Below are 122421 nucleotides of genomic sequence, written 5' to 3' on the forward strand. Positions count from 1 at the left end.
GCTGAATAACTGACTTTAAATATTTAACGATGGTGCACAGGCTACACATTGCCAAAGAAAAGCTCTATGGGCACTTTTCTGGGTAAAATGCTTATTTTTGAGTGTGAAATGAGCTCAGTGTTGCCCCTTATGGCTGCTGCGAAGGAAAACATAAAAAAAAAAAAAAATTCAAGCAAGCTCCTTAAAAAGTATCCACAGTTAAATCACATAAAGGACTTTAAAAAGAAAGACTACGTGGTTGTTTTTTTTAAAATGTATATTTAGCATTTCAGTGTGTTAATGAGAGCACAGCATAATCCCTTAGCTAAGTCTTAGCTTTTTTTACTGAACCTTGTCTAAGTCAGGACTTCATTGTTTTCTCTGCTCAGTATTTAAATCTGCAGTGATTTGCTTTATTGTTGTGTTTTCAATATTTGCAGTGTGCTTTGTGAGTCATATGTTTTCTTAATTGCTTTCTGTTATGTCTCCATGTATTATTATATTTACCAGCAGCACAGCGACCTTTGGTTACCTGTATAAAGATATGCAGGGAGGCTGCTAACTTACACATTAAAGACACTCCTGAGAGACTTTGTGCCGGTCTGCTGAGCTATCATCACCATTCACTCTTCCCACTGTGCACACGGAGCTGTCTCCACCCGGGCGTGCCATGAACTTAACGTGCTTTTTGTGTGTGTTTGAAGTGTACATATGCACAGTGTATCGAGTGTTGTTCCTTGTGCCAAGCTCAAGGTTATGGCTGTTGACCTTGCTGGCGTCCATCCATCGACTTCCCCGAGTCGCCTCGGTCCGTGGTCTGACTGGACGCTGACACAGGACTCTAAGAGTCTGCTGTCACTTTGTCTTTTTTTCCTTTTGCACACACTCTCTCTTGCTCTGTGACAGAAAGCTGACACAAGAGTGTAGGGCTGTCCCTTCCTGTCTTTGCTCTTTCTCAGCAGCTTTTCTTTCTGCTGTTGAGCTGCATCCAAATATCTACATTTTTTCTTTCCCCGTGATTTCTAATATTGTATTGTTACATTTCTGTTTCCACACTACGATTTGCCAGCGCTGGAATCAATTTAGTAAAAATCAGATGCATTTGGTTGTTTAATGCCTGACAAAAAAAAATCCCTCGGGGTTAAAATACTGCATGTGCAGATTGGCACAGAAACACTAGAAGGATGGTCTGCAGTGTGTGTGTGCCGCTCTTTAGAAATACAGCTTTCTAGTTTATTGAAGGATGTATGAAAGCTGGTGTTGTGTTTTGTTTGTTTGTTTGTTTGTTTGTTTGTTTGTTTGTTTGTTTGTTTGTTTGTTTTCATGTAACTCTAATTACCCAGTTGTAAACCTCACACAAGCATTGAATTTTATTAAAGCCCATCCCCTTTTTCTTTTCCTCCAAGTTTGTACATAATTGATATGCAACACTGGAGCTACAACATATTTTTCCTCTTTGCAGAGACAACATTTAGCCATAACACAGCAGGCTTTATTTGCTGTTTTGTGTGTGTGTGTGTGTGTGTGTGTGTGTGTATTTGTGTATTTGTCCACCTAATATCTCCAGAGTTCTGCCTATGAGGCAGTATATACTTCCTCCTTCCTGCTTTGTCAGCCAATGATAACTTGATACACCCCTGAGAGCTTTTGCGGGGGCAGCGATGGGAGAGCAGACGAGCCAAAGGATGAGAAGTTAAATAAGATGGGGCAGTAGGGGTGTTTTGAGGTTTTAAGTAAAGTGTCCACCTATAAAGATGAAAACATTCAATACATTCTTTCTTCCTTTTCCCGCACAAACACACCAGGCTCCTTGTGACTTGATCTACCAGCATGTGAAAAGAAACAGACTAATTTCCAGGTCCTTTGCTCCTCTATCAAAAGCAAATTACACAGACATTGCCGCTTACACGTCGTGTCATGCGGGTCTAACCGAGCCACTATCTCCGTGTCCAACCTCTGAGGACACGACGCTGTTCGTTATTCAATTCTTTTAATTGGTTTCAAGTCTGCCTCGTTTGCATATGCATGCCAAGAGGGCATCTTATTGGAGGAGAAGTGGGAATGGAAACGGGCTGAAAAGCACCCGGAGAGAGAGAGAAAAAGGGCAAGAGAGCGCGGCATAAAGGAGACTAAAAAGAGGAATGAATGAACAAACAAGTGAATAACAGACGGGATGTGAGTAAGTGCTTCTAGAAAACTCAGTCTCTCTGGTTACCACGGCAACGAGAGGTGCAAGTTGGCACTGCTCCCTACGTAACCAATTATGTCTGTGTGAGTGTGTACGTGTGTGAGTGTGTGTCTACTATCTAGCACTATTGATATGCAAAAGAGAAGGCATATCCACACAAGGGTCTGTGAAAATGTTTGCAGGCCATTTGATTTTAATGTAACGTGTTTGCATCTGTGATCTGTGTCAAGCTGTCTTCTGTCAGTCTATCAACAGCCACAAACTCACACACACAGACACACAAAAGCGAACAAAACCCGCCGTGTTTGTACTGTTATGTTGGTTGACTGCTAACAAAAAGCTGCACACTGGGCTCAATTCAAGAACACCATCGCGAGCGGTTCCCCCCAGTGAGAGACACAATCCGTCCAGTCTTCTTGAGGTATACATTTTATATTTTGGTGTCCTTTCACCCAATGCGGGGTAAAGTACGCAATCTGTTTGGGGTCGTTTCGAGTCCATCTGTTTCCCTGCTTTTTCAAGAACAATCACTTATAAAACACCAACATCAGAAATCTCAATAGGCATAGATTAGAACCCCACAAGGTGCTTACAAAAGCAAAAGAATGAAGCAGATGAAAATCCTATGTAATTAATCATGCTTTACTTAGCTACAGGAGGTTTTGTGTTTCTTTAGGAGACTTTAGAAACATGACCTCATCTTAAAGAAATAAAACATCCCTGAGCCTTGCTGAGTTAGCGACCACAGCCCAGTTTCTATCAATGATAGGGTTGAGCAAGTAATGTACAAATTAGTATGTAAGCATTCAGTTCAAACTTGTCAGTGGTGTTATCGAGTATGGAGTACATCTGTTCATGAACCAGTCTGTTAATCTGTTAAACTTTTTTTTTTTTTTTAAATACTGTACAGATGGGTTGGTGTCAGGCTAAAAACACTGAACGCGTGCCTGAATGTGATACCTTCGTTGCTGAGTGGGACCATTTTTAACCATTCAAGCATCTTCAAAAGCACTTCTTCCTATCGTGCCTGTAACAGCTTATACAGTTTAACTCTTTGCTGCGAACTTCTAAAACTGAATCACAACGAGATCAAACGCACACACAAACACATGCACGCAGAGTTATCCTCCTGTGACATGCAGCCTATACACACACGTCTTTGTCAGGACGTCCTTTGTGGACTTGTACCTTTTCAGGGGAGCCATTCTGTCCCTCAGTGGGACCACCAGTGAGTTAGAGATGCTGCCAAGTCGGACTCTGGCACTAATTGGCTCCACTATTAGAGGCTCACAGAGCCACACTTAGACTACAGAAATAAGCTCGTCAGTGTGAGGATGGAGGTTGGGCACGGTGCCTGCATGAATGCATGAGACGAAGAGAGAGACAGAGGGGGAGAGAGATTACTAATTAGGGGTCTCTGATGTACATGAGAAGCCTACAGAAACAGTTCAAAACCCTCCACCCTGTAAGGCTCACGCACACACACCTTTGCGTCCGTTGGTCAGGGCAGTTAATTAATTGGTTGGATGGTGCTGATGCTTTCTGGTGTTGGATGGAGGGAATAGGGGGGTCTTTTGTCTGATGCACTTCAGTTGCTCTGATTGACAGCAGGGACAGGAAGTGAGGGCGTGGGGCTTAGAGAGGAAAAGAGCTTTTCTCTCCATGCTGCCTTCCTCAGATTAACATTCCCCTCCAACTCTCCAAATTCCTCTCATCCTCCTTTCTGCTTTTCACTCTCTCCCTCCCTTTGCTCTGACTTTGCTCCCTCCTGCATCTTTCTGTCCAGTTATACCAATTTACATTCAGTATCATACACTACTGATTTTCAGAACACATGCACTGGCTTTTGTTGCACCCCCCCCCTCCCCCCCATTCTCCCTGTGTTCATCTCCTCAGAAGCAAGAGATTTAAAAAAATCTCACAAGAAGTGATTGATTATCTACTTATGCTCTATTAGCACAAAAATAAATCACACCGAACCAAACCCAGACGGAGATTTGCTGACTTGACCTGATGGTGATTTTGTGACCTGACATCTGTCATCTATGTTTCACAGGTTCATTTGCAAAACTTTTTTATTTTTATTGAAGCTTTGATGGAAACTATACAAACACATACCACTGTAAGGGTCTGCCAATCATTTTCTAGTCCTCAGCAGTGACTTGAGGGCTGCCGTGCTTCAGGAGGCTGAGTGAGCAGAAAGGATTACATCATCAGATTTTCAAAACCTCCTCTTTCCAAACTGTGACTGGCGAATTTGTGTGGGAACAGAAACATTATCTTTTTTTATTATCCTCATAAGTACATCTGCCTAAAGAGGAAAAAGGTCCTCCGCTTCTTTCCTTCAACAGATATAAATATGATATTATTATTATATTTAGGGAAAAACATGACACGTGTACAGGGTTCGTTTTCCACCACCAAGCATTTTGTGCTGTATATCTTCCAGCATGCCTGTAGGGGATGTTTAAAGAATTAGCAAGTCGCTGACCTTTTTCTGATCTGTTTGGAATTGTGGATGTGAAAACTTCTCAGCGCGTTACAGAGAGGTGAGCAATGCACAGATGACGGCGCTAAGAATAAAGAAAAATAGTCTTCTGACAAATAAATGTCTGCATAAAGGATGAACTTATAGCACATATAATTACTTGCTTTTTTGAGGATAACAGGAGTACTAAAAGTGCAGATCCTTGTCATTGTTCTTCCTGTCCTCGTTTGTGAATAAAGCTCTTTTTAAAGAAATTACTGTGGGACAAAAGGATTGTAGCCTTCAGCACAAGCTCATTTCCATGAGTTAGAAAAACTAAAGTGGATATCTTCCAAAGTTTATCTTTTTTGTACTCAATATTCAGCCTGTATTTCTGTGCCTAGCAGTGAAGAGGCAGCAACACAAGCAGGGAATTTCATTCCTAAGACGACCCAGTTAATTTGTCCAAGTCAGACTACAAAGGCCTCATATTAACATTGGCTGAACTTTAAAATTATTTTCTGCACAGAGAGAAGACAGGACCCCACATAGCAAAGTCGTGAGCATGCAGGGAACAGGGTAAATGCAGGCTGGGGTGTTGGTGTGTCTGCCTGTACCCAGCAGTCAGGCAGCAGCTTCTGCTGGGGTACTACTGTAATGCGGTGGTAAAGTACTTTAAATATTTTAACCATCTTTTTTTATGGTGTAGCTATAACTAAACTTGGTTTTATACTTTGCATGTCTGTATTTGGCTTATATGCTTTTATTTAGAAAATTGTTGCTAGTGATACTTCCTACCCACATCTCCCAATTAAGGCAACGAGGCACATCTGCCCTGAAACCCCTTAAAAAAGGCCAGGATTGGGCGTCAGCACAGCAGGCGAGACATAGCAGAGCGGCCGCAGCAGGCATCACAGAGACCCAGCAGAGCAGGGACGGGAGCAAAACAGACATCACTGGGAACCCCATAGAGCTGTTTCTTCAGAGCCAGCATTGGACATGTAACAGGCAATTTACACTGAGATCCTACTGATGAATGATTAAGTGTATGCTTGCCATACTGCTACAATGGTATCTAGAGCCTTTGTTTTAAGATGCATGTCGCCATGGACGCAACACACTGCTGGACTATTTGCTCTGTGTGATTTTAGTTTTGGCTTGTTTTACTCTCTTATATTAGAGAAGAATCTCTCTGTACTCATTGGATGATTTAAAAAAGGTCCTAACTCTCTCTTTTCTTTTACATTTCAAATGAAAAGGAATGAAAAGCGGAGTCAACGCTAAAGTGCCGAGGACTGCACTTCCTCTAGCAGCCACTTAAGGCTATCTCCAAAGTCAGCCCACAATGACTCCCAACGGGACCAGAGTACAATCACAGCCAGTATAAAGGATTAAGCCAATGCGTCCCAGCTCAGCTCCTGACTTATTAAGTTTCACAGTAAGATCCATCCCTCGATCATCACATCTGGCTTTAAAACTCAACCTGAGGCTTCAAAACAGGTGTTCACAAACCAGTGGCTGACACCACAGTAGCATCATCTCTTCTGTGTCGGAGTTGAATCAGCAGTTGAAACATATTACCAGAACTTCCCATGAAATGCTACAATTTTGTTCACTTTTTTCCAAGTTCTTTTTTTTTTGTACCTCTAAACACAAAGTTGAACCACGCAGTTATAGCTTCAGTGACAGTCACCGTGTACTCCATTTCTGACCGCCGGTGACGTCAGGAGAGTCCAAGTTGATGGGTTTTTGCAGCGCATCATCGTGAAATTTTCACCAAATTTGAAAAAAATGCAACAAATGTGCCTCGATTTGTCCAGACCAAATGAAGTTACTCAGACAAGCGTTTTTAAAACTTTGCCCTGTATTTGATAGAGAATAATACCCGTAGTTTTAGATATCAAGGGTGATGTTTACTCTACAATTGTGGCCCCAACATATTAGGAAGTATTATTAATGTCAACAGGTTAAACTAAAGCAACCATACAGGATTCTGGTTTTACAATAGATTTGAAGCAACATGAATCCCTCCAGTAATCCATTATTAACAAGCTAACTCTCTCTCTCCCCCCCAAACCGGCTGACTAAAATGATTTGTGTGCATGGCGCCAAAGCTGGACGGGCTGTTTATATACAATCACTCTAATGCTGAGATTTAGAGGAGTGTCTGTCAAAGACATCAAGCGAAAAACCGCTGTATATAAAAGCTTAACTAGGATCTTAACCACAGTTTAATGGACTGACATTCTGAAGTCTTGGCCTCTTTTGAAGCCTGAAATAAACATATTTACATGAGGCTGGGTGCTGATCTATAACTATGCCTAGTAATCTCAGTTAGCAGCGCTGATCTATAGCATCTGTGGATGCCCTGCACAGTAAATTAAAAAAAAAAGTAAATAATGCAACTTCAACTTCTTGGAATATCTGCTGGGACAGTTAACCACACTGCAAGCCACATCATTTGTCAGATACAGGACCGTGCAAATGACTTGACACCCCTCATTTCTTTATATTTTGCTAGCAAAACAGGAAACGGGTGCAGTGATTTATTGAAACCAAAACCAGAGTTTACAAGCTTGAAAGTCAACACAGCCTGAAAACATTTTTTCCTTTTTTTTTTAAAAAAGAAAGAAAGAAAAGAAGCTCTTTTAATGTGTTTTGCTTCTCATATCTTTAGGATCAATTACAGTTGTTTTATTAAATTCAAAGAGAAATGTTTCCATGAGGACAGATTTTATGTGAATTTCATGCTCACTCAAGTTTCACAAAACACACGTCAGTATCACAGTGAAAAGTGTACAGTTCAGGAACAAAATACTAAATATGAAATAAATAAAATACAGCAGTTTATACCATATTCACATTTTATTTCCCATGTATTCAGTCTTAGCTTTTATTTTCTGCAGTACAATCAACTTAAAATGAATAACTATCCCAACAAACGCAGCCCAGCATTGCACATAAGCTGCAAGAGACATAAATATGACAGACACGTATCGCATATTATACTGAAATTACACGTGAATATCCCTCACACACACACACACACACACACATGCACACGCACGACAATAATGCTGTGTTTCTAAGATGTCCCAAACAAAACTTAAAAGGACAGAAAACAGAGGAGTGAAATGGGTTTAGAAGGAAAGAGAGGAGCGAAAAAATTATTGGGGGAGTGAAGCCGAGTTAGAGTGGATAATCAAATTGAAAGCAGAAACACACTTTAAGAGCATTAGCTGAGCAGAATAATGGAATAACTTAAACTCCTGCAAATGTGCACACACAGTCTGCACCCACACAGAAAAATGAGAAAAATGTACGTACAGGAAGCATCACACAAAAAATACTTAATAATTTAAAAACAGCAAGCAAAAAACAAACAAACAAATCAACCTGTACAACAGAAACACATCTCTATGAGCAGGGAAAAAAAACAATTTGATACTCAGCACCATCTGTTTTTACGCATGGGTCTGTCCTACACAACTCCACAAAATATACACACAAGAGGAAAGAACAACGACAGGAAAAACATTCCAGTATAGACATAAGAGAAGTGTTACCGTCGAGCTTTGGGCTGGGCTCAAACAAACGAGGTGACTAAAGATGAGGTTTCCACACTACTCGCATTCACTTTGTCTTTGTTCTGTGTGATTTGTGTTTGTCCAAAGTGCACAAGGGTTTTCTGCTCTCTGTGCAGCTCATGCTTTCTTGTTCATCACTACTTTGTTATACTAACACGGTTCATAAAAAACAATGAAAACACCGACATGTGGATGCTATACATTCCACCTAAATGTGTCACTGATGTTAGTTTGCAGTGTTTACATCCACGTTTTAAATACTGTACAAGGTTTGTCTTTATAAAGACATGAACATTCTGCTTGTGTGTGATATGAATAGCTTCGGTTTTGGATAAAGCAAGGCAGAGAGCACATGGGTGATCGGCCCACGTGTCGCGTTGCCGAAGAGGGAAGGAAGTAAGGTCACGGCTCAAGTCTGGTTACATCTGAGCTGGTTCTTGTTCAAATGATGTTAAGATATGACAGCTGTTTGATCATCTGTGCATCCCATTTCAACAGTGATACCTTGGCTTCTCAAAGAAAAGAAAGAGACAAGCAAAGAAGGCCTGAACAAACTAAATGAATACAAAGTTAAAGTGCAGGGCAACAATGAAGAAAGCTAGAAAGAGGAAATAAGAAGGCAGGCAGATTGGATCTCGGTGCTGGCCAGTGGAGGAGATCCAGTTTCCCTAAATCACCTGCAGAAGTGTTTCTATCAAACACAGCGTCACAGATGAGAGGGCTTTCAAAGCCTACAGAAGCCACTGGCTCTATTATACATCTACAACCTTGGCAGAAAGCTTCAGCGTGAGTTTGGAGGTGATAAAAAAGGAGCAGCGAGTGGACCGGGGTTCAAGTTAAATGTCCAAAGTGCCTGCTGGTTGCAGCCCTGTGCAGCTATATGTGAATCTCAGAGGCTATATAGTGTCTGAGGTCAAGGCTTACAGTTCATGATGATTAAATTCTGGTAGTGAAAGGTGAAAACATTCATTAGAAGCTTTATTTTTTGTATTACTGTGGCTTATATCAGTCTATCTGAAGTGAAAGGCAGGTGGAGTACCGTTAGGAGCAGCACGTCAGCCGCATAGACAAGAGTAAATCTATCAGGTCGACGCACACCTGTGTGGTGCTTATGTACCATTTGGATTTGGATTTACAGCAGGGCCAGGTTTAAATCTATGCTATTTATCCAGCAGTCAAAGTGAGAAGTGTTGCTATGTCACCTGTGAAATCTTTAAATTTAGATCATCTAAAAGCCCAGGCACCGGCTGTTTGTAAGCTCAAACTGCAATGTACAGATGAGATTAACCCCGCAGCGCTGATCCCTGCCATTAGTACGAGTCGGACAGTTGATCGAGGTGGTCGGGATTCTCGTGGACGTTGTTGCCGTGCTCGTTTTCGGGCTCCCCGTCCTCATTGTCGCTTTCTGCGCTGTAGTCTATAGCCTCCAGAAAGGACGGCTCGTCCTCCTCCATCACATAGGTAGTTGGGCTGATGGGTAACAAAATAAAGAGTCACTGCCACGCGTGTCATGGATGATGGTTAAACTGAAGAATGGCAATGTTCAAATTGTGAAAGCACAATCAAAACATAACAGGAGCTTTCATTTAAAAATTAATTTTTATTGCTAATGGAGTTAGTGATTATCTTGGACTCACTATTAAATTCTTAGTCAAAGACAAATAGATTTTTTTCCTCAAAGTTTGATTAAAAAATATATTTTCTAAATGAAAAGGCAGCAAAAAAAGATCTGAGAATCTAGATTTAACATTTTTGCTTGATATATGACTTAAATGACCGATATATTCATAAAACTGCTGCAGTTTGTGACCTTAAATATGAGGAAATGCTCTCTTTCCTCACATTTCTACTGCTAAATGTCACATAAATAATCAGATCCTGCCGGTAAGAGTAATTGCTTAAACACAGAACAAGAAGCAAACGCAAACTCTGCAAAACAATTATACATATTAATATAACATTTACAAATCATAAAAACGTAAAGACCGCTAACACACATTAAATGTCTGCTTTGACCAATGAGGCAGTTGGGTTTTTTCTGTCGGTCTTAATGGTTAAATGCTTGCTGGTTCTTTGAGGTTTTAGTGGCTTTAGTGGGTTTTTAATGGTGTTAATGGTCTGAAATGTGATCCCAGGGAGACAGTCAATCAGGGGGGCTCAGACAATGATCTCCCACCAAGCTCGCCAGAGTATGAGTGGATGAGAGAGACAGAGACAGAGAAATTACGCATCAGTATATGTACAGCAAATGTGTATGTGCATGAGGTAATGTGTGCGTGTGTAATGCATGTTGTCCAAGCAGATAATGAAAGCAATGTGTCAACCATTTCAGGCCATTACAGAAATATCAAACCAATTCTCACACACACACACACACACACACACACCCATTTTGTGTATCTACCAAATTGCAGTCATCTCCATATACCGTCTGTCTGAATATACAAATCCATATATGTTCATTAAAACCCAAATTACCCTCAGTCACACAAGGATAAACCTCCACATCTGCAGAACCTTCTAAATCGTTCTGGTCCTTTCTTATGCGCACAAAAAAAACAGACCCCATTGCTCGTATCCACCCATTTAAGCACTCCAGTTATTTGAAGACACATCCCAGTGGCCACAATATCATCGTTGTGATGAACTCTTAAATGGTAAGTGGTACTATACCAAGCCCCACGAATAAAGCCATAAATCCAGGACGAGAGCGACCAATCCCAGAGGGTACTAATGCCCACACACACACACAGCCACACAAACACTTTTGGAGTCCCTTAATGATCAGACACATAAATGATGAATGAATATATCAATATGAGAGTAGAGTAGGTTAGTAACAGAGAGACAAGGAGATGCAGGGAGAAAGAGATGTAAGCATTAAGTGGTTTGGAATATAGAGCCATCACTTGGATTCGACTTCTTTAACAAAGCAGAAGCTAATGTATTAAAATAAGAAATGAAGATAACCTTGGTGGTCACGGCTTGGGTTTGGCCAAGCTTAATAATTTATTGGCTGTGTCGAACTAAGTACAATCTAATCTGTGGCGACCTCATATTTCTGAACTGGTCGTTTCAATCGAGGTGATTAGATAATGCATGAAGCTACTGGGTGATTTCTTTTTTCTTCTTTTAGGGTGAAGAGCAGTGCTGACTCACTGTCACTTGCTAAAATATGGATGAAGATGCCCAAAACTTGAGTGCAACTATGGTTTTTGAATGAGTCTGTATTTAGATGTGGACACTAAATTTAGAGTTAAAACTGCATTTTTCTTTTAACCCATAAAACTCTGATGTAGATTAGATTTTTTCTAAACTTTAGTTAATGTTGGTTTGTCAGACGGATACGTCATTATTTCCTAATTATAGCAGGTCCGCTGGGTTCGGTGAGAAAAGTCCGACAGCCCAACATGAGGTCCGATTAAAAGGTTAAAAATAATTTTTCTTTAAAAAAGGATTTAAATGTGGTAACTTGTCACGCATCTCTGAGAGGCTTTCATTTTTAATACTGCTGCTTGGGAGTCTAGTTCTATTTCCATACTTCTAACCACTTCCGTATCTGGAATTTCACCACGGAGCTCAAACTTGTGCAGAGACGACAAAGATTGCGGCGTGTGATGACAGCTGGGTCTCCGGTTATGCCCGAGCAGTTTCCAAACCTAAAGATGGTACGTCAGTTTAAGGTCACCCCACAGGGTGAGACTGAAGGCTGAGTTTTCCTGCAAGTTCCTGAGACGCCTGAGCAGGTGCACTCGGTGATCCGAACAGTAATACGTGGAACTGTGTGACGGCGTACGCCGCACTGAAGAGGCACAAGTTTTTTGCCACCACAACTTAATCATCGCTCACCACCATTCCCACTCACCAGACTTGGCTCCCTGTGACTCTGTCAGTTCGCCCGAGATAAAAATCAAATTGAACAGCTCCCATTTTGACACACTGGAGAGGATCCAGCGCGCATCGCCGACGCACAAGCGCGAGGAACAGAACGAGACTTTCAAGGAGCAGTCTTAAAATAGCAGCCGTGCTGAAAACTGGTCCGGAGGTGCACGAGAAGACAAGGACTGCACCTCATATAGTCTACGACAGAGTAAAATAGAGTCCAGCAGCAAATCTATACATGAACCATCTATCTATCTCTATATTAAAACATCAAAACAGATACCAAACGTGGTAAGTTTTCCAAAAAATGCTGAATAGAATTCAGCCCTTCTTTTAATCCTATGCCTGATACTGTAGTTGTATCCTTTCCTTTACTGCACTGGGGAATGAGAGCATAAGAAATGAAATTACTGTACACTACTGCAACAAACTGAACACTTTGACACAAGAACTATAAAGAATATAACTATAGAATAAAAAGGCCGATAAGATTAGAGTTTATCTTAACAGCTGAACTATAAAGACATTCAGTTTTACCATCCTTTGACACTTAGGCTGTATGAGGACACGCTGTGATACTGACTTTAATAAACTGCTTTCCCACTTTGTTGCAAATGTATTCCAGCTATGGAGGGAGGCTAATCTCCACGTTCCACGCACATGTACTACCCTGCACCATCAACTACTTCACGCGCCCCTTAACAACTCTACTGTGTAGGTGTAAATGGTTTTATCAAAAGAGATCTTCTGGCTGTTTTAAGAAATAATGATGCTACTGACAATTATTCATGACCACTTCCCTCTCAGACCAAAGTTTTCATTATATTCCTCGCACATGATCATTGGTAGAATTTCAATGATGCTCACAGCAGCCCTGCATAAATTCAGGCCTTCATTTGTTTCTTGAGTAGTGCTTCAGAGCCAGAGTGACAGTCACACCATTGAGAATCAGCGCCGAGGGGGAACGTGTCTAGCAGTAATGAGGATATTTGTGCAAATAAAAAAAGAAGGCAGTCTGTAATCATTTCCAGGTAGATTTATGGTCACGGAAAACATTATCAATATCTCAGATACCTGGAGAAGGTTGCAAGAGGACAAGAACTCCACAGCTAAGAAACAAAAAGCTGAAAAACTTAAAACAAAAAGGAGAAAAAGGTTTATGAGGGGAGTAGTTTTTGTTTGCTGTATTGTTTCAATAAGACCAAATTCCACAGCTGTGTGTGGCTTGTTCAGATGACTGCACAGAGTCATGGCTTTGCTTTTTCCACAATACTAACCTGACCACTTTGGACTGTGTCCCAATAATATCGCTCTCCAAATCCAGTAGGTGTTGGTGGTTCCGGAGCCCGGTGAGCCTCTTCAGCCTCAGCAGTGCCACGCAGAACTGAGCTCCCATCTCCTCCAGCTCTCTGGTGCCGATCTGAAGACCCTGGAGAAAACGCTAAATGGTAAATGGTCTGCACTTACACAGCGCAGTTCTTAGTGGTTCTACAAAGTGCTTTAAAATGTGTTTCTCAATTATCCATTCTCAAACACACTCCAATGACGGCAGTGCTACAGTGCAAGGTGCTCGGCTGTGATAGCGGGCGACTTGGGGTTTGGCGTCTAACACCAGGGAACTTTTGCAAGTGGAGAGGGTTGGGATTGAAACACCAACCGTGAGAAGACTGGACAGCCCACTGTACCTCCTGAGCCCAAGATTATAAACTCGATACGTTCACCAGAAAACAAACTAAAAACTCACACACATACTCGCAAGTACTTTCAATATACTGACATATTCAAAAATAACTGCAAAGGTCAGAGTGAAATCTAGTTTAAAATGACTGCTGTGGGTTTTCTAAAGCTGCTCTGGAGCCTGGGGATAGAGTCATTGTCCAGCTTCAAACGCCCCAATTCTCGCTGCGGCCAAGCACTTGGTAAGGAAACTTTTCATGTGGACACATGATAATTTATTTCATTTTCAGGGACACACATTCAAACGCATATGCACCCCTTCCTACACCCACACAAAGTCTGCACAGTTCATTCATACAACCAAATGCAAACTCACACAGGGACACACTAACCTTCAGCTCACCCCGAATCCCGACCCCTCCAACAAACCCTTCATGTTCTTTCCCTCCCCCCAGAGCAGAACAGAAGGAGGAACATCTAAACTTGGCCACAGACATATGCAGCCACAAATCAGGAGACATTAGTTCCTGCACATCTGGACAAAAACTTCCATGAAAACCAGTAGGGGTCTTAATCAGAGCCAAAATGGCATTGTGGGACTCAGTGTTAGATGTTGACATTGGCAGGAATCAATAGGAAGGAAGTCAGCTGGGATGGAACACCATGGAGTTAGAAAGAAGAAAGGGAGGCAGCACAGTCAAAAAGGGAAGAAAGAGAAAGGACTGAGAAGAAGCAAAGACAAACAGCACCGCAGCTCCACCTGGTGGGCATGCAGAAGAGCAGAGGGGCCCCTCCCTCTGAGAAAACGACAAGCTTGTTCAAAAGAACATTTTAATTTCAGGGTCATTACTCTAAGCTACAATAAAATGCCCAAGTCTTTTATTTGTCCATACAATGGATGGGTACTGTTAAGATCTTACCTGCACTCTTATTGCTGGATTGCACATGTGTTAATGTAAAATATAATCCTAAGTTTTACACATTGCCAACCTCACCAGAGTAAGCAGGTGGGGCTGTTTGGTAATGTGCCTCAGGTGCCAACAGCTGCAGTTAATCTCCCTACAGGCAAATGTATGAATAACTATGAGCGATTATTTAATTATCACAAAATTAACTGTTGGCTGGAGCTTTTCATTAAATAGGAACATTAAAAGTAGGGATTTAATTTGAAGTGGAAACAACTGTATTTTTCTGCATGGGTGCAACTCACTGCTCTGCTTATTATAAGAACACTGTGTTTGAAATTCGTTCCAGAGGTGGGCGGCACCTGCTCAAATGAAACCATTGCTTCACAATCAGTGAATTTTCATTAAATGTAGCAAAAGTTAGTTTTGAACAGCCTGTCCCATCTACATGACAGGACAGCACAGAAGAGTTGTCATGAGAGCAGAGCTCTTACAGCTCTGTTAAAATGAAGTCTAAATTGTTATTATGCTAGATAAAGACTGACTGTACAGTAGCACTCTTTGTCTAGTATCGGTACCAATTTAATACTAGTGTTCGGTAGCAATCCATACTGAATAAACAAATATACCCATACCTTATATTTGCCCTGATCACAGCCGCAGAGCGTGCTCTCCATTGTATAGCTGCGTTGCACTCCGATCTCTCGCCAGACAACCACGCGGGCGGTTGCCTCTTTGGAGCGCTCCACAACAAAACTGCAGCTAGCCATGCTGAAGGCTGGAGCGATTTGGGACAGGATCTTGGGAAGGGTCTGAAGAACATATAAAAAAGTGTTTGAGAAGTCTGAACGTGTGTTAGGGGTGCAGATGATTAAATGAAGAAAAACAGGAATCGATAAAAGCTATCGTTATGCAAACCCCCAAATTTGGGGTGTCATTCCCAAATGCAGACAAAAACATTTTGATGTTACCAGTTTGAACACAGAATGTGGAAAAACAAAAAAAAACGTATTTTGTCTTTGCAAAATGAGTTTAAACCCATTTGAATATGTTTATTAAGACATGGTGACAGTGTTAAAGAAAGTCAACAAACAGAACAGGTAACATTACAAAGATGTACTTACTAAAATCAATATCTTAAATGTGTTGTCTGTGTGTTGGTGTAATTAGTCGACTGATGGCATGTCTTTTCTGGAGTAATACGAGCACAACTTAATAATGGTGATTCAAATTCAACCCAATTAATATCCACTGATATGTTAACTGTACTTTCAGAAACTTGGCTGAGAGAAGTTTGTGTGTACTGCTGACATTCACCCTGTATCCAAGGTCCTCATGCAAGTCGCTCGATGTAGCACTAATATTGGACTGCCAAACTGTCTCCTTTACGCTGCAGCCGTACATGAATACATTCTTCTTCCTGGAATGACCGTGGTAGTCGCAAAACACCTGTGCATTCACACACACATGCACACACATACACGGAAAAGAAGTACATTGAATAGTTTTTTTACCATGACACTGAGACTCGAGTTATAAAATAACGACTTTCTCTGGTCAGTTTGCAAAGAATAACAGCCTCACCCCTCTTTGTGCCTTTACGTTGCCACCCATTGCAATATACCGGTAAATAAAATTATATGTATCAGAGAGGCCAGCACAGGGTTTAGTTTATGATAACTATATGTGTAATAAAACTAATGCAGTTATTTACAGATGTGAAGTTCAGTGAAATCTAGTGAAAAAGCAGCCAAACAGAATGTGCAGCTGGATGGAGAAAAAAAAAATTGTGTCGCAAAGTGGAAAACGCCCCTAGAGTAATTCCAGTTAATTAGAGGTCATACCAGTGGTGCCCTCTGTATGTGTGCAAGGTACTGCAGCAGGCTCTTAGTGTGGTAGATGGTGGGGTGGAGCTCAGGATTGGGATTCTGCCACTGGCGATTCAAATCCTCCCCACTCAGAGAACAACGATGACTACAGCAGAAAGGAGATGGCAGAAGAGGGGAAGGATACAGAGTGGAGCACAACAGAGCAAGTGCTAGAGAATCCTTCAAGACAAGATTTGATGTGTGTTAACATAAAGCTGTGGCCACCGTGCAGGCCCAGGCTCAGCAGAGTGTGTGTCGTTGGTGTGTATACTTGAGAGTTATGAGCGTGCGTTAATTTAGTTCCATTTCTTTTTACTCACTTCCCATTTATAACTCCATCAGGGTTGAGCATGGGCACTATCTTGAAGATGTAGGCCTCCCTCAGGCTGGCTGCCAGTGGGCTCATGCCCATTAAGAATTCCAGCGTGCCCTTCATTACCCAGCTGGCATTGGTCTCTCCGGGGTGCACTCTGGCAGACAGGAAGATCAATGGACGGTTCCCTGAAGAGCGAGAAAGAAAAAAAAGTGCAACACAAACATGAGCACAGGGAGATGGAATGAGAAGGAAAAATCTTCAATTTAAAGTTTTTTCACAGCAGAAAAACAACATCAGTGCAGTGCAAAGCTATTTGGAAAATAAGAGTATGCCCTGATACCTCAAGGCTGTTTTCCTGTAGTACTAGTCATTTCTATCAGTTACTGGGGAGGTTTTTCAATTAAAGAACCCAAAGAAATTATCACCAACTAATGACAGATTACTTGTGATAAAATAACCTCACGTGGATCAAAAACCTACCTATTAACAGACCCTGAAATAGTTTTATCTGCTTAAATAGGCTACAAGATACTCAAGGAGATTCTTAAAAGCAAGTAAGTTGGACCTTCAGGCTCAGTTTACTTTGTTAGACAGACTGCTCCCAGCAGTCAGGACTAATCTTCATTCTAAGGATGACAAATTAGGTGTATCTGAAAGGCTGTTTTAGGTGATAGTGAGTCGAACTAGAATTCTTTCTTATGACCATTTTAATCAGAGTATCTGGCAATGAAACACTTTGAACTTCTTTTACATACACATGATTCCCATTATTGTGATTTTGTTGCGCATTTGACAATTTTAATTGGATAACTCAATGATTTCAACTTTCTAGAGCCCAAATAAGTTCGAACTAACTTTGTTTCACCAGAATAAACCTTCAATATCAATACTTTCCACAAGTTCCTGAGTGCAAACAAAATGATGAATCCAGCAGTTTGCAAAATCTATCGACTCCAAATTTTTCTGACATTTAAAACCACACAGCACTGCTTCCTTGACATTTATTGCCAACTCTAGAGAGAGCTATATAGCTTTAACCAAATAACTTTAACTTAATCTCCATATAGATCTACATTTATTTACTCACTAAATTGACAGATGTGATCATTTGAGTTGGACTCGGGCATGGCAGTGATGGTAAGAAGAGGGCAGGTGTTCCCCCCGAGGGTTTCGCACAGCACGTCCTGTCTCAGGTAGATATGAGGGGTCCTCAGTGCCTCCAGTTTGGCCAGGTGCATCTGCGCAAAATGACAAATTGCAGCTTTTAAACCCACTCCCATCCACAGCTTCCATTTGAACCCTCAGAGCTTTTGGATGTTTCTATTTTTACATGTTATGGTTGTATTCTTCTTTTGGCTATTTAATGAGCTGATCACAATTAAGTGATTTAGATTGGGTTTAACTGCTGAAGTAATTCCGTGAGGCAGCTCTAGACATATGCAAAAAAAATGTAATGTACCTATTCTCTTGATAAGTGACTGAGAGTAGACTGAGAGCTAATAGTGGTCTGCATCAGGGTTCAGATTACAGGTTTGTGATGTAGCAACAAGGGAAGAGTGATAATTACTGTACGAGCGCATGCTAAGACCCATTTCAGTATTCTTGAGGTTACACATGTCTTCTAGTGCTACAATAATACCTTGAGCGTAGAGTATGTATAAGGGTAATGATAGGCAAAGTAGCAGACGTCATCTTTATGGCTGAAGGTTGTGCTGAAGGTCAGAGTGAAATACGATTTTCCTTTCTGACCACCGGCTGCGATGGAACTCCTTGCAAAGTGATTCCTACGAGAAGGAAGAACACTTCGTGAGTATCTGTTGAACGGCAACAGCACACACACTCTAGTTCTTCATTAGAGATCTCTGCATAATCTTTGCAGGACAATACATTACATTTTTCATACGTTATGCTGATTTATGTGCTAATATAGGAAACTAGTAAAAGTGGAATCACAGTCAAAAAACACTTGAGCAAGTATGGAAGTTGGAAGTTGTAGTGTGGAATGACTACCTGAATCCACTGGATGGCACTGCAGTTATTTTTATAATAATGCCTGGCCTAATGTGAGCTGTGGAAAACTAACCAAAAGAGAAAGTTATAGCTTTATTATTGTGAAGTGAAGACACCTGCTGTGAAATATTATTTATGCTTCACTTGATTTAAAGAATGGATTAATATATATATTGGAATATTCAGCATATATTTCAATTCAATGGTATGGATATAAGACATTGCAGGGGCCTGTGAACACTGTTAGAGATAGAAAAGCCTTTGGATGTCACCTGGTGCTTGGATATATGTCCACATTTAGTTGCTGCTAAATTCATTTTGATTAGCCCAACACCTCTTGAATGACACTAGTCTCTCATTTACCTGAGTTTCTTTTAAGTTTCTTTCACCCTTTTCCTAAAATTTACAGTTAAGATGAGACAAAAGGTCATAAACAGGTTTGCTCCTGCTGTTAATTTATTAGAACTCTCAAAGCAAGGTCTCTCCTCTGGGGTGAGGTGATGACTACACTGTAAATCCTAGTTTTCTCTGAAAATATACCTTATAACTTTTGTCGCTGTAGCTATAAAATATATGATCAAATGCACTCAGTGGCTACCATATTAGGTACATCTTGTTAGAATCAGGTTGGACCACCCTTACTTCTTCATGATGGAGATTTTGGTTTATATTGACATGATGGTGTCACACGGGTGCTGTACATCCATGACGTCAATCAGTTATTCCACCACATCTCAAAGGTGCTCTATTGGACTGAAATCCTCAGTGAACAGTGAACTCATTGTCATGTTCACTTGTTATAGACTATTAAAGCTTTATGTGCGTTCTCCTTTCAAAGGTAGCCATCAGAAGATGATCATAAAGCCATGGACAAACAACAATACTTTAATTATTCTCCAAAGGGCCCAAAGTGTGCCTAAGAAATCCTCAACTCCTACACCTTTACACCACAAACCACAAGCCTGAGCAGTTGATATAAGCCCAGACAGATCCATGCTTTTATGTTGGTTATGCCAAATTCTGAGCCTACCCTCCGAATGTCGCAGCAGAAACTGAAACAGATCACGCAAAGTTTTTCCAATCTAACATTGTCTAATTTTGGCGAGACCATACAAATTTGAGCCTCAGTTTCCTGTTCTTAGCAAGAAGCTCCACATGTGGTCTTATCTTGCTGTGGCCCATCTGCGTCAAGGTTCAACATGTTGTGCTTTCACAGATACTATTCTGCACACCGTGGTTGTAACGAATGGCTATTTGAGTTAATTTTACCTTCCCATCACACTGAAGCAGTGTGGCCACTGCCCTTTGACCTGTGGTATCACGGCATTTACACCCAGAAAAATGCTACTCACTGGATATATATATATATATCTTTTTCGGGTTAGAGACCGCCATGTGTGGAAATCCTAGTAGATCAGCAGTTTCTTAACTACTCAGACCAGCCTGTACCAACAACTATGCCATGTTCAGAGTCACTCTTCATCCTGATTCTGATGCTCAGTTTGGTCGTCTACATGCCTAACTCCACCAATCTACAGTGTGCTATGTGACTGCAATAACAAGAAAAAGTGCATCTAATAAAAGCAGCAAGTCTACTCCTGCTTTAGAGCATTTGATTTTCTGCTCAATTTTGCCCATTTCACTACAATATGATTGCACCTACTTGTAGTAACAGATGTCTGTTCCCATTCTAACCCAGCGAGGTCTGCCACTGATTGCCTCCTGCACAGAATACATCAGCACCTGCATGCCTACACAAATAAAAGACGCACAAACAGGGAGAAAGCCCAAACACAAAATAAGTCAAACTGTGCTGTGCAAATTCTCAAGCAAATTACAGTCAAATTTTGTTTGCTGTGCCTTTAATACAGTCTAATTTCATTTCTGCTGTATAAAAATCTTTAAAACAAATGAATAAATAAAAGTTCTGTAGGTTGGACTGTTATTCTTCTCACCATAGTTGAACTGGCTGTTTGACTTCTCACAGTTAATGATGTTGAAACGGTAGGTGGTCCCAACACGCATCCCACTCACTTCTAAGTAAAACCACTGGTGGTAGTGATTACTGTTGATGTCTGAATTCAGCACAAGGTCATACTCATACCTGAAGAGATACCACAGAATAAACTCTAAATATGAGCCCAAACATCATCAACCATAAAGAAAACTCATCTAGACCATTTTAGGCATTTAATATTAGTGAAGTCACACACAGCTTACCACAGAGTGGTGTCTGTAACACTGTATACTCCATTGAGTATTAAGTACTTACTTTCTAACTTGAACTGCCTTTCTGAGGTTACCAGACTCAAACTGAGAGTTAAACTTCAGTGATTCACCATTGTCTTCAATAACAGGGCAACTGAAACATAACAAATGAATATACAGTAAATGGCACAACTCTAATTATAAGGAGAAAAGTAGCTTTTGTTAGTACCACTTAACTGCAAATGCTCAATAATAGAAACAAAATTCATAATTTTACATCAGTTTAACCCTAATTGATAAAAAGCTTTAAGGCTCACCTGGGAATGTCCAAGTCATAAACCACTTTATCCAGGATATCATTCGGGTGAATCAACCTCTCAATGTCCTGGAATATCTTAGATCTGCAGCGTAACACCCAAAAACAAACTGTTAACAGACTAAAAGGATAAATATTCTTCAATTGCTTATTAATAAGGATGACCTCTCACCTCTGTACACCATAAACTCTTTCCAGAAGGGGCTCCTTAAAAGTTGGGGCTACATGGCCAAAGTAGTCTGGGTAAGCCACTTCAGCGTACTGTGGGACAGAACGTGTCCCCTTCACCATCTCCACGTATAGGTCAGGGTCATGCAGCGGGAGGAGGAGGGCTGTGTCAGGCACCTCCAGAACCGCTCCTTCCCCTCCCTCATCCTCAGCACCCTCTGATCCACAATCTGAACCTCCTCCTCCTCCCATGCGACGTGTAGCGATATCCCCCAGCAGCAGAGGTGACTGTATGTGTCTTGTAGCACTGACTGGGGATCCCTCTTGTTTCACTCCCTTTAAACCGTCCTCTACATTCAGAGCCCCCTTGTCTTCTAGCGAGACACAATCCAGTGCATGCGGTAGTCCCTGTTCTATCATCTGGCCTTGAGGAGAATGCATGGAGGAGGATAAGGTTGTATGCCCATCTGGGGTAGGAATGTGAGTCTCCTCTCTTTTGTCATGGTCCTTGGTGAGGTGGATCGTGTCCAGTTCTAGAGATGCTAGAGAAGCAGCGGGGGTTCGAGAGGTGGCAGAGGGAGGAGGCTGTGTGTGTTGTCCTTTGATAGAGTTCCAGATCTCCTGAGAGGATGGTGTCGCCATGTGCTTTGGGGACAGGGCTTGAGCTGTGGGCACTATGATTGGACGAGTGCATCGAGCTGAGGATGATGATGAAGAAAGGGATCCTGATGAAGGAGTAGAAGAGGCACCTTTTGAGCCTTCAAAGTTATACCCCTGCAGGAACAATATATTGTAGTTAACAGTTCATGCATTGAAGAATGTCTAGACCAGACTGCTGCCTGTCAGCCAGTAGGATTTTTAGTACATATTACATGTTCAGTCAACACCACAAATATAATAAATAACACAATTTTGTTGAACTCTTGAAATGTGATAAACAGACTGACACACAGACACATATGCAAACTTTTAGGCACCTACCCATCATGCAATATCAACACCATGCAAGCACAGAGTCAAGGTCTTAAAGAACTATGAGGACCATGGAGCCGTGTAGAAAATACTGACCTGAAAGTCTTCAGATAGTTCCAGAAAGAATCTCTCATATACCCTCAATTCCTCGAATGGACGACCAGGGCTCTTTGTGGGATGCAGCTTGTTCAGGTCAGTCTCTATGTCATCGTTCTGATTGACAGGAAACCAAGGAAGAAAAACTTCAAATTGCCTGTTATACATTTGTATTTGCTCTGTCAAGACAGCTCCAATCTAGTTCTTATGAGGTTCACCAGATATGGGTGACAAAGTGATTTCAGCATTCAAAAATGGCTGGTAAATTATGACTGCCCTCTACTGGAAATTTAGGAAAGTTCAGATATCAATGACGAGGTATAACTCATGAAAATGTATGATTTACACAAAACTAACGATGATATTATAATTTCCAGTGCTATCAAAGTTGAATTGTGAATCTAATATCACATAGAGGCAATATGCTTGCCATAGTAAACAAGTGTACCACATGTTAGTGTACTGTTATCGTGTGAAATGTCCCATATGCATGCAAGTATTTGGTATTACCAAAGTGCGATGAGCTTTCTCGTCCTCTTCATTGTCAGTATCAGTTTCTGCCTCCGTCTCCTCATTATCGTCGCTGTCATCCACCACATCATCCACTGGGTACAACACACATACGCAGAAATTATTCCCCTGACATTTCTGTTTGTCTTTTGCCCACGTTGGGGGAGAGAGAGGAGGGGGGCTTATTATTTCTGAAAATGTGAAAGAGGCCAGCACATGACCAGAACAGCAGTCCCCCCCAGAGGATTCTGGTCAATGAGTTGTAATGCTATGCCCAGAACAGAGGAAATGTTAACAAAAAGATGTGAGCAGCCATGGTCAAGAGATGGGTGATCAAGAGAAAGAAGAGATTCTGAGCACGTTTCTTCAAATACAAATTCAAGAGCTCACCGACATGTTTTAGGGAATATAAACGAGTCAGCACCAATCGATGGTGTAATAACTAATGTATATCACTGTTTTACAGCGTTCCTGTTTGATTCTACACTCTGCAATACACCAAAAACAGAGGTAGTATTTGGTAACCTTCTTTTTAAAAGATACAAATACGAACAGTGCTACTTGGAAAAAAAAAAAGAAGAATGTAATAGAGCTTTTTTTATTTAAAATTTTAGTTGAGACTAAAGGCCCTTAGACACCGAACGTGTTGTGTAAAAACAAAAGAAAATTCAAAATTTTATGAATCTGAATTTGATGTGTAAAATATATAAACGCAGAAGGTGTTGCGTTCTTACAAAAAAAATTCATCCTCAAAAAAAGGACTGTCAAGAAAAGAAAAAAAAAGAAAAGTTGAGCTGATGATGAGCTGGCCCTGATCTTCCAAATGAAGAGAAGGAAGAAACGAGGATTCTGGTTCATCCAATTCTCACGAGAACACAGCAGCAGGGAGAGTATTATGGTTTGGTCCAGGAGTGGAAGCGGTATCACAACCGCGTTTGTACATTTCAGGATGTCAGTGGGGCAGTTTGAAGTCTTGTTAGCAGAGTTGGAATCACATATGAGGAAGTACAGAAATCATTTCAGAGAGCCACGTTAATCGGAGTAGTGTTCGGCTGTCTGTCTGAGGTAAAATCATATTTTTTTTAATTATTTCAATGTCGTTGCATATTCAGAATCAGAATCAGCATCAGAATACAGTACAGCTTTGGATTTGAGCTATGAATGCACTTGTTGCCAATGACCAGAGATCTGATTATTTGGATCTGAAACATCAGAAAAATTGAGATTTGTTCAAAGAAATAAGTGTTTCAACTCCGTCGAGTAAAATTATTTGGTCCGTTTGAATGGCTGCTTTAAGAAAAGGTCCAAAAAATATATTTCTAACGCATAAAACATTTACACAATTTTACGTGTCGGTGAGAAAGGGCCTTATGAGAAAAGAAAAGAAGCTCAAAAGTTTCATCGCGCAGCCTGTGGACATGATGTAGGAAGCAAATTAGCTGAGTTAAATGCAAGAACATACAGTATGTCTACTAGTGGGAAAGCAAGACTATGCAATGTGCTCTTTATTACCAACACATGTCATGTGTTAGTTTAGTCAAGTATGACGTGAGGCGAATGAGAAAGAAATAGTGAATCTGTATAATCTGAGGGTTACGTACGTCTTACCCTTCTTTAAGGGCTTGTTGCTGAGCTGGTGACTTGTTGTTCCTGTAAGGCACATTGTGTGCAGCAGTGTCATGAATGTTGTCATTAGCCATTTAGTATTATTTATCCGTCTGTATGGTATAACGTGTTGAATCTAGCAGTTAGGACAGCAATTTAAAAAAAGTGCCCGTACTGTATAATCATAGATGGAAGGCGTGCACATACACAGTGATAAGCTGGGCCACACGCTTGTGAACTCTGTGTGTGTGTGTGTGTGTGTGTGTGTGTGTGTGTGTGTGTGTGTGTGTCCTGAGCTCTCACCCCCAGGAGGCTGGCTGTACAGCTGTGCCACAGGTCCAACTGGAAGTACATGAGGCAGCTGGTAGTGGAAAGCTGATTTAATGGTAGGCACAGGCAGACGGTTTTTAGGAAAACACTTCCTCATGATGAGACTCGAAGTGTTGATCAGTGGATCCAGAGTTCGCACCGGCAAACACTCCTAGAAACAAAGCCACAGAAAAATCAGAGAGCAGCTCAGACCGAAACCTGTGTATGCTTTAACTTCTTGTCATTCACATGCAATTTTCTTACTCACGGTAGATGTGTTGTAGAGGATCCTCATGCCATCGGCCTCTATGAATGCCTTTCTCCCAAGTTTGATGTTGGTAATATTCCTGAGACAGACCAGCAGCCCTTTGCGAATCAGCATGTGACGATGACGTGCGTCATTGCGATGCCAATCCAGGTACAGGGCCAGCAAGGCGGGCACATGACTGCCGTCCACTGCACGACGAGCGTTAGTTTCTGAAAAGGGAAGTGAAACAAGAAGCGAAACCACTGCTACATATCACTTTGCAATTGTGTGGCGGGACAGAAGAAGAAAATGAAAATAAAAGCAGTAATAAGCATACAGTATATAGGAGAAAGTCACGTGACACTAAACTTTAAGTCTATGTGGAATGATCTATTACACTTTGTGCTCCAGAGCAGAAAAGACAATAAGTGAAGTACAGGCAAAGGATTAAACAACACTAATTAAGGACCACTGAACTGTTTAATGCTACAAACTTAAATTACTCACTGGATTTGAGAAGTGCTCCAAGTGCATCCAGAGCTACCCTGTTGATTTAAAAACAAAAAAGATGGGGTAAGCAGAGTGTCCAACAGCAAATATGACACAACTATGGCCAGAGGCGTATGAATGTGGCTGTTTCAGGTCTGCAAAGGAGCCAGCATTGACAGTTAGACACTCACTTGAGCAGGCTGGTGTTCTTCTTGCTGTATGGTGCTATAATCTTGAACATCAGTTCCACTACTCCATTCTTGCCCAAAGAAATTGCATTCACCGCTATTACAGTAGAAATCAAAATCAAGCACAACTTAGAAGTAAACACAGCCAGTTCAGTTTAATTATTTTTATCAGCTGCTGTCTGGGATTCTGTAGTATTTTTTGGGACTACTTTGCTTGAACTTCACTAGAGATTATAATACATATACTGTGAGAGTTTACGGGGACTTACAGTTGGCCGAATAAACCCTGAGAACCTGCAGGCAGGGCAGAAGGAGTTTGGCATTCTGTAGATTCTGTTTGATCAGGCTGATGGTGACGTTCAGAGCTCCACTCAATCGGGCCTTCACACCAAACTTTCTGTCTGGACACACACAGGGTCCAATGTCCCAGCTCAGTAAATAAACAATACAAACGTTTGATTTTTCAGTACCTTCCCTCTATTTTTGTTTCTGAACAGAGGACGTGTTATCAGTTTTGCTTGTTGTTGTTTTTCTCCAAATGGCTTAAAGTTTTTTTCATTTATCCACTTAACACTGATAGCAAAGGCAGTGAAAACAGAACACTCACAAGGACATCATCGGTGTACAACTTCAACATACTTTTTAAATAAACATTACACATGTGGTGTCAGCAAAAACTTTTCATAATGTAAACATAACACTCTTTATTTACAAGCATGATGCCCAAAGCAAAACAAAAATAAGACAAAAATACAATCATCCAGTCTGTGTGTGTGTTGGACTGTGACATTACCTTTTGGGCCAACCTTGGCTAAGAGTGAGTGAAGCTGTAGCATGAGTTCCTCACTGGGAGGCAACTCTTTGCTGGCAGAGGTCAGGATCTGGAATAATATTCCTGTTCCTCCTTTGGACACAAACACTCCCATCCTGCGACCCCTGCCTGAGACAGAAAAGGATTGAGAGCATGAGAACCACATGAACTAGATACTGTAATTATTAATCCAATCAAAAAGTGTAATTTAACACCACATAACAATTTATTGGTAACAAAAATCAAAAAGTTCACATGTTTAGCAATTGATTGTGTTGTTAGAGCATGAACAAACTTGGTGAACAAAAAAATGAAGAAAAAAAATCTCCACTCACCCACAGTCAGCAGCTCACTAAGAATATACAAGATGTTCAGGGTGGTCTGAACGTCTCTGCTGTTCTGTAACAGTCACAAATAATACATTAGTTAAAAATTATTTGCACGGTAAATCTGAGAAATTTGTGTAATTACCTTGATGTTACTCTACATAAGTGTGAAATCGAATTCCAAATTGAATTCAGGGAACAAGGTGCTAGAAAATTGAGTCATAATGCAAGTCAGGTTGTGAAAAACTACACACACCCTTACTGCATCTATAGGAATTAAGAGGATAAGTAGCAGCCAGGTGCTTGGTCACAGAATCTCTATAAAAACAGACATTTTTGGCAATTTGCCGGTCTGGAGTATCCAGCTGTGTGTTAAAAAAGATGTCAGCAATCATCTTGGAAACGACATTATTGCTGTCCATCACTCTGGGAAGGGTTACATGGCCATTTCCAGATAATTAAAACTCATTTAAAGTCCTTCATTCGTCAGTGAGAAAGATTTTTCACAAATGAAAAGCATTCAAAGCAGCTGCCATTTTTCCCCAGGAGTGGACGTCCAAGGAGATTCACCTCAAGGTCAGACCATCTAATGCTCAAATGAACTGAGTTGATCTGAATGTGATCTGAACTGTCTCTCAGGTAGCATGTTAAATGTTAAAGTTCATGACAGTTCAGCTAGAAAACAGACTGAACAAGTGCAACGTGTTTGGAAGGGTTGCCAGGAGAAAAAACGTTTCTCTTAAAAAAAGGACACAGTAACACTCTTAGGTTAGCAAAGTCGCATCTGAACAAACCACAAGACTTTTGGAACAACGTCCTTTGGACAGATGAGACGTAAGCAGAGATGTTTGGCAGTAATGTGCAGCACCATGTTTGGTGAAAACTAAACACAGCATATGAGCACAAACAGGTCATACCAGCTGCTAAACATGGTGATGGAGGGGGTGATGATTTGGACTTGTTTTGCAATCATTCAGTGGAACATGAAGTCCTCTGTACCAGTACGAAGGATTCTAGAGTCAAATGTAAGGCCATCTCTCTGACAGCTAAAGCTGGCCCAAACTGGATCACGCAACAGGACATTAATCCCAAGCATAACAGCAAATCTACAACAGAATAGCTGAAAAAGAAAAGAGTCAAAGTGCTGTAATGGTCCAAAGTTGAGACCTCAATTTGACTGAACTGCTGTGGCAGGACCTAAAGAGAGCTATGGATAAATGAATGAAAACAAACCTCAATGACCCAAACCAATGTTGTGAAGAAGAGTGAACCAAAATTCCTCCACAACAACGTGAGAGACAGATAAAGTCATACAGAAAACAATTACTTAGTTATTGCTGCTAAAGGTGGTTCTATAAGCTCCTGAATCATGGGGTTTACTTAGTTTTTCACACAGTGCTTCTGCATTATGGTTTTTTGTTTTTGCAAAATAACAAAGCAACTTTTTTAATGATGTGTTCTGATATGTAAATCCTTAGAACTATATTATATACATGACTGTATGACAGTAATATCTTTTTAAATGATTTTATAATAAATTTCTTAAACATTATTGATCACTTAGATTGACAAAAAGCTCTCTTCAACAAGTCAGTAACAATTGAAATGCATAAGAACTCAAGTGTTGTTTGTGAACTGACCTCCAGTGAAGCCAGGATGACTTCCATGCCGCTGGAGCCTTTGGACATGACCTCTTTTCCACTCTTCTCTGTAATGCACAGCAAAGTCAACATGAACACAAAAGTTAAGGCTAACAGATTTGCACTGCAATTTTTGATTTCTTTGGAAATCACAATGTAATTTATACTGGAGTATGTAAAAACATCTAGTTTACTCACAGTTAGAAAACTCCTGCAACTCTCAGTGAGTAAAAACTGCATCTTTAAGGCACATTTTACAACTATGTCCTCAACCAGTCTTTGCAGTCTTTGTTTATATACTGACCTGCTCAAGAACAGCTGAAAAGGGTGACAAGGTCTTACAACAACCCCTACTCTTCATCTTCCCACCTCTTTAAATCCATACCCTATGTTTGTCCTGTTATTTAGGAGCTGACAGATTCCTGACCTCTAAAAAGGACAGTATTGTTCCTGTCCTGAATACAAAGGGATAATCAAGCACAAGTATTCGCCTTTGCAAAATGCTCTCAGCAGAAATTGTAGATGATTACAAATATAGAAATAAATGTCTTGAAATTGTATCTCAAAATGTGATACATACATGCCACATACTTTGCATATCTGAGGACCCATTCACATATACAAGTGCTCTGGAAAGTAAAGCAGTAACCTCTTGTTTCTGTTATGCCGACCTTTTAAAGCACTTCAACACCAACCCCACTAAAGAGTAATGAAGGGTCACACAAGGGCAACTGTATTGTTTGAATAATGATGATTAGTTTGTTTATATAAGAATCCTATAAAATAAACGGAACTTCGAGACTGAACAATCACCATTCATTTCAACTGTAATTTTTAGTCTGTAACAGCTGACAGTGAAAAATTATCACACATGAACTGAAATGCAATATACCGCAACTCTCACTCTACCCACTCAAAGTAATGTAGTAATGTATATATATATATATATATATATATATATATATATATATATATACATACATATATATATATATATATATATATATATATTTATTTATTTATTTATTTTTTTTAATTTACTCAAGGTGTTCTGAACTGTACCTGGTGTGTCCAAGGAAATCACAGATTGATGGTGTCTCCTGGTGTAGCGGTACTCCATTTGAGGATAAAAAGTTAAGAAGCTTTACATGAAACAGTGTCTATTTTCCAAAAGATCCCATTGAGGCTTCCACAGGAGTACTAAAACTGATTCAAAAAGCTTAACTCTTTGACACCTCAAATCATGTGTTGCCAAAGATTGAAAATCAAGGCTTTTCACTAACTCCTCAATTAGTCAGTCCAAGCCTCCTACTTTTCAACCGTACCTCTAACTCTGCCCTCCGAGTCAGGGCTCTCTGAAGCTGGTAATCAGCCCCTCTTCTGCCTTGATACCTTAAACTAATCCACAGACAGCTCCTATAGACATCAGCATAAGACAACTCTTGTTATGCAGAGGGGGTGGATGATACATTACCACCAAATGAAAACAGACACTACAATTCCCACAGGATCCATGCAATATGGAGAAAATTCAAAATTTTCATTCATTTTGCAGTAAACCAAATGTCCAAAGGTACAGTATGTGGAGTAATTATCTTCCTTTTCCCTTTTAAAATTATTTCAAGAGATGACATTTTGTCTGCCCTTACAGCACCTGACATTCCCTTGTTCTTTCTCGTGGTATTTCTTGACTGCCTCTTAAGCTCCTGAGACCCTGAACTTGAGACAAGAGTACAGCAAAGTCCATCCTGGGGTGTATAGTTACTGCATGCACGGTTACAGTCCTCGGCGCTCCCCTCAAACCGACGTCACACTCATACACATTTCAAGTTGAGACTGCAGGCATGGTGTCACGGACAGCCAGGCAACAGGTGAGAGAGGAACAGCTGATATTGCATGATTGATAGAGTCACAGACAAGCCTTTCCACTGTGCCCATCATTCATGATGGATTAACTAGGACGTTGCTTTGAAGGAGGAAGCAACAAGTTATGGAAAGACGAAAGGTGAAATTTAAGAAAAGTAAGAAAGAAGAAGTAGTTGGAAATCACATCATATCATGATTCAGCAGAATTTCTCAAAGGAGGAGGGGACTGACAAGCACTGAAAACCAGTAACTTAAAACTGTGCTACAGGACAACATTAGTTTATTATAATTATTATTATTAGTAGTAGTATTATATAATTATACTACTACTAATATTGTAATTATTATGTTATTATAAGTAAAAACAAAAATCTTGCAAAAATTTATTTTTTGCAAGATAGCATTTATTTGAAGATTGTGGGGTTTTTTTTAAGGTTTATAACTTTACCTTTGTAAAGGTTTGAGGTACGAGTTTCAAATGCTAAATGTTGTAAACACAGGATCAAAAGCCTCTGTGAGTTTGTTAATATAGCAAGTCCTTTAATTTTTAATTGTTACAGCAGCAGAACAATGCTGTTTGTTTTTTGTTTTTTAATTAGCTCCTTGCTAACCGATACTCATGTATCAGTGTGTTCGACACCTGGTGTGCCACCTTCTTCCGTTATGAGATCTTCGTCTCCGTTTTCCTTTCAAGGAGTAATCAGAGAATGGGGGTCACATCTTGACTGTCAACGAACTACTACATCTCAATTTACACACCAACCACACTTTAAGTTTTCTGCGAATTTGAGAATTTTCCCCACAACCTGAAGCTAGGCATCAAGGCATTTGTGAAATGTACAGATGGGTTTGAGAGGAAGAAATGTACTTAATAAATGGACAATAACTCTGATTCTGCTGCATTTGACTGAAATACAAATAAGACTTCTTTAAAGCTTTCACACATATCTATGCCTTTAAGCCTTAAAACAAGGTAGTCAATAACAACCAACTCTTCCACTTGGTCATTATAGTTCCATTGAAAGACTTCGAATGGTTCAAACTTTAAAATAATGTACATTTAATAGAAATTAAATGCTCAGAAACTGATTGATTTACAGCAAGAACCAACAGAAACCAATTAAGTCTTAAGATTAAATCCAAAGAACTCCAACAGGTGCCCAGCTTCTGCTGATAACTTAATCATTTTGCTGCAAACCCTCCATCTGTACAAAGACCAGATGTGTTTGAACACACTCTAAAACTATGCCCTCTGACACATTAGGCATATCTACTCATTATCATTCCCATCCATGGTTATTGTAATAAAGATTTCTCAGCTAACTGTAGTCATATTGTGCTCTGGCATTGGGCTCATTTTGTGGGATCAGCCAGAGACACTTATTGCGTTAGCACCTTCAATTAAGCCATTAATCTTATAAATGTGGGTGCATGCACATTATAAATAAATTTAAATACATCTTAAATGTTGTTTAAACTTCATATTTCAGGCCAAACCTTTTCTAGAATTGAAAGAAATGATTGTATCAGTTATGACTGGTGCGTCTATACATACATGACCATTAAAATAAAGGTTAGGGTTGTATCCTCATTAATTTTAAACACGAGCTTTAAAACAGTTGCACAAACAACTGCCCATTAGCAAGACTTGCATCCTGGAACTAAATATACCATTTTGTGGTTGCGTGACTATTCCAACAACTAAAGATGCAGTTTACAGACATGTACTTGTCTGTACACGTTCATACATGTCCAACAGATATACTGAAGATCTTCCAGATAATTACTGGGAGTTTTAAAAAAAGTGATTTCACAGCATCTTATCTCAAGTCCAAGGGAACATTTGTAGCAAAAATATGGAGGTGATCAAAAACCTCTGATCAATAATGTCGAATACTTGCTTACACAATCCAAACGAATCGCTTTGCAAATTGCAAGGAACTGCAGTTTTATAACTTATTACAGTGCCTGAATATTTTGCAGCTGTTTCCACTGCCAGCAATGCAATTCAAGGCCAGGACTGCTCACTGAGATCGCACTTGGCTCAAGATAACAAAACTATACCAGAGTTCAGGAGATTACATGTATCACTGTGCATGTTTGCACACATTCTTACCCTGTGTCTGTATGAGATGAAGGATCTTTGTAGTGACCTGTCTTGCTGTTTCGACATCCCTGACCATGGCCTCACCATTCATCCTTTCCAGTTGGCCCAGGAGCATCACTATCCTGGAGTTACTGGGAACCCTTGTAACAAATAAAATCAGTTTTTACTTTTAGAACAATGCATCCAACAGGATAATTCAGTTGCATGTTTAAAAAAAAATCAAGAAAAAACAACAACAACAAAAAACCACACAGGATGATCAACTGTGCCCTCAATTATGGGAAAAGGCTAATGTTATTAATCACAATGTGCAGTTGGCACCGGAAAACAAATGTAAAGCATGATCTAATATGTGCAGTGACCTCATATACTCACACTGAGTCAAGTGTGTCTCAGCCCACTTTTAGAAAGCATCCAATAAAAACATGTTACTTTTAGCAGTGCCGGTGATTACAAATTGGCAGTCTATGACTATATGACTCTAAAATTCATTTATTAAAGCTTTTCAACAAAGCTGTCTCTTTGTGTTTCACTTCATTTCTGGAGCACTGATCCGTCCTCCTCTTATAATCTTAGCTCAGTAGCACTCAGCTGGAAACCCGAGGTTAGAGGTCCGTTGTTGGTACAGCAACGGCAAATACTGGACCGAGAATCAAGACCCTGATTCTACCCAGGGGAGCAAAAATGTCTTATATGTCCTTATAAAGACAGATATAAAGAGAGAAGAAACGAGAGAGACAGAGAAAGTGTATGCTAAATACAGAATAGCAAAAAATGTCAGGAGTGAGGGAAGAATAGTGTATAAACAGAAAAAGGAAAAAACAGAACAAAAAATAGAAAGCCTAAATAAACATACTACATTAATCACTATGACGAGCACAGACACACACAAAAAAAAAAGATTTTGGAAAGCCAAAATACACCGAAGGTTTTTCAAAGTATATTGCCTCAGCATTAAGGACAGCTGTTATTTTCAGTCTTGACATATCGAATGGCTGTTTCAAGCAAGGTCCGCTAATTATCTACCAGTCTCTGCTCTGTTGCACAAGAAGAAAAGCAGGGTCAAACCCTTCTGCGAAGAGTCTTAACAAGGTAAAACAGAACAAAAGTGGAAGTGCATCATAACACTAAAGGCTCACTGAGACAGAGAGAGAGGGCGCGAGAGTGTGAACAGATGGCAGTGACAGAGCAGCCTTCAATCAGAAACATATGCACAAACATCACAAACCCCATGCCTGTTTGTGTTCACATCTGTAATGACATTTTTATTTGCTTTCTGAATGCAAATCAACTCACCCCTTCTCTGTGGCCATTTTGGGCTTGTTCATTTTTACGACATCAACATTTCAAGTCATCTGCAAGTGAAAGAACATGTAGATTAGATATGAAGAGGTTTTCAACACAATTTTAGAAACAAGCATGTTTGTCAACCTTTACCCCACTGGACTCCCTCTGTTGCAGCCAGGCTTGCTACTATGCCAAACCATTTCACAGAAAAGTTAAGTGTCCCTGGCTACAGTGTACGCATGCCTTGTGAGGTCACCCCACAGACAAGAAGCTGTCAACTTAGGGGACACACTGAGCAGAGAATCCATTAGTCTGCAAATATGCAGGTGCTCTGCAGCAGACTAAAAAACTGTCCTCTGTGTATCTGCCCAGCAGTGCATGCTGGGACCACCTAGGGGACACATTACCTCTCAACTGATTTCACACAAAACAAAAGGAGCTGTTCAACTCATCTCAGATATCCACACAAAACAGTCGCAGTCAAGGTAATGTGAGCACAAGGTTTGAAAGCACGTTAAACAAGTCAACTTAGTGCAGTATCATTAACCGAAACGGATGAGCAGGTGAATCCAAGAAGACTGGACGAGTTAGTGTGCTGCACTTTCAAAACAGAAGCATTTATGGGCTGAGATAAGATGGATCACAAACATGTGTTAGAGCGTGGTCATCATTGGTGCCTAATGTCATTTACTCCATTATTTTTAAACACAAGGGAGTTTTGTAATAACGTTATAATGTGCTAGAAATGTCCACACTAAAACACTTCATTACTTTAGAATTGAAGGTAAATAAGTAAAAAACACCTTTACTCCTTAACGAGACTTTTGCAAAGCGTACATGCCCATCATCCGTTTTACCAAAAGGACAGAGCCTAATCTAAGAGTGACAGCACAATCTATGGTCACGCCTTTGTTACAAACGGGCTAAAGAAGAGCAAAGATGAAACTGGAGGTCAGACCATGTACACGTTTAAAATTTGCTCAAGCAGTTATAAAATCTAACATGTTATAGAGGTCAGCTTACACAAGACTGCTGTAAACAAGTCGAAATAACCCTATAGAGCTACTTCACAATCCCCGATCCAAAATCCTTTAAGAAACCAGGGTCATTGCTCTCATTGCACCAGCTCACGGGGGTTGTCATGTTAGCGGGTTATTGGTGAAAAGGCAAACAGCTAGGCAAGCCTCTGTACGGTACATGTTTACAAGATGCTAAGTCAGGCAACCTAGCTGAAGCTGGTGGCCGCTGCACCTGCTGGGCTAGTCACTCATTAACGACTGGCTGTCTGCGCCAGCAGGCTAGCTAACTGAAGAATATGCTAACAAAAACAGCACACAGTAGATGTTAGCTGAAGCAGTGGTTCTTTAGAATGGCAACACAAAAGAGAAGATGTACAAACCTGTATGAAAAAGGAGCTGTTGTCCCGTTTAGGGTGGAGGACTAGTTGCGAGATAAGAGGCGACAGCTACTGTGCTCCTGAGCGTTGAAACGCCCTGATGATGATGATGAGATGAGAACAGACACAACTAGAGGGGGCAGTTAGTGAGCACCGCGAGAGTGGTTACGTCTTTGCGCGTGGTGTAAGCGGCATTTAATGCTACGATATGAACATCGTAAATTAGCTCACTGAATCCTTAAAACTCAAAAATCGTTTTATATCGTCACTGGTCTGATTTTAAGCCATAAGCGTTCCGTTAAGTTTGGCGTTCACAGGACTACATTTCCCATCGCTGCTGCTGATGACGTCATTCATGTGCGCCAATCTTTACAGTCTTCGGGGGGATCTTTGATTAGCTACATGGTTAATACAATATAGTAAGGTACGTGCTGATTTACAGCGAAAGTATAATTTCTAAGTAACAGTCTTTGTGTTTTATATACCTGAGTGGAATGGATTAACCTGTTAAAACATCCATAAGCAGCTTTTGTTCACAGAGAATACCCAGTGTCAGCAACATTAGCTTGTTTGCACACGGTAAAGCTAGCTAATGTGACGATTGGTGATAGCTAACTCATACCATCTCGTTTCTTTTAAAATTATGTATCTTGCCTAAGAGTTTTAGTACGCTTTTGAGGACTGTGTAAACTTAGGTGACCTTTTGACATCCATGTTATTAGTTTCAAAAAGGTATATGTTAGGAGACAAACAGTTACTACTTATCTCATTGATCATTTTACTGGCATTTAATCGGGTAATATCGATTTCTGATAGGCTTTTTATTCAGGCATCTATACAAGTGATTACCAGTGTTGCCTCTTATATGACCTTTAAACGTTATATATGTTACAGGTGAATGAACCAGTCATTTAAAAATGGTTTCAACTCTCCCTGACCACATCAGTTCATTAGTGTTGACGGCTGAGACTTTCCAGGGCACTCTGGAGTGCAGTTTACACCATTTTAGGCCATAACAAGCTTCTCAAGTCAGCTCGCATGTTAATCCTCTGTTGTTAGCTTAGATCAGCCTCGTCAAACTTCAATGAGTCAAGATCTAATGTAAACAAAAATGTGTAAAAGCTTTTAAGAACACACATAAATTGACACATTTCCAGTTGAAAAATAATAATGCATTGCGGTTTTAATGCTGAGAAGCAAAAAACAAGCTTTATGACTGATCAATGAATTATATTATAACGTTGGATCACATTCATTTTCTTACTGTACGTTAACTTTGAGCTGTGTTACAACTGTTACACTGCATGATGACGTTTTAAATGTTTATGTTTTTTATTATTAGGCCAAGGTACTTTACTCATACTAACCTTTCATAGCTCAGTAATAAAATTATATTTAATATACAGTATAATATACACTACCTTCAGAAGTCTTTTGAAACTGTAGATTATTCTACTCTACAAGCAATATAGAGCCAATATAGTTTTGGTCAGAAGTTTACATACATTCGTTATGGGCATGAATGTCATGGTAATTTTGGGCTTTTGATGACTTCTTTTAACTCTTCTTTTTCCACTGTGGAATGATTGTACAGTGTACATATATAATGACTTTAAAACAATTTTTAATTTACTTTGGATTTTCTCTAATCCACACAGGAAATCTATGTAAATATCTGAGGTGGTTCAAGACTTTTATTGGAAAGAAAATATTATGTAGAATTAAATAATGATTCTTAAAGGTCACCCCATGGAAATGTTATTTATGGTATAACAGGATCTATTTTAGGTTCATTACTTTTTTCCATCTATATTAATGACATGCCTCAGGCTGTGTCTCATGAACCTAAATCCTTTACGTGGATGATTCTGCTCATGTAGTTAGTGGAAATACGTCCTGAAGATCCATCCATCCATTTGCTTCCCCAGGAAGCAAAGAGTACACCCAGAGGCAGAGTACACCCTGGATAGCTCACCAGTCTGTTGCAGGGTTATCACAGAGAGACGGACAGCCATTCACACTCACAATCACACCAAACACCAGCTAACCTAACCCCACTAATCCTAGGGATATTGAACCTACATTCTCAAGAACTATGACCTGAGGAAAATATGATTTCACTTCAGCAAGGAAAACCTGATAAGATAAGAAACCTCTTAATCAAGTGTAACTCTTATGCCATTAGCTGAGCTAATTATGACAAGGACCTAGTACTAACTTTGAGCTAGAATTCATCAGGTACAAGCATGGCTATATCTGTTATTAAAATAAATACAAAAATGAGAAAAATGTTTTTATATAGGAAAATAAATCTTCCTTTTCAGTAAAGGAAAGAAAAAGTGTGGAGACATTGCAGATTTGGAGCTTTATGTGTGTGTGTTTATTTGTTTTTTTTCATATCCTCCATGTGTCTTTGTGGGGTTCCTGTGGGTGCTCTGGTGTCCTCCCACAAACCGTATGGTAATTGCTGATTCTAAATTGGCATTAAGTGTAGTTGTGCAAGTAGAGTTTATGGTTGTTTGCATCTCTGTGTTAGCATCACAGTGCTAACACAGAGACACAGAAACACAGAGGCTGCTGGCCCCCTCACTGCCTCCCTAAACTTTTAAGTTGGCTAGGCAGTTGGATGACTTAGCAAAATGCTTTACATTGGCATGCAATGGTTAATTTAATGTAATGTTTATCTATGTGTCTTAAGCTGTCACCATGGTGATGAAATCAGCAGTTGATGATGATGACACCGGCTGGGGGCTGGGTATCCCAGAAAAGATGAAAAACAACGCCAACTGGGTTGATATTACACATGAATTCAAAAGCGCCTGCAAAGGTAAGGTGCGTGTGTGCACGTGTGTGTGCACGTGTGTGTGTGTGTGTGTGCAGTTAAAAAAAGGGACTGACGTGTTTCTCCTTCCTTTTTGTCATCCTTTATTCATGCAGATTTGAACCTTGGAGAGTTGCTTCATGACAAGCTGTGAGTACACTAAAGTGCTTTTTTGAGTCCCTCAAATTAGAAACGAGCTTTTCATCTTACTGCTGCACAGATCTTCAATTAAAAAAGTTTTCATGTCCCAAAGTCATAGTTCAAAACATTGACTGCGCGGAGTAATTATAATGAAAGCTTCTAATGTTTTTGCCTCAAGTGACTTTGAATTTAATTGGGTTGATATTTGCATTCATTTTTGGATCGGTCCATAAATATTGTCAGTGTTTTTATGTTTTTATGTAGTGAACACAGAAAAAATGTTACAAAGGTCAAAAATGTTTTACTTCTGCTGCAGGTTTGGCTTGTTTGAAGCCATGTCAGCTATAGAGATGATGGATCCTAAGATGGATGCGGGAATGATCGGAAACCAGGTCAACAGGAAAGTGCTCAACTTTGAGCAAGCTATTAAGGTACTGATCTCTTTTTCATGGAATGAAAACAGTATACAGACCGAGAGGTAATGTAATCCTAGATTTAATTTTTCAGAGCTTAGTTTCATTTGTTTGTGTATATAAAACACATTTAACCACCTTATTTTGCTCTTTCTTTGTTCCAGGAGGGTGCCATCAAGGTCAAAGACCTCAGTCTTCCTGAACTCATCGGGATCATCGACACCTGTTTCTGCTGTTTGGTTAGTTAGCTTTTGCTTATTATAAGTCAACATTTTGAAAGTTATGTTCAAGTAATGTGCTGCCCCCTGTAATTCCTTTGTACTGTAGATTTTCTGTAATGTGACTGGATTGGAAAATGTTTGCTGCAGTAGTATTAGCTTAATCTATATTCTGTATTTGTAGCTGTTTAACGTTTTTATGCCATTTTTGTCTTTATTCGCTTGTAAAATTTGAGAAACACAATAAGCTTTGGCGAGATTACTGATACAGGTCGAGCCAGCGATGACTCAAACTGCGGACTCACTGATCAAGACATATTTATGTATGCATGTTTGTGTTTTCTAATATGTGTGTATATGTAGATAACATGGTTGGAGGGCCACTCACTGGCCCAGACTGTGTTTACCTGCCTCTATGTTCACAACCCTGACCTGATTGAGGAGCCAGCCCTCAAAGCTTTTGCCCTGGGCTTGCTGAAGGTGTGTGACATTTCCCGGGAAAAGGTCAACAAGGCTGCTGTGTTTGAAGAGGTGAGCAGTTTTCTGCTGTCAGTCAGTAAATGTTTGGTTACCGTGGTACTGCACGTTTCAATGTGGACATGAAGTCAGAACAGATAGCAGGTTAAAATTATGGGCCAACACAAAAAAAACCCAGGTGGGAAAGAAAAAGCTGTGAGTAAGTTATCTGAAAGATGGAGCTCAGTGTAGCATTTCAGGACCCAAAGAGCTTTAGTTTGATTGCAAATGTGTGTTGTTTAAATCTATTTGTTTGAAAAGTTGTTCTCGTAGTAGCCCATTTATAAAACTGCCATATGTCTGAATGGTGATTTTTTATCTTATATTTCTTTATGCAGGAGGATTTCCAGGCCATGACCTATGGCTTTAAGATGGCTAATAATGTCACAGATCTGCGGGTGACAGGTATGAAGACTTCCAGTCATAACTGAGTAAGGCTCAATATCAATCTCCAACCTAAAGCATAAAAATGAAACTCTTAACAACCTAAATGATACCATTCGAGTGCACAGGAGCACACATTGAGTAAGTCAGTTTGAGGCCTAGGATTGTGTGTTTGGGACTTTTTGTGGGTAATGCCCTCAGGCAGCATCTGCAGAATTAGACGTGCAACAAGGTTTAAAAATCTCTGCCAAAGAACACTTGATACTTTGACAGTAGGCCCTCGTGGTTTTAGCATAAACACACATCCAAGTTTATGAACCTGTGTGTACACATTGGGATTGGGCTTTAGTCTGCAGCATCAACTACAGTGTAGAGAGCTAAAGCAATTACAGGCAGACACTGTAATCATTCATCTCTCATGACGTATTAATCCCTTCAGGTATGCTGAAAGATGTAGAAGATGAATTACAGAGGAAAGTTAAGGTAATTATTCTTGTTGCTTTAAGTAAAGGCCATTGCCATTTCAATGACGCACTGATAATGCAAAAGCTTTTCTGACATGAGATGTTTCTGGGTTATTTTGTGCTCCGTCAGAGTACGCGCAGTCGACAAGGTGAGCAGCGAAACCCGGAGGTTGAGCTGGAGGTAAGTGAGATCATTCACACATTTGTGTTGAGTTTTTGCAACAGTTTTTTTTTCTAGAGGCATTTTCTTTAACTCCAGGAACAAATTATCTCACGTTTTTTTGTAATTTATACCTTTTGAGTCATATCTCACTACCAGCTTTATCTCTGTGTCAATAAAGAGTGTGGGACTCACATGACCTCTTAAAGACTCAGCTCTGGAATTTCCAGCTCTTTCAGTTATATAGTTATATAAAGAAAGGAAGGGGAAAAAAACAAGGAGACCCAAAAATGGACTTTTCTGAACAGTCTTTTAAAAAAACAGGTGTATTAATAGCTCTGCAATGTTCTCCCATGCTTTGTTTTTTTCAGCATCAACAGTGTCTGGCACTATTCAATAGAATAAAGTTCACACGCCTTCTACTGACTGCACTGATCGCCTTTACCAAGAAAGAGGTAATGCACATATCGACAAAAGCCCAGCAGCAGATAGAGACTGATTCTGTTTACTGCATGCATTAAACAGAGTTTTTCTTGTGACTACACATGTAAAGACAAGTAGTCCACATGTAGCTGAGGTATTGAGTTACCTTATCTAACATTTTTCCTTTATTTCTGAACAAAAATATGAGTAAATGAAGCAAAATATCTTAAAAACAAAACAAAGAATAATGGAGGAAGTTTGTTTTTTAACATTCCTGATGATTTTCTTCTGAGGATGAAATTTTGATGTGTTAGAAAAACCCTGATGTTTATATATAACTGTGATATTTACAAACTATATATACTTTTGTCAATAAGGGGGCTTGTTAGTAAGTGTTTTGTTTTGTGTCTTTATCAGACCAGCTCAGTGAGCGAGGCCCAGAAGCTCGTGGCACAGGCAGCTGACCTGTTATCCCCCATTCATTCCAGCATTCAGCATGGCATCCAGTCACAAAATGACACCACTAAAGGAGGTAGCACGCACATTCACATTTAATCTGTTAAGTGGAGTACAAGTTAAGCCTTTTTTTTGCAATTTGCAAGCCAACAGCTCAGCTACAGCTGCAAAAGATATGTTTAAAAATGGGTAATTAAAGAATTTGAGCATAAAATAATCATTCTGAGGCTCCAGTTGTTCAGTTAAGTCATCCTAATGGCAACCTAAAGTCCACACTGGATGTAACTTGTCTACACTAACAGTTTTCCTCACACAGAACTGAAAAAATCAACTTCTTTTCATTTACTTTGGTTTGGCAAGTCCTTAAAGATGATTCAGTTACATTTTTTTCCAAATGTGACCTGTGTTCATGTCTCTAATTTATGTTGTGATTTGTTTTGTTCCCTGTGATTGCTGCAGACCACCCCATCATGATGGGCTTTGAGCCTTTAGTCAACCAGAGATTGCTGCCACCCACCTTTCCTCGCTACGCCAAAATCATTAAGAGGGAGGACATGGTGGCGTATTTCAGCAAGCTTATAGAGCGCATTAAGACTGTTTGTGACGTGATCAACACTACCAACCTACATGGCATACTGGTAAATACATTTCCTGAGGTTTGTCTTGATGCATTCGTTTTTTATTAAGTTTTATTATAAACAAGCTTTTCAGGACATTAGAAAGTTTCTTCTAAAAACTAGACTGTTTCAGTTATGCACCAGATGCCCTCCCTGAGACAACCCCAAAGGGGATTTGTGTGTCCAGTTGGAAATATAAATTGAAATTAAAGCTGCAAGCAGGACTGAGAGAGCCCGCGCACTCTGGCACCATCGAGCCATGCCCAACACCTCCTGTGCCCACTAGGTGGCGACAAAGTATCCCAGTTAACAGTATGTCACACTGGAACCACCTATTAAAAGTTAATCTAGATTTGATAATGATTATAAGCTACTGCGCATTTCCTGTTCCAACTAGGCGGCGCTCAAACTATCGCTGACAAATGGTATATCAATCTGTTCAGAGCCACACTCTCATCATGCTTGTCAAGTCTGGTAGAGTTTGTTCAATCCGTTTTTGAGTTACAGCAGTTTCATGGCGAATGATCGAAATGTGGCGTGCCGCCACGACATCACCCCTTCCTGTTGGGTTTGGGGTGATGGGCCCCTGGACATTTTTGTCCGTCTTTGTATGTTACGCGTGTGTACCAAGTTTCATGTATACAGCTGTTCCAAACCAATAAAATATCTTATTTTTCATCGTGTGCCAAATTTCATGAATCTATGACTATGTTAAGACTTTCAAAAAGGCAATTCATTGGACAAAATAATAATAACAAGCAGCCTTCGCACGTTTCGTGCTCGGGCTCTAATTATAAAGTTTCTTCTATGATAACTTAAAGATTGTGTTTTGTTGTTGCTGATGTTTTTACCAGGACTTCTTCTGTGAATTCAGTGAGCAGTCTCCCTGTGTGCTCTCCAGATCTCTTCTTCAGGTAGATGAATACTTGCTTTCCTAAATCTTTCAAATGTACCTGTGGTTTTATTTTGGTGATCCGTGTAGATACGACCTATGCAAATATGAAAAATACTTGCATAGATATAAATAGTCCATAGATACTATGGAGTATTTAATAAAAAAGTAAATGAAACTACATTTCATTTTTTTCCCATCAATCCAGACGACATTCCTGATAGATAATAAAAAAGTGTTTGGCACCCACCTGATGCAAGACATGATTAAAGATGCTCTGAGGTACTTTGTCAGCCCACCAGTCCTCTCATACAAGTAAGTTGTGTTTATTTTAAATACTAAATGAGATTAGTTGGTCTGTTGTTTTGTCTCTAGCTTAGCTGTGATTTGAGGTTTGCAATATGCTTTTACCTGTATTGATTACTTTAACCTTTCTACCGTCAGAGGATAGTTGGTGCAACAGAAAAATATCAGGATATATATGACACAATAATGACATTACTGTAGGCTGAAATGAAACACAGTGAGAAATGAGATATGATGTGATCGGATTTAAAACACTTAATAACAATATCCTTTATAAACTAGTCAAATATCGTAACCACTTATTTAACATCTGATCATCAGTGGAAACATTGAACACACTGATATTGTATAATAAATGATAACAAGTGATTAGATATCATATAGCAGTGATCATTTGGCCTGCAGTTAAGCTACTGGATACACTTACTCTGAACGCACTGCAGTGTGTGAGTTCTGGTTGTAAACCTCAAATAGACAAGAAGCTAAGCTCCAGAACAAATGTCCCTTTGTTTGGCTCAGATTGACCTTGTCACATGTGTTGTTGTACCTTTGTCTCTCCAGGTGTTGTCTCTTCAACAATCACCAAGCGAAGGACTACATTGACTCTTTTGTTACACACTGCTCCAGGGTATGTTATTGCTGTGGCTCAAAGTCTCTATATCTAAGTCATTGTTTATTATATTTGACTCTCAGTAGCTGACTTAGAGGTAAATCGTATGAAAGTAGACATAGACATGTGTTTCCACCGTGGAGACTTATGTGTAATAAAATATAAACATCACAAACGTTTATCCCTATAATGGATTATGTTTATGATTGTTGTATGTATTCATTTTCTCTTGCCATTCACCCCCAACCTGCTGCAGGAGATGGCTGCCCTCTCCCTGAGCATGGTTCTGCTGGAGGTTTCTTCCTGTTAAAAGGAAGTTTTTCCTTCCCACTGTTGCCAAGTGGTTGTTCATAACGAGTCGTCTGATTGTTAGGGTTTATTTCTAATATTATAGAGACGTTACAATATGAAGGGCTTTGAGGTGACTGTTTTTGACTGAACTGGCGTAATATGAACTGAACTGAGTGTTTTCCCCATAGCCTTTCTGCAGCCTCATCCAGATCCACGGACACAACCGTGCTCGACAGAGAGACAAGCTGGGACACATTCTTGAAGAGTTTGCCACACTGCAAGATGAAGTGAGCTGCAGCTACGTTCATCCAAATCAGCTGTCTTTGCAGTTCGTGCTACAGGCAGTTTCTCTAAATTCATCAAGCAACCTCAGAACTCTTTCTTTGTGCTCTACAGGCTGAGAAGGTGGATGCAGCTCTGCATAGCTTACTGATGAAACTGGAGCCTCAACGACAGCATCTAGCCTGTCTTGGGACCTGGATCCTCTATCATAACCTGAGGATCATGATTCAGTACCTGCTGAGTGGCTTTGAGCTGGAGCTTTACAGCATGCATGAATATTATTACATTTACTGGTAAGATTGCATGCCTCTGTGAATTACTGGCAGAAGCTGAACTCTCTCTCTCCCACATAACCTGGGTGCAGGTTTGCTGTAAATGAGCATGTGTTTGTTTTGGTTGTAGGTACCTGTCAGAGTTCCTTTATGCGTGGCTGATGTCCACTCTAAGCAGAGCTGACTCCTCTCAGATGGCAGAAGAGCGGATTCTAGAGGAGCAGCTGAAAGGGCGCAGCAGCAAAAAGACCAAGAAGAAGAAGAAAGGTACATTTTGTTGTGTTGCTTTTATCTGAAGCGGATAACCACAACATACAAACTGAAGTCTGATCAGAAATGACCAATTCATTGTAGAAGTGGCGTCATCCTGTCGATATTTCTCCAAAGAGCACTGAAGTTATTGTTTCTGATTTTCTTCAGTTCGCCCTCTCAGCAAGGAGATTACCATGAGTCAAGCATACCAGAACATGTGTGCTGGCATGTACAAGGTAGGCATAAAAATAATGGCCTTTATTAGGCCACTTTTGGCACAACAAAGTGTAACATGCCCTTTCCCGGCCTTTCTCTTCAGACGATGGTAGCTCTGGATATGGATGGGAAGGTGCGTAAGCCTCAGTTTGAACTGGACAGCGAGCAGGTTCGCTATGAGCATCGCTTCGCCCCCTTCAACAGTGTGGTCACCCCTCCACCTGTGCACTACATCCAGTTCAAGGTACTGTGTCTTTTTATGGGCCTAATTCATCTTTTTCTTTTTTTTTTTAAATATTCCACTTTCTTTTTAAAATGTTTCTCCTCTTCTTGCCTATTTCAGGAGATGTCTGATCTGAAGAAATACAATCCTCCACCAGGCTCTGCAGACCTCTATCTCGCAGCTAGCAAACACTTTCAGCAGGCGAAGCTCATTCTTGAAAATGTGCCCAGTCCCGATCCGGAGGTCAGAAAGTCAAAATACTGTGAAATAAATACAGCGGTTTATGTTCATTAGCATTTGTTTAGTTAGGAAGTAAAACTCTTGAGATTAAGACTCTCTTTTACAAGAGAGTGCTGAGTCCAGATGTGTAGCATTAATCTTACATTCGAGCCAAACCTTATTTGGATGCATGCATGAAGCCCTGCGTTTAGCTATTACTAGGTAGATAGATGCCCATATAAACAAATGAGTAAATTGGTAAAATACTGCTCTGTCAATCACCAAAACTGAAACACAAACTTCCTAGATGGATTTTATCACCCAGCAAGCCATAATTTTAGTCACATAATTCATCACAGATGCTCCAAAAGGCACCAGCAGCACACACAGAGTGCAGAAGGCCAGTTTATAGATTCAAAGTAGTGACGGTGAGGCCTTACAGATACTGATCTGCTCCAGCTGCCTGTGTCCGAACATCGACACTTTGGCATCATTAGCTCCTGTGACTGTCCCTTGGTTTGAACACACTGTTCTATAATGTGGCTGCGATGCATAAAAGCAACGGTGTATGTAATTATCTTGGGGTGGTTTTCAATTTTATACAATGATATCTTATCTGCACTTGTTCTTGTCTTGTTCTATAACCACTCATCACTCTTTGATAACAGGTGAACCGTATACTGAAGGTGGCCAAACCTAATATTGTAGTTATGAAACTACTGGCTGGAGGTCATAAGAAGGAAACCAAGGTAACACATTACTTACATTACTTGTATTATTGTTTGTGTTTGTGTCAGCATTTACAGTTAATACAACGTAGATCTTTTAAGCTACAAACCAAAAGAATCAAACAAATACATTTGATAATTTAAATAGGAGTCGTTGATATTTTAAAAAGTACTAACTGTGTACATATTGGTTACATTGTGCTTCTCTTAATGCACCTATACATTTCTTTATCCTCAGGTGCTCCCAGAGTTTGACTTCTCAGCTCATAAGTACTTCCCCATAGTGAAGATTATTTGATCCCGCCCCGAGCCACAGGGTGACAGCGTTCCTCACCTGAACGGGTGTGCAGCGGCCCTGACCCAGACCCAACAGTTTGTGTGACACATTTAACTGTAACGCCATGCACAGGAGTGTCTGCACCTGACTCTTTTCTCACCTTTCTGAGAGATGAAACCAGAGAACTCACCACTGGACCTCAATGAGTGACAATATGCACATTTGTATTTCTGTGTGTGTGTTACAGAAGAGCCGATGTGCTTTTGTGCAAAGACCTGGCAGATGGATGCTGCCTGAAGAACAAGTCTTGCGAATGCTTATAAAGAGTGCTGTAATGATAATAGGTTCATATCATTAAATCATATGAAACTTTTTTGTATGTGTCTGCATGTTTATCTGAGGAACAGCGTTGAATCTATAAATGATGTCCTGTTAAAGCTTATTGTCCCTGACTTTATGTGATTACTGGACTGAGTCAGATTGAAAACTTGACAATACAATGTGCGGTCTCTGTAAAACAGAGGTGTGAAGCATAAGGCCCAAGATCTGACAATCTGGAAGAAACAAATAATTGGGGTGTTTTAGCTGTATTTTCATAAGTTTTGCAGTTTGGGGAAGGATCTTCCCCACAGCCATGCATACTGCACCAACGTAAATATCAATTTAATAAACAATTTAATGACAGAAAGTTGCTGGGGTTTTTTTTACTCTCTACTATTTAATTTATATTTTGGGTTTTTTTTTTTAGAATAGAATAGTTTTATTTTGAGGATGTCAAGATAGCTAAATTAAGAAAAAAGAACAGACAAAAGTAGAGACATCAAGTTGTCACAGTATCTCTCTACACAATGTTTATGCTCGAAAAGGAGTCAGATGAAGTTTACACTGACTTGTTCCTACTCCCTTATTTCAGATTCCATAACTTGTAAATCAGTGTTCAGAGTTCAACATATAATCCCAAAATATGAATGTTTATCTATGAACATGTCTACACTCATACAATACACACAAAAAACAACTGAAGCTCAATTCAGTTCAATTTTATTTATCCAGCGCCAAATCACAACAACAGCCGCCTCTAGGCGCTCTATATTGTAAGGTAGACCCTACAATAATATACAGTGGGGCAAAAAAGTACTTAGTCAGCCACCGATTGTGCAAGTTCCCCCACTTAAAATGATGACAGAGGTCAGTAATTTGCACCAGAGGTACACTTCAACTGTGAGAGACAGAATGTGAAAAAAAAATCCATGAATTCACATGGTAGGATTTGTAAAGAATTTATTCGTAAATCAGGGTGGAAAATAAGTATTTGGTCACCTCAAACAAGGAAAATCCCTGGGTCTCACAGACCTGTAACGTCTTCTGTAAGAAGCTTTTCTGTCCCCCACTCGTTACCTGTATGAATGGCACCTGTTTGACCTCATCATCTGTATAAAAGACACCTGTACACAGCCTCAACCAGTCAGACTCCAAACTCCGCCATGGCCAAGACCAAAGAGCTTTCGAAGGACACCAGGAAAAGAATTGTAGACCTGCACCAGACTGGGAAGAGTGAATCTACAATAGGCAAGCAGCTTGGTGTGAAAAAATCAACTGTGGGAGCAATCATCAGAAAATGGAAGACATACAAGACCACTGATAATCTCCCTCGATCTGGGGCTCCACGCAAGATCTCATCCCGTGGGGTCAAAATGATCATGAGAACGGTGAGCAAAGATCCCAGAACCACACGGGGGGACCTGGTGAATGACCTGCAGAGAGCTGGGACCAAAGTAACAAAGGTCACCATCAGTAACACACTACAACGGCAGGGAATCAAATCCCGCAGTGCCAGACGTGTTCCGCTGCTGAAGCCAGTGCATGTCCAGGCCCGTCTGAAGTTTGCCAGAGAGCACATGGATGATACAGCAGAGGATTGGGAGAATGTCATGTGGTCAGATGAAACCAAAGTAGAACTTTTTGGTATAAACTCAACTCGTCGTGTTTGGAGGAAGAAGAATACTGAGTTGCATCCCAAGAACACCATACCTACTGTGAAGCATGGGGGTGGAAACATCATGCTATGGGGCTGTTTTTCTGCCAAGGGGACAGGACGACTGATCCGTGTTAAGGACAGAATGAATGGGGCCAAGTATCGTGAGATTTTGAGCCAAAACCTCCTTCCATCAGTGAGAACTTTGAAGATGAAACAAGGCTGGGTCTTCCAACATGACAATGATCCAAAACACACCGCCTGGGCAACAAAGGAGTGGCTCCGTAAGAAGCATTTGAAAGTCCTGGAGTGGCCTAGCCAGTCTCCAGACCTCAACCCCATAGAAAATCTGTGGCGGGAGTTGAAAGTCCGTGTTGCTCGGCGACAGCCCCAAAACATCACTGCTCTTGAGAAGATCTGCATGGAGGAATGGGCCAAAATACCAGCTACTGTGTGTGCAAACCTGGTAAAGACCTATAGTAAACGTTTGACCTCTGTTATTGCCAACAAAGGTTATGTTACAAAGTATTGAGTTGTATTTTTGTTATTGACCAAATACTTATTTTCCACCCTGATTTACGAATAAATTCTTTACAAATCCTACCATGTGAATTCATGGATTTTTTTTTTTTTTTTTTTTTTTTTTTCACATTCTGTCTCTCACAGTTGAAGTGTACCTCTGGTGCAAATTACTGACCTCTGTCATCATTTTAAGTGGGGGAACTTGCACAATCGGTGGCTGACTAAATACTTTTTTGCCCCACTGTATACAGAGAAAAAACCCAACAATCATATGACTCCCTATGAGCAAGCACTTTGGCAACAGTGGGAAGAAAAAACTCCCTTTTAACAGGAAGAAACGTCCAGCAGAACCAGGCTCGGGGAGGGGCGGGGCCATCTGCTGCGACCGGTTGGGGTGAGAGAAGGAAGACAGGATAGAAGACATGCTGTGGAAAAGACTCACAAACCAAAAGATCAAACTACATTTTTACATTGGCTAAACACCCTGCGATGAACATTCCACTAAATCTCCCCTTTAAAATTGCTTTACAGTGTTTTCACAGAAAAAAAAAGACATTCTGTCAGTTAATTTTTTTTCATTTTTCTATTTTCAGAACAATCTGGGCAATGAGATACCAGAGCTTTCCGTCATTTTAAACATATATTTCTTACAATTGAGAAAATTTAATTTTCTCCAGCTTAAATATTTTGAAGATCTATCCCTCTGTTTGAAAAGTAATGTACTCCTATTTTACAGGCCAGGAACCATCAAGGCCTACCCCTTTTATTTAACACGAGAACACTACAGCCATCATCACACATCACAAGAAGACAAAAATATATTAATACAGTGCTGCAACAAAGTATTTACCTGCTTCACGATTGATTGATTTTTGGGTTTTTTTTTGTTTTTTTTGCATATTTGTCATACTCATATGTTTTAGATCATCAAAGAAATTTCAGGACAAGACAAAGATTGCCTGAGTAAAGCAATCAAGCATTTGGTTTAACTGACTATGAGTCTTTCTCATCTCTGGGCGAGAGGGAGGAATTGTGGCCCGCTCTTCTTTGGAAAATTGCCTCAGCCACACTGGAGGGATTTTAACCATGAGCGGCCCTTTTAAAATCATGCCAAAGCATCTAAATCTGATTTAACTCCGGACTTTGATTAGGCCACTCTGAAACCTTCATTTTATTTATTTTTTAAGCCATTCAGAGGTGGACTTGCTGCGTAACCCAAGAGTGCTTGAGCTTCAAGGGACAAACTGATGGCCGGACATTCTCCTTCAGGATTTCCTGGTAGAGATCAACATTCATGGTGCCATCAATCACAGCAGGTCATCCTGAAGCAGCATAGCAGACCCAGACTATCACACTACCACCACCGCGTTTGACTGTTAATATGATCTCATTTTTATGCAGTGCCAGTTTTACACTAACTAACAGGGCTCAAACCTTCCAAAAAGTTCAGCTTTCTTCGTCAGTCCGCAGAATATTTTCCCAAAAGTCTCAGGGATCATCGTGATGTTTTTTTTAGCAGATGTGAGACAAACCTTTGTGGGGTTCACCTTGAACTGTAATTTTTTAAGCAGCATGGACTTTCAGTCTGTCTGTAATTTAATGATTTTTTGGAAAATAAACAAAAAATGATCATTGTACCGTCTCAGGTTTCATCCTCAGTAAATTGAGGAAGCTTGTTGACAGATGATTTCCTCTCAAGCTTTGTAATCAGTATCCAGAGTGAGCTGACTGCATATCCAGTCCTTGAAAAAATAAAACATGTCTCAAAGACAGATGGCCACTAAGTGGCACTGGCTTCCAGAACGTTGTAGAATTGATTTTAAGATGTTATTGCTTTTGTTTAAGTCTCTGAATGGATTAGCTCCGTCATACCTCTCTGACCTTTTATCTAAAAATACTCCAAATAAAACTCTCAGGTCAGCTGATGTTGCTTCTAGGCTAAAAAAACAGAGGAGACCGGGCCTTTGTGATTGTTGGGCCAAACTTTGGAACAGTCTGCCCCTTCATATTAGGATCTCTCCAACACTCTACATTTTTAAAACACATCTGAAAACACATTTTTACTTTTTAGCTTTTAATTGCAACTGAGTTCGTGTTTTATTCTCTGTTTGTGTTTGTTCTAGTTTTTACGTGTTTTGCTATGTACAGCACTTTGGTCAACCTGTGTTTTTAAATGTGCTTATAAATAAATTGATTGAATTTAAATTGATAAATCTCATTCAAACGGAGAATCGGGCTTTATTGTAATGTTCGGTTTTGTGCAGAAATATTTTTATTGTGTTACACTTCAGGTACTTTATATTCTAAAATTAGAAAGTGTATTTTTAATAGAAACTACAGTTAAACCCAAATTCTACAGCATAGTCTCAATCATCTTGTATGTTGGGGGTATTCTAGCACATACTATAATCTGGAGTTGTGCTGATTTAACATAAATGAAGGAGATGATTTATTCTGCCAGCACTCAATCAACCGTGGGTCAGCCTGACATGACAAAACGTCTCATATGAAGTAAAAGTGTGCATGAAATTTGAAAGTGATCACATTTTTATGGAAAACAAACATCTGATATTCAAATGCCCCAAACAGACATCAGATAAGACATGAACTTCAGGTAACCATATCATTTTTATTCATAGATGAAAACAGTGGTTTCAGAGACAAATGGTTTAACTCACTTAGTATACAGAACCAAGCTGTTTATATTTCAACCATACTTGGTTTCAGCTTCTCTGGTCTCTGATCTTTTCCAGTTTATTTTAAATTCTTAGAATAAATTTGGAAAAATAAGAAATGACATTTTTAAGGGAAACTTATTTCCTCTGTGTTTTACTCATGGATTGTTCCGCATGGTGTCAACAATCCACTGTCTGTAGTGACAAATATTCAGCATTACAACAGGATTTGCACACTTATCAGCAGGGTTACTGACAATTATTCCATGTAAAATGCCGTTGTACTCCACAGCTGTACCAGCATCACCCTGGAAGACATTCAGACAAAGTTCAGAGGTTAGATCGTTTTAAATGTCAGTGTTTAAAGTTTAATATTAAAACCAACACGGGGTTAATATATCAAACAGTTTGCTTACAAAACAGGACTCCACGCCAGGTTTATGAGCACACATGGTGGTAGACTCATCACTAAAGTATTTACTATCAGGTTTATCATTCTCTCCACACTGAGCTATCTCAGTCATAGCACACTTTAAATTCTTGGGGTTGCTGGCCTCTGAGGAAATAAGAGAAAGCATTATTAAACTTATTTCTATTTCCAAAAACTGGATCTAGTGTCTGAGGGTTTCCTTACGTTTCACATTAGCTGTCTTGAAACCCCATCCTCCAATCTGAACAGGATCATTCATATTTGGTTTTTGACACCCTTCAACAGGAGGAAGCCTGATAGTGGGAAGTTTAGGATGCACATCCTCATTCAGTTTTATCAGCATAATATCATGGAGTTGATCACCGTCTTTGAAGGTAAACTGTTGTTTAGGATCAATGTTCTGCTCAAGATTTTTGGGGGATCCTGAAAAAAGATTCTTGAAAAAACCTTTAATTTGTTTCAATAATGGTGCTTGGTTGTTTAAGCCAATCTTCACTTTGACCATCCTGCAAAAAAAAAAAAAAAAGGAAAAAAAAGAAATTGATTTGTTTATTTCAGTACATAATATAATAACAACAATATTTGTGCTCCTGATGACACACTAGCTTTAAACACCATTCCCTCTCATTGGTGAAGTGACTCAACAAAAGCTGCAGTTTCTTACTGTTCGGCACAATGAGAAGCCGTGATGACCCAGCGGGTGTTAATCAGAGCACCTCCGCAGGTCTTGCCCCCCTGAACAGAGTCTATCTGGACATGATATTGCCTGTCCTCCTTACAGGATACTCCCCCAACAATCCTCTTCTCAATGTCTCCTGATGCACAACCTGACACGAGGAGGGAGAGATGGGTGAAAAGTGCACTCGTGCTAAATAATTTCCTTCCTTTTAAAAATGTGAACGTAGACAAGAATATGAAGGAAAACAACTCACCAGCGAGCACAAAAACAAAGACAAACGAAAGCATCATCATGGTCCCTCTGGATGTGGATAACTTCAGGTGACCAAAAGTCTGATCCTGCGTCTTTTTTATAGCATGAACCAAGTGGTGTGAGATGCCTAATATGGCAGTCAAATGTACCGTTAGGGTGGGACATGCAGAGGATTGGAGAAATGGGAAGGAGTGTATTTAAAATACTGAACAGGTTTTTGCATGCCAGCTGCACCTGACCTCCTGAACTAGAAGAACCAGTTTGGAGCCCCTTTTTACCTCAAACTAAACCTGTGGGATTCATTTCATTTTTTAAAGAATTTTAAGACAGGCCTTTTTAAATTTATATCACCTTAAACTCTACACTTCAAAATAAAATAGCTTAGCAGCCCTGTGCTTTTTTCATGTAACTCAGAGTATATTTATTGCAATATATGATGAATGATGATTTGATTTGGGCTTAAATTAAAAGTTAATTCTTTATATCACATTGGGTGGAGAAACTTAGTTTCCCACTGTCTCCCTGGAAAATCCTGCTAGAGATCTGGGTCAATTAAACACTATCCACTTATATAAAAATAAAACACTTAGAATTTGGGTATATATGACAACATGCTACTGAAGTCATCCTCCAAATGTATTTACTTATTAATTAATGTTTTGATCCTGTACTGTCTGGCAGCTTTTACAGTCAAAATTCTGATCTGAATGTAGTGTTGTGCCAAACACACTCGGGTTTTCCAACATGAGCTTTATAAATGTTCTATAGACTGCTTTTGCTCATGTATGTATTTCTTTTAGCTGTTTATTTATTCATTTCTATTAGTGTTAGTTCAATTATTTTACTATATGTGTCATAGTATCCTCCACATGTATATGTCTGTGAAGGTTCTCAGTAAATCTGGGACTCCCCACCATTTGACCTTAGAACTGAAGAAGCTTCTCGGATGAGAGGTGAAAAGTCTTCAAGTAACTTAAAGAAGTCCAGACGCTTTTCTTTGCAAGCTCCTTTGACTTCACATGTATAATTACTTTAGTAGAGGTAAGCCCAAATTATAGGCTTACCTTTTATTTTATATTGGAGTTGCCTGCTATAGTTTTATATTGTGTTTTAGGTCAAAGTTAAATGGAGCTGCTTAAACAGCTTAATAGCCCAATGTATGAGAATGTATATACAATATTCCTTTAGTTGCTTTGGAACCCATATCAACATATCCATAGTATTTTGCATATTCAGAATCATGAAGAGATACTTATACAAATGCTTAACCAAATCCTTTGTAACCAAATGCGATCAAGCTGATACTGTTTTCCGTTTTATTGTATATTGCTTCTTATTGGACTTTCTGTTGAACTACGTGCAAAAGTTATTAAGTTCAAGTTAAGTTCAACTTTTATTCGCCACATGCAGTGGCAGGTTGCCCTGCAGAGGAATGAACCCGCCCCCCGACCTTACACACACATGCTGGGCTATAGGAGGACAGCATGAGAACAGGAAACAAAAAAAAACTCCTCTGCACAGAAAGCACATAAATGTCCACAGTACAACAGCACGTGACCAGCAACAGGGTTGGGTAGGGGATAAGGAGTAATCCCAGGCAACACAGCAGCCATCCTGCCACTGCGCCGTCTCACCAGCGCGGGCCCAGACCCGCCTCGTTCTCCCAGGAGGAAAAGAGCATGGAAGGCGTTGGAAGGGGAGGGGGGATGAGTGAGTGCTTATCAGTGTAAGTGTATGTGTGTGCGTGTCCATAATTCAGCTGAGACAGTGTCCTTCGCCCTGCCAGCCTAAGTAAACAATCTACCAGCCCACCCAGGTGGCCTTGCATAGTGGGAAGAACAGTCAAAACACAGTCGTTATCAGGGAGTTTTTGTTCGGCTCCAGCCTTGAGCCCACAGCTGGCGCCGAAGGGATAGCCGCAATAAAATGGTGGTTTTCTTTTGTGCGAACAACTCATGAGAATTTCAAAGCTGCTCTTTAATACGCCGACAACGACACTGGTCTCTCAATCTCCCGTTGGAGAGCCGCGAGCTTCTCCATGATGTTATCAAACTTGCGCTCCGTGGTCTTGTCATTCTTTTGCTCAGAGAGCCGATTCTGAGAACTCACGACTGCAGTGAGCTGCTCCACGATGTAATCCAACTTTCCCTCAGAGATGTTATCCTGAGTGAACTTCTCCTTGATGTAATCCAATGTACGCTCAGAGGTCTTATTCTGAGTATTCACGGCAGCCGTAAGCTTCTCCAAGATCTTAACCATACTGCACTCAGTGAGCCTGTTCTGAGAAGTCGCGCCTTGTCCCACCGTTTCAATCCCAGCGGGCAGCCTTGGGGGGGGGGGTTTGAACAGCTGGTTCCGCTTTCTTAATTCTCCGATAAGCCAGGTGTTTCATCTTCTTCTCTCTATAAACTCCACAAGATGCTCGGTTGAACTTTCCCTCCTCTGAGGTAAACTTTTATTAAACTCTTAACAAACAGTCATGAGTCTCTACTTCTCACCTTCCGGTGTTACACTCTCAAGACTCCGGGCGGAACACACGGGTAAATGCAATTCCCATTGCTACATCCCTTTTCTTTTACAAAGACAATGAACTATTCATAAGTTGAGAACTCAGTTTGCAACTGGAACAAAACTTAGACATGACATTTCTTTGTTGGACACCATTTTCTTCAAAAATTTCCACTTACTTTTTTAGCTTTCTTTCTATTTTCCTTTAGTGTTACTTTTATTCATTTTTTCCGTTTTGTTTCTCTTTTCCTTTTTTTTTTTTTTTTTTTTTCCTTACAAACAAGTAAACAGATCACAAAGCCATAACTCAAAATATTATCACAGATGTTTTGGTCTGTTCTCTAACCAGTAAACAAATCACAACATATAACTCACAGATTACCCCTTAATTGCATACATAGTCCTTCAGATATCCAGGTTGTTGTACTACCCGTCCTGACCTGGTAGTGCTGTTTTGTGTGTTCTCTTTGCTCTGTGTCGGCACAGTAATGTTCTGCCCCTCAGGCTGGAGATGTGCTGACATGTCTTTTTTGACCTCCACAGCTCGCCTCAGATGGCGACGATTCCTTCTGAGGACTCTGCCGTTGTCCAACTCCACATCATAGGATCTGTTTCCCAGAGTGTTACACACTCTAGCCTTGGTCCATAAGTTGTGCGGTTCAAAAGGTTGGACTCGCACCAAGTCCCCTGGGTTTAATGTGTCCATGTCCTTCGCCGTCTTGTTGTAGTACTTTGTTTGTCTCTCTCTGTTTTTCCATCAGTGCTAACTTGTTGTCAGTCACTTTGGGTTGCAACAATCTGTCTCCTATTGGGAGGAGTGCCCTCGTTCTCCTGCTTAACAGTCTCTGTGCAGGGCTGGTAGTCAAACCTTGTGTTGGGGTGTTTCTGTGGTCCAATAAGGCCAAATATGGATCCTGTCCAGCCAATTTAGCCTTTTTCATGAGTCGTTTGGCAGTTTTAACGGCAGACTCAGCTTTGCCATTGCTCTGCAGATAGCCAGGTGATGAGGTATGGTGTCGAAATTCCCATTTCCGGCTGAAGTTGGCAAACTCTGTCGAACTGTACTGGGGCCCGTTGTCAGAAAAAACAATATTTGGGATTCCCTGACGTGCAAAGTGAGCCTTTAGTTTCCTAATCACAGTACTCGACTTGGTATCAGGTAGATAATCTATCTCCCAAAAGTTGGAGTAATAATCAACGGTTATTAGGTAGTCCCTACCCTCAAAGTTGAATAAATCTGTCCCAACTTTGGTCCATGGTCTCGCGGTCGGCTCGTGTGGTTTTAGTGTCTCTTTCTGTTGTTTTGCATCCACAGACCGATATATGTCACATGTAGCGATGTACTTTTTGATGTGGTCGTTCATACCGTGCCAGTAGACGCAGTCTCTAGCTCTCCTGAGGCACCCTTCTGTGCCGATGTGTGTTGAGTGAATTCGCTGGGTTATATCTGCCTGGAGTGCTTCTGGAATCACCACTCTCCCTCCCTTGAAGACCAATCCCTCCTGTGTGCTCAATTCATCCTGCAAAGATTGGAACTGGGTTATTTCAACAGGTACATCTTTCTTACAGGCTGGCCACCCCTTTTGTATTGTTTTTATCAGCGTTTGTAGTGTGTGGTCGGTTCTTGTCCCTGCTCGTATTCTGTCCATGCTTTCTGTTGAAACAGGTACATAGTCCACCATGTTGACACATTCTGTCTCCAACTCCGTCTGGCTTTTGATGCTGTCCGGCAGGTAGGCCCTACTCAGCGTATCAGCGAGTAGCATGTCGCGGCCTGGAACATATGTTATGGTTATATCATATTTTTGCAGCCTTAATAACATCCTTTGCAGTCTCTTAGGTGCATGTAACAGTGGCTTTTTAATAATGTTCTCGAGTGGCTTGTGGTCTGATTGCACTCTCACAAGACGACCATATGTATATTGGTGGAATTTCTCCATCCCAAACACAATAGCTAAACATTCCTTTTCAATTTGTGCATAACCTCTTTCAGTGAGCGTCAGTGCACAACTTGCAAATGCCACTGGTTTTCCATGTTGAGTCAGAGCTGCTCCCAGTCCTGTCTCGCTGGCATCACACTGCAGCGTCAGCTCTTCTTCAGGGCTGTAATATTTCAAAACTGGGACTTGTGTTAGTTTTTCTTTCAGTCTTTTAAATGCATCTTCCTGCACGTCTGTCCACTCCCATAGGCTGTCTCTGTGCGTCAGTTGTCTGAGAGGCTCACAGTCGTCTGACAGATGCTTGTAGAACTTTGATAAATAGTTGACCATTCCAACTAGTCTCTGCACCCCTTTTATGTCAGTTGGTGCTGGAATCTGTGTGATGGCCCGTACCTTCTCTGGGTCAGCTCTCAGCCCCTCTGCCGTGAGTAGATGTCCGATGTATGGTACTTGCTGTCTTCTAAGCTTGAGTTTTTCCACATTTAATTTGATGTTTCTCTCTCTGCAGCGTTCCAGGAAAAGTCTCAGGTTTCTGTCATGATCCATTTCTGCCAACTCCATTGTCTCTCCTTTTCCAGTGATCAGGATGTCATCAGCAATGATGTATGTGCCTGGCAGGTTCTCTAACGCTTGCATCAGTTTGTGCTGAAAGACCTCTGGCGCTGGGCTGATCCCCATCGGCATTCTCAGCCAACGAAAGCGACCAAATGGTGTTGCGAATGTCGTGAGATGACTTGACTCTTCTGTAAGCTTCACATGCCAAAAGCCATGTTTCACGTCACAAACTGTGAAAACTTTCGCTTTTGACACATCTGGCAAGATATCATCTATTGTTGGTAATGGGAAGTGACTACGCTTCAAAGCTTTGTTGAGCGGTCTCGGGTCAATACATATCCTGGGTTTTCCATTTGGCTTCTGCACTGTCACCATCCCACTGATCCAATCAGTACTACAATCCACTGGTGCTATTATTTGTCTGTCTGCAAGGCTCATCAGTTCCTCTTTCAGTGGTTTCATCATCGACACTGGGACTCTGCGTTTTGGCAGTTTGACGGGCTGCACTGTTGTGTCGATTTCCAGCTCATATTCACCTTGCAAACATCCATCTCCTGTAAACACATCCTGAAACTCAGTCTTTATCTCTTCCAACAACCATGTGTTTTTCTCTGATGGAGCTGTTGTCACTGAGCTGTCCAAAGCACAGATGTTATCATATTTAACTTGTATTAGCTTCATCGCTTCACTAGCTGTTCTCCCAAGTAGAGGTGTTTTACAATCCTCCTCTACCACTTGGAACTTGACTCTGTACTTTTTGTTGTTTCTTGGGTTTGTCAGCTTGACCTTACACTTTCCTAATGGACACAGCCTTGACTTATTGTACATCACAAGAACCTTGTCTGTGTGCTCCATTTTGATGTTCGGGTTCAACAAGTTGATGGGAATAACGTTGCAAGTTGCACCACAGTCAACTTGAAACTTGAACAGGCTGTTGCCAATCATCATGCCTGCAAACAGCTGCTCTCGTTTTTTCATGTCCGATTCTTTGATCTGGTTCACTTCTACTGCAGTCTGTGTCATAACTGTGACAGTCATTATGTCCTCACAGGAATCCGAGTCCTGCTCCGTCACTGTGTGGACCTTATTTCCGTTTTCACTCTGTCTGCTTTTACTCCTGCATGCTATAGCAAAATGATTTTCTTTGCCACATTTTTTGCATTTTTTTTCCATATGCTGGGCATTTCGATTTGAGTCTTTGCGCTCTTCCACAAAATCTGCACGATATCTCTTTATCCAGTCTTTTTCTCTCTTTTTGTTTTACTGCATGCAGTTCTTCTACAGCCTGTCCCGCTATTGTTTTGTTGTATTCTCTTGAAATCTCCATTGCTCTACAAATATCTAGACATCTGTCTAATGTGAGGTTCTCTTCTCTGAGCAACCTTTCCCTCCAACTGGAGCTGTTCGTGCCACAGACGATCCTGTCTCTGATCAGTGAGTCTTTTAATTGTCCAAAGTTGCAGGTGCTCGCCAGCATTCTCAGGTCAATAACATATTTATCAATATTTTCCCCAGGAGCCTGATTGCGTGCAAAAAATCTGTATCTCTCGACAGTCTCGTTAACTTTGGGATTACAGTGTTCATCGATTTTTCTCATCAGCTCACTTACTGTTGCTCTTGACTCAGCTCCGATCAGCGTTCCACAGAGCTCCCTGCCCCGTTCCCCGATCAGATAGTAAAACAGCTGCACTCTCGCCTTTTCCTCAGCATCCGGCAGAGCTAATCCATACTCCACTGTGCGGGTGGCTTCAATCCATCCATCGTAGACGCCGCTGTGCTCTTCTCGTCAGCGTCTCACCTGCTGTCTTGAGCCGTTAGCACCTCCGAGGCTAACTAGCCTAGCTGGACGCGTCGTTACCGTCCGCTCAATCTGTTGTCATCAAAGCGCGGTGTGGATCACTCTAGACCCCGCTGCCACCATATTTCATCTTGTTCTCTCTATAAACTCCACAAGATGCTCGATTGAACTTTCCCTCCTCCGAGGTAAACTTTTATTAAACTCTTAACAAACAGTCATGAGTCTCTACTTCTCACCTTCCGGTGTTACACTCTCAAGACTCCGGGCGGAACACACGGGTAAATGCAATTCCCATTGCTACACCAGGGCCAAGCCAGCTCCGATCAGCAAGAACCCTGTTGAATCCAGAATCCTCCATGTCTGCCACCTGTCCATTGTGAATCCGGCAGGGAAAGTCCCTCCAGGGCACTCGGGCTCTCCCGAGCCCAGACTTCTCGTTGAGAAAAGGGTGTCAATAGCATTCAGAGACCAGTTGATCAAATCCATAATTGACTATGTGCACGTTAGCATATGCTACTTCCGGTGCGGAAACTCCTGTGGGGAGCTTTGTTTCCGGTGTCCTATTCGCGCCTGGTTTACGGTCCAAAACAAGTTAAGCAAATGAATGAATCAAGCGGCGATTTACACTTCTATAGATGTCTTGGGCATTTACCCAATATATCTGTAAATAATGTTCATCAACTTGTTGATATTTTTCCCCGTGCCTCAGGGCAAAAGAGAAAATGGATTCAAATGTTATATTTCTCAGCTGTCCCTCGTTTATCGCGGGTGTTATGTTCTAAAAATAACCAGTGATAGGTGAAATCAATTAGCCAATTTTATTTTTTGACGTGCAAAACGTGTCGTGGACATTGTGGACATACAGCACTTCAGAGTCACACTGCTAGCGATCGATGCAGAGATTCTGTATTGTACAGGAGAGACGTCACGGAGGAGATCGTCTGCAGCGATCAGGACGCAGGACAATGTGATGTAAAAAAATAAGCATGCAAACTTGCACGAAAAAATCTCACAGCCAGGTGAAAGGTGAACCGCGTTATTAGCGAGGGACCGCTGTAATTTTTAAGGTAGGTCACAACATACCCTTCGTAAATACTAATGTGTAGAAACCCTTACCAGCAATCATTCATTTTTTGTGTGGCTTTTTTTCACGGTTTGTTAACATGCTGTGTAGGTGTGTACTTGACTAGCTGATATCGACATAATGGGGGAAACACCTGGTTTGACTATTGTTCACCTGTAGTGTGAATGCTGAACATTTGCCTGTTTAAATCATAAGACCAGTCACTATACAGAGATGTGCTTCTGAATGTGGACGATGTGTCTTCTGCATGCAGTAATGCAGTTCTGCTTGTGTTGAGTGATGTAAACAACTGATCGATCTAAACTCTTTAAACGTCAAAATTGATCATTAGATTTTTTATGACACAACAGTGGTGAGTGTTCCCACCTTCTGCTCTTTGTGACTTAACGCGATCTTTCCGTTTTCGAGTTTTGGACATGATTTTGGAGTATATCTTTGCAGTAGCGATTGACCGCAAAGTAAAGCTACCGGAAATGTACAACCCCACATCCGGTCTCAAACCAGGAAGTTAGCATTTTCTCGTGCACAGGGTCAATTCTCTTTTAGGTTTTAGAGAACAGACTGTGAGAGAGTGTTCCAGGGAAAGTAATACACACAAGACAATACAAGGACACAAGAGGCTAAGCAAGGACACAAGAGGCTAAACAGTAATTGTTCTAACAAGAAAACTTGTGAACAGTAGCGATTTTAGATACGGGCGACACGGGCGGTTGCCCGGGGCGGCATCGTGGTGGGGGGCGGCATCACGGGCATCGGTAAAAAAAAAAAAAAAAAAAAATTGCTTGTACTCATGCTGCCCCGACATCATGCGAGCGCATATTGGGAATGGCATAGGCACCGATCGGTTTTCTATCGCCCATGGGAGTAAGGGCGCCCTCCGTTCAGTGTTGCCAACTCCTTAGTAAGGAAAATCGCTATTGGCTGTCCTAAAAGTCGCTAGAAGTCGCCAGATGACGTCATCACCTAATTTGCATAATTTGTCATGCTAATGTAATTGTAACCTACGTTGTTGGAGAGAGAAATAACATCGTGGAAGAGACATAAAGTGAGTAAAAAACGTCCTAAATGCAGTTAGAATTTATTTAGAACTACAAATTAAATTTCTTTTAGCAATTATTGTTTTTTAACGTCACAATTCCAACCCTGCTTCTTTACCCGGGCGTGGACCGGCAAAAGTGACCCGAAATTGGCACTCTAGTGGAGTTAATTTGTGTGTGAGAGTGTGTGTTTAAGTAGTTTTAAACCTTGTGGTCCACAAAACAGCATAACAGTAAAGGAAGAACTGACTGCATTACAGTCAGTGTGGGAGCAGAGGCTTCGCTCATGCGCGATTCATTTGCCGTTTGGACGCACAGGTGTGAACGTCTCCTGCCCTGATAGCAGCTGGGGGAGGACTATCCTCCGCCCGTGAGTGCTTTGGCACGGGTGAGGCGCCCACGGCAGCACCGCTGCTTGTTGAGAGTAAGAGCGATATGCGTGTTCACGTCAAAAAGTCGTCATAAATAAGTCTCCAATAATACCAGAAAAAGTTGCCAGATTTGTCGCTAGTCGCTTTTTAGAAAAAAAGTCGCTAAATATAGCGACAAAGTCGCTAAGTTGGCAACACTGCCTCCGTTTGCGAGGTGCGCCTGCTGCTTGCGGCACAGGAAGGAGAGGGCGGGGCGACGGGGAATTCTCTGGCTGGCTGGAGCAGCAAAAATTACCAACTCTCAAAATAAAAACAAACAACAAACACGAAAACACCAGACATCATGATACAGACTTATAATTTGCACCGATGTTTTTTCAAAATTCTATACAAGAAAAGTGAGCGTGAGAGCCCTCGGTGCGCCTGCTTGCTGCTGAAGTCAAAGTAAACTTTATTGTCATCTCCGCTACATACAGTCCAGTAGGGACTGTATGTAGTCCAGAGAGACGAGTCCAGAGAGACGAGACGACGAGGCTCCAGTTACAGCAGTGCAAGAAAACAAACAATAAATATTTAAGAGTAAAAAAAATATATATATACACTTTAGGACTCGGGGTAAAGGGATCAATAACAATTTAAAATGTATATTTTATATTTTGTTTATTTAAAGTCTCACACACAACCCGTTTTTAAAGTTTAAAAAAAGAGAAAAGAAGAGGAGGAGTGTAGCAACTTCCACAGTCGCTAGAGGCCGGGGACTGAGCCTGCCTATTTGCCTGACGCGCTGTCAACTTTACGCAGTAATGGAGAGGTGGAATTGCTTGCTTGTTTATTAAAGTGCTTGAAAAGTTTACAGAGCAATGTGATCGGCTCGCGAGTCAAACTCTTAAAACATCACAGGCTCTAATTCAACAAGGGGAAACTCGTTGTGCTGCGATCAACAAAAACTATGGCTACTCCTCTCTGTCAAAATTAAACCAGTGAATGACAGACTGACAACGCCCTCTTAATGTCGCCGCTAGCACCCACATGACTCCCGTTACACATCACCATAGCAACCAAACAAATAAAAACCCAGTGATCCTTAAAATTCAATACATTTAATTATGGCTCCTACAAGGAGGAACGAGCAAAAGACACAGGTAAGCAGATGTGTCATTGGATAATGGCAGGTCATGTATCCTAAAACATTAAGAATCAGAATACTTTCTTAATCCCTAAGGAAATTATGTGGGTTACAGTTCCTCCAAGAAGAAATGGTAAAAATAGTAACAGTAACAGACTAAACTCCAAACAATATATACAGTAATATAATATTAATTAGTCAGTGTCAATTGTTGATTTGTCCTGTTCTCATTGTATGACGAAGTATGATGTCTGTTTAGTAGCCGTTTGCATACTATGCATACTCTCTCTCTCTTCATATGTATGTGTGTGTGTGTGTGTATGTGTGTGTGTGTGTGTGGGGGGGGGGGGGGGGGGGCGCCAGAGGGGGCGTTCGCCCAGGGCGCCTAACAGGCTAGGACCGCCACTGCTTGTGAACTTAATGTTTGATGATAAAGTGAAGACTACTCAGTAGCCTTTTGAATATACAGTATACAGCTAAGGTGCTGAACAGGACCTGAGGAGCCGAGCTTGACGGATAGACCGCCCACAGGGGTGAGTGGGGAATTATATATATATATATATAGAAAATAAATGACAGTTTCCAGGTTTTATGTTTCAGTTCTTTAATCCACTCCTGAACCTTTGAACCAGCCAGGAGCACAAAAGCTGAAGGCCATGGTGTTTCAGGAATACTTTGAATGGTGACTGTAGCATTATGAAAATTACAGTGATAACACATCTAACATGATGAGATAATATAGCTATATAGTAAGTTTCTACAAAGAGCAGAACATCTGCACAAAACACAAGGCCACAAACATTTATAATATTCCCAAAAGGTTGATTCTGTTCATCTGGATGGAGAAACGTTTCATCATTCACCATAGTATTATTACTTATTCTGTTAGTTGACTTTTATCAAAGTAATTTTCATTTAAGCTTTCCATTCAAAAGTCAATTTAATCCCACAAAGAGATGTTTGGCTACTTCATTTTTCACAAGGGGTCTGTAAATTTGATCTGCAGAATTGTATTTATTTTACACTGGATGCCATTAATTAAGCACCTCAAGCAGATTTGTGTCGGGGGATCTTTCACTTGCTGCGTGAATATGTAAACAATACACTCCAGAGCCGCTAAAGCAGAGACTGAATCTGCACAGCAAAATCATTAAGGCAGTATCAGACAGCTGGATGACAGTTTTCAACTACTGACTTTTTTCACTTTGTTGCATAAGCATTGCAGGTATCAGATATTTGATTGCATTCATTTGCATTTTAAGCTCCTTTTACAACCTTCCACTTTCTTTTTCTAAAGCCTCATGTTGCAACCGCAGCTTCATCATTCTTAGTTTCTGTTTTCATTGTCACATTTATTTCATTCAAACTGCCTTTGTGGAAATTAAGCCGTTCAGTAGCAGCGTTTGCAGCAGACACAGCCAACAAAACAGTCAGTATACATTTCTCCACCAATCAGTTATTTCTGAATCCATCGTTAACACTAGAAATCATACGTCATTGCTCAGACAACATAGATATTACAAGGGCAGACAGCGCCCCCAGTAGACAGGTCAAATAGTCCCTCCACTCGGTGCTTTAGTCATTGCACATGAAGAGCGAAAATTTCATTTCATTTAATTGCATAGTTCAGTAATCAGTTTAAACAACCCGAGCACGAAGCAAAGCATTTAACATGCACACACAAACAGAAGGGGAAAATAAGGTGTCAACTTATCCTCTCTGCATGCCACCACACCGTGAAATAACTGATGGTTCTTGCCTTCATTAAAAACCTTAATGTGACATAAGCATAAACCTTAAACCCAGGAATAGATGTGCAACACAACATATAAAGGTTTATAATACTGGGAAATCCCTATATCCCAGTACCACTGTTAAGATACTGACTCTGTTATGTATTTTCTGTTTATCTATGGTCATTTGATAAACAAAATGTTTTTATTATTATATTTATATATATCTTATTTTCACCCGGTGGGGAGTAGTATGCGTGTGATACTAGAGCTCTAACAGAGCCTGAGGGTCCTGTCAGTATCTTGGCTGTTCCTAGGATTGGATTCTTCAGGACAGGGACCTAATGTTCAAACTGGAATCTGCTGGAGCCACTCTTCCAATTTGGTTACCACTCCTAATGCTCCCATTACCACTGGGACTACATCTTCCAGCTGCCTACCGGAAGCGCCATATCTATCGCAACTACAGTCCTCTGCTCCTTGTCAACTACCTGCAGGTGCGCCTCCAGATGAGAGTAAGGCAAGTCCAGAGGAGTCAGCTGAAAGGGACGAACAGGTTGATTAAGTTGATTAATTCAAATTCAAATTCAAATTTTATTTGTCACACACACAACCATACACAGTATGACATGGGGGTGAAATGCTTGTAGCTGTACAATGCCCGACCATTAAATGACAGAAAAAAGTTTTACAGTATTTACAATTTACTACAAAATTTACAAATTAACTTAGGAATTTACAGTAAACAAAAATGTGCAAATAGCAGAAAGAGATTATCAAGATTATAAATTATAGGATTATAGGAAGAGTGTGGTGGTGCGTGTGGTGATGTGATGTGTGTGAGAGTCCAGTCTTATCGTGATGTGTGTGGGAGAGTCCAGTCCTACACCTGGTTCAGGGCCCGAATAGCCTGGGGGAAGAAGCTCCTCCTCATTCTCTCTGTTTTGGCCTTAAGGGAGCGGAAGCGCTTCCCAGACCTCAACAGTGAGAAGAGTCCATTGTTGGGATGGGAGAGGTCCATCATAATCTTCTTAGGTTTGGACTTGCACCGTTTGGTGTAGATGGACAGCAGGTCAGGGAGCTCTGATTGAATGATGCGTTCGGCTGAGCGCACCACTCTTTGCAGATCTCGTCTGTCCTGCTTGGTGCTGTTCCCAAACCAGGTGCAGATGTTTGCCGTCAGGACGCTCTCAATGGTGCAGCAGTAGAAGTTCTTGAGCACCTTCAGTGGCAGATGGAAGTCTCTAAGTCTTCTGAGGAAGAAGAGACGCTGACGGGCTTTCTTAACCTGGGTGTTGATGTGGCAGGACGATGACAGGTCCTGAGTGATGTGGACACCCAGGTATCGGAAACTGTCCACTCTCTCCACTGGCGTTCCACTGATGATGAGGGGTTTGTAATTCCTCGCCTGCTTTGTGGTGAAGTCCACGATCAGCTCCTTAGTCTTGCTGATGTTTAGGAGGAGGTTATTCTCCTGGCATCAGGTCTCCAGGTTCCTAATCTCCTCTAGGTAGGCCGTCTCGATGTTGTCGGAGATCAGGCCTACAACAACAGTGTCGTCAGCAAACTTGACAATGGAGGTGGTGTCTGATGTGGCTACACAGTCATAAGTGTACAGTGAGTACAGAAGGGGGCTTAAAACACAGCCCTGAGGCACTCCAGTGCTGAGTGAGATGGAGGGGGTGACTTGTTTTCCCACCCTCACTGATTGGGGTCTGTCTGTGAGGAAGTTGAGGATCCACTGACACAGTGATGAGCTGAGTCCTAGATCCGTCAACTTGGTGAAAAGCTTAGAGGGAATTATTGTGTTGAATGCTGAACTGTAGTCCACGAACACCATCCTAACATAATTCCCTCTGCCAGTGTCCAGGTGACTCAGGGATGTGTGGAGCAGGTGAGATATGGCATCGTCTGTGGAACGATTAGTCCGGTAAGCAAACTTAAGTGAGTCGATGGTGGCAGGAAGTGAAGAAGTGATGTGATCTCTCATCAGTCTTTCAAAACACTTCATAACACTTATGATGTGAAGATTGTCAAATATCCGGGAGCAGACAGAAGCCGCTGACATCAAGACAAGAAAGCTCCTTACTTTGCATGGAGGGTTTCACCCCAAATCCAACATCCTGAGACTGTAAGCTAAGCAGAAGGAAGGAGGCTGAGGACTGTGAGCATCAGAACCACTATTCAAGGTAAAAGAAAACTGGTCCATGAGAAGTAATAGCAGGCCTAGGAACAGCTAAAATACTGTGCAGGATCTTTTAACTCCCAGGCCTCTGGTTGAGGACCCGAGCTTGAAGGATAAAGACCACCAAAAGGGCAAGTGAGGAATTCATATATAAATGTACATACCATATATCAGGGACGTTGCTTGGATGTCTGAATTTTTTTGGATTTAAAGTGTTAACAGCACCGTTTTCATAAAAATAAGTTATTTATTTTTTTTTAATTTCTGTTTTCATTTTGCAGTACTTTGTTTTTTGAGTATTTTAATAATTACTTTTCTTTTACACCATTTTTGGGATTTCACTGTATTCATCGACACTGACTTACTCTTTCCTACAAACTATTCTGTGTAGCGTTTTCAAATGTAAACTAGATTTCATTGAACATGAAACACAACATAATACATGAACCTCTATCATTTTCCTCTTATTGTGGCACAAGAGCAACAAATTGTAACCAGAGAAATTATAGAAAATGCACTCAAGAGATGGGTTCATATTTATGAAATAACATTAGCAGCACAGTCCTCACATTATTGTCAATGGAATGATGAATTCACCTATTGTCAATGTTACAACAGTAATATGCACTGTATACATATACAGTGTATTTCTTTTACTAGATTACAGTTTAATATCGCACGGACATAATAACCTCAGATCTTTTACTGGGCATCATGAGGTCGGCTCTGAGCAGCTGTGTGATTTTATGTTTACACCATCGCAGAGCTGTGAATTTTTCTTTCTGTCCCCCTGATGTTCTCAATAACTTTGTTATGAGTGATGAAATTGTTTGTTGTTTCAGCCTACATGAGAAAATTAATGGATGTGTGACTGAGTGTGAGAAGTGTGTGAATTTGTGGCTCAGTGTGTCAGAGGTGGCGGCATTAACTTTCCTTCTCCACCTCCTCTCACGTCACCTGTGCCCTCGTCACTTTCAGAAAGATTTAGAATGGCTGAAGTGTTTTAGCAAACAAATCATCACCAGATTTACTTGCTTTACAGCAAGAGGTGGGAAGTAATGAAGTAAAAATATTTTGTTACAGTACTTAAGTAGACCCTTCAGGTATCTGTACTTTACTTGAGTATTTAGTAAACAGTTTTTAATGAACACTTTTGACAGTGTTACATTGTTAACAGTAATCTAGTCCGTTTTAAAGATTAACAATGACTAACACTCAGCAGTGTTAATTTTCTAACACTGGAAAATAACTAAAAATGCTAGTATTAGTCCAGTGTTAGAAATTAAATTAAGATTTAAACAACATTTGTATTCCTGCGTACTAATATAATTTTTATATTACATTATATTAGATGGCACAATTGTCCTTCACGGAGCTACTTTTTACTTTCTTACTTTAAAGACATTTCACAGCCTGTACTTTTCACTTTTACTTCTACTGTGTGTTTAGTGCAAGTATCAGTAGCTCTGCTTAAGTCCACCTCTGTTTGCAGCACAGCTGCTGAAGTCCCACACATTGTTGAATTCTGCTTGTCGGACCAACCAGCACAGACACTGGTGTCAAGGTGGACCTCCTGGAGGGATGCTCAGCTGTGATTGGTTCCTCACATGTGACTAGTGGTTATGATACTGTAAAATTTGGTATCCTCTTGAAAACCAAGGAAAATAGGTAACTTTAACTTTTTTGGGGCCACTATAGTGGACATAGTGACTAGGCTGGGTTTCAGGAGGATACCTATCCAATACCAAGTAAATACAGGGCCAGTATTACCATTACCAGTACTGATACTGTCAACTTATAAAGGCAGCTTATGTAAGGGGAAGTAATACTTCATTACTTATGAGATGAACATATTTTAATGACCACTAAATCACTGTGATTTCTACAATCAATTATTAGCTACCACAGCAAAACACACGTTTGAGCTTTTCATACCTTTTGAAACGTAGCTTTTTGAAGACCTGGAATTTCGTCTCTCTTTAAATCACTTGGATCAACCTCTGTTTTTAAAATGTGTTATAAACTAAAACAAGGAGACCTCACAGTCACCACACTGAACTCAGGTTCAGGGTTATTGAAATTGCAGGTGTGCTAATGTACACTTCAAGCGTCCAAGTGATGAGGAAATATGTTACCATACTTTTTTTTTTATAATGTTACAGTAATTCTTCTGCAGAAATACCCTTCTCACTCTCTGCTATGTGACTAAATCTCACAGAGTAGAGACCAAAACCAATCAAAAATCCAAGTAACCCCATTAACGTCTGAGCAGATTTAAACATTTTCCACAACTCTACACATTGTTCCAGAAGAAGATGAATATGAGGGAAAAATATAAATATGTAAATATGTCTAGAATATTTAAAAATATACATATATTACGTACTTTATAAGATTTTAAATTATTGCAACCCTGCAATCTCTAAAGCTTGCCCATTCAGCAAACCAACAGTACACACACACACACACACACACTTTAGGTAACCCAACTATTCCCAGTAGACGGTGCAACAGTGACTTGTCCCATTATTAATTTATTCGATAATTTTTTCAGGTGAGCTCTGATCATTGCAATACTTCAAACAAATCCGTGATATTTGAACTACAGAAAATGTTCTGCAAATTTTCTGCAGATACAAAAAACACAGCCAATATCAACCCTCACAGTTATATTAAATTTTGACCTGATAATGTGGTTGTATGATGTAAGCCACTAGAGCTGGAAGTCAGACACATCCTGTGCCCCCAATCTTCCTTGTGGCTGCAGCTGAAACTATTTTATCTCTTTTACTCTGCAGCTGGGCGGCTCATACAGCCTACTCTGTGACATGTACAAAGACATAAGTATTGGATTATTGACCACTTTTATTTAGGCTCATAGTAAGAATTATTTAAGACTGGACACAGATGATGATAGCAGTGAAGACAAAACAGTGAAGTGTTTGACTGCCCTTAACTGAATTGTAAATGAGCAGTTAAGGGAGCACATGACCCAGGCGTTAACCTCACTGAGAATCTTGGGATGTGCTTTGTGTAGAAACACACAGACTCACTATCGAGATACACAACTGGGAGAAAAATCAGTGTAAATCTGGATGGAAATAAATGTCAAGACCCTACACACTAAGGTTGCTAAAACAATGTCTCGGCAAGTGTATCATAAAAACTGAACATGATCCGACAAAACGGAATTCTAGCACATACTATGATCTTGAGTTATACTTAGTTCACATAAACGAAGGTGCCTTGTTCTACAGATTTGTCAGTGCTCATTTAACAATGGGTTAACTTGATATCACACTATGTGCTCTATGAAGTGGGAGTGTGGCTGAAATGTGAAACTTTTTGTATAGAAAACAGAAAGAAATGACAGTTAAACCCAAATTCTACAGCATAGTCTCAATCATCTTGTATGTTGGGGCTATTCTAGCGCATACTAAAATCTGGAGTTCAGTTTTATCAGCATAATATCATGGGGTTGATCACCTTCTTTGAAGGTAAACTGTTGTTTAGGATCAATGTCCCGTTCAAGATTTTGGGGTTATTTACTTGGTTATTTAAGCCAATCTTCACTTTGACCATCCTGCAAAAAAAAAAAAAAAATAGAAAAAGGAGAGATAGGCTTATTTGAGCACATAATATAATAACAACAATATTACTGAGCAGCCTAAAAATTTAGTCATTCTGTTTTATCTTTCATTTTCACTTCACCTTCATTTTGTGCTCCTGATGACACAATAGCTTTAAACACCATTCCCCCTCATTGGTGAAGTGACTCAACAAAAGCTGCAGTTTCTTACCGTTCGGCACAATGAGAAGCCGTGATGACCCAGCGGGTGTTAATCAGAGCGCCTCCGCAGGTCATGCCCCCCTGAACAGAGTCTATCTGGACATGATACTGCCTGTCCTCCTTACAGGATACTCCCCCAACAATCCTCTTCTCAATGTCTCCTGATGCACAACCTGACACGAGGAGGGAGAGAAGGGTGAAAAGTGCACTCGTGCTAAATAATTTCTTGCTTTTAAAAACGTGAATGTAGACAAAAATATAAAGGAAAACAACTCACCAGCGAGCACAAAAACAAAGTCAAAGGAAAGAATCATCATGGTCCCTCTGGATGTGGATCACTTCAGGTGACCAAAAGTCTGATCCCGCGTCTTTTTTATAGCATGAACCAAGTGGTGTGAGATGCCTAAAATGGCAGTTACATGTACCGTTAGGTGGGAGTTGAGAAGATAGGAGAAATGGGAAGGAGTGTACTAAAATACAGGGTAGTGGGGTTTTGCATACCAGGTCTACCTGTGACCATTTTGTTATTGTCACAGTTATAATAACTGCTTGCTGATATGAGTTATAATTTTGGAAAACTTCTTAAAGGGCACCTGCTATCACATCAAATTTCATCTTTTTAATTTAAGACCACGGGAATAACTTTGATGCTTCACAGTTAAAAACATCCATACATCCCATATATTTTGATATAATTATTTTATTCAGGGTTGCAGGTTTGAAGTAGATTTGCATAATGACGAAATTAGCACCAACTGACAAACAATGGGCTGTGAGGTCAGTTTCTTGATCATTGACATGCAAATTGTCATGAACATTTATCAATAACCACTGATCAATGACTGAAAGAGTCACTTGAACACACACACACAGCTCTGATAGCTGTTAAACTACTGCAATATCGCAAACAAATGAAGAGGTTAAACACTAACAGTTTCCGTGTAATGTTTGAACTACAGAAAGTGTTCTGCTGTAGTGCTGCCCAAGATACAGAGACACACCCAATATCAAGATTCACACTTACTTTACACTTTATATTGAAATTTGACCTGATAATGTGGTTGTTTAATGTGAACCAATAGAGCGAGGAAGCCAGACATGTCCTGTGCCCCCAATCTTCATTGTGGCTGCAGCTGACACAGTTTTAGTTCAACTGTTTTTTCCCACTCACTGTGTTTGTGTGCACCGTGTGGTGGTTGCAGGTGTGCTCAGCTCACCTCAGCTGTCTCTTGTAGGGACTTTCTATAAGGCTCATCAGAGGAACAGCTCAGGTCAAGTGTTTTAGAGACAAAGTTACAGAGGCAAGGTTTGGACATGTGTGGAGGAGGGATAGTGGATGAATCATGTTAATGATAGAGCTGCTAGGCACTTGGGGGGGAAAAAGACCAGGGAGAAAATTCATGGATGTAGTCAAGAAGGACATGCAGGAGATTGGTGCAAAGGAAGAGATAGGATGAGCTGGAGGCAGATAATTCCCTTGTGGCAATCTCTAAAGAGATAAGCTGAAAAAAAAGATATAGGAGTTGAAATTCTGTGAGATGTTGAGAATTCTTTTTGGTTTGTTTGTTTATAGTAAATGGGAAAAGACTTTAGTGAGTGCTTTCTTTTAATGTTAACAGAACACAACCTTGTGGGTCAGAGAGCTGACCTCGTATCGTAAGCATTCAGCACGGCATTCCAACGCAAAATTACACCACTAGAGGGCGCAACACACCCACAGTTAGGCTTCATGTGACCGTACATGCCGTCAGCTACAGGTACAGCAAAAGTGTACAAATTAGGTTTAAAAAAAAAAGTCCAACCACCAAGAATGAAAATATACCATATTACGGTATATGCATAATAATTAAATTTGTGGATACACCATACAAATTCAAAGCGCCAGTCATCCAGTTTAGTGATCCTCAACTTACACTTTTACAGTACAGCGTAACCCCTGTCCCCATGCACAGGTGGGGACACGGGTTACAAAATCAATATCAATAGAAGAATCAATAGAAGAAGAAATCAATACCTTTTTATGTTTATCAAGCGAGTGTAAGATTGTTTGGGATGTGATCACTCCACCAACCTTCATGGCATGCTGACACATTTCCTGACCTTACTTTACTTTCTGAATCAGTAACAGTAACATAGTCTTAAAACATAGTTTAAACATGCTCCAAGATGAAGCAAAGTTTACACTGGATTTTAATTTTAAAAAAAAAAACTATGAAGAATATATTTAATGCTTCCACAGGAATTAAGAGGGGAACATATCAGCCATCTGTTGCTACTGAAATGTGCTTAATTAATTAATCATCATCAAGTGTGACCATCTGCACAAAAATGTCATTTTTGGGAGTTTGCTGGTCTGGAGTATTCACTATAATCTTCCCAGGATGGGACACCTCAGCAAATTTACCCCAAGGTCAGACTGCACAAAAGCGACATTGCAGAAACTAGAGGTCTCAATCAGCATGTTAAAGTTCATGACAGCACATTTAGAAAAAGACTGAACAAGTATGACTTGTTTGAAGGTTTTGTCGGTCATGTTAAATTTAATTGCTAACACATTTAAGCGCCCTTTCTTCCAATCTTGAGGCGACTGTTGTTGTGATTGGCATTATATAAATAAAACGCAACTGAGATGAATTCATCTGGGCCTTGGCACAGCTAGGAGCATTGCTCACCAGGCTTCGGTAGGCGTGTGCAAAGTTAAGAGATCATAGAAGTATGGAGGCACCAACACATGCATCATCTTAGTAGCGAACAACAACACTTTGAAATCAATTCTAAGACTGAATGGTAGTCAGTTTAAGGAACATATGTGATCTTGCTGGCATGTGCCAGATAAAAGCTGAATTACAGCATTTTGGATGAGCAGCCTCCGACCCACCAATGACAGACGGGCACCTAAAAAAGAAAAGAAAAAAAGACTGTGGCTGCTTTCAGCCATGTGGCATATGGTCGCCTGCTCATTCGACTGAGCTAAACCAGCACCAAAATCAATACTTTTCTAATCAGTAGCTGATTGTGTGCACTTTCTTCTTAAATAAGCTTATTGCATGTGTTTTTTTCCACTAGCTTAAACCTGTAACTAAATATGCATGTATGCATGTTTACAGTGAAGTTTTCTCCAAAGCCCTTCTGCAGCTTCACCCAGATCTGCAGACACAACTGTCCTGATGGAGACACAAGCTGGGACACATTCTTCAAGTTTGCCACACTGCAAGATGAGGTGAACTCCAGCTAGGTTGTTTGTTGCATTCAAATTCGTCTTTTGTGCCGCAAGCTGTTTCTCTAAATGTATAAACCAACCTTTGTAAATGTTATGTAAAGGTTAAAGAGCAGTGGACCAAGGACAGCAGCTTGAGGAACCCCTTCCTAAAGTTTTATTTCTGCAAGTCTAAAACTACTAATTGAAGCACATAAACATCAGTCTTACAATTTGAGAACCTGGCTTGTTAAACAAACTCAATCATGAGGCCTTTGACTTAAAATATTTTGATGAGCAGTGTTAAAGGCAGCAGTGAGACTGAGAAGAGTTACGACTAAAACGCTCCGTGAGTCATTCTCGATTTTCAAGCTTTTAATAAGAGCTGTGATTAGTTCTGAAACCTGACTGGTACTTATCTAAAGATATTCATTAAATTTTTTATGAACATTTTTTCAAATATTTTGCTGAGGAAAGAAAGATATAGGTTTGTAATTAGTTCTTTTTTGTTGAGTAGTGGTGCGATTAGAGCACTTTTGAATGAAACAGGGAAAATGGAAGCGTGTAAAGAGCTGATCATTTTTACTGAAGGATTTACACCTGTAAACTTTCATATGATTTGAGCTTTGTGGCATATTACTCCCTCGTGAAAATGTATCGATAGAGGAAATAAAAACATTTTTATTGTCAATAAAGGCAATGATTTTTTTTTAAAATCTTTCACAAATTTGTTCAGCAGTTCAGAATAAAATAAAATGCAAATTCCAACAAATCAAATTTTAATAAAAGTTAATCTAATTAATAAAAATCATAAAACATTCTCTCTCAGGCTACACATACTTTTGAGTTCAGTAAACAAAACTTCCTGAAAACAATGCAGTAGTTATCAAGGATAGCAAAGTTAGACGCTGAAACAAACAATAAAAAACATAAATAAAATAACACAATCAAAAAAACAAACAAACTGTAACATAAGTTCCCTGCAGATGGGCCAAAGGGGAGACAACAAGGCAGCAAAATTGCATTGATTAGTTTTGAGGAGTGCTGCTGCAGGAGTGATGTTGACTTATGTTCAAGCATGAGATAGTGCTGCTGCCTATCGACTATCATCTCTTAGTCCGTGTTGCTAAAAGGATCAAAGCTATTTGATCTAGAATTTGAAATGAACAGTTGCTTCCCAAGCTCTGCACCTTCTGATTAGGTCAAGAATTTCATAATGACACTTTTTTTATTTTTTCTATGACACCTGAACAATGTTGTTGTATCCGAGAAGCTTTTAGTTTACCTGTGTGTGCTTCAGAGCTTGAGAAACAACTACAGCTCATACATTCCTCCACATATATTCACTCTGTGCTTCTGCACTGAAGCTAATGCATTTAAGTGTAAAGTGAAGACCACATTAATTTGGCAGCTGCACACTTTCTACCAAAAGGCAGATCGTGTGCTTTAAAATCAACAGAACAAAACGATGGTACAGGATATTTTAGGTGCTTGAATTGAAAATAGAAGTTTCTGTGGGCTGAATAACACCAGCAGTCAAACCCATCGTCACACCGGGCAGATGAATGTCACTGCGTTAGAAACCTATTGTACTGTAACCACCCAAAGAAAGAAAAAAATTTCAAATTGGCAAATGAAAAGTAGCCTAGGAAGAGAAATTTGCACTGCACGCGTCGGGATACTTGCAATGATAACCACGGTGTTATGAAAATTACAGTGATTACACTTCTAACACTGCCTATAATTGCAGCTCTTTAGTCAATTTTTCTATAGAGAGCAGAGCGCAGACAAACCTGCATACAACAAAAGGCAGAAAATAATCTGGATATAATTACACCTGACATCTAGCTACCATTACTTGACATTTGCCTAACTGCTTCCAAATTAGTGCAGGAGAAATAAAGCTTGAGGCGCCATCCCCGCTCCATGGAAATGCCCTTCATAATGTAACAGCAATTGTCAGACACACCCCCCCCCCCCCCCCCCCCTTCCACTTACAGACATAATGCACAGTCCATTTAGCCCCGCAGACCAAAGACAGTCAAAATGTTAACCTATGATCAGGTAAAGAATGTACTACGTGTCAGCATTTTCCAGCAATTCCATTTCATTATAATTTAAAACTCACATGTTTGACATTATGACACGCTGTGATTGAAAATGTAGCTCCGAACAGTTTGATAATGGCGCTTTAGAACTAACATAATTATTAGCATATCTTGACCTCAAAATCATTTCTATGAGTGAGTTAAGGCTTTGTTCAACGTGCTGTTGAATCTTGAAGAGCGGCGGCAAGATGGAGCAATTCTGTGACAGAAATTACTCAGATCTTTAAACTTGTTGCAGCTTTTCAAACCTTAAAACCACTGAAAACTAGACAAACAGTGAAAGTCAACATGTCATTACAATGTTTGAATTCCAGGTATTCAGTTTTTCCAAGTCGACAGTCTTGAGACTTGAGTTAAATAGTAGATGATAAGAAAATATCAAATTAAAAGATTAAAGAAAGTCATCCAGGAAGCTACTTTTAACCAGTTTTTCATACAGTAAACTCAATTTGATGTTTATTTTCCCCCGAGCTGCTTGAACCTGTACAGCATTGTGGATGTAAAGCAGATCCTGTTTCCCCAATCTGATATCCGGCATCCTTCTCAAGCTGTGCCCTGCAACAAAAATACATTCAGAAAAAGATGCATCAGTGAACGAATGTGCCAACTGTTTCCTTAACTGTCTTTACTTCAGTATGCATGATGTACTAAGCTTTTCATTTTCATCTTGGTACTGATTTATTACTACATGCTGCTGTATCAGACTTTAGTTCCCAAGTGTAGCCATGTTTATTCATGGTTTTGTTTCTGCAGTAAAATGACTGGGCCTGGCTCCAGCCTGTCCATCTCCCACACTCATCACCACAGGATATTTACATAGAACTGTATCATATTTTCTCTGCTTTGTTGCTGGCTGCTTTCCTGATTCTGCTGAGCTCAGTCTGGATGCAGGGGGTTGTCTTTCAAAATAATTATTAGTCTCTCACTTGCTGAACTTCTTGACATGTACAGTTTTGCCAAGAAGTTAATATGCAGACCTTCAGCTTTAATCCAAGGAGTTTAACAAAAGTACTGTGAACTGTTCAGAACATACAGTCATTTTTATACATCATCTCCCATTTTTAAAGGGTGAAAAGCAACTGGATGATTGGCTTATCAACAGCTTCAGGGCCTGGTGACGCCAGTTTCCTTGTTATTCTACAAATAATTAAGCAAATATAAGTTTATTCTAAGTGTTGAACTTGGATATGGTAACTGTTCAACTTTAACTCTAAATATGAGGTTCATACAGATGCTGAAGCAAGTGAAGGAGTCCATCATTAGGTTAAAACCCTTAAGGAAGGCCAGATCAATAACTCCAGATGTCTCATCTTTGTAATTTGCAGTGGAGTAATGCAGAATGGATGGATGCTAAATAGTCGTTAAACTCATAAAATTAAGTAAACATGAACAAACATGAAGAAAATCGCATTCAGATTGCTCTCTGAACAAAAACGTGTGCTTGATAGGACATTATTTCAGCAATTACACTGCATATCGTGTTGAGTCAGTGTTTTTTCATCACGACCTGAAGAATGATAGAGTATGTGAATGCCACGGAGCAAGACAACAGTGTGTGTGTCTGAGTGTATACCTTAGATTTGAGCTAGCTCAGCTTGTTTGTCTGCTTCAGGCTCCCCTTCATTCTCATCATCTCCATTGTAGTCAGCCAGTTCATCCTCCATGACCTTGTCTACCAACAAGTACAACATGGTTATTAAAAAGAAACAAGAACTTTGTAAAATGACAACGTACATTTATTTTTGTAATGATCACTATTACCGGCCAATATGGCCTCAAAGTTAGATCATGATATTGAAAAAAAAAAGTCTAATTACAAAATAAATACATAAATAAAATAAAAATACTGAACAACGCTTTGATGCCTGCAGCTTGGCATGGAGCGTTATATCCAGTGACACTTCAGAAGTCGTATTTTCTCCAGAAATTTAAAGTAAAAAATAACTGCATAATACTTCTGTCTGAGAATAACTAAAGCATTATAACTCTTCAGTAACAGCACAGTATTGTATAAAAAAGGAAAATATTTTCTAACTGGAATGTTGTATCTTTACTCAGGCTTTTTTAGCAAGTTGCTTACAGGCCTTCTTTCCCCGTGTATGAGCACATCCAGTCTTTGCTCTTCCAAATCACCAGCTGCCACTTCTCCTTCTTGGTAGTACTCAAAAGTGCATTTTGCCTCAAATGAAGAAACAGTGTGTAGTGTTTCCAGTTTTTTTTTGTTTTGTTTTGTTTTTTTTACATATTTTGCAAAGTACTGTGCTTTAGTAAAAGTTGCTGAAGTAGCTTCCTTATTAGTTACTAAATCACCAGGGAAGGCTGACAATCAGCTACAGGGTTCATACACATTTTTCAGGGTCAAATTCAAGCACTTTTTAAGCACATTAAAGGTCAATTTTCAAGCTTTTCCAGCACATTACCAAAAAAGAAGAAAGCATGTTTCACTTTGCATCACCTCAGTAAGACCTTGTAAAAATTTAAACAAATCATCTTAGGTCGACTTAAATGTCTTTTGTTCCCCTTTTGTTAAAAGAGAAAAATGCAGCACACAAAAATAGTGAAAAAGGAAACGGTTGCCTTACATGCATATAGTGTACAAACTCAAAAAACACATTCCTCTTAAAAATTAAGATGTGCAAATGTGAACAAATCAACTTGTTAGAGATCTTCATCTCCACTGTAAATAAACAACAACCCAGAAAACAAGAAAACTGCACCAAACACCACAAACACCAACAAATTAATGTCTTCTCATCAGATATTGAAGCTTCTTTCCTTTGTGACATAAAAAAAATAGGAGACAGATGTTTGTTTGTTTTTTTGTTCTTTTTAACTAGTTAAGCACCCACGCCCAGAAAAATGGTAAATGGCCTGTATTTGTATAGCGCTTTCAAAGCTCGCAAAATTTCAAAATCTCTGGTAGCCCTTCGGGCAGGCATTCTTCAGTTTTTGGTAGCCCAAAATAAATTTAAGTAGCCCGAATAAAAAAAGAATTTTTTTTAACGTTTTGTTTCCTTTACAATATTATACATTAAAGTATAATATTGTAACGGAAACAAAAATTAATCAAAAAAATTGTTAAAATACAAATCACAACAACTGTATAAAAATTAAAACCATCAACTCAAATACTTGGTTCAAATTGAACAGAAATTTCTATGAACTTGTAAGAACTGTGTAGAACATGAATCAGTCTGTGTCAGATCCTGAATCTGAAATTTTCACTGAAGTCACAGGTAAGAAGTAAGTGGAACCAAGATCTAGGCCATTTGCTTTTTGAAGTTTGCAAAGACTGCTAAATTCTGCCAATGGTAGTTCACTCTTTGCAATATAGCACGCTGTTCTAAACAGCTTTTTCAGGAGTTCTTGTTGTGCTTGGTTTATTTGTAGTATGTTTTTTTGCAATTGGTGTTTGTTCTGGGAAAGATACTGCAGACTGGGCAATAATGCATTTCTTGCATTTCTCATGGGTTCTGATGGGGTCTTTCTTAAAATGACTGGTCCCAGTAACAAAGGCGCTTGTCGACTCAGAAATCAAATGAAACTCACAACACACCTGGCAGAACATCATGATATTTAGCTCGTCATATTCCAGCCACAGAAATTCTTTTGTCCATGAAACCAAAAAAGATGCGCTTTCTTTTTGCCTCATAGTCTGATTTGTCCAACACGTTCACACTCTCAAAGCGTAACATTTTAGGCTAGGTGACAAATCGTCAACATATTACGTTTTCGGCTACCCAACACATTCCTAAATGACGACCTCGGAAAAATGAGGAAATGTGAGAACCGTATGGACTCAATCTACACATGTTCGCTCTTTTCCTTCAAATAGCTTAGAAACACGCTATTTAACATCATTTAAGTCCTGTTTAAGGTGAGGAAAAAGGTTATGGTTAGGGCTAGGGATAAGGTTAGGTTTAGGGCTGGAATACAGGGCTGGAACGTTGATTACCGCGGGAGCGTCATTGCACTGGATTTCAGCCATAACCCGCCACGTACCATAAGAACGCCGAAAGTCTCCTTTCGCGTTCCTAAGGAACGCCGCGGGACGTGACAAAACGTCGCCATGTTACGCCTCGGGAGTGAGAACAGGCTCGATTTGTCATATCTTTTCCATTTTGTGATCGGCTAGCGATTTTGCGAGCCCTGGCTTTACTAGTCCCTAAGAACCCCAAAGTGCTTTACCCGTTCAGTCATCCACCCATTCACGCACACATTCACACACTGGTGATGGCAAGCTACATTGTAGCTACAGCCACCCTGGGGTGCACTGACAGAGGCGAGGCTGCCGGATACTGGCGCCACCGGGCCCTCTGACCACCACCAGTGGGCAACGGGTGAAGTGTCTTGCCCAAGGACACAACGACTGAGACTGTCCAAGCCGGGGCTCGAATCGGCAACCTTCCGATTACAAGGCGAACTCCTAACTCTTGAGCCACGATCGCCCAGTGGGGACATGGGGACATTTCATTTTCGAGCAGGAAGCTCCCCCTTTTTGTTATACCCTTTAGATCAGGGGTCGGCACCCTGCGGCTCCGGAGCCGCATGCAGCTCTTTAGTCCTTATAGTGCAGCTCCGCGTGGTTTGGGAATAGCACTGACTGGGAGAGGCTTTGAATAGATCACATAGTTCAATTCAACATATAAGACTTTAAGAAAATTTACAAGTATCTACTTAAAATCTATAGAATTTGTCATCCGTCATATTATCACGTACAATTCCAATGTATTTTGTTCATCTCCCTTAAATAAACAGGCAGCCTTAAAGTATGAAATATTCATATACAAATACACATAAATGTGTGTACTGTCTCAGTGGCTGATTGTGCCCCACAGGCCTCAGTGTGAGCTTGAAGACATTCATAATGTTTAAGTAGTTTAATGTGTAGGTGCTGACCAGAAACACATTTTGAATGAAAGCCGGGGAACTTTGGTAGCACGGGAACAAGTGGTCATTCTTTATGACCATATGGATCGGGGATCGGTCCCTCATATTACCATTATTTCACCCAAAGGCACCAAGTTAGCTGCAGCAATACACACAAATATAAAAAGTACTTGGTGACAACTTTGCTTTTAGCCTTTAACCCTCTGGGGTCCAGGGAATAATTGGCCGTTTTTGACTATATTTTACCTTTGGCAAGATAAAGAGTTTTTAATCTGTTAGTTTCTCATTTCGACATACTGTATCAGCACAATTTATCTAAATTCAGACAAAATTTAAAATACGAGTAGAAAGTGACATTTTTGACTGTAAAAACCACAAGCATGTTTAACGAATCATTTTCAGAAATTCAAATGCAAATAGAAATTGTACATTTTTAAATAAATTGTCAGTTTTGCAAACAACAAAGTTATATGGTACTATTTACCTAAAAATGCAGCCAAGGCTCAGTTTTTTATATAACTACTTAAAACTACTTTACAGAAGAATCAGCTGTTCTGCATCAGATAAGAAGGCACAAAAATGATTTATGCAACTCCAAAAAATAGTTTGTTGTCCACTATAACACAGATGAGAACAGCACAGGGATAAACCTGCAGGTCTGACAGCAGGTGTGTCACTCAGCGTTTACACTGCAATCTGCCTTTGGTGGCTTTTTTGCAGCAACTGTGACGTTCACTAGTAGAACTGACACACAAAACAAAACAACAATTACACTACACACTAACTACACAAGACAACACACTAACTTAAGACTCCAAACACAGCAAACGTCACAAACCTCTCACGTATCAAAACTCTCTCTCTCTCTCTTTCGCTCACTCGCTCTCTCTTGCCAGTCACTCCTAAAACTTCCCTCTCTTCCCAAACAACCAGATGCCACATGTTGCCATATCATTTTTTGATTGGTCGACATGGTACATTTTTCCACCAATAGGGATGGAGTGTTTTTTCTTTTTCTTTTTTCACTCACAGGCAAAGCGTGTTTGCTAGCACTCTCCTTAGAAAATAGTTTTTACTGTTTCTTCCCGGATTAAACGCCACTGTTTTATCCAGAAAAAAAACAAACACTGGTTTTACGTGGCCTATCAACGCAATTTAACAACTGGTATACAGTTTGAAGTCCGCATGTTCAACCCAAGTTGAAATGGAGACTGGGTCCATCGACCCCAGAGGGTTAATCAGAAAGCCTAAGTTGGCTAGTTATGTATCAGGCTAATGTTTAAAGCTTTCACTTGAGTAAATTAACTCATATCACTGCTAAGTAATGCTAGCTAAGTTCACAGCATATTCCATAATAGCGCTGCCATACTGCATCACACTCAGTGCATTTCAATCATCTCTCCAGCGAGTTTGATAGCAAAATAATAATCATAATTTAAAAAAAATAGCTTGTGTAACGTACGCGTACTGGAAAATTATTTACTAGCACTCACCTATCATGCGACTGAAGAGCGCAAACTCCGCCATTGTCGTTTTCCGACAACACTCATTATAACAGCAACCTACAGGTATGTTAGCGCACTCATCCCCGACTGGCCGAGGGAGGGGCGGGGTCACACATTGAAACAGACACAAGGCAGCCAGGTGGGGAAATTTTGCTTTTACATTTTGCGACTCATTTTATTTCTCTATCTGATAGGAAAACTATTCAATCAGATAGTTGTTTGTGGTGAATGAAATACAGCTACACTTTCAAGCACTTTTAAGCACACCACATCTGAAATTCAAGCACTTTTCAAACCTTGAAACGACAACATTAAAATGCAAGCATTTTCAAGGATTTCAAGCACCCGTACGAACCCTGCAGCTATTGCCTGTGCTTGTTCTGTTGTTGTGCTCGCTAGAGAACATAAATATAGCTATAGTGATTATATTGCGATATGACATTTTACTTTGCATAAAAATTTATACTAGGACTGCCAAGGGCTATACGATAAAGTTTGATTGAAGTTTGATTGAAGGACAGATTCTGGCATTCAGAATCATCCTTCCTACTGACATAAAGCCTGTCGAGACCAGAATGCGCTCACTCTCTAAATGCTTATTTGACACACATACCTATATTTTCATCCTGTTTGTTCTCCTGTGGTTTTTCTAAATCTTCTCCACCCACGACTTGTTCATCTGCGTCATACTCTTCTGGTTCCTGAAGTTTCTGACCAGCTTGAGTTTCATCAGCCTTTCCTCGACCAATCAGCATCCCTTCCATTCCAGGGTCAGCTTCTGAAAGAACAAATCACAGATAGAATAAAATACATTAAAAAAGGTATAAAAGATGTCAAAATATAACCATATAACACAAGTGCATTGTTTTTGCTGAAAAGTCTATAAGAATAGCCTAAAATCTATAGATAGATAATCTCTTGCTACTCAGTCAATGAGGTTGTTGGTAAAACATGGTGAGTTTTCTCACACACACTCCAAGTTATAAATATATTAGCAAAAGAAATTATTATCATTAACTAAAACTAATCTTAAAAACTAAAACTAGATGTGAAAAAACATTATAGTTAACTCAAATAACAAAAAAACAAAAAACACATGTTTGAAAAACATTTAAATGAACTGATTTTCCTGAATCTTGTCTCTAACATATTCCCTCCAAAGACTAATAAATAAAAGACTAAAGCTAACACAGAAACTAAGCATTTTCAAACAGTTAAAAACTAAACTGAAATAAGAAAATCAACTCTGGATGCTAACTAAAATTAAAATTCTAAATGAAATAATAAAATCATAATTAGAAAATGAAAAACTATAATATAACACTGTTGCTTTCATACATGTGCACATGTACAGCAGCTTTTGTGGAGCGATCAGCACCAATATTGTGACACTGTAGGAAGAAGTTTTAAAAAAAATTACCTCTAATAAAAACGCTGTTACATAACGAAGAGGTTCTGTTCACTAAACTGAAGAGTTTTCTCAAATTTTAAAAACAGTAAGAGGAAGTGCTCAGTTAGTACTGGTTTGGGCCCTGTGGTAAAGTCTTTCCACTAAACAACAGGACGTGTGATTGCCAGGCAGGAAAACACAGCTGCTAATACATTAAATGTGTGTGACTATCCAAATTATTTACCTTCTGTCTGAGGATCTTCTTCATGAGCATCCATCGCCTCATTCTCTTTGTCTTCAATCAGATTATTCTCCAAAGGTTTACCAGTCTCTCCTTCCACCTCATCTGCATTGTCAGCTCCTTCTTGTGGCTGTTTGTCTTCCTGTTTCAATGCAGCAGTTGCATGAACAGACTCTGGCCCTGCTTTGGAGAGATCCTTTGATGTAGGCTGCTCCACTGGAGCGCTGGGAACTAGAAAAAAACAAAACAAAAAGCAAGTGCAATGTGAGGTTGTCCACTAACTATGCTTAGACACACAATATGTACAAGTGTATATTTCAGTTAAGCAGACTATTTATGTTTTTTGTCTTACTTATATCCACCATTATTTCATTTGTCAGTAGTTCATGGACTTTATTTCCTTTGGGTTGAGAGAGACTTGGTGTTTGGCTTGAAGCAGTTGCTGGAATTCCATCAGACAGGGCCTTGACTGATTTGTTGATTTCCACTGCTCCAACATTTTCCTGCTAAGAAATTAATATAAAATTCTGTGTCACAGCTCCATAGCTCTTGCCATGCAGAATTAGAGGGTTTTTCTTTTTTGCCTGGATGTGCAAACAAACATGAGCAAAAGGAACTCAAATTTCCCCATTTGCATGTAAAAACAGTAGTGACGATAATCACGTATGGTAAGAAGGTGTTTTACGACATTAAGATTTTACCTTGTCCTGATTAACATAACGGGGTTGGTGACAAAAAAAACGGTGCTTTTAAAAAAAAGAAAAGAATCAGGTCCACCCCTCTGCCCAAGTCTCAATCATGTCGAAAGACTAGTGACTTCACATCCTTTCACATGCTTTGCTGCTTAACAGAAAAGCCAAACCCACCTGTGAGGAGACAGGTGTATGGATGAGCTTCTGCATTTTCTTCTCAGCTTCAAGTTTAGCGGCAGCCACTCTCTCATTGCACAGCTCTTTCTGGGACAGCACCTGGGCGTTACACTGGGTCCTACATACACAACACACAGACGGTAAACAGTAGCATATTATAGTGACATGTGCAGTGATCATACTTTCTTTACAAACAGATGCATACAAATATAAGTGTGTACTACTACTACTACTACTACTACTAATAATAATAATAATAATAATAATGATGAAGAATCATTTTCTTACATGTCATACATAAGTTTGTTATTAAGTGTGTTGATGTTGCCTTGGCAACTCTGCAGCTCTTTCTCAAGTTTCCCCAGAGCATCATTCAGCCAACTCAGCTGACCTACAGTACACACAAAGACAAACATACACATACATGAAATTAACTTCACAGTTTTGTAGCGGCCATGTGATGGTTGTTAAGTCAACGCAACACTTAAAACAAATAAAGGGGCAGAAGCTAAACATTACGTTACCTTTGAGTTCCTGTATGGTTATTGCACTGGAGGAAATGTTCTGCTGCAGTGTGGCCTAAACACAAACACACAACGCATGTCAGTACTCACTTATCACACTTATTTATAGTTCATATGAAATTTTTCCCTGATAAAATGTTTATGTGGTGTGAATTGCAACAGTGAGTAAATCAGAAAAGTGTGTTCATTGCCCACATATTCCCTTGTGACAATAGCTGATAGACAGCACCTCTGAGGTGGTGTTTGTGCACATAAAGGTTTTTTTGTCACCAGTTTTGTTTGTGTGCACCTTGTGTTGGCTGCAGGAGATCTCAGCTCCCTCCAGCTTGCTCTTATAGAGACTTTGTATGTTGCTGATCTGATCCTTTTGTTTCTCGATCACCTGTTCGAACTCCTTCTTCTTCTTCATCTCGTCTGCTCCACGTCGCACCTGGCCCTCCAGCTCATACAGTTTAGTCTGTGTCACATGAAGCAAGATCAGTATCACGTTACTGCTTTTTATATAGGACACCTATTTAGAATTTGTCATGGGTCATGATAACATCCATATGAAGAGAACAAAATGACAGAAACGTCCTGGTTCAGATTGAGTCTTTAAGGGTTAACTATGCATATAGATATATATAGTTATACGTGCATGTTTTACCTTATTTCCTGTGTCAATTAAGCTAAAACAAGAGTCTTTCTTACCTAATTATTTGTCACCCTTACATACTTCAGATCATCAAATGTTAAAATTTGATAAAGATGCAGTTTTAAAATGATCAATTAACTGAGATTAACCACATTTTTTGGAATACTGATTCAACTGATTCAATGTTACTATTCACTATTCACTGTCAGACCTGTTGAATTAAGAAATCAGTTAAATAGAACCTATCTGACAAAGCGAAGTAGGCTAAAATATCTCAAGAAGCAACACATCATGTTGCAATCTAAAGAAAACTCAAAAACTCTTAACGGATGAAATACAAAGTCACTGACATCTATCAATCTGAAAAGTGTTACAAAGCCACGTCTAAGTGAAACACAGTGAGAGCCATTATCCACAATTGAAGAAAACTTGGAACAGTGGTGAACCTTCCCAGGAGTGGCCAGCCTACCAACATTAAAATGGTAAACATTACTCCAAGAGCGCCTTAAAGTTCATCCAGGAGGTCATAAAGGAACCCAGAACAACATCTAAAGAACTGCAGGTCTCACTTGCTTCAGTTAAGAGTTCATAATTCAATAGTAAGAAAGAGAGTGAGCAAAAATGGCATCCATGGTTGAGTTAAATGGTGAAAAGAAAATCACAATTAAAAAAAATAAATAAATAAAAAAATCACTCAAAGGCTCTTCTTACATTTGCCAAAAGAACATCTTGATGACTTTCAGGAAAATATTCTGGAATACTTTATAATATGAACTGTGACTAAGGGTGTCAATACCCTGTTAAATCAAGCCTGACCTGTTACCCTGTTATTTTAGAGTACTTACCTTTAAGTATTTAAGTACTTAAAGGTAAGAACACTTGAATAATGGGGTAACAAGTCAGGTTTTCACAGGAAACAAAAATAATTACACTTTAATTACATTTAAGTACTATGTAAGTAATTTTAAGCAATTTGTAAGTAATTTTAGGTAATGCAGGAGTGAAGTTAATTAGTATTGCCTAACATCAGGTGTTTTACAGGGAAGACGAAATAATTACATTTTAACCTCCTAGGACCTGGCTTTCACATATGTGGACATCACACTTTTGGTTATTTAAACCCAAATATTCAATTTTGCTCTACAAGGGCCTGATATCCACGTACGAGGACATTATACTGCTACTGTTCTGTCGAAATTTTAAACGAATATCCTCATTTATGGCTCTCATTTTTCTTAGAAACAAAAATCTGGTAAAAAATAAATAAATAAATAAATAAATAAAAATTGGTAATTCTTTGTTTTTACATTCATTGGGCCCCAATGTAAGTAAATTTAAGCACTGCATAAATTATGGGTATTTTATAGAAAAGGAAATACACCAAGAAATGTATATGTACTGTATAAATAATTGCATGTGTTGCATAGCTTCCTGGTAATTGTGTGTGAAAGAAAAAAGAATAAAGTTATAATTGGTGCAATCATTACAAGGTCACAAAGGCCTCCAAATTATGATAGTATTTATACTTTTTTTTTAAGTAGGTAAGCGAGAACAGTTCTTGGCACATTTATATTGGTAAAATAAAACACATGTAACACAACATCAAAGTAAGGACTATTAAAGAAAGATGTAAAAAACAAACATGTAAGCACGCAAAAGAAATAAGAAATGAGGAAGAGTTTGAATACTTTTTAACCCACCTCAAGCTCCAGGTTGCGGGAGCTGGACACCCAGTAGTTAAAGCCCAGAACCAAGATACAGGCGATCAAAGCGGCAATCATAAGAGGCGGTGACCTTACTCCACGACGCCCGTTCCCCAGCCCACCCATTGCTGTCTACCAACTGAAAACACACAAAGCACAGCCACGGTTAGCACACTTCCCCACACTTTATTTTCTAACTGCATCTTTTAAATACATCTTTTCTGTGCATTTCTGGCAAAAAGGTGGTGGTTTTGCAAGTTGGTTGCAGACATGTGAAAAAAAAAGCTCGCTGTCGCTTGTTGCAGCTTTTGTGTCAGCAAAAACACAAAAAGCTTACACAGGAAATGTTATTTGCACATACATACAGACAACAGTATGTTGAGTGATTCTATTGGAAACAACACATACACCGCTTTGGTGTTATGTTTACAAATATTACACACCTGCACGGTGTCACACTAAACATACCCAGCACCACAAACAGCAAAAAGATGTCCTCCAAAGTGGTGACTCAGTTAAAATGTTTTTAATTGGGAGGGGGAAAAACAAGCTAGAAGGACATTCCCAAGGACCAACGGGAGCTAAAATGCAACAACTACACACCAAAGAGCAGCATTACACATCACCGACGAAGTGCCGTATTGTCTAGTTTGTAATACATACTGTCGACTTAAATAATATGCGGATTCCTGCTTTCCGTGTTTCTCCTTCGTCAAACAAATGACCCAAGGATTGCAAAGGCGCAAAGAACTGTTTAACGTGTAACAAAATTAACGACCAGCAAACCTTCAATTTAACATCACGTTAGAAAAATCTGACGGCTACTACTAAATCAAAGCACAGGCCTGGAGCCAGGGTATACCTGTGCTGTGTTTGGCAGTATACATCAGAGCCACCCGTATCGTGACGGTGGCGATAACACGGAACTCGAGAAAAAGGGGTCCTTCGTATAATTGATTAGGTAAATTCAGGTCAACAGAAAGCAGCAATACTAACTTCGATTTTTTTATGTATATTGTTTATTAAATGTGTGACAAAGCTACATAAACGTGTAAAGAAATGGCCACATTTGTCTGTTTTTAAATTTGAGCCAATGCTAAAAGAAGAAGCGAAGGAACTCAACGTTGCAAGCTAACGCTAACATTGTTAGCAGCGCTGTTCCATCACAGTTGCTGTTACCGTTTTTAGGTCGCTTAGCTAAAACTAGCAGCCGAACCTACTTACCGGATATGTCTGCCTGTCAGAAATCAGAGCCAAATTTATGAGGCGATATATGGAGTGACACCTCGTAATATATTCCAACAGCTTTTGTAGACGTTTTGTAACGTTGGACGATTAGCTTGTATCCATCATTGCCACACAGACAGCTCAGTCTGTGCGAGCTGCCTGCTGCCTAGGACTGAAACATTCAAGTACCTCCCCTGACTGCTGTAAAAACAAATCATGTTTAGTTTCACATAAATAAATGAATAGACAACAAAATCCCCCTAAAGCCCCAATTTAAGTATTTTGTAATATCAATTAAAAAACACACAAATTATTACTTGTGGCTGCTGTCAAGTAATAAATACTGACAGACTGGTAGTCTAGGCTACTTTAAGATCTAAGAATTTGTGTTTTACGAAGTGCCTAGGAAGGCATCACCGGTAACGGTCTATCAATTAGAGGTTGATTAACGTAAGATTAACGTGTCATATCGTGTTAAATAAGATTTAAATAATAAATGTAGGTATATTAAAAATACATATAAAAATAATTAAAAAAAATAAACAATAAAAGATTATATTATTTATAGATAAACTAATGTAAGCAGGATAGGGATTTCTCTACCGAGCCTTTCTTTCTTTCTTGGGCCTGAGTTTTATCATTTAAGTGGGAATTGTATGGGGTTAGAACGATGCCACCTTAAAATAAAACTGAAAAAAATATTGAAACTGAAAAAAAAATATTGTAAATGACATAAATGTACTGAAACATTTTGTATTGAAAGTGAAAAAAATGATAGTAATAAAAGTTTAATTGAAACTGTAAAATCTTTCACTTTCAATATTTTTTTCCAGTACTATTTTAAGGTGGCATCGTTCTAACCTCATAGGACTGGTGTTGTTTTTTGGTCATGCAAGGAAGAGTGCTACAACCTTTCTCTGTCTATTTTGAGTTACATTTTAGTATAATTTTGTTTTTTCTTGTGAATTGTTTTTCTTTTCTATGGTTTAATGGTTTTGAAACTTAATGAAAATGTTCATGACAAAAAAGAAACAAACTAATAATTATTCTTTATCCCATTTGTCTTTTGACTTCTTTTGAATCGTTTTTTTTTTAATGATACATGTGATATTTTAAAATTAAACAACATTTGTCTTGTTCAGATTGCATTAATTGATTTTTCAAGTTGACAAACTTTATGATTATGGCTAATTATAACATAAATATGGAGTCAACGCATATATTTCAACAAGAGATGTAAAATGGTGTGTTGAGAAGTATTTTGAGAAACTGATGAAGAAAAAATGAAATGGGGGACAGATGAAGTTAAGTTAGTGGATCAGGAAGTGCAGAGAAGTAATAAGGAGGAAGTGAGAGGAGCTATCAAGAGAATGGAAACAGGAAAAGTCCAGATGACATACCTGTGGAGGTATGGAGAAGTCAGAGAGAGAGGGCAATGGACTTTAACTTGATTGTTTAATACAATTTCAGAGGATGCCTGAAGAATGAAGAACTGCACGGTACTTCAAGAACAAGGATAATGTGAAGAGCTGTATTAACTACAGAAGAATAATGGTAATAAGCCATAGCATGAAGCCAGAGTGCTTCATGTGCTATGTTCGCCTTAAGAGTGTTGATGGAGATGTATAGAGAGCGTCATAAGAAGTTGCACTCTCTCAGCACTTACGATAAGGTTTCAAGAGAGGAATTTTGGTACTCCACAAGGAAGTCAAAAGTGGTAAAGTATATGAGTGTGGTGCAGGACATGTATGAAGACAGCGAGACAGTGGTGAGTTGTGTGGTAGAAGTGACAGATGGGCTCAAACTAAGGGTGGGCCTGACTCACAGATTCAGCTCTGAGCCCTTTCTTGTTTTTAATGATGATGGGCAGGACTTATGTTTGCAGACAACATTGTGCTCTATTGTTAGAGCAGGTGGAAGAATGCCTGGAGAGGTGGTGGTATGCATTGCACTAGCAAAAGTCAGGGGCCCAAGGTGGACGTGGCAGAGCTGAAGATCCTCAAACTGGGAGGGACCAGGATGAGAAAAGAGTAGATGAGAGGAACAGCTCAGGTTGAGTGGTGTGGAGAAAAGGTTAGAGAGGCAATGTTTTTGAAAGGGATAGTGGCTATATTGGACAAATTATGTCATTAGGACATGCAGAGGGCTGCAAAAAATACATGTAAAAAAAACCCAAAAACAAAACTCTGTACACTCATGGAGTTACAGTATAAACCTCTCTCCATATATTTGCAAACAATGGTCTTGCAATAATTATCTATTTAAAATTTAAAAAAACAACCCTCAGGTCATAAAATAAAATAAACATTGTGACATTTGAAAAAAAGTGCTATAAAGGACATCTTGGGATGCTGCTTTATATATTTTAGGCCACTCAAAATCCAACAGCAGATAAAGTACATGCAAAAACATTATGTTTTATTTATACAATAACAATTGAACAGTTCAAAATTGTATAAATAGATGCCAGCACCGGCACCGCATGAAAATGATGCTATTTAGCAGATACAGTTGAAAACACAACTTTAAACGTGTTTATGTTTTTGATATATTCTCTTTGACATTTTGCTTTAGGCACAGAAATTGAATTTCAAATTAAATAAATATAAAATCTATGCACATACTATGAGCTCTGTTATCCACCAATTTTATTATAAAACATAACAATATCAAGCATGCATTTACACATGTGTTAAGTTCTTACAGTTACTGATCGCTATGAATACCACCAAAAATGCTTGTGATATAAAACCCTTTATTAAAGTTATATTTTACATCTATTAAACATCTTTACTTTTTTTTTTCTTATGAGTGAATTATCTGCATTCAGACTTCCCTTTGAAGAAAATGTACCATTTGAATCATTTATTCTATTTACAGCACATATTAGCTTTTTGATTTCCCTCCAGGTCCTTCGTGCGTCACACGTCGTCAAACACGCCCTTCACTGGAGGTGACAGAGTAAGGTAACTTCCTGCTGTGGATCTACAGCATTAAACACAGTGACACAGTGCGACAGAGAGGGACTGTTAGCATTCTTTTAAAACACAATATTATTCAGATTTATTTTAACACTAACCAACTATATTCTTGGTACTGAATGACATCATACCTTCTGTTGGGCGACTCGTCATCACTGGAGTCTTCCTGCAGTAAGCCCGTCTGCTGCTCGTCTGACTTTTCGTTTGTTCTGGTAAATGTGACAACTGTGAATACAGAGAAGAAAAGATGCACAACACTAGTAAGCAGGTTGACTTCTTCTACAAGGGGTGGCTATAGCTCCAGAGACAGAGGTCATTTACTAATTGGAAGGTTAGTAGTTCGATGTATGCATTCATAGAAAAACCGTACCTGTATGACTGGGTGAATGACACAAGTTGTATAATGAGTGCTTAAGTAGAGTAGAAAAGCACGATATAAAAACCAGTTTATTTACCATATAAATCATGATAATCCATCAAAAATCCATGTTTGGTGTAATTCAAAACAAAGGGGGAAAGGTGGTGACATGTTAAAAACTCTAGAAATGTTCTTCGTAATAATCATCTGCAGCAAAGAAATGACCGTTATCTACCATCTGCTAGATATTTATATATGTAGAAATATATAGATGTAAAGCAGGCAGTTGTTCATGTGCAGCGTATTAGGTTCTTGCCACATAATTTGAATCAGATAGAAATCTTGAATTTGACTGTAATTTTACAACACTTTGATTCCGACTTGTTGCTGCTGCTCGGAATCATTATCTTGTTGCATTACCAAGCTACAACAAGGCTTTCGCTGTCAGACAGATGGCCTCACATTTAACTCTAGAATACTTTTTGTACAGAGCAGTTTGTGGTCAACAGGTGTCCAGGTCCTGAGACCCAAATCATTACACCTGCACACCATGCATGACAACTTGTATGAGGTGTTTTCTTGCTGTGTTTGGATAATAAAATGTAAACCAAATGTCATGACCCTGTGCCTTCTCAGCTGACTCTGTATGGCTACAGTTGTTTTTGTTGTGCTGCATCTCTCTCTCCCCTCCCGCGCACTGCGCTCTACCGGGGCGGAGTCATGACGGCTCCAGCCCCTGGCTCGGACACCTGCAAACAATCGTCTCATCTCATCCACTTCTTAAGGCAGCTGCTGAGAGTGCTTCCTCGCTGGATTATTGTGTAACACTCGTCAGTGTCATTTCTAGTCCGAGCTTTTACCCGAGTTTCTTTCGTGCCGCTGCTTACCTGTTCTTCCTCCCTGTGCCAGATTCTCGCCAGCCTGAGGACCGCCGTTTGGTGAGCCAAAAGCCGGAGTCCGAGCTACCTGAGCTTCAGTGAAGGATTGTGTACATAGCCGTCCCCTTCCCATGCCTGTGTTTCCCGGAGACCCTCTTCCTGTGCCCCCTCACTTGTATATATCCGCACCTGGTGTCTGTGGGTAAATTTGTGAACTTAGGTCTGCCTCCGAGTCTCTCCTGAGCCTGACACCAAAGCCATGCTGCCATGTTCTTTTTAGAGAAAAGAGGCCTTCTTGTGGCAGCACTTCCAAACAAGCCATACTTGTTCAGTCTTTTGCATAGATTCCTGTATGATAAGTTCTTTTTACTTGTGTCATGTTCATAGAAACCTAAGAATAACTTCCTGTGGGAACACAGAAACCCAACCAGGCAAGCTGTAAAGCCTGTACGGATATGTATCTCAAGTGGGTGAGGTGCCCTAGGTCTAAAATGATAGATTTTTAGTTTCTTGTATGAGCAGCAAGTTAGGTGGACAAATATCGATTTTAAAAAAAAAGTGTGAAGAAAATATTAGATAGATGTAGTGATATGAGAAAGAGCCCTACCACTTTTCTTGATCTTTGTTACAGGCTCCTTCTGGTTATCCTTTAACTCAGTGTAACCAGCTCTGTTTCGCCCAGTGGCCCCATCGACACCATACCGCTCCCTCCACGCCTGAAGCACAAAACAAAGTAGGCACACTATACACACAAACCAGTAGAACCGGCAAACCAATAGGCTGGATAGATCTTCTTGTCTTGAGTGACTAAAGAAAGAAAATATCTACCCATCTTCGATTCTCTCCATCTTCAGCTCTTTGTCTTTTCCTTCTTTCTACAGAAGAACAAATTATAAAACATACAGTACAAACATAACAAACATACAAAAAAAGCCTTTTTCATAGGTTACTATAATAATGCATGAAAACATTAACTGTAAAAATCTGGATATGTTTAGCAGCCAAAACTGCTGCACAGAAACTTCAGAAAGAGTAAGCGATTGAACTTGTGATCAAATTACCTCTTTTGATGAGTTCCCTGCCTTCATCCACCAGGTCAGAGATCAAATCATCATCAGTGATGTACTGATGGAAGCCCAAGAGGTTCAAACAGCGAGGCCCCAGACTACAAAACAAAATGATTGACATACATACTGTAACACATAAGTTCTTATACTCAAGACAAAAACGTGATGGGTTTTTCAGAGCAGATTCCTTCTGCAAAATGGCCATTTTTTTGCTCATAATTAACCTTCATCTTAAGTGTATCAGAGTAATAGAAAGTATAAAACTAATACATTTCTACCGTACAATTTGTGATAAACAGGTTGGTAGTGTATAGCTGGGATGATTTTAACCACACTGGATTAAATTGGTAAGTAGTATAAATAAAGGGCGTGATAATGTGTTTGGAAATGTGTTTGCACTACAGATTCTGGACAAAAGCAGAATTCAGTAGAAAAGCTAAAGTCCTATCAACTCTACTTCAAACAATGAGTCCAACAAAAAATGAAAATGCAATTTTTAAGCATAATTTAAATAACGAGTGTTTTACACTTGTACAATATTTTACATCATGAGTCACAAAACCATCAACGCTTCATGGATTATAGACAAGACAGATTTTTACTCTATTATGAGATAAACTGTAACAATGTTACTTACTCTAACAATATTATTAAAACTTGTTATTTGTTCCATAGCTTTCTTTAAATATATAGTCTTCTAAGTTCTCATATTTATAGCTGTACTTATACATCTTAAATCAGCCATTGGACTATTTTTAGGTGGGAAAAATACACAAGAATGTGCAAAAGTTGTTAGAGATTGCTGGTTTACTTGTAATATGTAGCAAAGCACAGCAGCAACACCAGCATGGGATAATAGATGTAGAACCCATCTGATATAAATGACAGCAGCTGCATAGAGCCCATAATCTGATAAAAAAAAAACACAAAGAAAAGAAAAACACACATTTAATTTACAGGTACAAATGTCTGTGTGTGTTGATACGTGAATTTGTGGAACCCACAGAGGTGTAAGATGTCTGTACTCTGTTCTTGTGTGAGATGGCAGAGTCCATGTGAATCATTCCCAGAAAGTTGAGGCATAAAGGTGGAGTGAGACGGCAAAATAACCTGAGTCATACAGGGAAAAAGAGAGAAAGAGAGAGAATATTAAAATTAGGACAACACAAATTAAGCATACCAGACTGAATTGTGCTTCCTGTTTGGAAAGTCTGACCTATAACCTATTGTTCCATTGATATGAAACCAAAATGCAAAGATGTGTTTGACTAACTAACTTTCCATTTCAACTCACTTCATCCGTTATAGTGTAAATATGCTGCACATACATGCCACTGAACAGCAGGCTGTAAGCATCAGTCTGGTGATGTGGCACCAGGTAATAGTAGTTGAAAAATCGTATCCTGAAAACTGTGGAGTAGACGCACACGCACATGAACAGGATACCGACAAAGCACACCATCTGTTGGAGAGAAAAAGGAAACACGGTTAGGCTTGAACTGAAGAGAACAAAATAACCAACATGTTTATGTTCACAGCAGATTTCTGTTGGTTTTAAATAAAATAATAATGTTGGAGTCCAAGTGTTTGAAAGGCTAACTTTTGTTTCTTTCACCAATTTTCTGGCAAAAAGGAAAAAAAAACTCAAAATACTGTGTTACTCCTTGTAGTAACGTCATTCTAACGGGATTAACGCTGACAGCACTAATACATACTCACCTCAATGCAATGATAGTTGTACCATTTTTCAGCCAACTGAATAAAGACCGCAAACAGAGAAAGGACGGGGTGTGTGCTGAAGAAGGTGCACTCAGACCAGATTACTGCAGCGGAGAGTAAGCACAGGAGGACGGCCAGCAGCCTGCAGAGGCCCTGTCTGAGCACACACTCCCAAAACCACTCTGAACACACACACACACAAACACAAATAAATATGCGTGTAAGTGCAAACTCACATTTATGTTATACAAAAAAAAGGCACATGACTGCCTAAAAGTTGCATGTTGTTTGCCAGACGACAAACAGTTCAAAAAAGAGAAATATTCTTGTTGCTAACTGAAAACAAACCACAATTTTCTATTATGGCAGATATTCAAGAACATTTTTAAAGCTGTATTAGATATATCATCAATGCCATAATAAGTTTTACTTTTAATACTCCATGTGGGAATCTAAGAACTCACCTACAGTTGGAGTGTAGATGAACCTACGGATCCAGCCACGGTGTGCTAAAGGGAAGCTGTGGGTGAAGTGTCGGAGCGAGTTGTTCTGGCTTTTTGCTACATCTTCCAGATGAAAGGCCTGCTCTAACAGGATAGACCACTGAACCTGAGTCTGATTGTGTCTCTGCACTGCGCTGACCACCTGAAAACACACACGCAAATACAAAACATACAGGAAAGATGGGCAAACACTTTTTACAGGTATTTTAATGTGTAATCATATTTTTTTGCTTTTTTTAAAAATTCACAGTGCAATTTTAAAAAGAATTAATTACTTTTTCATGAAGTTTAACTAGGACTCTTTTGGTGGGAGGGGCATTCTGGTCCACGCGAGAGATTTCCACATTTATTCCCATCTCTTCTTGGTACTTTGTGGGACACTGAAGTGAAATGACACTCAAATGAGCCCAGTGTACAAGCTGAAAATGCACAATATATGCATGAGGAAAAAATTGTTTGTAGAATTTGGTTTCATTTCTTACCTTTGTCAAAATTATGTCCACATACTTCCTTAGAAAGTGGTTTTGCCTGACAGAGGCATGGATGCCTGCAACCTCCTGTTAAAAAAAGCAGATTATTTTTGTAAAGAAAAAAAATTAATATGCTGCAGTTTATTCTTTATTCTGTTATAAGTAAACCCTTGCCTCCATGACATCTGCAAGTTTCTCATCTGCCTCTGCCTTCTCAGTAGCCATCTTTGCTACCTTGAAGTAGCTCTTGGATAGCACGTAATTGTGGGAAGATGACAGCCAATAAGACCGTGGGATTTCCACCAAGCCATAGCCTAGCAATAGGACCAGGAGGAAGAGTCCCCAGGTGTTGGCAGCTGTAATCCCTATGGTCTGGAGGTCCGCCCTACATGATTTAAAAGAAAGAAAGTAGATTATGCTGATCATGCTAACCAGAAAGCACAAATTGAAACACAGTGCATACAGTTCCAACTCGACTTACCAGGTCAGTTTCCACTTTAGCTGAACAGCCACATAGATGAGCAGAGCGATGAAGATGAGAAGGTATGAGCCATAATAAAGTGCATTTTCAATTAAAGCTGTTTTGATCTTTCCAACCACTGAGAAAGCTCCTGAGCGTGCATAAGACTGCATAAAGGGCAACAGCAGCCTGCATGCTCACACAGAGAACAGACAGAAAGAAACAGAGAGAAAAGGAAAGTCAAAACATTTTTTAACTTAAGGTAGAATGATGTGTAAAAAAAAGAAGAAGAATGAATTACAGCCCAACTGATATAGGACTTTTTTCACCGATTATTGCTGATTTAATTAAAAATATCAGCTAATATTTTTTGGAGACGCATTAAAGATAAACACATTTCCTTAACATTTTTAATATTTAGTTAGTTAGTCAGACTCATTACTAAGATAATATGATAACTTTTTTTTCAAAAGAGTCTGTCACAACAACAACTCATTTGCACTCTGCCTAAGCCTGATCAGACCCCATAACCCTTTTTTCCTGAGTGAACATCGGCAGGTCTGTTTTCACATTGCAAAACTATGGCATCATAACAATGTGACTGGTCACATGCAATGATGAATCCAGACCAACAGTAACTATGATGATCCAGGACCAACACCAACACGGGGATATCAGATACACCTATTGCCAACAGGGAGGATAGGGAGTGCCCTCTGGTGGAACACTTAGCCATCCTGACTCCTAACATGGGACGCTTTATTTATCGTATGTTTATGAGTAAGAGGATCTTACCATGTAAGAAACTGAGAAGTCCAGTATACAACTCTCCAAAACACTTCGAGGGTGTCATTTGGAATATAAGTCCAAGGCTCCTCACACTTGCCTGGTGGACTGAAGCGCACACAGATTATTAAAGAATTAGAGAAAAAAAGCACACTGGAAGCCAGGTATAAAATTCTAAATGCTCAAAAGCCACATAATACATCATCACAACTTTAACACAACCACACCTTGAATCCATAAAATATACACTGTATGGATTTTGTTGCCATTTCAAAATCACTCATTCCCCCTAAAAGGTTCAGTGCCCCCAAATTTCATGACAGATTTCTAATAAAGAATAGCTCCAATAAAATAAAACAATGTACGAACTAAATGCGGTAACATTTTTGTAAAGAAGTATTACTCCTGAATTCTAAAACTGTATTTCTCAAAGCTGCGAGAGCCACGAATGGAATTTAATTCACCTCCATCGTATTAGGGTGAAGGGTGAAATCTGAGAGATGACACCGATCAGCCACTGTGTTAGATACACTTGCTTGTTCACGCAAATATCTGATAGGAAGGCAAGAGTAAGTTGAATAACTACTCATTTGTAAATTTGGCATAAACAACATGAAAGCACATGTTGTTTATGCCAACATGTATCAACACTTCAGGATGCTGCTGGCTGTGGTGTAATGCTGTGAAGATATTTTCTTGGCAGACTTTCATCCCCTTAATATCAGCTGAGCATTGTTTAAACACGAAAGCCTACTGGAGTATCTCAAAAGGTCTCCACAGTCACCAGATCTCAATTCCATTGAGCACCTTTGGAATGTGGTGGAATGAGAAATTATAATCATGCAAGTGCAGCTGACAATTCTGCAGGAATTATGTGATGCTATCATGTCAGTATTGATAAGAGCGACTTCTTGAATCTATGCCCCAAAGAATTAAAGGAGTCCAACCCATTGCTAACTAGGTGTAACTAATAAAGTGGCCGGTGAGTGTATGTAACACATAAAAATGATGAGTACTGATATCATCTAGGGGAATTACAAATAAGCAAAAAAACGCTGATTCTTAACAGTTTTAGAACACCAAACAAAACAGTAGAGCGACTTGAACTGAGTGAATAAAGTCTGTTCAGTTGTAAGGCTTTACTTGGGCTTAAAGCAATCAAATACATGGAGAAGTCATGTGAAAGATGAGCAAATGAGATTATGAGATCCCCGTGGAATGCTGGCTCCTTTGCTAAACAAACACGGACAAAGTGGATATGTGCAGATCAGCAGATTATCTGCTGTGTTGTGTATAATGCTGCATGGCGGTGGAGCAAATCTGGAAAACTATGGCCCTATTTCTGATAAATCAAAACAAAGTCTTTACCTCATAGATGGAAAAGGAGACAAGTTGGCCTCACTCCTACTACTGGGGTTCGTTGGAGTTGCAGTAGTGGTGTTTGTAATGTTAGAATTGCACTGATTGTAGACAGCCTGGCAAAAGAGTAGAGTTTGCACAGTCAGGCAAACACATGTAAAAGTGCAGTGAACATAGTTAATGTAAGACCCCAGAGGTGAGATTTGTAAAAATAAACACACAGCTCAACCTTACTTAGAGAAAATATTTCAAAAAGCACATAAAAATCTTACTCTTGCCCACCCCCTGAAAAAATAAAGTTACACTAATAAAGAAATTAATGTCTAGTACCATGCTGACATCAAGTGGTAGGATGAAGACGATGAGGAAGCACAGGTACCAGGACAGCAGCGTTCCAAACAGGACCAGCTTCTGCTGCTTCCACAGATCTCCATAACGCTGGAGGAGGTAGAGGGCCAAGAAAAAAACGACCACCACCACAACAGCCAGCGCAGTACCACTCATGATGACTTATAACAAGACAGACATCAAGAGCTCATGACAGCAGACTGAAAAGACCTGGAAACAAACAGAAAGAGGTGAGTGGTGAAAGCAGACAGAATATCAGCTCTTATCTGCTGGATAACAGAAAGAAACAGCTTGACCAGTTGAGATGTGGGGAAATAGAAGTGACTAAAATGCAGTAACATAACACACTGCAATGGATTCATTAAAAGAAAGCTTTATTTATTTATGAGAGGAAAAGAAATGAAGGAAAACCAGCAGGACCTTGAATTAAAACACAAATCTGAAACTCTAGTGTGCCCAAAGATATTCTTTGACATTTCACAAACACTCACAGAGAGGTAAGCTACTCTGATAACGTTCAGACCGAACAGAGCGAACAACTGGCTTTTAGAAAGTTTTTCAAGTGGGATATTTTTCACATAAAAAAAACTTTGAATCCTGTTTTCCAGATTTTTTGGAGTGATAACTACTATTTTCAAGACGGTCATTTAGCTATTGTGGTCATGTTTTCTTTTTTAAAATCCAGAAGCGATGATTTTCGATGCATTTCCGCGCCGTGTTCTCGCACTGTTAACAGTTAATGCTGTGTTTCATCTCATGAACAAAGTAGGCCCACTTTTTATATATTTTATTTATTAGAGCCAGACAGACTCTTACCTGTGGAGGGTTCATTGCCATCAAAAAGCACAAAAAACTTTCTTAACTTACAGTCACATCATATTTCCTGGACGGGAACCCCGACAGATGTATACAACCTTTGAAACTACGTTACGTAACTAACGTTCGGTACGCTAGCTTTGCTGGAGCAGCAGGGGATTCTGGGTATTGTAGGCACTGGTGACTGCTGAGAATTTCATCGACAACGTAACGCCAAGTGAATCATATTTGATACATGAGTTGTTATCCATCCATCCATCCATTCTTCAGGGATAAGCGGAAGCTCAACAATAATATTTAACTATTAATCACAGTTTTGCTAAATAAAAGGATCTGGCTTGCATCAGTCACATGATCACATTTAACCAATGATCGCCCTTGACGGCAGAACGCGCTGGTTACGAGCCGGGAACGAGCTCACAAAGAGCACGTGCATTTTTTGCGGTCGGGAGCTGTAGGAGAAACACAAATTAACTCAGAGACACAGACTGATGCGACAAAACCAGTAAGTAGGTGTACAGCGTACACTGTAGTCTACAGCACACAGTATTAGCTTATTACGTACACGTTGGTAAGGTGTCTTGTTGCAACTGACGAACTGAAACAAATGAGCGTGCTGTGTGTGCAACAGCGCGACAAACATTACCTGTCCTTTTATTAACTGCACAAGTAGTGCTGGTCATAGCTGCTGGCTACCTGTGTAAGGCTGTCATGGGTCTGCAGCTCTGTCCACCGTTTTAGGGAACATATTTAGTTTTAAAGTATTTAGAACATATTTAGTTTTAAAGTATTTAGAACATATTTAGTTTTAAAGTAAGTTTCCGGGCTTTTCCTGCCTTTCTGGAGGGATTATATTTCACTAAAAAACGATCTAATATGCATGTCCACATAATTATGCATTATTATAATATATTAAAAACACACACTGTATTTTAAAGAACATACATTAAGAAGCAGATTATAGTAGATTTATATTTTAAATAAGACAAAATTTGGATTTTACAGCAGTAAAATTATTGTATCTCTACAGTTTAAAAATGTCATAAGCTTTGCCCCTGCACAGAGTGGATAGTGAAACAAATGGAATCATCATAAATACATTATTTCATATTTATTACTTCCCCCTCCTCATTGCTTTATTATTGTAGCTCTAGTAATAATAATGTAAGGATTCTGGATCAGCACCGTGATGCCCACAGTATATCCAGTATTCTGAAGAAGGTCTAAAATGTCACTGTGTGTGCGTGCATGTGTGTGTTTTATGTATATGGATTTTTTAAAATTATTACTCATGATATAACATTGTCCAGACATGCCTGGTAAGGACATGAGGAGGAAACAGTAGGAGCTGTGTGAGGCTACTAAAGGCAGTGCTATAACATTTTTCTGTCGTCATTTTATTATAGATTAAGTGCAAGAGTTGTTAGGTGTTGATAATTAAATTATAGTTTATTGCAATAGCAAGTTGTGCCTTGTTCTCAGATAGACAGCAAGTGGAGAGTGATATATGAAATGATGGGATGGAAGGAAGAAGAGAAGCAAAGAGTGATTCACAGGCAGAGCCTAAATTATTTCTCAGTTTTTTGTTGCCTTATGGTTCCAAGCGCTGTCATCAATCTTTGCATTTTGTTATTATCTCATGACACTTGTTTAATCAGCTACCATCTCTCCTATGGACTTTTTAATGTCTACATTCTCAGATCAACACAGCCCTGCCCTCCAGCACTATCAGCAGCAGGAGCAGCAGCAACCCCTCAACAGCAACGTTGTACCCATCAGGTAAAACATAGGCTACGTTTGCTTTGCCTTGTTGCCCATATTAGATTCTTGATGAACGTGTATTGTTGTTATTCAGCCTGGTTCAATGTGCCCCTTTTTAACTTTGAGCACCCGCCCCTTTAAACGACGTCTCTGCACGGCCCTGCTCAGGACCTTCTTGCTGTGCGGCAACAGTGCTAACCACCGTGCCACCGTGCTGCCATTACATGAGTTGTTTTTTGTTTTTTTTAAACTCATATATGCCAATTAATGTTTATTTACTTATTTGATACTCCATTTTTTTTAAAAGGGTAATTAATTCATGGTTCAGGCTTTAGAGTAGACACAAGTAACTCTGTATTTTATTAGCATTATTGCATCACTGGGATCCATACATACACGTACAGTGTAGACAGGTAGACAGATATGCTCATACAAATGATTGTAGGTTCAAAACCTGAGAAAGATACACAAATATAAACTTTTAAACTGTTCTAGTAAATTGAAAAAAGAGAAGAAGTAGCTTCATGTTTTTTGTAGTCATTACATTTGTAGCCAGTTTTTTTCTGAACTTAGTTCGAAGGACAGCTACATACTTTGCTAGAATATGTTGAGAGCTTACAGTACTATCTTTAAATATACACGCATTCCAAATTATCATGCAAATGATATTTTTCTCTGATTTTCCTAAATAGTCGATTCAAATGACAGCATGATTTTTGAGTCATCAAGCATTAGAGTATAATTCAAATGTTACTCAATAAACCTACCAACGAAAACAGTATGTTTTTCAAAAATAAAAAACTTAAAATGCACTGTTCCAAATTATTACGCAAACAGTTTCAAAACATTTTAAAGATTGTAGAGAATTGAAAGTGGTCATTTGTTGAATTTGCAGCATTAGGAGATTATATTTACTGAAATCAAAAGCTATTTCAATCAAAAACCTCTTAAAAGGTCAAGTTACATATTAACATAGGACCCCTTATTTGATAGCAGTTTCACAGTTCTTGCATCCATGGAACTTGTGAGTTTTTGGAGAGTTTCTGCTTGAATGTCTTTGCAGGATGTCAGAATAGCCTCCCAGAGCTGCTGTTTGGATGTGAACTGCCTCCCACCCTCACAGTTTTTTGCTTGAGGATGCTCCAAAGGTTCTCAATAGGATTGAGGTTAGGGGAGGATGGGGGCCACACCATGAATTTCTCTCCTTTTATGCTGATAGCAGCCAATGATGCAGAGGTATTCCTTGCAGCATGAGATGGTGCATTGTCTAGCATGAAGATGATTTTGTTGCGGAAAGCATGGTTCTTCTTTTTCTATCATGGAAGAAAGTGGTCAGTCAGAAAATCCACATACTTTGCAGTGGCCATTTTCACACGTTCAGGGGCCCTAAAGGGCCGGACCAGCTCTCTCCCCGTGATTCCGCCCCAAGACATGACTCCACCACCTCCTTGCTGATGTCACAGATTTGTTGGGACATGGTGGCCATCCACCACCATCCATCTGGACCATCCACGGTTGTATGGCACTCATCAGTGAACAAGACTGTTTGAAAACTAGTCGTCATGTAGTTCTGGGCCCACTGCAGCCGTTTCTGCTTGTGAGTATTGGTTAGGGATAGGGATGGGTGCCGGTATCCGGTGCACTGGTTCTGACATTTTTCCTGCGATGTCATACACTTTGGATTCTAGCAGCTGCTCCCCTAGTCTGATCTATTTGTCTGACAGAAACCTTCGTCATTGTCCCTTTATCTGCACGAACCCGTGTGTGCTCTGAGTCAGCCAGAAATCTCTTAACATTATGGTGATCACGCTTAAATTTTCGTGAAATATCTAAAGTTTTCATTACATGTCCAAGGCATTCAACTATTTCACACTTTTCAGCAACAGAGAGATCCTTTTTCTTTCCCATACTGCTTGAAAATGGTGGTCTGCTTAATAATGTGGAACATCCTTTTTTAGTGGTTTTTCCTTTAATTGGGCTCAACGGGCAAACTAATGATCAAAGGTGTCCAAGATTGATTTCAGTGATACAAAGAGTCCTGAGACACAATTCCATCCATGAGTTTAACTGAAAAACAACTTATTTCATCTTTATGCCACTTAAACACAATTTGCATAATATTTCGGAATGTGGGGTAAGTAAATAGCAGAAATAACCAGAAAATCTTTGCAGTAGTGTCTTATAAGGAAACCTCACTCACCCCACTTTTTAGTACAAGATATAGGATGAGGAAAGAGCAGAACAGAGTTAAGAGGCTGGAATGTGGAGAGAGAAGCAAGTATATGAATAATGTGGCCATAATTCAGCATAAAAAGACGTGTGGATTGCACAGCATTGAAAGAGAAACATAATGGTGTTCTGTAGAAGACAGAAACAGTTTTTGTCTCCAGAGACATGTATATTCTGTATAGCACAAAGCTACATAAGGACAGGCTGAAATATAAGAAATGAAACAGAAATAAATGATGCTACTTCTTATTATCATACTCCTGATTCTGAATTTAACAGAGTGATACAATTTATGAAAAATAAAATTCATATGAACTTCAAAATCTATTACAGGTTCATATACAAAATCAGCCACTGGCTTTCTTGTTACAGAAAGACAAAATTGCACATCAACTTCTTTTTTTTTCATATTTTTTAATCCGACATACATATTTTTTCAGATATGCATTCTGATATTCTGATATGATATAAATTAATTTCTGTCTGTCCTTGCAAACTACCTTTTAAATCCGTTGGTTAAAGTTGTGTTGGTTTGCATGCGCTTCTAATTGCAACACAGGCAAAAAATGCATAAATCTTAATTCTTGCAACACAGACAATTATTCTCTAAACTTGGTGAATCTTGAAAAAGAAAAACTCAAATCACTTTTTCAGTTATGTTTTCTTCTGATCGCATGCTCATCTTCTCCTCCACCCTACTCCCTCAAACATTTGTACTTATATCCAGATAGAGGGCTGACTGAAAGCGACACAGAATGCTTTCAGTGCGTTTCAGTTGTGGAGGTACAACCATAAATAAGGGTCGTCAGCGTACATGGGTCCAAGTATGTTTATGCACACAGCTCGGTGCTCCAGCAACAAGTCCATGTGGCCCAGCAGATCCAGACACAGATGTTCAGCGAGATTCACTAAAACGGCCCAGCCTTCAATTGCTCTGGTCACACCCAGTGCATCCAACAAAACTGACCCAAAAATGTCCAGAGAGGCTGGCCAGTCCTCTAGAAGACTGTCTGTTAGCTCCATTTTCCTGCGTCTCGTTTCTGCGGTGCAAGGCTTATTGGCCTGATTCAAACTGTTACAGCACAGATAAAACCCAGTGGCAGGTGCTTAATGAGGCCATCTGTCACACACCCCCACCCTCCCAATCCTAAAAGGATTAAAATAATTAGGTGCATGACCATTCAAACCTGTTTGAATGAGATTCAATCCTTCAGTCACTGTAGAATATATATATGTCCTAATCTCATTGATCAGATACATTCTTCAAATCTGAGGCAGAGAATATCCTGATTATTATTATTATTATAGCATCACCATCTAACTGGAGGCTAAAGTTATGTATGTATATACTCATTAAAATTATTATTAATGTGTAATAAGATCATGTTTTCAGCAGGTTATTAAAATGAGCAGCTCGTATACTCACAGCAGATCATTTCTTAACCTTTTGAGGGGACATTTGCTGATTATAAAGACTAACAACGTTTTACGTCACACATTTTGGACCTGTCAGCAATAATCAGTACTGTTTTTGTTATTTTACAGTTTTTTGTTTAGTTTTTACTTTAATAACAAACAAACAAAAACACAAACAAAACCAATGTTTTATACCTACTAGATAAGGAAAAGAAATGCTCAGGACCAATATGTCTTTAACCACTAGATTTAAAGATGCAAAAGAAATTGTTCTTTGGGTGAACTCTAACAGGGTGGATTAAGTTAGTGTTTCACCACTAGATGGAGGTAGTTAATTTGTTTCTGAAGGTTCAGCTTTGCAAAAAGAGAGAAACAGGATCAAGCAGATACACATTTTAACAATAAATAAATATATAAGAGAAAACAATCTACAAACATCATTTATTTTACATCAATTGAATTTAAGAGAATATAACTAATAAAACTAAAGCACTGTATGTGTGGTGATACAGTTTCATATTTGAATGCCAGGAAGCTGCTGCTCACACGGTCCCAATCGTGATTACTGTGGGGACGGTTTCTCTGGCGATCAGAATTATTTTACACCAAATTTCAGTGCAATCTAAATACATACCATTCAACAGAAACATGGAATACGAATGCAGTGACGCTAAAAGACAGTTCAAACCCCCTGTATGAAGATGTAATGAGGTGAGGTACTGTTTATCTCTTCTTCATGCTATTATCTTCTCCCATTGTTACAAGTCTCTTGAATCTTTCACAGGTTAAATTCACGAACCCGTGGTTTTGATACAAAAGACGGGCGTGGCGTTTTAATCTCTGAGAACTCCAAACACAATTTTGAAAACCTTGTCAGGTTTCTGGTCACACCCTTTGGCACAACAGTAAGCAGATTATTTGGGAAACCTTGTACACTGTGTTCTTGAAATGACTTATACTGAAATTATATCCCTGCCACCCGAGCAAGTTTATTCATGTTTACTCATTTTAGTGAGACATGTTGTGCTTTTGCTGGTTGCTTTTTTTATAGTTTAATAAGAAGCATGTGATATTCAGGAAACATTGTTGAAAAACAGATTTTGGGCCCCGCTAGTGGAGTGTGGTGACACTACTGACAATTTTGAGAACCACTTTATTTTGGGGGATTTTAAAGGTTGAGCCAAGACCCAAAATCGGAATTGTTGTCAGATTGATGTTTGCATTCAATAAGCAGCTCTAATCTAGCAATTAGAAAAACAAAATTAAATTTCTCAAGTTCATGGGTCTGGGTCAGCTACTGGGTCAGCTAGATGATAAATTGCATTACTTTGGTCAAAACACTGAAGCAAAAGTTAGATTTACTTAGACTTAGATCCTCCCGCGCCGATCGGCGCATCGGGCGACAAGAGAACACCATCGAACTCGGTCTATTGCGGCAGTTGTTGCTTCATCCCATGACAGTTCGACTGAACGTAAATCTTCAAGGAAAGTCCTCCTCCATGTTATTTTAGGTCTTCCTCGCCGTCTCTTTCCATTCTTTGGATTCCACAGAACCGCGACACGGGCAGGTCTCGGGTCCGGTAGCCGAAGGATGTGACCGGCAAATCTGAACCGACGCTCGATGACTTGGACATGGAGCGGCTCTACTCCCGCACGGCGATATACTTCTTCATTGGTAGCGCGATCCCGATATGTGATCTTGAGCAGCCGTCAAAGACAACGTTGTTGGAAGATGTCAAGATGGCGGTTGATCTTTGCAGTTGATTTCCAAGTCTCCGCTGCATACAATGCCGTCGGTATAACGATAGTCTTCAGGAGCCGCAACTTGGTTGATAAAGGCAGTACGGTGGTCATCCATATAGGTCATAATCGTTGAAAGGCTGCCCATGCTTTTCCAATTCTGCACTTAACGTCATGCTCCATGTCCCCGTCACTGCTAAAAGTGCAACCCAGGTACATGAACCTGTCCACCTCTTCTAGCTGCTGCTGCTGCTTCACAGTAACCGCTGTGTTTGATGGTGTAGCGTAACCAACTCGCATAATCTTCGACTTCTCACCGCTGATCCTGAGTCCTATCGGTGCTGCTTTGCTTTCCAAAGATGAGGTTGTTTTCTGAAGAGCCCGTGTTGGTGCAAGTAAGGCTATATCGTCTGCAAAGTCCAAATCTGTGAACTGCTGCAGGGGATCACGTCCGGCGATGCCCATCGTGTTCGGTCCAATTGCTTGGCGCATAACATGGTCAATGGCGATGTTGAAGAGGAATGGCGATAGGACGCAGCCTTGTCGCACACCAGTATCGATGTTAAAATATTCCGTGATGCCGTTGTCTGTTCGGACGCAACAACTAGAGTTGCGGTACAACGCTTGGAACGCGGTAACGAAGCGGTCGGGTACATCGTAAGACTTGATGATTTTCCAGAGCGTGTCTCGATTAAGCCTTTTTAAAGTCAACGAAGTTCACGCATAGCCTTTGCTGGAATTCGAGGCTCTGCTCAGAAGCAAAAGTTAACAAGAACATAGTTTAGATACTCAGTTCTGGTGTTCACTTAGTGCTCTGTATTCTCGAGTGACAACACTTTGGTTATATATTCCTTTCCTGATTAAATAATAGTGCTAATGATAAACTGCAGCTGAAGATGTTGGAATTGTTGAAGAAAGAAGGTAAAAGAAAACCCACAGCTGTTTGTTTTAAATGCTACGCAACACTGAACGTGACTCAGAGAGTCATTCTAAAGTTCATAAATTTAGAGACATCAGAGTTGCTGCTATAGTTAAAGTATGACAAAACAGCAGCAATAAGTCACCTATTTGTCACAGTGCTGACAAATGACAGTTTTTGGTGTCACATTTTTGTCATTATTGTAAAATGGCAACAAACAACATGCTGACTTGTTTCTGTTTCTTTCTTTGTTTTGTGAATTTTAATGCTCACGGAACACATTAATTTTAGTCTTTCTTCCTTTCTTCTTTTTTTTAAGTCAAAGACATAAAGTTGCAACACAAAGTTTTAAGGTCTTAACTATGTTAGGCTTATTTTTAGTTTATAAGGTTTATCATTTTCTGGCTTAATGTGTAACTATCATTTTAACATTACAGTGGGTCAAAGTAGGGTTAACCATAACTGTTATAACTTTAAATACAACTTTATATGATATAAATGCTGTGTCAAAGTCTTGAGCCACACTTGATTGCTTTATATTTTGCATCCAAGGAGCAAGACGTTCTTATAATTTTAAAAACTGGTCCTGAGCAATAGTTATTTCTAAACTTTTGTGCATCTAAACCATCTATAGCAGATGAACATTATCTAAAAGTGATGTGGTTAAAAAATGGAGAAAATGTAGGAAAAAACTGACAAAGGACCTGAGAGATGCAGAAGGTCCTTCAGTTGATTCATCTACTGTTCACTGAAGCCTCAGCAGAAATGGTCTCAGTGGAAGGGTGGAAGCAATTCTAAAGGAAGGGAAATAAGTTTATGAAACTATGAAAAGCATCATCAGATTTTGATCCACCACACAACACCATGTGGAAAGCATCTGATTGCTTCAAAGCATCAGTTAAAGCAGTGATCTTAAGAATGATACAGTAAAATTATACCAGGGTAGAAAAAACACACCATAGAACATTCATGGATTGGCATCCCCAGAGCCTGGACCTCAACATTTGAAGCATTGTGGGATCATCTTGACAAAGAACGGAACAAAAGTCAGTGAGCATCCAAAGAAGAGCTTTGAATGTCCTTCAAGAGGACTCGAAAACTATTCCTGAAGACTACTTAATGTAATTACTAGAAAGTTTGCCGAAGAGAGTTAAGACTACATTAAAGAATAAAGGTGGTCGTATCAAATATTGACCTTCAAGCTTGTTGGAATTGTATAAACTTATTTTTTGCCTTATTTACTGTATTTTCATGTATCTTTGCACATGTTTCAATACATGGCTACACCAATTTCCCATTTTCCTATTACAATATATAGAAATGTAGCATAAAATTGAATTTCCTACTAAATGTAAACTTGCTCAGAAATTCCACCACGGCTGACTAGCATATAATTAAATGCACGCAGTCTTCAAAATGTTCTTATCTACGAAAACACATCACCCTAGGGACGAGTACAAGATATACTAGAAGTGTTGGGGAGTAACGGAATACATGTACCGCAGTTATGTATTTAAAATACAAAATATGAGTAACTGTATTCCGTTACAGTTACCGTTTAAAAAAGTGGTATTTAGAATACAGTTACTTTGTTGAAATAAATGGATTACACGGCGGTACTTCCCTGTTTCATATTGTGGCGGGTCAGGCCTGTTTGGGTTTTGTTTGACAGCTACGTTCTGTTGTTCCAGGTGGCAGCGTTACGGTTGCCATGGTTACAGGGTGACGCTCTCTCTCTGTCCTGGGTGAGAGAGCGCCCTTTTTGTTGTTGTTGTGCTAAGCCAATAGGCAGAATGCTACAGGTATAGCTCTAAAGAATGTAGCATCATAGGCAGTGTAGTCTGTGCTGCAGGGAGAATGGACTGCCATACCCGTTATGTGTCTGTGAGTGAGGGAGGGAGAAAAAGGAAAAGTACGAGCTGTCATCGAGCAAAAACGGGAGCTGTAAGCATGTAAATATAATAATAACCACTGCAGCCAAGAAGAGTGCCTGACGAGCCCAGTTGTAAGTAAGCTATTAAGACTCGACTGTACACCGTGTTTGTGTTTTCCTCCAAAAACAATAAGTTCCGTTGGAGCAGTCTTTCAATGCCTCTCTCTGTCTCTCGCTAGCAAAGTTGACCCAGACAACAAAGTAAAGCTAGTTTTCGGCTACGAGCTCGACACAGAACCCACCGTATTAGCCAGAGGTCCTTTACTACGGTTCGGAGCCGCGGACCTTCAGTAACAGTAATAAATCACAGCAATAGTACATTCATGTAGTTGTAAACAGCATGATAATATATTAAGTAATCCAAAGTATTCAGAATACGTTACTCTCTTTGAGTAACGTAACGGAATACGTTACAGAATACATTTTGGGGCATGTATTCTGTATTCTGTAATGGAATACATTTTAAAAGTAACCTTCCCAACACTGTGTACTAGTCTCCGATTTCTTCATCTGTAAACTGCTGCCTCATTTTTTGCTGTGCGGAAGCATTGCCTCGTTTGCAGTCCTGTTTATCCGTGTGCCAAATACTGAAATGCTGTTTCTATGGCATGTCTGCTACTATTACTGAAGGTCGAGACTTCTTCTCTTATGCTGTCATTAAACACTCTCTCCAAGTGTTCTTATCTGTATGCCTAGCATGTTATGACTCCCTACCATCACACTCCTCCTCTGCATCCTGTTGACGAACCACTGGGACAACATCCAGTGTGGCCTTATTGAGATCAGTGAGAAACGGTGTGTGAACATCTTTGCCTCCCATCAGAACAACTATGAGTGCGCTGAGACCCCTGGGTTTGAAGTCTGTAACATTTGATCCATGGGAAACCCTTGTGCACAATGATGCCGCTGAACAATGTGGCCCCAGTTCGGTGTGTCCCTAGAGGGCCACTGTAGACTGAAGATCTTATAACCTGTCCTGGATACATCACCCCCTTGGGACCGGACCACTCCCATCTGAAACTACTGGCCCGGTAGTTCAGCCAGAACCAGATAGAATTACACGATAACTGGTGCTGAGGCTGAAGGCATGATTTATATGTGTTTGTGTATAAAATACCAGTGTGTGAATGAGTGAGTAAAAATCTAAGCACTTTTGACATCAGATCTAAATAAGCAAGCAGCTTGCTCATGACATCACTTACTTCTAAAGTTACCAAATAATCTAACTTGTTTTTCTGTCCTTCTTCAAAAACTCCAACTCTTTGTGTAGCCAATTGATAAGAGAAAGCATGGATGATCACTGTTTCTTCTTTGTTCAATGGATTATTAATAAACAATACTTCTCCTGCTATTCCTGACATTATACGATTCTTCACTTTAATCCCAGAAAAACACAAGATGCCATTAAAACACATGGCTTCTTCAGTGAATCACCAGATCAGGAGTAAATCTATTTTCTTCCACATTCCTCCAATAATCTGTTTAAGAGAACTAAGATGAGACCACTAATTGGAGTGTTTGAGGCGCTGCAGTTACCTGAAGAAAGCAGTGATTCGTGCTGAAACAAGATGTTAGAAGGTTTGTGAAAATATTACACAATGAAACCCGTTCCAACCAATACTGTTCCGTTTTTCTGACACACCCCAGTTTAGAAACCAAAAAAAGTTAAACCCGAGAACAACAAAAATTTTATCAATCAGTATCAAAAAACCCCAATTTAAGGTGGGTTTTGCAGATGCTGGACTGTAAACCAAGCACACAAAAACCCACAGTCATGATAATGAAGACATTTGTATACACACAAGAGAGAATCCAGACTCCAGAAATTTGCCACAATTATGTGTTTCTCTTTTACTTCTGCATTTTATGTCATGGCACTGATTCTTGTTTTCTTTCTTCACTTTACAAATTCAGCTCTTTGGTCCAGCCAACCAGCTTTGCCCTGTGACAACAAAGGAGGCTGTTGTTTGTTGTTCCCTGTTCGGTTAGCTGTGTGACGGATGCCATGTGGTTTCTCTGTGGTGAGCACTGGGAATAGTGTAAGTCATTCCAGATGACTTGAGGCTTAATAAGGAGAGAGCAAAAGTTTTGGTATGGTATTACTCCCTGTCACGAATTTGTGTCGCAGACAGACAACATTCAGCCATTCAGTGTGCTTTCGCAATAATTAGGAAAACCAGTTCTACACTGTGACTAAAGTGTGAGCAAAGTGTAACCAAAGCCCTCATATGAGGGCCGTAGTGAAACATTGACATTTTATATCAAACCAGTTACTGAAGTTAATGAACTACCATTATAGTATATTTTGAGTGTATAACACACACACACCCTCCCCCCCCCAGAAAAAACAAAACAAAACAAAAAACAACAAAATGTAGGAATGCAAATGGGGAACTGTGACATCAGTTATTGTCCCATCTCTGTTATCTGTTCCCTTTGGTCATTATTGCTTCTGTTCCAAGTCATTTTACATAAGCTGCAAATATCAGTCACTGACCTTTATTTATGATCTTAAATGCTCTGTTTTTCCAGAAATATTTCTTACCTTCCAATATAACTGTATCGATAAAAACTCCACTGCTTCCACTGATTTACATTTGTGTATATAAAGTGGGATCAAAACCTCCCTGAAAGTCTCAACAAAAATGAACATCATTATCATGCTTATATTTTATTAATGTGCAATTTATCATATAGCCACACCTAATGAAAGTGGAGCTGAGCATATATTTTTCTTCAGTTTATCACATAGTCTTTACACAGATGTAGAAGGACCCAGGTGCTGTGGTGCCACTGAGTGGTCAGTAAGTCTTGTTTGGAAGTTTCAATCTGAACATTTTTGCAATCACTGTCTTGATGTTTTGAACCTGGATGTGAGAAGAGAGAACTGAGTGACACTGAATGCTCATGTGGTAATGACATGCCAATCAAAAAGCAGGTGTACCCTGAAGTGTATCCTTTTTGACTGAAATATGTCCCCAATATAAGACTTTCAATGGAAAAGTCAACACTGAACTGTGTTATCTTGACTGGATTGGGTTACATCTGATGGTTCGGCCTTCGCCCATGGGGTTCAGGCAGGCTCAGCCTGAATGAGTCTCAGCTCAGCCGTCAAGCTGAAGAAGGAGTCCTATTAGGATTAGTTAACTTGTGTGGCTTCAGAGGCAGGTACTGGCAGGCAACATGAACTGCAGCTCTGGCAATAGCCAAGGCAACAAAACTGGGTGTAGGCAAAACTATTCAGCCTCAAAGCAATTCTGGCACACCATCAGACCAATCAAACAATTTATGACTGGGAACTGACTTCTTGTCTACACTGTATATGGTGGGAATGGCGCTCTACTGAACTCATCTAAGAACATAGTCGGGCAATAAAAGGAATACTGCTGAAACACCTTTTGTTCCGGAAGCAAAGTTTAAAGATGGATGGATGGATCGGGCTCATGTATCAACATCAAGTATTAGCCTAACCTTCTTTTGAACACTTAGACATGAGGGCACAAGCTAGGAATTAACCACTAACACTACAAGTAATAAACATACCCAAAAGCTGAAAAAAAAATTACACTCTGCCATGAACATCTATTTATCACAAAGTAACATGACAGAAGAAATTCGATTTTACACCAAACTTTACGCCAACCCTGAGTTTTACAATCTTGGTTGGTTATCTTTTATAGGGTTATCAAGCTTTAATATTTGGAACAAAAATAACGGTAATTATAGTGTCAAATATCAAACCATCCTTATGAATTCTGAGGGCCTCAAACTCAAAAAGTTTTCAAAGTATGAAGGTAAAATTTTGCATTCCTGCATCAATTAGACTAAAGCAATTGTGCAAAAAAAAAAATCAGCTGGAAACTTTTTTTCAGATTTGATTGATTTTATGCGGATTGATCCAATAGTAAGATTAAGACAGTCCTTGAAAAGAATCGCTGTGCCACCACGATGTCTTTTCATCAACCTCTCTTCACCTAAACAAATGTCTCAACAGTATTAATACAGTGCAATTAGCTGTGCTGACAAGACAGCTGCAGACTGTCTGTGAAGACATTATGGATCTGTTCAGTGTTTCTGAGTGTTCAGTGTTTCCCAGGGCATTCCAAAGGTGTATAATAACAGCACAGACAAACTTTTACTGTATTTCAAATATAATTGTCTGTTTCTTACAAGGTAATGATGGTTATTAAGGTATTCTAGTGGGATTTCAATGTTGCCAATAACTCTGTTTGCTTCATGCCTTTCTGTCTGCTTCATTGTGTTATGAATAAATATTACAGTCTGAAACCTCTCCAAGCATTTCCTCTTGTGATCTAAGTTGTGTGCTCACATGTTTGTATTTGACTAAAATATGTACCTCGAGGGGAACATAGTTTCCCGTTGGGTATCTTGACCACTTTCATTTCTTTAAAAAAAACCTAAAAATAATCTGCAAAAACCTGGACCAACGAGTTGTAGTTTAGTTGTAGTTTAGCTATGTAGAAATCAAAGCAGCAAAACATCCATTGAATGTGCTTGATAGCAAATTCTTCTCTGGTGTATCTACTGATACTATAGTAATGCACAGATTTTTCAAATGCAAATATTCTTGAATTCATATGAAAAGCATCATTCGTCTAGATCACTGTGAATGACTGTATAAAATGTTTTACTGCTAAATTTGGTGTTGAATTACTTTAACCAAACTTTAAAATAGAATTCAGACCTGGATGAATGGCTGGAAAGAGGAATTATGTTTTTTGCGACCATGCTGAGTGGCTTCTGCCACAGATTATTGCAAGGCCACACATTTGATTAGCTTTTTCTTAATATCAAGGAATAAACAAAGTTGCAATCCATAAACATTTGCACCAACATCACATGAAGAAAGAGGGACAGTGGGCGTTTGTGTTTGCGCAGACTGACGGCTAAAACATTTCAGAACATTTCTGCCATACTTGGGTTTCCTCACTATGAGTCAGAAAGGATACCTCGGGACAAGCCTGACTCTAAATTCCTAAATTTTAGTGCCAAAATAAAGTCCACGACATTGCTTTCAAACCCCTGGGTCCCAAGTGGTAAATTTTGTGTTTAGGTAGCAGAAGTGCAGTAGCACTACAGTCAGCTCATTTTAAAAACAAGCGTCACTATTGGAACAGTCTGTTTTAGTGATGGGATTTCCGGCTCTTTTTAGAGAACCGGCTCTTTCGGTTCGGCTCACTAAAAAGAACAGGCTCTTTCGGCTCCGAACCGGCTCTTCAGGTTGTTTTGTTGCTTTAATTAATTTATTATTAACAATAATATAAAATTATGCACAAAAGGAATTACTAATGTAAAAAAATGGTTTTATTTATATATGTTTAGATATAAATACGGTGGTTAGCACTGTTGCCGCACAGCAAGAAGGTCCTGAGTTCAATTCCAACATCAGGCCGGGGTCTTTCTGTGTGGAGTTTGCATGTTCTCCCCGTGTTTGCGTGGGTTCTCTCCGGGTACTCCGGCTTCCTCCCACCGTCCAAAGACATGCAGCTTGTGGGGATAGGTTAATTGGAAAATCCAAATTGCCATTAGCTGTGAATGTGCGAGTGAATGTGAGTGCGAATGGTTGTCTGTCCCTGTGTGTTGGCCCTGCGACAGACTGGCGACCTGTCCAGGGTGTACCCCGCCTCTCGCCCTATGACAGCTGGGATAGGCTCCAGCGCCCCCCGCGACCCTGAAAAGGATAAGCGGAAGCGAATGGATGGATGGATGGATGGATAGATATAAATATATGCGGTGGCCCCTAGAGACAAAGCACGTACAAACTCCAAAACATGTACAAACTCCAAAACACTTTTCTAGCATGAACTGAACTTCCAAAACAGAGCTACCTAGAACACTTAAATTACACAAATGAAAGCATGTATGTATTGTTTGTGTATTTATACACAAGCACTCATATATATTCAAATAATTTTAAAAAAATGTTCATTTACCTGTTACTACCTCGCACCAAATCCGATCGTTGGTACTTGCTGGCTTGTGTAGCCACCAGGTAACAAAAGCTCAACACTGCGCCTGAGCATCCTGGAGCACTTCTGTTGTATTTTGTACGTGTTTTGAGTTTTTACGTGTTTTGGAGTTTTTACGTGTTTTGGAGTTTGTACATGCTTTTTCTGTAGGGGCCACTGTAAATATCTTACATCACTTCCTCTCTTTGCCAACATTGCGACATTCAATATATTAAGGATGTGGAAATGTACATTCAATCAATATCAGACTCCACCAACAAAAAGGCTCTCAAAACAATATATGTATGTGAATTTTTGCGTGTATTGTTATAATTGTTACCTTTTTCTTTTATCCCTGGCTTTTTGTGTTCATGTTCTGTTGTTTTGTATACTTCATCTGTTCGTATGCTGTATACTCATTGTTTGTTAAATAAAGTTAAAAAAAAAAACCAAAAAAAACATTCAATATATTTGAATGATACGGTTAGCGCCCAGTTAGCTCCTAGCATTTCTCAACAGCTCTGCCTCCATTTCGACTGCCCGGGACATTTAAACAATGGATAATCCGTATACAAACAAATTTATGCTTTTCTCCTCAACAGAGAGCGTCCCCCGATTGAACAACAACGCCGTAAAATAAGAAAAATGGCGCCTAATTACAGACTTCATAATATTGACTTAGCAATGTGTCACGTGAAGATTCATCAGCCAGATTAAGTGTTTACTGACAATTGACAGTGATAGCGGACATCATCATCACTATTCCAGTCAATTCTCTCCTCACAGACAAGCATAAACACACTTGACTATCACTAAATCAAATTTAACACACGTTTGTAATGACGCCAATTCAGTTTACAATAGGGTTCATTCGCTCGGTCAGCAGGTGGCAGTATCCTCGTACACTGGGGAGTAAACTGCTATTAAACGAACAGAAGAAGAAGAAAACATCTGCACATGCGCGGTACGGATTGGGTAGACCCGATTTGTACGGTCCGACTTTGCACATGCGCAGTAAGGATCGGGGAGTCCCGATCCGTAACTATCTTTTTATTTTTCGTTTTTGTCTACATTGTACTGAAATGCTTCATTATTGCAAACATTTTAAGATATACTTATTATTCTTAACATCTTAACAGATACTCTGACCCATAACTATCGTAAAACGCTACGACCGGAAGTAGACACCTTTCGCGCATGCGGGGTACCGATCGGGTTTCCGGTACGGATCGGGTAGTGACAGCGGCTCTATCTCAATTCAGGGTCTGCAGCCTTAAAGTACTTTTTTTTTAAAAATTGAAATAACAAGTTTCCAAAACAAGTTAAAGAAACAGACCAGGATTGTAACAATTTACATTATAAAGATGGTGAAGCAAGTTATTATAACTTTACAGGAAAACAAAAGAAAATAAAAATTAAATAAGGTAAATAAAGTAGTAAGGAACATAGACCATTTGACACAGGCAGGAAAATTAGAATAGCAAGTATTTTGTGATTTTACAGTATAGTACAGCAGTTTCTTTATTCATATTCAAAATAAGCTTAAGTGACTTAAAATACTGACAAAAGTAATTCAAGAAGACGGTAAACATAGGAGAGGCATTCTTCCACTTACATAAATGTATAAAAAATTTACATAGCACTATTACAAAATTGACAACATCTGAGATTTCAGAATCCAGATTGTCCATAAAGTAAAGAACATCCTTAGATGTGAAGGAAGGTATATTGGAAATTCTGAGTGAAACCCAACAGTGTATTTCAAACCAAAAAGCATTAACATACTGACAAGTGAAAAATAGATGCTCTAGTGTTTCTGGATTGGAAGAACAGAAAGCACAAGAGTCGGCCTCAAAATTAAACCTTTTATACAGGAATTCTCCAACAATGCCGGATATGATTCTGAAGTGTGTTTCTTTAATTTTAGGCGCAAGTGGGTATTTTAGGTAAAAAGAAAATGACTTTTCTTTCAACATGCTATCAAGATCATGTCTGACATTGACATTGTAGTTGCAGAATACTATTTGCTTAAAGGTATTAGAGATTAACTTATTATTAAATTGTTTGTCCTTTATTGAGGTATTACCTATCGTCAGTGAAGGTAAGCATGTTCTTATTAGTGAATACTTTAAAGTATTTACGATAAAATTTAACAACGGTGTGGGTAGTGCTTTACAAACCTTATTATAATTATTAAATGAAACGTCTATTTTATACTTATCAATAAATTCTTCATAAGATAGCAAGTTTCCGTTTGTATCAAGCAGATCAACAACAAAACATACACCGCTATCATACCAGTCTGATTTAAATAAGGACTTCTTATTGATGACCATAACCCTATTATTCCACAACACAGAATTGTGAGGTGAAAAATTGTGGGTGAAAATTAGTTTCCCAAAATTCAAAGCTTGCTTATAGAAACTAGACAACTTAAGAGGAATCTTAGATATTTCATAATCACATCTGAGCAAAAAATCTAAACCCCCGACCTTATTAAAGAGTTTGTTTGGAATATGGTACCACATAGATTGAGGATAGGAAATGCAGTCTTTTATCCATCTGAGCCTGAATGCAGCAATAATGGATTCAAAGTCTAAAGCTTTCAAGCCCCCATTTTCATAGTCTTTAACCAATTGTGATTTGCGTATATAATGTGTTTTATTCTTCCATATAAAGCTGAATATAATATAATTTGACAGTTTAATCATTTTAGGAGATGTAAAAATTGAATAACAGGGGTATATGAGTCTTGAAAGTCCTTCTGCTTTAGACAGTAAGATACCGCCTAATATGGATAGATCACGTGTTAACCAATGATTAAATATTTTTTTAACTACATTTAATCTAGGAATTATGTTATTATTCTCTTGATCATTAGTATTTTTACTGATTATTAAACCAAGGTATTTTACCTCCTCTTTTACTGGAATATTGTTAATAATAATTTGACTACAGCTGTGCACAGCTAAGATTTCACATTTTTTAAGGTTTAGTGTTAAGCCGGATGCTTTTGAGAATGAAAAGATTTTATTAATTGCAGTAGAGACCATATTTACATTCCTTAGAAATAAGGCAGTGTCATCAGCAAATTGACTAATTTTAAATTCTTTATCAAGAATGTTTATGCCTTCCAGATCTGAAGAGAGTTTGATATAAATGGCAAGCATTTCTGCTGCAACAATAAACAATAATGGGCTAATAGGGCATCCCTGCCGAATGCCACGATTAATTTTAAAACTATTAGAAAACCCTTGATTGAGAGCAATACTACTTGTTATATCTCTGTACAACATTTTCACTACACTAACAAATCTGGGACCAAAACCCACAGCCTCCAGAGCTTTAAATAAAAAATTATGCTCCAAAGAATCAAAAGCTTTAAAGAAATCAAGTAATAAAATAAGGCTATCATGAGGAATTAAATGATTGTAATCCAACATATCTAATACTAAACGGGTATGATGATGGATATGACGTCCTTTTATAAAGGCTGACTGTGTCTCATCTATTATTTGAGTTATTCCTGTTTTTAATCTGTTGGCATAGACGTGAGCTAACAATTTATAATCACAGCAAAGAAGTGTGATAGGTCTCCAGTTATCCAAAAGGATAGAGTCCTTGTTTGGTTTAGTAAAGAAATGATTCCTCGTTTCATAGTTGGAGATAGCATCTGATCATTTATGCATTCATTAAATACCTCTAGTAATAAATCTTTAATGTCACTCCAGAAATATCTGTAAAATTCAATCGTGATTCCATCGGGACCTGGTGATTTACCACTCGCCATCTGGGAAACAGCAGTATCCAATTCAGCTAAAGTGATTTCAGACTCATTGAGATTTTTAAAGTGTGTGTCAATTTGAGGAATTTTTTCATGGATAGAGCTAAAAAAAGAATTAGTCTCCCAACTGGAATAATTTGTAGTGTAGAGGGCTGAATAGAACTCTGTAATATAGTTGTTTATAGTCTATTGGTCTTCAGTCAGGGTATTGTTAATTTGTAACTTCATTATAGTTTTTTTTGTTTGTCTAGTTTTCTCCAGGTTAAAGAAATAAGAATTCTTTTCCCCCTCCTCAATCCATTTAGCCCTTGAACGAATGAAGGCACCTTTTGCTTTGTCTATATAAAGTTCATCTAGTTTGTACTGCAACTGGTTTAGTTCTATAGAGTTTTCCTCTGTCAGATGTGATAAATTGCACAATGAACTTATTTTTGCAGTGATTTCCACCTGTTTCTGTCTCCTTTTATTCGCCATTAATTTTCCTTCTTCACTGGCAATTTTTCTGACATTAAACTTCAACCATTCCCATTTACTAATAGAGGAAAACTCCTCCATTGCTTTTACCTCTCCTATTAAGGATTTAATTTTTATACAAAAAGATGAGCTTCTTAAGAGGTTACTGTTAAACTTCCAGTGAGAATTCTTCGGTTCTGACAATCTATTATCCGGGGAGATTGAAAGTGTTATGGCACAATGATCAGTAACAGGGGAGTGAAGAATCTTACAGTTGGATGATAGGGGGAAGAGACTACCAGTTATTAAGCAATAATCTAGTCTTGAGCATTGAGAGTGCTCAGAATTACTCCAGGTATAATGCAGTTTTTCTGGGTTTAAGTTGCGCCAGATATCGATTAGGTTGAGGGTGCAGGAGAAATCCATTATTATTTGTTATAGTTATTTTATAGTTTTATATTTTATATAATAAAATATAATTATAATTTTATATTATAGTTATATTTAGTTGGAAATCTATCCAGTTTTTCATCTGGTACCATATTAAAATCACCTGCAACAACGACTTTTTCAATTGAATAAATGATCTTCCATTCTTCTATCATTTTTTTCAAATCAGAAATTAATTTCCGTTTTTTAGCTCTATTGTTGAACCCATAAACATTTACTAAAATGTACTTAGTATCATCCAACTCTATGTTAACCATTAACCAATGACCTTCCTCATCACCTTTATGATCAATAACTCTTCCATTAAAACGATGTAGAAAAATAGCCACTCCTGCTGAATGAGAGGTACCGTGAGATAAATAAATATCACCGCTTCCCCACTGCTTTCTCCAAAATATATGATCATCTTTACTACTGTGTGTCTCTTGAAATAAAAAACAATTAGTGTTAGGCTGTTCCTTACAAAAAAGAAAA

At 39.5% G+C, this 122421-nt stretch overlaps 6 protein-coding genes across 13 annotated transcripts; 1 reads left to right on the forward strand and 5 right to left on the reverse strand.

Moving 5' to 3' along the window:
• Positions 1–7488: 7488 nt before the first annotated feature.
• agtpbp1 (ATP/GTP binding carboxypeptidase 1) lies at positions 7489–35533 on the reverse strand. 3 transcript variants are annotated; one of them, XM_085180278.1, is made up of 27 exons: positions 35424–35533; positions 34034–34092; positions 32747–32877; positions 28765–28832; positions 27134–27197; positions 26781–26927; positions 26257–26388; positions 25991–26084; positions 25818–25855; positions 25332–25540; positions 25058–25235; positions 24758–24799; positions 23150–23244; positions 22640–22756; positions 21576–22345; positions 21405–21488; positions 21152–21241; positions 20835–20983; positions 20543–20630; positions 18509–18653; positions 17957–18107; positions 16874–17054; positions 16530–16659; positions 16003–16134; positions 15321–15497; positions 13381–13532; positions 7489–9691 (listed from the first exon to the last, which is right to left on the reverse strand). In XM_085180278.1, the coding sequence occupies exons 2-27, from the start codon at positions 34063–34065 to the stop codon at positions 9532–9534; spliced, it is 3756 nt and encodes a 1251-aa protein (XP_085036404.1). In that variant the 5' UTR covers positions 34066–34092; positions 35424–35533; the 3' UTR covers positions 7489–9531. The 3 variants fall into 3 exon arrangements, with proteins under 3 accessions (XP_085036404.1, XP_085036405.1, XP_085036406.1); XM_085180279.1 differs by lacking the exon at positions 24758–24799; XM_085180280.1 differs by lacking the exons at positions 32747–32877; positions 34034–34092; positions 35424–35533 and adding an exon at positions 29827–30055.
• Positions 35534–35729: 196 nt separating this feature from the next.
• On the forward strand, positions 35730–52081 carry naa35 (N-alpha-acetyltransferase 35, NatC auxiliary subunit). The gene is made up of 23 exons (XM_085180281.1): positions 35730–35844; positions 38119–38247; positions 38358–38391; positions 38699–38813; positions 38960–39034; positions 39377–39544; positions 39868–39934; positions 40353–40396; positions 40508–40558; positions 40909–40992; positions 41378–41492; positions 41876–42054; positions 42888–42947; positions 43134–43240; positions 43793–43859; positions 44321–44419; positions 44529–44707; positions 44817–44953; positions 45107–45174; positions 45258–45398; positions 45498–45620; positions 46265–46345; positions 46563–52081. The coding sequence occupies exons 2-23, from the start codon at positions 38127–38129 to the stop codon at positions 46620–46622; spliced, it is 2175 nt and encodes a 724-aa protein (XP_085036407.1). The 5' UTR covers positions 35730–35844; positions 38119–38126; the 3' UTR covers positions 46623–52081.
• Positions 51708–53266, reverse strand: LOC146506697 (kallikrein-15-like). The gene is made up of 5 exons (XM_085180282.1): positions 53136–53266; positions 52868–53030; positions 52408–52709; positions 52190–52329; positions 51708–52081 (listed from the first exon to the last, which is right to left on the reverse strand). The coding sequence occupies exons 1-5, from the start codon at positions 53173–53175 to the stop codon at positions 51932–51934; spliced, it is 795 nt and encodes a 264-aa protein (XP_085036408.1). The 5' UTR covers positions 53176–53266; the 3' UTR covers positions 51708–51931.
• A 10639-nt stretch (positions 53267–63905) lies between these two features.
• Positions 63906–74917, reverse strand: LOC146506698 (serine protease 1-like). Its single transcript, XM_085180654.1, has 3 exons — positions 71539–74917; positions 71272–71434; positions 63906–71054 (listed from the first exon to the last, which is right to left on the reverse strand). The coding sequence occupies exons 1-3, from the start codon at positions 71576–71578 to the stop codon at positions 70931–70933; spliced, it is 327 nt and encodes a 108-aa protein (XP_085036780.1). The 5' UTR covers positions 71579–74917; the 3' UTR covers positions 63906–70930.
• Positions 74918–75219: 302 nt separating this feature from the next.
• Positions 75220–89740, reverse strand: golm1 (golgi membrane protein 1). 4 transcript variants are annotated; one of them, XM_085180652.1, is made up of 11 exons: positions 89546–89740; positions 88319–88460; positions 86274–86441; positions 85985–86039; positions 85758–85851; positions 85458–85578; positions 84944–85097; positions 84595–84822; positions 83574–83738; positions 78139–78237; positions 75220–77120 (listed from the first exon to the last, which is right to left on the reverse strand). In XM_085180652.1, the coding sequence occupies exons 2-10, from the start codon at positions 88445–88447 to the stop codon at positions 78140–78142; spliced, it is 1212 nt and encodes a 403-aa protein (XP_085036778.1). In that variant the 5' UTR covers positions 88448–88460; positions 89546–89740; the 3' UTR covers positions 75220–77120; position 78139. The 4 variants fall into 4 exon arrangements, with proteins under 4 accessions (XP_085036778.1, XP_085036777.1, XP_085036779.1 ...); XM_085180651.1 differs by having other exon boundaries at positions 84944–85094; positions 85749–85851; XM_085180653.1 differs by having other exon boundaries at positions 85749–85851; positions 86367–86441; positions 89546–89739.
• A 2153-nt stretch (positions 89741–91893) lies between these two features.
• On the reverse strand, positions 91894–101549 carry LOC146506700 (G-protein coupled receptor-associated protein LMBRD2B-like). Of its 3 annotated transcripts, none has more exons than XM_085180722.1 (18): positions 101345–101549; positions 100460–100687; positions 100139–100245; positions 98780–98878; positions 98006–98173; positions 97699–97909; positions 97537–97611; positions 97330–97434; positions 97016–97196; positions 96552–96733; positions 96161–96294; positions 95837–95942; positions 95644–95741; positions 94827–94930; positions 94594–94640; positions 94373–94481; positions 92661–92754; positions 91894–92533 (listed from the first exon to the last, which is right to left on the reverse strand). In XM_085180722.1, the coding sequence occupies exons 2-18, from the start codon at positions 100631–100633 to the stop codon at positions 92470–92472; spliced, it is 2058 nt and encodes a 685-aa protein (XP_085036848.1). In that variant the 5' UTR covers positions 100634–100687; positions 101345–101549; the 3' UTR covers positions 91894–92469. The 3 variants fall into 3 exon arrangements, with proteins under 3 accessions (XP_085036848.1, XP_085036846.1, XP_085036847.1); XM_085180720.1 differs by having other exon boundaries at positions 101294–101549; XM_085180721.1 differs by having other exon boundaries at positions 100460–101549.
• Positions 101550–122421: the final 20872 nt, after the last annotated feature.

The sequence above is a fragment of the Neolamprologus multifasciatus genome, chromosome 12 (assembly GCF_963576455.1).
Source record: "Neolamprologus multifasciatus chromosome 12, fNeoMul1.2, whole genome shotgun sequence".
In the NCBI taxonomy this organism is placed as follows: Eukaryota; Metazoa; Chordata; class Actinopteri; order Cichliformes; family Cichlidae; genus Neolamprologus; species Neolamprologus multifasciatus.

Bases quoted from the DNA above. Each gene is read 5' to 3' on its own strand.
- golm1 (XM_085180650.1), bottom strand. From the start codon at position 88,447: ATGGGTGGGCTGGGGAACGGGCGTCGTGGAGTAAGGTCACCGCCTCTT. The intron at 86,442-88,318 runs GTGGGTTAAAAA...CATGTGACACAG, and splicing joins CCCGCAACCTGGAGCTTGAG to ACTAAACTGTATGAGCTGGA. The intron at 83,739-84,594 runs GTAAATAATTTG...TTGTTCTTTCAG, and splicing joins AGAAGATCCTCAGACAGAAG to AAGCTGACCCTGGAATGGAA.
- LOC146506698 (XM_085180654.1), bottom strand. From the start codon at position 71,578: ATGATGATTCTTTCCTTTGACTTTGTTTTTGTGCTCGCTG. The intron at 71,435-71,538 runs GTGAGTTGTTTT...TCCTCGTGTCAG, and splicing joins CTTTGTTTTTGTGCTCGCTG to GTTGTGCATCAGGAGACATT. The intron at 71,055-71,271 runs GTAAGAAACTGC...TTTTTTTTGCAG, and splicing joins GCTTCTCATTGTGCCGAACG to GATGGTCAAAGTGAAGATTG.
- naa35 (XM_085180281.1), top strand. From the start codon at position 38,127: ATGGTGATGAAATCAGCAGTTGATGATGATGACACCGGCTGGGGGCTG. The intron at 40,397-40,507 runs GTAATTATTCTT...GTGCTCCGTCAG, and splicing joins AATTACAGAGGAAAGTTAAG to AGTACGCGCAGTCGACAAGG. The intron at 42,055-42,887 runs GTAAATACATTT...TGTTTTTACCAG, and splicing joins CCAACCTACATGGCATACTG to GACTTCTTCTGTGAATTCAG.
- agtpbp1 (XM_085180278.1), bottom strand. From the start codon at position 34,065: ATGAACAAGCCCAAAATGGCCACAGAGAAGGG. The intron at 25,856-25,990 runs GTGAGTGTCTAA...TTAAATCAACAG, and splicing joins AAGAACACCAGCCTGCTCAA to GGTAGCTCTGGATGCACTTG. The intron at 25,541-25,817 runs GTGAGTAATTTA...TTCCCTTTTCAG, and splicing joins TGGAGCACTTCTCAAATCCA to AAACTAACGCTCGTCGTGCA.
- LOC146506697 (XM_085180282.1), bottom strand. From the start codon at position 53,175: ATGATGATGCTTTCGTTTGTCTTTGTTTTTGTGCTCGCTG. The intron at 53,031-53,135 runs GTGAGTTGTTTT...TCCTCGTGTCAG, and splicing joins CTTTGTTTTTGTGCTCGCTG to GTTGTGCATCAGGAGACATT. The intron at 52,330-52,407 runs GTAAGGAAACCC...TTATTTCCTCAG, and splicing joins CAAGACAGCTAATGTGAAAC to AGGCCAGCAACCCCAAGAAT.
- LOC146506700 (XM_085180722.1), bottom strand. From the start codon at position 100,633: ATGAGTGGTACTGCGCTGGCTGTTGTGGTGGTGGTCGTTTTTTTCTTG. The intron at 96,734-97,015 runs GTGAGTTCTTAG...GTGTGTGTTCAG, and splicing joins CATCTACACTCCAACTGTAG to AGTGGTTTTGGGAGTGTGTG. The intron at 92,534-92,660 runs GTATGATGTCAT...TTAATGCTGTAG, and splicing joins GACGAGTCGCCCAACAGAAG to ATCCACAGCAGGAAGTTACC.